Source organism: Musca autumnalis, unplaced genomic scaffold, assembly GCF_047663935.1.
Source record: "Musca autumnalis isolate F117 unplaced genomic scaffold, ASM4766393v1 scaffold_4, whole genome shotgun sequence".
NCBI lineage: Eukaryota > Metazoa > Arthropoda > Insecta > Diptera > Muscidae > Musca > Musca autumnalis.
The window spans coordinates 61,040,209-61,184,387 of NW_027411977.1; the positions used below are offsets into that span (position 1 = coordinate 61,040,209).

The window sequence follows — 144,179 nt, forward strand, 5'->3', positions numbered from 1 at the left end:
AAAAAATATTCTTTAATAATCCACGTTTTGTGGTGTATGAGTCCATGAAAAAATATTCTTTAAATCCACGTTTTGTGATGTATGAGTCCATGAAAAAATATTCTTTAAAAATCCAGGTTTTGTGGTGTATGGATCCTTGAAAAAATACTCTTTAAAAATCCAACTTTTGTGGTGTAAGGGCCCTTGAAAAGATATTTTTTAAAAATCCATGTTTTGTGGTATCCTTGAAAAAATATTCTTTAAAAATCCACGTTTTGTGGTGTCTTTGAAAAAATATTCATTACACATCAACGTTTTGTGGTGGATGTGTTCTTGAATAAATAATCTTTAAAAATCCACGTTTTGTGGTCTATGAGTCCGTGAAAAAACATTCTTTTAAAATTAAAGTTTTGTGGTGTATGGGTCCTTGAAAAAATACTCTTTAAAAATCTAACTTTTGTGGTGTAAGGGTCCTTGAAAAGATATTTTATTAAAAATCCACGTTTTGTGGTGTATGGGCCCTTGAAAATATATTTTTTAAAAATCCATGTTTTGTGGTGTAGGGGTCCTTATAAAAATATTTTTTAAAAATCCACGTTTTGCGGTGTATGGGTCCTTGAAAAAATGTTTTTTTTTAAATCCACTTTTTGTGTTGGATAAGTCTTTTTAAAATTTGCACCTCGTAATAATTTTATACCCTCCACCATATGGAGGGTATAATTAAATTTGCCATTCCGTTGGTAACACATCGAAATATTCGTCGGAGACCCTATTATATACTTTATATATTATTGATCAGCATAAAATTCTATGTCGATTTGACCATGTCCGTCCGTCTGTCTGCAGCGCGCAATTTTAAAGATAGAGTCTCAAAATTTGGTACAGAAGTTTTTATTACTTGCAGGATGGTTGGTATTGAAAATGGGATATATCGGTCCACGTTTTGATATAGCCTCCATAGAACGGTACCTCCTGATTTTCGGTATTTTTAAGGTTTTAGCTTCATTATCTTACCAAAATGGCTGTAATTTGGTACATAGTCTTCTTTAGGGGTATAAAACTTTCCCCCAGAATTTTGTCGGTATCGGTCCACACCTTCATATAGCCCCCATAGAACGGTACCTCCCGATTTTCGGTATTTTTAAGGTTTTAGCTTCATTATCCTACCAAAATGGCTGAAATTTGGTACGTAGTCTTCTTTAGGGGTACAAAACTTTCCCCTAGAATTTTGTCGGTATCGGTCCACACCTTCATATAGCCCCCATAGAACGGTACCTCCCGATTTTCGGTATTTTTAAGGTTTTAGCTTCATTATCCTACCAAAATGGCTGAAATTTGGTACGTAGTCTTCTTTAGGGGTACAAAACTTTCCCCCAGAATTGTGTCGGTATCGGTCCACACCTTCATATAGCCCCCATATAACGGTACCTGCCGATTTTCGGTATTTTGAAAGTTTTAGCTTCATTATCCTACCAAAATGGCTGAAATTTGGTACGTTGTCTTCTTTAGGGGTACAAAACTTTCCCCCATAATTTTGGCGGTATCGATCCACGCCTTCATATAGCCCCCATAGAACGGTACCTCCCGATTTTCGGTATTTTGAACGTTGTGGCCTCAATATTTCACCGAAATGGCTGAAATTTGGTATTTAGACTTCGTTGGGGGTACTCAAACTTCCCCTTTAAATTTGTCGGTATAGGTCCACGCCTTCATATAGCCCCCATGGAAATTTTGAAATTTGGTATTTAGTCTTCAATGTGATATAAAACTGTTCGCCAGAAATATGTCTGTACACACTAACTAAAATTCGTCGGTGTAGGTCCACGTTTCGATATAGCCCCATAGAACGGTACCTCCGGATTTTCGTAATACTGAAGATTGTGACGTCAATATCCAACCGAAATGGCTGAAATTCGTTATTTCGTCTTCCAAGAGTTATAAAATATTCCAGAAGAGTACTATCAGTACTGGTACACGCCTTCCTATATCCCCATAGAAGCTTACTTCTTGATTTTCGGTATTTTTTTAGTTTTAGTTTTATCTTACCGAAATATAGGAAATTTGGTATTTAGTCTTCTTTGAGCCAAAAAACTTTTCGTCAGAAATTTGTCGGTATAGATCGACGTTTTAAAATAGCCCCCATAGAATGGTGCCTCACATTGTTTTACCGAATTTGCTGAAATTTAGTATTAAGTCTTCATCATACACGAAAGGAAAGTAATTATTCCATTTTACTTCAATACAACTTGTGGTGGAGGGTATAACAAGTTCGGCCCGGCCGAACTTATCGCCGTTCTTACTTGTTCAAATTTAGAATAGGTTTAAAAATAAAACATATCGTCGCACTCTTTTGGGGTACCTACCCCACAAAATTTCCAAATACCATGGCGTTCAATGGGCGGGGCCGTCCCTTACAGGCCTTGTTTTTGTTTTCTAGCCTTTTCCATTTTACTCTTCAGTTAATAACTGATTTGTTATTAAAGATAATTGAACGTCAGCGTATGTTCTTTTTGTTTCGTTGAGCCCATGAACGTCATGGAAAATGGTCAGAGCACAAAGTTGATGGCCATTTTATGGATGTCATTAAAAATTTCTAAATAAATAACCATGTAGACCGAACAAATTGTCAGCATGTGGTGGCAAGGTCATCCGTCATATCTATATATCTTTATGGGCAAAAAGCCAGTAATTTTAATGGATATTTTATGAAATGTTTTTGTTAAATTGATTGCAACAAGTAAGGGAAACAACGACAACAACAATGTGAAATGTGTGTAGGTATGATGAAATATTGCACCATGGTAATTTTGAACAATTGGTAATTTATTGTTTGGGAATTAGAACGAGTTCAAACAAATTATCGAATTATTGGCTCATCATTGTTTTTTTTTTCTTATCATAAATTAATTATTTTAATGGAAATTGTATGTAGAAAGAAAATAATGAATAAACTTGTAATCAATGTAATCTTTAATTGAAGGGCAGTATTATAATAGATAGTTTTACATGTTTATATAAAATGTACGTATGTATGTATATAGAATAGCCATGGTTAACGGAAATTTTAAATTTTCCAAGGAGTGTCCCAAATTAAAAATTGCCTTCTTTGAGTTTGGATGTTGGACTTTTTTGGCCAATTAATAATTTTAACTATATAATATACTCGAACCTGTGTTCTTTTTATACCCTCCACCATAGTATGGAGGGTATATTAAGTTTGTCATTCCGTTTGTAACACATCGAACTAATCATTTGCGACCCTATAAAGTATATATATTCTTGTTCAGGATAAAATTCTAAGACGATCTAGCCATGTCCGTCTGTGCGTCTGTTGTAATCACTCTAGCGTCCGCAATAATTGAGATAGAGTGCTGATATTTTTCACCCGAGGGTCTTTTTTCCATAGGCAGGTCAAGTTCGTAGATGGGCTATATCGGTCCACTCTTTGCTATAGCCCCCATATAACGTTACCTCCGGATTTGAGGTATTTTGACGTTCTTCGCCACATTTGCAGACCGAATTAGCTATAGTTTGGCACTTAGGGTTCCTGGTGATCAGCAAACTTATATCCCAAAGGATATGGGCATAGGTCCATGTTTTGGTATAGTCCCCATATAACGGTACCTCCCGATTTTCGGTATTTTGAGAATTTTAGCCACAATTTTTAACCGAACTATCTACAATTTGACATTTGAGGTTCTCAGTGGTCATGAAACATCTCCACGCAATATCGTCAACATAGGTTCATGGTTTGGTATAGCCCCCATATATCGGTACCTCCCGATTTTCGGTATTTTGAGAATTTTAGCTTCATTTTTTAACAGAAATAGCTGTAATTTACCATTTGAGGTTCTCAGTGGTCATGAAATATCTCTACCAAACATTGTCAATATAGGCCCATGTTTTGGTATAGCCCCCATATAACGGTACTTCCCGATTTTCGGTATTTTGAGAATTTTAGCCACAATTTTTAACCGAACTATCTGCAATTTGACACTTGAGGTTCTCAGTGGTCATGAAACATCTCCACCAAACATCTTCAACATAGGTCCATGTTTTGCTACGGCCCCTTATAACCGTACCTCCCTATTTTCGGTATTTTGAGCATTTTAGTTACAATTTTTAGCCGAACTAGCTTTAATTTGACATTTGAAGTTCTCAGTGGTCATAAAACATCTCCAACGAAACATCGTCAACATAGGTCCATGTTTTGGTATAGCCCCCATATAACGGTATCTCCAGATTTTCCGTATTTTGAGAATTTTAGCTTCAATTTTTAACCGAACTAGCTGTAATGATCGGTATTTTGAGAATTTTAGCTACAATTTTGTCTATTCAAAAATAATCGTCAATATAGGTCCATGTTTTGGTATATCCCCCCATATAACTGTACCTCCCGATTTTCGGGAATTTTCAGTGGTCACGAAATTTCTGCACTAAAATTCGTCAACATGGGTCCATTTTTGAGGGTCTACATTGTTTTGATTAAACTACCCTCAATTTGACTCTTGAAGTTCCCTGCAGCTATAAAACTTTTCCGCCATCCGTAGGTGGTACCTTTCACCTAGCTGAACACATTTTTTTAGATTAGATTAGATAACACTGTGCAACGAAATGGAGGTGAAAGTCTGGGGCACGGAAAATTTCTCTTGGGGAAGAAAGGCCTTGGTGAGTATATTATGAACCCCGAAGGACAGATCCGCCGTGAGTCGAACTTCCGCGTTATGGCGTGATGAAATTTTTGTTAGAGACCCTGTGGGCCATCAGGAATTAGCGTTATGTCTTTTTTCACTGTTGCTTAAGTGCTCTACAAAAACAACAAACAAAGCGACCATGAAGCAAAGCATATCATCACCTTTAGCTTTGCCATGATTATGACGTAATGCGGAAGAATCCTGCTTGCCTTCCTTAAACACCAGACTTATTTCGCTTGAACATGGAATGTATGGGGGTAGTAGTAAAGTTAGGGACTCTGAGGAAGATGTGCGTAACGTGAACGAGCAGCTCTAATGTTAGGGGATTTCGTAGCTTATCGTTAGCTTTGGCATTTTGCTCTAGGTAAAGGTCAGGGTGGTAGAGCGTAGGCTGAGAAAATGGAGAGCTCCACATTTTGCACGATGAACGAAGCGTTCAAACAACGATAAGTGATAATTGTCACAATTTGCTAGACATCACTATGGTGTCACCCGGTCTGTTAAATGGCCTATCCTGACAACCCGTCATATCACGTGGCTCAGACGACCTTTTGATAATCGTCTCCGTTAATAGACCACCCAATGAATTTACGAGACCAATCTCCTCCACCGTGGCGCAGTACCTTGCCTTGCACTCAGAAAGTCTGCGGTTCGATTCCCAGGCCAGGTAACAATAAATTGTTAACGGTGGCAAAATACCCCTCAATGTAATGTTGGCAAAATTTCCTGAGTATTTCAGCCAAGTGGTGTCGTCGATATACAGTACGTTCCATATAATTGAGCTAATATGAATCGGGGTACATTTGGCATATTTATGAAACATTAATATTATGATCATCGTTACGAAAATTACCCGAAAGTAAATCGAATTTCCTAGCAGAGGCGATGGGGCTAGTAAATGAGAGTGATGAGATGAGCATACTAAGTCCTAAAACTTAAGTAATTTTTTCTTGAAGCCAACAGGCTAGTAGAGGTGGAGCATAAGCGGTAATAGTGGCTAGACCACCTGAAGCTATACAATATTTGCACAGGATTGCGTAAATTGTGGACAAGGGTAAAATCGTTCTCGAAATCGGAAAAGAAGATAGAAAAAACGACTGTTACTATTAACGGCGTGATATTGACAGATCACAAGCACCGATTTGTGTTATTTTAATCGGTAGTTTATAGAGCAACCTGACAGTGATAGCATGATTATCGATTTTGCAGATATCATCCGGAACGCGTTGGGCCCGCACGGAAACTAAATCGTAATGCTCAATTGCAAGCTGCTTGATGAAACCGCAGTTGATTATTTGTCGCACTGAAAGCAAGGAAGCCAGTAGAGGCAAATCATACAGGCCAATTTTCCTTCTGTCGCCAGTTCATATTGGCCTAATAAAATGGGACCTACTTTTTATCGCCGAGTCTGAATGGCATGTCTCACCACACCACTTGTATAAGTTTATGTTGGTAAAATGTAGTTATGGCATTGTTTTATAAGGAAACGATACATTCAGTGAATTGTCCCAATTTGAACTTCTATATTTCAAAAACGGTAAAACCTACGAAAATATCATGAAGGCCAATCTTGTAGAAAATTTTCACTGCTACAACGTTTTCTTTAGTCCCATTTCCATAGTGCTTGCGGTTTTCAAGCATAATCGTGAAAACCTAAAAAATCCCTAAAAGTGTGTATTTTGACCGCGATTTGTTTAAAACCCCCCTCCGGCGATTTTTTTTGTTTTTTTTATACCCTCAGCCTTTAGGCTATGAAGGGTATATGGCGAATAACAAAATTCCTTTACAATTCCATTTGAAAAAAATTAAAATTTTTTTTTACGAGCACATCTACGATTTTTGGTACAGAGGTAAAGGAAAAAAATCCGGTTTCAAATCTGCTCGCGTTCATGAAATTGGCCAATGCGCGCAAAAGTTATAGCGGTTTTTATTCTCATATAAAGAAAAAATATTTAAAAATATCTTTTTTGTTGTTATGAGAAAATGTATGCATAAATCGTTAACAGCAGTCCATATCTATTCGTAGATGTTTAAATAGTTATTAAATTTATTATTATTTTCGCGGAAAGTCAACAAATAATAAAACAATTTTGAAGTAAATCCAAATTATCCTGTCCCAGAATCCATACAAACCCTCAAAAATAAATTAAAGAATATATGCGGAATCTAGACAATGCGTAGAAAAATATGATACCAAATTTATAGAGATTGGGTACATAAATTGCATATTATAGCAACAACAAAAGAGAAAAACTTATTGTTGGAAAATATTGTTGCAAATATTTTTTTGGTTTGATTCTAAAAATTAGAAAAAATATTTGGGAGTTCTCCAACTATTTTGCTAAAATCCCATAGAATAATGAATGTATACAGTTAAAACTTCATCAAAACATATGGTTTACCATCGCGAGAGTTTAACTGATTACTGTGATAAATTATAAAGGTAGGAAATTAAGAGTAATATTGAAATTACAATCATTCAATTAATATTATAATTAAAAAGCCTGTTATTCGCGAATTAGTTAAAGTCGGTTGATGCGCATCCGTTTTTGGATACAGCGAATCAATCTCTGTCAAAATTTATGCATATTTCGATGTTTCACTCAGGGGCCATTGTGTGCCACCAGTTGCATCATACACTGCAAAAAACCTTAAAGTTGGTGAAAGTCGCGCAACGTGCATACGATTTTGATGCGCATCCGGTTTCGTCAGCGCCTATCAAAAATACGTCCAAATATACCAATTTTAATTAGATTCTTCAAGAACCGCGGATGTGCCTCCACATTCTATTTTTGGTGAAAAACCCATATTACACGCGAATCTCAGTAATTTATGACTCGCGTTTTCGCAAATATTATAATCGCGTATAAAGGATTCCATTTACGAAAAAAAATTTCAAGAAAATCGCGTTTTAGTACGCGGATTTTTCGAAATAATTTTTTGCTGCTTTTCCTATTTTCAGGGTATCTATATCCGCGGTTTTAGTGGATGGATTCGCTCGCGGAAGGTCTCATTAGATTCGTCGCGTAAAAAAACTAAATTCACGCGGGGTACAAAGGAAATTGAATGGCACTTGTAAATTTTAAACGCAAAAAATAGGTTTTTTAAAAAAAATCACACATCAAATATTGGCCTTTAGACTCCAATTACTAGGATGCTGTAAGGAGCACACTCATGAGATATGCATTAAACGACGTAGAATCAAGAGTTTTATAATCCTAATGTGAGTTTTGAATATTATCTTGTTGCGCGTCCGAATTATTAAAACAATTCAAAAAACCCCGAAATTCCGGCTTCAAAATGTTAGCATCAATTTTAGGTGGATGCAGTGGAAATATCGAAAAATGATACACTAGCATCATATTGCCCATGAAGTATTCTTTGAGTCTTTCTTTGGGCATATGTCTATAAAATGTAAGGTTAAGCCTAAAATCGGAAGGGAGCATAAAAAAACTTGTTGGCTTCAACCCATTTTTACCTATTTTTCTACATTGATGCCAACACAGCTTCCACGTAAATTAATTTTAATGGTCGACCTTATGGGATTCCTCCTAAAACACTTCAGTTTAAAGAATGTATATCATACTATATAGAATATGTTAACAGTTCGCGAATTCTGCAAGGGTGAAACTCGGATTCATCGATTGTAAAAATTTTTTGTTTTTCGCCATATACACTTTCATACGGGCAAAATGTGCCTCATCGAAATAATGGTTTTAGACCCCAAGTATGTTTGAACGAAATGTGTTTCAGACAATTTGGAGTCGATTGAGCAATGTCCGTCCGTCTGTCTGTATGTCTGGCTGGCTGGAGCGCATGATAACTCTCGAACGGATGAACCGATTCGGTTCAAATTTTGGCTTTCGTAATATTTTGCCCAAACTTATTTTAAGTTCGAAGATGAGCTATATCGGTCCACTCCTTCCGGTACCTCCCCCACAAAAGTTCGAAAATGTTCGGAAAATTTGTGCGCACGATAACTCTTGAAGGGAGAAACCGATTTGGTCCATACTTTGCCCATCGTGGAGCGTGTACCAGACTTAGATCAGGTTTTAATATGGACTCAATTGGTCCACTCCGTCGGGTACCTCCCACACAAAAATTTGGAAAAGTTCAGTTTAGGACCATCTCTCGAATCACTTTGATTTTTGCTTTAGCAACTTGTATTCACTGCCCTCCATACGACGGTATATGTTTCATCAGGGGCAAGTCCATACTTCCTGAGAAAATAGCCTGAAAGTTGCAAAAACCCCTATGACACCGTGTGAGGAGGTTGGAGGGCAAAATAACTCTCGAACAGGTCTGCTGATTCGGTCCAAAGTTTGGTCTTAGTAATATTTTGTCCAAACATAATTTAAGTTCGAAGATAAGCCATATCGGTCCACTCCTTCAGGTACCTCCCCCACAAAAGTTCAAAAATGTTCGGTAAAATTGTGCGTACGATAGCTTTTGAAGAGAGTGATCAGGTGACCAGATATAGATCAGGTTCAAATATGGACTATATTTGTCCACTCCATCAGGTACCTCCGACACAAAATTTCGGTACCTCCCACACAAAATTTCGGATAAGTTCACTTTAAGACCTGCTTTCGAATCACTTTGATTTTTGTTGAAGCAACTTGCATTCGCTGCCTCAATTGCGATGGTAAAAGTTGTTTCAGGGGCAAGTCCATACTTCTTGAGCAAACATCCCTGAAGTTGTAAAAAACCCCTATGGTACCATATGTAGTGGCTGGAGATCCATTCTTTTTAGTATCTCCTCCGCAAAACTTTTGATCTCTAATCCTAATCAACATTTTTGTCAGTTCAAACGCCCAAAATTTCCTAAATACATGCGTTTTTTTGGGAAAAATTGTTTCAATATACACAGGCTAAGGGTATATCTCTGTCGGCCAAGCCGACTGATAATTTTTTAATTCTTATTTTTCTCATCTATGAACATTGCAGTTTCAGAATCCGCAAAAACTTCGCAGGTGTAAGCTCCTTCCATTTAAATTTGGTTAAGGCGCACCGTGATCAGGAAACATGGACTTGCCCACGAAAACCATCATCGTAAACAGGGCTACTAGTAAAAAAATTCTAAACGATTCTCGCACAGACCCGTAACTGCACTTAAACAAAAATGTTGATCATTTGTGCGGGTGGTACCCTAAGGAATGGATCGATAGGGCCTATTTTTGAGCATAAACTAAGTTTGAACAAAATATTTCGAGATCCAGAGTTTGGACCATATCGGTTACTCCGTTTATGATATATTACGCTTGCCATTTTTGAATATTTTCGAACTTTTGAAGGGAGGTACTGGAAGGATTGGTCCTATAAGCACCATCTTCGAATTTCATCTAATATTCGAAGAAATATTACGATATGCAAATTGTGGACCAACGCAGTATTCGGTTCCAGAGTTGTCGTGTGCACCAGCCACTACACGTGCTGGTCGTAGGTTTTTTTTTTCGGGTCATTTTCTCAAGAAGTATGGACTTTCCACGGAAGAAACTTGTACCACCGTAATATGGGGCCTTGAGTGCAGCTTGTTGCAAGAAAAATCAAAACTGTTCGACAGGAGGTCCTAACCAGCCCTTTTCCGAAATTTGGTGTGGGAGGTATTCGAAGGGGTTGACATATATATATTCTAACCTCATTTATGTCTCGATGTCCATAGGATTTACCAAATCGGTTTCACAATTTTAGCGATTAGTTTTAAACTTTCATGGAGCATGTACCCAAAGAAGTGGACCGATAAGGCCCATCTTAGAACTTGATTTAACTTTAGGCAATATAGCGGGTTTTTACAGCTTTCAGCCATTTTCTCAGGAAGTATGGACTTGGCACTGAAAAAACTTGCACTGCAACAAAAATCAAAAGGATTCGAGAGTAGGTCTTAAACTGCAATTTTCCAAAATTTTGTGTGGGGGTACCCGAAGGATTGAACCGATATAGCCCATATTTTAAATTTATCTATGCCTGGTAGATATATTGTGCAAAGTATAGACCAAATTGGTTAGACCCTTCGAGAGTTATCGTGTGCATAATTTTTGAGAAACAATTTGAACATTTTTGGGTGAAGTACCCGAGGGAGTGGACCGATATGACCCATCTTTAAACTTGAACTAAGTTTGGACAAAATATTACGAAAGGCAAATTTTCGACCAATCCGTTCGGTTAATCCGTTCGAGAGTTATCGTGCTCTCCAGTCAGCCAAACAGACGGACGGACATTGTTAAATCGACTCCCATCTTCGAATTCGACGTAGGTTTTGGAAGAACGAATTTCTCAAAACAGCACATTTTTGAAAATTTTGAAATTTTGGTTAGGAGATATCCCAAGGAGTGGCCTAATATAGACCATCTTCTAACTTGATTTAATTGTGAAAGAAGTATTACGATGTAGGGACCGCGAGGACAATGAGTTGCAAACAATTTCACATTAATCAGTGATATGTCCTAAAACTGTACTTTTACCTAAGTCCTACACTCCAACAATAATCTCAATTCCAAATTTCAATGTTTCAACTCTATCCGTTCACACAAATCCAAATTGTTAATATCTGCAAATTTGTAATAATCGTTGTGTAAATAGAGGTTATCAAAATCTGTCATTGTTTTCTAGCCATTCGCATCCGATATACCTGATGTGCAGAATTAAACCATCAGCATAATAATCGTAGCATATTAGTTGAGTGTGTGGGACTTCGCTAGAATTCACCTTTTCAATAAAAAAATCCTTAAGTCATGTTAGCTCGATAAAAAATCAATTAATTACAAATTGTACTAAATTTAGTACAATTTCGTACTTTTCGTACACTCGTGGTTCGAATTTTCAAAAACCCTTTGGTCCATATTTCGTACTTGTGATCAGTGACCCTCAGTTCAAACTTGAGGAATCCAGCTCTCTCCGTTCGCCCAAATCCAAATTGTACCAAATTTAGTACCATTTAGAACATTGATTTACAAAACTACCTACACATCTCTATCTTACACTCCAACAGAAATCATAATTCCAAATTTCAAAATTCCAGCTCTATCCAATAGCCCAAATCCAAGTCGTACCAAATTTAGTACCATTTAGTACTTTTCGTACAAATGTGTACACATTTCCAAAACTACCTCCTTATATCAATCCTACTTCCCAACCTTAATTCTCATTTCAATTTTCAAGCTTTTAGCTTTATCTGTTCACATGATACCAGATTAATACATTTTAGTACTATACGTACATTTCTAGTTCGAATTTTTAAAAACACTCTGGTACGTCTATCCAACACTCAATTTCAGAATTCTATCTCTTCCCGTTTCCCTAATACAAACGGAATACAATACTAAATATGGTACAGTACTTCTGGTGCCCTTCTAGTTCGAATTTCCAAAAAAACACAGCTTTATATGAACCTTTCGGACCAAGTGTGATCCACACCCAAAATTTCAAGATTCTATCTTCAGCCGTTTCGTCTGGGCGTTGATGAATCAATCAGTTAGTCAGTCAGTCAGTGAGTCAATCAGTTTATACTTTCATTAATATAGATGACAGATATGATACGTCACTTTCATGAGCTTTGTTCCTTTACTTTTTTAATGGTAAGAGTGGAAAAACAGAAAAGTGTTAAAATTGCTCTCTCATGAACATTTTTACCAGAAAAGTAAAGGAACGGAAAAATGGTAGATCAGGCAGCAATGTCAAAAAGAAACATAAAAAAATCAATTTTCGTCTTTTATTTCACAGTTTTTAATTTAGTTTTGTCAGCGTTCGACTTTTCTTCTGTTTTTTCGTCCATTTTCTTCTTCATTGTGAAATAATCGTCAAACAAAAGTCGAAATATCAATTCTGCCATTTTTACCTGCAGAAATTTGTCTGGTAGTCTGTGGTAGAAAAGAAAACCATTTTTGCTCTCTCTCACTCTCTTAAAAATTGCTTCTAGTTTTGCCACTTTTCGGGGTTAAGGAACGCTTTACAAGTTAAAAATGGTAACCTCAGGTAAGTAAAGGAACACAGCTATGTGTTGTGAAAGGCGTCTCTTTTCTTTTCCACCGTAATTCCGGTAAGACAGTAATATCGCCCTTGTACTTTCTAAACTTTCAGGACTAAACTGTGAATTTTCTGTTAAAATCAAATCTACATTAGGAGGGCCCATATGTACTTTTTTACTTCGTTTCGTTATACGTAGCATCATAGATAAAAAACATTACACGTCCTATTGTAATAATGATGTTGATACTTATCAATCGATAAAGTATTCGCTAATTAACAATATTGATGTTCATCTGAATATTATTGGTAATGACATGGGTAGACAAGGGTTATTTCCATTCCCATGTCCAAATCATGTTATTCGACGCCCATTTTATTTAACTACAATTATGTAAGTTTGTCCGTCGTAACTTATTGTAATAACCGTCAATACATAATGGTCAGAATATGTTGGTCATTGCCCTTTCTTTTGTTAAGTTGGCTTGGTAACCACTCAACACACACACACACAAAATAGACAAATTTCTTACACTCAACTGAAAACAATATCTTAGTAAAAACGTTTGACTACCTATTAATAATGTCAGGAAGTAAAAATATCAGTCAACTTTGTCGACAACAGTAAATGGATTTGTGGTCCCAATGTCATATGACCTGAAATTTTTCATCGTTATACAATCGCTAATGTGTGCAATATTGGGGATTTTCTTTACACCTTTTACCTTTGGCGTCCACACCAGCACAAATGCAGTGACATTATGTCTCCACATTGTCTGTATGGGCAGATATGGAATGTTTTAATTTATGAAAGTTTTTAATTAATTGAATTAATCGAGCTAACATGACCTAAGGAGTTTTATATTGAAAAGGTTAATTCTAGCGACGTCCCACACACCCAACAAATATGCTACGGTCGTTTCGCTGGAGGTTAGTCAGCTCATCAGGTATATTAGAGGTGAATAATGGCTAGAAGACAAAGGTGGAGTTTTGATAACTTCTATTTATACGGACATTATTGCAAATTAGCGGTGTTAAGTATTTTTGAAGCCTTTTTCATACGGGTAAAATGGGCCTCATCGAAATAACGGTTTTAGACCTCAAGTAAGATTGGACGAAATCCGTTTTAGCAAATTTGGAGTTGATTTAGTTGTCTGTCTTTTTGGCTGGCTGGAGCGCACGATAACTCTCGAACGGATCAACAGATTCGGCCAAAAATTTGGCTTCCGAAATATTTTGTCCAAACTTGGTTTAAGTTTGAAGTTGGGTTATATCAGTCCACTCTTTCTGGTACCTCCCCACAAAAATTCGAAAATGTTCGGAAAATTTGTGCGCACTATAACTCTTGAAGGGGGTAACTGATTTGGTTCATACTTTGCACATCGTGAAATTTCCATGAAATGAGGCTTCAATATGGACTCAATCGGTCCACTTCTTTGGGAACCTCCCACACAAAATTTCGGAAAAGATCAGTTTAGGATCTGCTCTCGAATCGCTTTGATTCCTTTTGCAAACACTTATATTCGCTGCCCCCATTACGAAGCTAATTTTTTTCAGAGGCAAATCCATACTTCCTGAGAAAATTGCCCGAAAGCTGTGTGTAGTGACCGACCGATTCGGTTTAGAATTTGGCCTTCGTAATATTTTGTTTAAACTTAGTTTAAGTTTGCGGGTATCGTCCCCACAAAAGTTCAAAACTTTTCGCTAAAATTATGCACATGGTAACTCTCGAAGGTAGTGACTAAGGTAGATCTTACCTTGCACACCTTCAAATTTCTAACTGACATAGATAAGGTTCCAATATGGACTCTATCGCTCCTCTTCTTCGAGTACCTCTAACACAAAGTTTCGAAAAAGTGCAGTTTAAGACCTTCTTTCGAATGACTTTGACCCTTTTTGTAAGAACTTGTATTCGCCGCCCCCATTACGACGGTACAAGTGCATACTTTCTGAGAAAATAGCCTGAAAGCTGTAAAAATACGGCACCATACGGCACCATGTGTAGTGATCAACCGATTCAGTCCAAAATTTGACCTTCTTAATATTTGTCCAAACTTAGTTTAAGTTCAAAGAAGAGCCATCTCGTTCCACTCCTTGCGGTAAGTTCCCCTCAAAAGTGCAAAGAAATCACTAGAATGGTACGCACGATTATCTTGAACGGAGCAGCCGATTTGGTCCACATTTAGTATAACTTCGAAAATAGTCCACATCGGTCGTCCCCTTAGGGTACCCCTCTCTCAAAAATTCAACATTCTGTTCAAAGATCCTTTGCTTCTCCTTGTGGTCCTGTTTACAGCGTTATTATGTTTTTCGTGGTAAAGTCCATGCTTCCTTATATAGGGGTTCAAAAGCTCTAAATTACACGGTAACCAACTGAAATGACCGATGGCAACGATAATTATCGAAAATAAATGACTCTTAAAATAGGATCCACTTTCAAAATGATCTACGCCTATCCATTCCTTCAGGTATCTCCTCCGCAATACTTTTGAGTTCTAATCCAAATATATATTTTTTCGGCAAGTTCATAAGTCGGCTTTGCCGCAGAGATATAACCTCAGCCTCTGAGAATTTGAAATGTCATCTATAGACAATATCGGATCGAATACCGACTACGTTACCAAATTCTCTTCCCCAATTATGCATTAAGGAGTTTTCAGATTTTATGACCTTTTAAAATCTGAAAACTCCCTAATACATAATTATTGGGGAAAAGGATTTGGTTACGGAGTCGGAATTCGCTCCGATATTGTCTATATATGACATTTTAAATTCAAAGAGGCTGAAGGCATTTCTCTGTCGGCAAAGCCGACTGATACTTTTTTTACTTGTTTCTATCAATGTCTTGTTATCAGTTCTCAATATATACACATCGAAGGGGGTTTTCTTCATGAATTGTAATGTCTTCCAGTTCGGAAGTTTGATAGATTGGCAGTAGCTAAGAACGCTTAGACATCTGCAAAATTTTTATGTTTGTTATGCTGCCTTCGTTGAAAATCAGCGATACATAACAGTGGAGAAGTCTATCGATAATGACCCCAACGTTTCAGATGCCCCAATCAACTGGCAAACTAAGCTATTCCCTTCGAATATCACTTAAATAAAAAGGGGAGAGTTCTCTCTTATCAATGAGTACAAACCGATTCTATATTTAGCTCACGGGAAATATAACCCTACAATATACTATTTTTTGTCATCGCTAAACAATATTTATATTGTACATTATATTGTATAGCCTGGTAGTCGAGTCTAGGCATTCAGCGCAGTCCGTTTGTATCGCATTGAAATAATAATTTGATAAAATTCTGAGTCTATATGAGGCGATCAGTACCAAAACGGCCTGACTATAAATATTTAGCCGGATCCTTTTGAAATAAATACAAAAAAACTCCATATTGCTTTGTATTAGCAGGTAGTATAACCTAGTACTATACAATGCAATAGGGATTTTTTAGTATTTATTTCAAAAGGTTCCGGATAGATCATTATAGCCTGTTTGATTTTTTTGAACATATGGGTTAGTCCGTTTTGGCACTGTCCACTGCCCCTGCGTTGCCGACAGTTTTTGATCGGAAATCGTCAAATCGTCAATAAAATTTGGAAATTCGTCAAAAATCTTCAACATAGTCCAAAACCAGTTTAGGTTACAGATCAATGCCACCTTCTTGCTGATAATTATGACAATGAGACTGACTACAAAAGATATAAAACCCACAGCAGTAAACCTAACTTAATCTCACTTAAATGCCGCCATAAAAATCTTTCACTAGATGGGTGTTTTCCCTACGGTTATCGAGTTTGCAATAAGGCAGCATGGTAATAATATTGCCTGTTTTGAATGACAGCTTTGTTCAAATATCTATCACCTGATTAACAGCGTGACCGTCCATGTTGGTCGATCATCCACGTACATTATGGTTGTTGGAAATCGGAATAATTGTCATTCAAAACTGAATTATTACCTGTCCTCTTAAAGAGGGCAGAGAGGTGAAAAATCTCAAAGTACATGTATTCCTTTCCAGATGTGGACCTAAGTATATTCAATCTGGCTGGAATTTGCTAATAAAATTAAAAAAGCAAGTTTGAAACGGGACAGGGGAGACTTCTCTAATATCAATGAGTGCACCCCGATTCATATTAGCTCAATGATACGGGACCTACTGTTTATTGCCGAGTACGAACGGAGTGTCTTAAGACACCACTTGTGGAGAAGTGTTACGTGGCTGAAATACTCAGGAAATGTCACTAACATTACTGAAATTTTGATGTTGCCTGGCAGGGGAATCGAAACCACGTCCTTCAATATGCAAGGCAGGTGTGCATACCATTGCACCACGGTGGTTTGCAACATTGTTTTCCTTAAATTCTTTCGTTAAATTTTGGTTAGAATAAAGTTATCCTGTTTTATATCATATCGTCGTGTCAGGCCATAAAATCGTCAAATCGTAATTTTCCCATTTTGGACCAAAAAATCGTAAAAATGACGATAAATCGTCAACTTCGGATTTATGCATTCGCTAGAGCCACATTTGTTGACCGAACTATCTGTAATTTGATATTTGAAGTTCCCAGTGGCCACAAAACGTATCCCGCAAACATTTTAAACATGGGTACCTTTTTTGCTATAGCCCCCATATACACCACTCTCGATTTTCGGTATTTTGAGGATTATTAGCTAGAATTTTTGTTTAAACTATGTGAAATTTGAAAATTGAGGTTCCTAGTGGTCACGAAGCGTTTCCATTAAAAATTGTCAACATATATGCATGTTTTGTTGTAACGTTATTTCCCGATTTTAGGTGTATTGAGGAGTTAAACTACATTTGTTAACCGAGCTATTTTCAATTTGACATTTGAATTAAAAAATTTTCAAAACAGGTCCACACTTTGATATAGGCCCCATATTTAAGTAAATAAGCTTTTTATACCCTCAGTCTTTAGACTAACGAGGGTATATACACTTTCATACGGGCAAAATGTGCATCGCAGAAATAATGATTTTAGACCCCAAGTATATTTGGACGAAATACGTTTTAGACAATTTGGAGTCGATTTAGCAATGTCCGTCCATCTGTCTGTCTGGCTGGATGGAGCACAGGACAACTATCGAACGGATTAACCGATTTGGTCCAAAATTTAATTTTCGTAATATGTTGTCGAAACTTAGTTTAAGTTCGAAGAAGGACCATATCGGTCCACTCCCAAATTTTTGGACAAATTTTGCGCACGATAACTCTCGAAGGACTTACCGATTTGATCCATACTTTGCACATCGTAATATATCTACCAGACATATTTCGAATATGGACTATATCGGTCTACTCCATTGGGTACCACCTCCACACAAAATTTCGGAGAAGTGCAGTTTAAGACCTCCTCTCGAATCATTTTGATTTTTGTTGTAAAAGCTTGTAATCACCGCTTCCATTACAACGCACAGTGGTCCCTCTTGTATGGGAAGGTGCGTCAAAAATATTTATAATCGTCGGATTAATCTGATTTTTTCAGTATATGCTAAAAATAGGTAAAAAATTCTTTAGCCAAAAATCATCAATATGGATCCAGTTTTTCCTGTAGCCCCCATGTAGCGGTACCACCCGATTTCAGGTATTTTGAAGCTTTTATCTACATTTTCGGCCCTAAGTGGCTGTACTTTGGTATTTGGGGTTCCCAATGGTCAAATACCTTCTGCGCCAAAAATCGTGGTCTTAGGTCCAGGATTTTGGTATAGCCGTCATATTACGCTACCTCCCGATTTCAGGTATTTTGAAGATTTTATCAACATTTTCGGCCCGAATTGGTTGTAATGTGCTATTTGGAGTTCTTAGTGGTCAAAAAACGACTCCGACTTGCATCGTGGACAAGAAAAGAAACAAATGATGTAATTTGAGGTCAGAATATTTCATTGTAGGGGACATAATAAAGTTCGGTGAGACCGAACTTGACATTTTTACTTGTCTTTCATATTATATGTAGCATCATACATATATCAAAACAAGTAAGAACAGACTATAGTCGGACGGGGCCGACCATGTGATACCCTATACCAGTATCCCTGTGCACTAGCTTTCCGGGCTAGCTGTTATAAGATGTGCATTAGAAATTTTACCAATTTTCACACAAAAGTTTTGATCAATTTAACCCGCTAAATATTATCCGATCATACCGTTGACTTGCACGCTACTTCTTCATCTCAAACCAAAACTACGTTTAAAATTTCGCGCCGATCGGACTATTATTGCGACCTACAGAGCGGCTACAAAATCGAGCAAAAATTTTGTTTTTGGTCCATTTCATCCCTTTAACATTTCACGATCATCGCCAAAAACTAATCAGTTCTATTCTGGTCCAAACCCGACCTCCATACTAAATTTCGTGACAATCGGTCCATAATTGCGGCCTCTAGCTTGATTACAATTTTTAATGGACGGACAGACGGACGGACGGACGGACACACATCGCTAAATCGCTTTATCTCGTCGAGATATGAAGTTTGGTATACCACATGAGGGGTCTACGACGAATATTTCGCGGCGTTACATGAATTTTTGGGAAAACAAACTTATTATACCCTTTTCCACATTGTGGTATAGGGTATAAAAATATACAAATGTACAAAAATACACTCATAAGTAGATAACAAAACAAAAATGTCTAAATCTTTAAAGAAAAAAAAACCAAAACAAACAATTAAAACACAAAACAAAGAAGAAACTGAGAATACGGCATATTCACTGAAACGACCAGAGGCATCGTCAGTATATTTAATGTCACACACGGAAATGCAAATATATGCAGCTGGAACTAAATTTCTTGTAAACTTGACACTATTTCGAACATTCTTCAAAAAATTTGGACAGTGGCGAATGATGGCGAAGTTAGTAAAACTCAACTTCAATTTTTAGGACTTGGACAAAATCTACAAAAAAGTATTATAAAAATGTGATTTCCAGCACATTTTATGCGAACGTGTACAAATTTTTATGTAAAAGTAATTATAAAACCTTGTACCAAAACTTCCATTTCGAAAAAAATAATTTTATCCTTTCAATTTTGAGTTACTTACCTTGTAAGAAGTCACAACCTTACTGATGTTTTTAAAATTTGTAAGAGATCATACGTAAATGTCAGTTTCTTCTGTTTTGTTTTGTTAAATTTCAAAAAAACAGTGCTGGAATATTAAAATACTTTATGTTTAGAGAAAATTTGCTGAATTGCGGCAGAGATTTGCTGATATCGATTTTTCGATTTTTGTCGCAGGTTGAGACCTGCGTGCGACTGTACAATTTTTTTAGGGGCAAGTCCATACTTTCTGAGAAAATGGTGCTAAAGCTGTAAAAACCCGCTATGGCACCATGTGTAGTGGATGGCAGTCGTAATATTTTCGGAAAATTAAAACAAGTTCTAATATGGACCATATCGGTCCACGTGCAGTGCAGTCCAAGTGCAGTTTAGGACCTCATCTCGAATCGTTTCGATTTTTCTTGCAATGTGTTGGGGCTTTGAGCCCCTATTACAATGGTACAAGTTTTTTTGAGTGGCAAGTCCATACCTCTTGAGAAAATGACCCGAAGGCTGCAAAAACCCCCTACGGCCAGCATGTGTGCGGACGACAACTCTGGAACCGATTACTGACTTGGGCCACACTTTGCATATCGTAATATTTCTTTCAAATATTAAATGAAATTCGAAGGTGGTGCTTATAGGTCCACTCCTTCCGGTACCTCCCCCACAAAAATTCGAAAATATTCGCTAAAATTGTAAGCGCAATACCTTATAAACTGAGCATTCGATTTGGCCCAAACATTGGATATCTACATATTTAGTCGAAACTTAGTTTATGTTCAAAAGTGGGCCCTATCGGCCAACTCCTTGGGGTACCACCTACACAAATGTTCAATATTTTAAGGGTCTGTTCGAGGATCCTTTGACATTTTTCCGCGAAGATACTGTTTACAGCGATATTATGTTTTTCCTAGGCAAGTACATGTTTTCTGATATAATGGTCCAAAATCTCTAAATTATATAGCGATATCTATCGAAGGAATTGACTCCCAAAAATAAGACCAACTTAAAACATGGAAGTAGGTCCATTCTTTTAGGTACCTCCTCCACAAAACTTTAATCCAAATCCAAAATGTTAAAAAAACCCTAAGTTTTGCAACTCACACAGGCTGAGGGTATATCTCTGTTGGCAAAGCCGACTGATGCGTTTTGACTTGTTTAGATACATTTTCTGACCTTATTTTAGCCATCCGTGGTCATAAAATATCTCCACTTAAAACTATGTACAAGAAGGAAAAGTGATTATTATTTTTATACCCTCAGCCTTTAGGCTAGAAAGGGTGTATACACTTCCATACGGGCAAAATGTGCTTCATCGAAATAATGGTTTTAGACCCTAAGTATGTTTGGACGAAATGTGTTTCAGACAATTTGGAGTTGACTTAGCAATGTCCGTCCGTCTGTCTGTCTGGCTGGCTGGTGCGCACGATAACTCTCGAACAGATGAACCGATTCGTTTCAAATTTTGACTTTTGTAATATTTTATTCAAACTTAGTTTAAGTTCGAAGATGAGCTATATCGGTCCACTCCTTCCGGTACCTCCCAAACGAAAGTTCCAAAATTTTCGGAAAATTTGTGGCCACTATAACTCTTGAAGGGAGTAACCGATTTGGTCCATACTTTGCACATCGTGAAATTTCTACCACTTAGATGAGGTTCCCATATGGACATAATCGGCCCACTTCTTCGGTACCTCCCACACAAATTTTCGGATAATTTCAGTTTAGGACCTGCTCTCGAGTCGCCTCGATTTTTGTTCCAGCAACTTGTATTCACTTCCCCCCCATACGACGGTAAAAGTTTCCTCAGGGGCATGTCCATACTTCCTGAGAAAATGGCCGGAAAGGTGACAAAAGCCCATATGACACCTTGTGTAGTGGTTGGAGCGCAAGATAACTCTCGAACGGATCTGTCGATTCGGTCCAAAATTTGGCCTTCGTAATATTCTATCAAGACATAGTTTAATTTCGAAGATGGGCTATATCGGTCCACTCCTTCAGGTACCTCCTCTATAAAACTTCAGAAATGTTCGGAAAAATTTTGCGCACGATAACTCTTAAAGTGATCGATGTAATCCATACATTGCACATCCTAATACATCTACCAGATATAGATCAGGTTCGATGATGGACTATATTTGTCCACTCCTTCTGGTACCTCTCACACAAAACTTCGGTTAAGTTCACTTTAAGACCTGCTCTCGAATAACTTTGATTTTTGTTGAAGCTATTTGCATTCGCTACCTCCATTACGACGGTAAAAGTTTTTTCAGGGGCAAGTCAATATTTCTTGGGAAAACAGCCCGAAAGGTGTAAAAAACCCCTATGTCATCATATGTGGCGGTCGATAACTCTTGAACTGTTCAACCGATTTGGTCCAACATTTGGTCTTCGTCATATTATATCCAAACTTAGTTTCATGGGGATTAACTTCCGGTATTTCTAGTCAATATTTAAAAAATCGATATCACTTGAATGGGCCAACCAATTTGGTACAATCTTTGGATCTCCTAATATTTTATCAAAATTTAGTTTAACTTCTAAAATCGGTCCACCCTAAGGGTACCTGCCCCACAAAAGTTCAAAATTTGTGTTTTATGCTGGAGGCTGTAAAAAAATTCGGACTGGCCGAACTTAATGATAATTTACTTTTTGTTGTAAATTCTAAACCTATTTAGTTGTCGGCTAAACCGACTGTTTCGTTTCGTTTCGAACTTATTCTTTATCTGACGTTTCTTCATGAAGTTATTCCTGCTATTCGTACAAAGAAGAACATTGCATATATCTAAAAGAAAATAAATAGAACCAAGTTTTCCTTGGGCTTAAATACATCAACCATTTTTAATCATAATTATATACATATAGCCATGTATGAACAAAGTTGCATACATATCCATAAATGTAATCACTCCCACTTTCCACTTACACACATGCCACATTCATATGTAAAGCAAAAAATAGAAACAAAAATAAAGAAAAACAACATTCTCAATGTAAGGCCAACCACATTGTGACAGCAAACAAATCTCGACATACAGACGAACAAATTTATTAACATTTAATTATTCATTAGGCTGGGGAGGCGTTTAGCGGCGCTTGTGTTGCTGTTGCCTGGTGTTTCTGTTTGTATTGTCGATAGCATAGCGTCGATAACCTATCCTAGCCTAAAGTATAGTGCAGAGGCCTTTGAATGTGCCTAGTGTATGACATGCCTGTACATGACTTTGAATATGGCAAAAACGTGTTTCACAGATACAGGCATGTAATACAGTGAATACACGGTGGTGGCATACCGGACATCCGACTGCGTAGTCTAATGGCCTAATGTTAAATTGACACCATGGCGAGTGGTAAATTAGTGGCAAAGGTGTTTTCGACATTTTAGTATACGACGTTTTATTGTCCCGGCCAGTGGAACTGCAGCGTATTCAAACAAGTGCCAGTCAGTCAGTACAACAAGTTCGATGTAAGTGTCCAGTGGCTTGCTGTGGCTGGCTGTTACTGGTGGTTCCTGTGTGAAATTGTGTGTAGAACTGTGAATTATTAACTTGCCTGTTTGTTTGTGTGTTTTTTGATGAAAAATTACAACGAAGAACGTCATTCCAGTTGTTAATCAGTCGCTGTTGATCTTATGAATTGCAAATAAGAATTAGTCAAAAGAGAACAACAACAAGAAAAACAAGTAACATAAAAAGGCAACTTGAGTGTGATAATCTAGAATTTGCTGCCTTTTGTCTTCATTTCGTGTCTTGTTGTGTAAAGTGGCGTTCCTTGTGATTCGTTTATTGTTTTCGAAAACAAAGTGATTTGACAAACCGTCAACATGAAGGACAATTTGGAGTTATTTGGTCGCGAAGGCTCAGTGGATACTCAATATTCACATTTGGTATTACCTTTATAACGTTTGCTATATAATTGGACAAATTTATAGATATGGAAATAATGTTTATGTTATGAAGACCATATGTCAAAACTATTTTAAGTGTTCATTATTTTTTTAAGATTCATTTACAGTGTGGTTCGAAATAGATTTTACTGTATGAAAATGAATGACTTCAATTGAGGAAACAAACTGGACAAAAGAAGCGCACAAGCTCTATTACCCAAATTAAATTAATGTTTTGTGGATTATATGAAAAATACGTAAACGTGGATTTAAAAAAAAAAAACAAAAGACAAAAAATAAACTTGAACGATTTAGTTTGAAAGTTCTAAGCTCTTCACCACGTTGACTGCGGAATATCACATTCTTTAACCAAGGTTTAATACCAATGAGACATCCATATTTTCTACCCGTTCAGTATTGGAATTTTGTAACTAATTTTTTGTTTACCGACAAAAATCGATAAAATTAAAGCGCAAAATTATGAAAAACAACTAAAAAATTGTTAAGTTCGGCCGGGCCGAACTTTTATACCCTCCACCATAAAATATTCTGAAGTAAAACGGAATAATTATTTTCTTTCCTGTTAACAATTTTAGGCGGAGATATTTTGTGATCACTGATATCTGAATAAGGTAAAAGAAATCATAAACAAGTAACAAAAGTGTTAAGGTCGGCCGGGCCGAACTTTTTATACCCTCCACCATAAAATAACCTTAATGGAATAATTGGTTTCCTTTCCATTGGGAAAGTACTTAGATCATCCGCCACGTCAAGCCATATTCCTAGGAGGAGTAAATTATGTTACTATATAATACCGTTTAACTTTACATAAAATCTCCAATTAACCCTATTGGTTAAAAATTTTAGCTAAAAATCTCAAAATACGGAAAGTCGAGACGTACCGTTTATGTGGGCTATACCAAAATATGGACCTATATTATCGATTTTTGATCCAGAGGTTTCTTGGTCACAGAGAACCTCATATATCAAGTTATAGCTATTTGGGTTAAAAATTGTAGCTAAAATCCACAAAATACCGAAAATCGGGAGGTACCGATATATGGGGGCTATACTAAAACATGGACCTATATTAACGATGTTTGTTGGATAAGTTTTGTGGCCACTGAGAACCTCACATGTCAAATTACAGCAAGTTCGATTCAAAATTGTAGCTAAAATTTCAAAATGCCGAAAATCGGGAGGTATCGTTATATGGGGGCTATACCAAAACGTGGACCGATCTAGCCCATCATCGAACTTGACGTGCCTGCAAACAAAAGAGACATCTTCTCAAAATTTCAGCGTCCTACCTCAATTTGTGTGTATGCTAGAGTGATTACCACCAGACGGACGGACATTCATAGATCGACTCAGAATTTTACACTGATCAACAATAAATATATATTTTATAGGGTCGCAAATGATTATTTCAATGCGTTACAAACGGAAAAACAAACCTAATTACCTTCCATACTATGGTGAAGGGTATAATAAAAATTTCAAAGTACCTGAAAATGGGCGGTATCTTTATATTGGGGCTATACCAAAACGTGAACGTGGGATTTTTGATAAAATGTTTTTTGACCTACAGAGACCCTAAATGCCAAATTGTATCTAATCCGGTCTGAAAATGTAGCGAAAAACACGAAAATACCTCAAATCGGGAGGAACCGTTATATGAGAGCTATACCAAAACTTGAACCTATATCTATATTTTTTTGTAGATATGTTTTTTGACCTCCATGTATCCTAAATGCCAAATTACATCTAATTCTGTCTGCAAATGTGGCGTAAAAACTCAAAATACCTCAAATCGGGAGATACCGTTATATGGAGGCTATATCAAACCTTGGACCTATAGATATGTTTCTTGGCCTCCAGGAACCCTAAATGCCAAATTATAGCTAATTCGGTCTGCAAATGTGGCGAAGAACGTCAAAATACCTCAAATCCCGAGGTACCGTTATATGGGGGCTATACCAAAGAGTGGACCGATATAGCCCATCTTCGAACTTGACCTGCCTATGGAAAAAAGACCCTCGGGTGCAAAATTTCAGCACTCTATCTCAATTAATTCAGACGCTAGAGTGATTACAACATACGGACAGACGGACATGGCTAGATCGTCTTAGAATTTTATCCTGATCAAGAATATACATACTTTATAGGGTCGCAAATGATTAGTTCGATGTGTTACAAACGGAATGACAAACTTAATATACCCTCCATACTACGGTGGAGGGTATAAAAATGTATTCAATCGGTCAGGAACCTTATACAAAAACGTGGACCTATACTGACAGTTTTTGGTGGAGATGTTGTGTGACCACTGGGAACCTCAAATGTCAAATTACAGGTAGTTCGGTAAAAAATTTTAGCTAAAATCCTCAAAATACCAAAATCGGGAAGTACTGTTATATGGGGGCCTGTACTAAAACATGGTCCTATGTTGACGGTTTTTGGTGGAGATGTTTTGTGACCAGTGGTCAAATGTTCAATTGTAGGTAGTTTGCTAAAAAAAGTGTAGTTAAAATCCACAATCCACATGGGGGCTATACCAAAACATGGACCTATGTTTACAGTTTTAAGTGGATATGTTTTGTGGTTACTAGCAGCCTCAACTGTCAAATTACAGGTAGTTCGGTCAAAAATTTTAGCTAAAATCTTCAAAATACCGAATGTCGGGAGGTACCATTATATGGGGGCTATACCAAAACATGGACCTATGTTGACCGTTTTAGGTGAAGCTGTTTTGTGATTACTAGGAACATCAACTGTCAAATTACAGGTATTTCGGTAAAAAATTGTAGCTAAAATCCTCAAAATACCGAAAATTAGGAGGTACTGTTATATGGGGCAATACTAAAACATGGACCTATTTTGACGGCTTTTGGTGAAAATGTTTTGTGACCACTGGGAACCTCAAATATTCAATTGTAGGTAGTTTGGTCAAAAAGTGTAGTTAAAATCCACAAAATACCGAAAATCGGGAGGTACCGTTATATGGGGGTTATACCAAAACATGGACCTATGTTGACGGTTTTTAGTGGAGAGATTTTGTGACCGTTGGGAACACTAAACGTGAAATTTCAGGTAGTTCGGTCAAGAAATGTAGCTAAAATCCCCAAAATACCGAAAAATCGGGAGGTATCGTTATATGGGAGCTATACTAAAACATAGACATATGTTGACGGTTTTTGGTGGAGATGTTTTGTGACCACTGGGAACCTCAAATGTTCATTTGTGGGTAGTTTGGTCAAAAAGTGCAGTTAAAATCCACAAAATACCGAAAAATCTGGAGCTACCATTATATGGTGGCTATACCAAAACATGGACCTATGTTGAATGTTTTAGGTGGAGATGTTTTGTGATCACTGGGAACTCCAAAAGTGAAATTGCAGGTAGTTCGGGGAAAAATTTTAGCCAAAATCCTCAAGATATTTTGTTACCACTGGGAACCTTAATAGTGAAATAACAGGTAGTTCGGTAAAAAACTGTAGCTGAAATCTTAGAAGTCTAACAGGTCCTTTCGCTGAAGACATTAATGACTTCTAATAGAAAACAACCAGTAAATCTTCTGAAAGATCTTCCCCAAAATATGTGGGATATGAAATCATTATTCCAAAGTAAATTATAAACAATCAATTGACCCCAAAAATATTTCAGATATGCACTTTGCAATCAAAATATATATTTAAATTATGGACCTTAAATTTACTTAATTTTTTTTTTTTTGATTTTAAACATTTTTGATAAATATAGAACAAATTGTCGAAACCCTGTTCTGAACCCTTGCCAATTAGCATGATTCAAAAACTACTTGGGGTGATTTATTTACGGAGCTATGACAATCCACGCTTAAGCTCGCGATAGCGACCAAAAACGTGCAAAAAGCGCTGTACCCCTCTAGTCATTACCTAGGAAGGTATGCAGAAGCTCATGATGGGCATTGAAGTCATCTAGAACCTGACGGTTATTTCCCCCTAAAAGCGAACTAATATCGGGCATAGCTATTCATCGGCGGAATGTACATTAAGCAATTCTATATTGGCAGTCCCACACTTTCGTTTTCTGAGTTAGCAACTCTATTTTTTCTACGACTTCTACTTTATATTGTGTCAAATTTTCATCTTGAGTTGTAAATCTCAGTGACAACAAATTTCTGGCGGAAAAATGTAAGACCCGCTGACCTATACTGATAATCCTCTTCTGGAGTATTTTATAACCCCGTGGAAGACTAAATAACAAATTTCATTCTTTCGGTGTTACGAAAATCGGGGCTTTGGGCGCTATATCGAAACGTGGAGCAATACCGACGAATTTCAGAAAGAGAGACTTTAACCTCCAACAAAGACTAAATACCAAATTTAAGCCATTTGGATGGGTTTCTGTGGCCACAACCTTCGATATACCAAAAATCGGGAGGTACTGTTCTATGGGGGCTATATGAAGGCGTGGACCAATGCCGACAAATTGATGGAAGAAAGTTTTATACCTCCCGACAAATTTATGGGAGAAAGTTTTATACCCCCAACGAAGACTTAGTACCAAATAATGAGTCTGAAACATTCAAAATACCGAAAATCGGGTGGTACCGTTCTATGGGGCTATATTAAGGCGAGAAAGTTATATACCCCCAACGAAGACTAAGTACCAAATTTCAGCCATTTCGGTGTTTTTATGAGGCTAAAAATTTCAAAATACCGAAAATCTGGTGGTACCGTTCTATGGGGGCTATACCAATATGTGGACCGATGTAGCACATTTGCAATACCAAACATCCTAGGAGTAATGAAAACTTCTAAACTTCAAATTACAAAGCTCGATATAAGCTTATCCGGGTCCGCGTTGCTGGACCCTTGTTGGTTCTCCATGTAAACCCTAATAATCCATCTATCTATCTTTTCTTATACCCATAGTATGGAGGGTATAATTTATGTTGTCATTCTGTTTGTAACACATCGTCGGAGACCCTATAAATAATATTCATTCTTGATCAGCATATAATTCTACGTCAACTCGTAATACTTGAGATAGACCTTTATAAGTTGGGCAAATTTTTACTACTCCTACGGTATTTGGCATTGGTATATTATCTTCGCTCGAAGGTAGAAAAAATGTCTGCAGAGAATTGTAGGTTTAGATCCACGTTTTGATATTGCCCCAATGCACTATACATATGTGATTTGGACAACTTTATAGGCAAAATGTCGATTTTTGCACTTTTAATAACGAGTTTTCTAATTTGATTCGAAGAATTAAATGTCAAATTCTATGGATGTGCAATTTGTTTTCAAAAATATTTAAAACTCGCGGTATAATTCGAAGCTAAAATCAAAATTTCGAAGACAAATTAAAAAATGTTAAAAAAGATTAAAACTCAGAGCAGAATTTAAACGCAATTTGTAAAAGTTTGGTAATAATCAAATACACAGATATGATATTCAGTGGAATGGTGGCGTTGTGTACTTTCTGTTTTAAAAAATAATTTTCTTTAAAATGTTTGTTGTAGTAGACAAAAATCGTCATATAATACTTAAAACGATCTCTTTAAGCATATCAATGTTTATAAAAATTATTTAGCGGATCAGTATTTTAGTTCATTATTACCGTTTTTTCTTTTGTTTTAATCGCGTTCATTGGGTTGGAACGAATAAAATAGGTAAAATGGGAAGAGGGGATAGGAAAAAGAAAAATTGTTCGTAATATCCGAGTTATTAGAACTTACTTTTAAATATCATATATTAAAGGTCGGTTGTGTTTTTCCAATCAAAAAACGAAAAAATATAAAAATTTTTAAAAAATAATTTTTCCAATCTTTTCAAAATAAATCTTTGAATAAAAGAACAATCAGCAACATATACAAACGTTTAAGACTTTTATTGCTTGCATAAATCATGGGAAAACTCCCTACACTTTTGCAAGCTGGAGGGAGACCTCCTAATATTTCTGGTGTAATAAAAACTCGAGCTGTTGGAAGAAGATCGTCCTCCTTGTCTGACGCAACAAAAATTCGTGATTTGAATGAAGCATCTCCAGGAGCTCAATCCAAACAATCTTTGTGTGGGAAGAAACCCGAATCTGTACCCAAAGCACCGCGTGCTACGCTTTCAACTATAAGCAAATTAAAAAGAACACCAGATCTAGAGCAATCGGTCGATATGTTAGATGAAGATACTGCAATTTCAATGGATAATGTATTGGATGACTTGAATAAGCGAACAATTTCATCTACTTCTATGGATCAAGGTTTTCAAGAGGTTAAAAACAAGAAAAAGCGCAAACATGAAGGTGATGTTGAAATAAGATTATCCCAAAATAGCTTAAATAATAACTCGCAAGATTCAAATAGGTTTTCCTTGTTAGGTGATTTGGATATAGAATCAGATTTCATTGTAAATGATAATGTTCCTAACGTTAAAGATAATATGCAGACCAAAGCAGAACAGAAAGATTCGTTTTGTCCACCTATTTTTCTGCAGAACGTCAATATAAATTCTCTTATTGAACAGCTAAAATCCAAAAACATCCAATTTAAGATTAAAAATCAATCAAAAACCAGAAGCAAATTATTCTTGAAAGATGCCTCGACACATGCAGAAATGATGCAGTTATTAAAAGAAAAGAAGATTTCTTCTTATTCTTACACTCCTAAGGAGTTTAAACGTCAAAGCTTAATCTGTAGGGGATTATATTATAAGACAAATCCCGATGATATAAAGTCAGAGATCGACTATTTTGTTCCCGATACTGTTGAGTCAGTAACTAAGTTTTCTACTGACTTCTCAAAAAAGAATGGCATTGATACTGGATTATTTTTAGTTACTTTAAAGGTAAATCGCAGAGTAAACGAAATCATTAGGCTCCATACTATCCTTGGTCAAACTACATATTGGGAAAAACCCAAAAGTTCGACCAAAATTCCACAGTGCTATAGGTGTCAACAGTGGGGACACTTCTCAAAAAATTGTAGTCGTCCCATCTCATGCGTCAAATGTGATAAGAAACATGAACGTGGTGCCTGTGAATTAGGTTCGGAAGATAAAGTTTTTTGTGTTAATTGCAATAGTTATGGTCACACTGCAAATTATAGGGGATGTACCGCTTACAAAGATTATGTCTTACATAGGAAAAAGGCCGCTGAAGATCTTAAAGCACGAAAAACTGCTGCAATCGGCAATGTTGCTAGAGCTCTCAATGCAACAAACACAGTTACTACAAACTGTTCATTTGCTAAAATTCTTAGGGGAACTGATACTTTTTGCGACAAACCAGAGAAACCTAGATTTATTCAAGAATTTTTAAATGTAGCACAAATATTATGTGATCCGGAGCAATTGACCCTTGAAGAAAGGGTAAAACGTTTTCTTAGCAATTACCAAAAAATGTCAAAAGAGGAAGCTAAAGCTGAATGCTTAAAGTTAGTAAAAGTTGTCCAAGATGTCTACTGTCCATAAATGTTTGAACTTAATTACGTATAACGTTGGATCCCTCGTCCACGTTAGTAGAAAAATTGAACTTAATGAAATTCTGCGCCATTCTAAGGTTGATGTAGCTTTCCTACAAGAGTTACACTTACCTGAAGGAACTACCATATATTTAGATAATTACGTTATTTTAAGGGATAGTAGTCCTCTCGGGGTTGCTGTAGCATTCAGTAAAAACATTACTTGTACAAAAGTTAGTATTCCTGGATTAAATTTTTCACATTTATTTGTGGAGGTTAACGTAAAAATTAATGGTTCAGTAAGGAAAATTTTATGCGGGTCTATTTACTTTCCTAGTAACTTTGATAGAAGATCAATTTGTAACGGTTTATCCTCTATTCAAACGTTCTCGGAAAATTTTGATGGTTTAATAATCGGTGGCGATTTAAACGCTAAAAATATTGCCTGGGGAGATACCACCAATAACTATAATGGTGAGGTTCTTTCAAACTGGATTGCATCCGAAAATTTGAATGTTTCGAGATTTTGCGATTCATATCCTACATATCCGGGTGGTTCTTCCCACTTAGATCACTTCATCGTCAGTACCAATTTGATTTGCAACCAAAATTTCACAACTAGTACTCTCTCCACTTTTTCAGACCACTTACCTCTGCAACTTAAAATTTCCTTTTCACAATTTGACTTCATCCTAGATTCGCCCGAAAGCTTTACTTCTTTTAAAAACACAAATTGGGATGGGTTTAGGTTTGATCTCATGAATGCTTTATTGTGTCATTTTCCTCCTATTGATCGAAATTTATCTAACAGTGAAATTGACTATTATATCGATGAGTTCGTTACGTCATTTAATTTTATTCTAAAAATTCACACAAATGAGCAAAATAGGAGAAATTCAAAGTTTGTAGTGTCGGATCATTTGAAGAATCTACTCAAAATTAAGTACAATTGGCAAAGAGACTTAAAAAGGATATTTGCTCGAACCCTAACTAGAAGAGATCCTGAATATATGATGATATCGAAGCAAATTAAATTAATTCAAATAATAATTAAAGAGCAAGCGGAGTTAGAGCAAGCTAATGTCTTTAATTCTAAACTAAGGGAAATAAGACCTGGTCCTTGGGCATATAAGCAAATATTTCAGATTATAGGGAATAAGAAAAGATCAAAGGTGACGGACATCACGGTAAATGGAAATAACATTACAGATTTGAATGAAAAGTTAGAAGTTCTTAGAAATCATTTTTCGTCCGTATATCAAAGTTCTCCTCCAAATAGAAATACATCCTATATAGATGACACGATAAACCAGACCATATCTAGTGCTCCTGATACTACGACTGTCTTTAATGGCGTTACAAGTGCCTTGAACAATCAGAATAGCTCTACATTCACAACTTTAAATTCACTTCAAGAAATTGTAAAGCTTATCAATAATAAAAAGTCTTGTGGTGTGGATAATATATCCAATTTCCTTATTAAGAAATTTCCCGTCAAGGCTTTCGAATATTTAACTATTTTGTTTAATAATTGTCTGAATAATGGTTATTTTCCAAAAGCGTGGAAGATTGCAAAAATTGTAACTATTCAGAAAAAATGTGGTAGTAATGATGTCAATAATTTGAGGCCAATTTCATTACTTTCCAATCTTGGCAAGCTGTTCGAAAAAGTTATTAGGGAAAAAATGAATGCAGGTCTGGAAGATTCCTACATCTCACATTATCAATTTGGGTTTAAGAAAGGAAATTCCACTGTTCACGCCCTTCTGAAATTTCACAACGACATTATTCAAAATCTAAGAGAACGCAACTGCACAGTTGCTGTTTCTCTTGATATTGAAAAAGCTTTTGATAAGACGTATCATAATGGTATTTTATACAAAATGATTTCTATTGGTTTTCATCCTTCGATTGTTAAACTTTTCAAGAGTTTTCTCGAGGAGAGAAAATTCTGTATTCAGATAGGAAATGCAGTATCATCTGAGGGTTCTATGTCATGCGGTGTGCCCCAAGGCTCTATTTTGGCTCCCCACTTATACAACATTTCGATTTACGACTTTCCTCACGAAGTAAATGGGTCCAAGGGAATACTTTATGCAGACGATTCACTCCTTTATGCTCATGATGAATCTCCATCAGTTGCTCTGCAACATGTCTCGACGCATCTAAATCAAGTTAGCAATTTTTATTCGCAATGGGGAATAAAAATCAATGTTTCAAAAAGTAATGCCATATGCATTCGCAATGCTTCAGGTAAATGCAAATATACAGTGGTACCAGAAAGTAAGAAACTAGATTTATCTTTGGATGGTAACAAAATCGATTTTAAAGAAAATTTAAAATACCTTGGCGTTAATTTTAACAAGTTGTTGAAGTTTAATAAACACGCTTTATATAATTTAGAAAGAGCCAATCGTATAAAAGGCGCCTTTGCAGTTCTTTTTAATAGTAAATTTTTGTCTACACAAACTAAACTTTATGTATATAAAGTGAGTTTACGTCCCGTACTTTTGTATGCATTTACAATTTGGTTTTGTATATCACCAACCACAATGAAAAATTTGGAGATTTTTGAACGACACGTTCTCCGCAAGTGTTTAGGACGAAATTTTAGCGCATTGAATAAGCGATACTCTAATGAATATATTTATAGAGAAAGCAAAATTACACCTTTGTCACAGTATTCCCTAAATTTAATGAAACGTTTTGTTGAAAGACTTTCATATCATGACAACTGTTTAATCCAAAATATTCTAGAAAGCGAATCAGAAATTGGCTGGACAAACACGAACTATCTTTCTGCTATTGGTATTTTACAAGAACAAATCGATAGTCCTAGTTACGATTTCTATATATGTTCTACTCCCGGTACGCATAGGGGATAATTTTTTTTTTTTTTTATTTTTATTATTTAGTTTGGTTTTTTTATCCTTAGTTTAAGTAAAATAAGTAGTTTTTAAGTTTTTTTTTATTACACATAGATACAACTCTATAAGTTTCTCTAAGTGCCGGGAGCAAGCACTGTACACTTAAAGAAGTTTTTGTTTATAAAATTGTTAATGGTCATCATTTAAATGTGTAAGCAAGCTGCAAAATCTTTTAGCCATGACATTAAAATAATACAATATAGTTTTAAGTATTCTCATCAATAATTGTTTTATATACTTTATTACTGAAAACAAAAAGTCTCAATAAATATAAATCTAAATCTAAATCTATCATATGTTAAAATATTTGAAACAGAGCTCAAATTCGTCGCTATCCGGTTGTGCTTTAAAGCGGGCCTGTAAATCCTAACAAATTTTAAAAAATTCTACTCGCGGGGTAACAATTTTTGTTAGTTTTAAGAACTTGAATGTGTGTACAAGTATTGGAAGCACAAAACTTTGTTTGCTATAAACGTAGTTTCTTATAACCGATGTTCGCTATATCCGAATTTTACTGTGTAAATCTTTGGTTTATCTTACTTTTGCATATAAAGCATTAAAAATGTATAAAAAGCTCATAAGTCCACCGCTATTAATTTTTGCCTCAAAAACAGGCCAAATTACCTATAGTGCAATGGAATGATACCTCTCAATTTGGGAATGTTGAAGATTTTAGCCACATTTTCCAACCGAAATAGCGGAAATTTTGTATTTATTCATTAGGTATATGAAACATTTCCAAAGTCCACATTTTTATATAGAACGGTACCTCCCGGTGTTCAGCATTTTGAAGCTTTTAGCCGTTTTGATATAGCATCCATAGTCTTAGTCTTCCCTAGGGGTATAAAATATTCCCGCATAGAATTGTCGGTACAGATTTTGATATAGCCTCCTCAGAACTTAGCATCCGGATTTTCGAGGTTTTACATATATTATTCATGCAAATTGTTTATAAATTGATTGTTCGTCTACGCTGGAGGTGGTGAATATTCCTGCAGAAAATTGCCGACATAGGCCCAAGTTTCGATATAGCTCCCATAGAACGGTACCTCTCTATTTTTGATAGCCTCATCATCCCACCGAAATGGCTTAAGCTTACGACATACGTATTTACATTCTTAACTATCGCAACGGAATTGCTAAAATTTAGTAAGCTTTACTGCAGAGATTTTTCGGTTAGTTCCACGTTTTGATGTAGCTCCCATAAAATGGAATCTCCGATTTTCGGTATTTCGGAGAACTTGCCCCCATTATCCCACCGAAATGGCTTAAGCTTACGACACACGTATTTACACACCTAACTAAAGTACACACACACTTTCACCAAATTCTGTCCAGCCGTTTCGAAGGAGTTTAAATTCGGAGTTTAAAAGCATGACAACCCTGAAGAATTTTTTTATACAAATATGCATACACCACGTTGCTGGCCCGTCGTTTTTGCGACCAATGTACAACATTTAGACGTTCTATATATTTAACCGTCTTTAAAATTCGGTTTTGCCTTGGTATATTGATATTTTAGACATTTTGGAAAACTTTTTGATTTCTGGAATTTCGGTCAAGTGAAATTTTAAGATATCGGGATTTACTGTATTCCACTTATTGAAACCAGTGTTTATAGCGTTATTGTAATCACATTTACTAAAATACATTTTTGAAAAATTGGGCTGTCCTCGATTTGCTACTTCCGAAATGACCATTCAAGATGAACACAGTTATTACCATTGTATTCCAAGCATTTTTTAAGCAATACGCTCACAAATATCTTGGATTTCGCATTTCTGAAATTCTTTTATAGGCTCTCCGATGAATATTTCGATGTGTTGCAAATGGAATGACAAATTTAATTATACCCTCCATATTATGGTGGAGGGTATAAAAAAGCCAAAGTAACATCTGTTGGTCAATACAATTCTTCTTTTTATTTCACAACTGATGTCGTTTGTTGTGTATACGGAGGTGCCGAGATAGACGAAGTCTTTTACTACCTCAAAATTATAGGAACCAACTTCAATAGTTGGTCCGATCTCAATGGACGCATTGCGCATCGACACCATCAATTCTTCTCGCCGTTTACCATCAGGCCAACTGTAGCAGATTCTCTTTCGACCTTCATAAAGGTATCGGTTACTTCTTTTACTGATCGTCCCATGATGTCTATATCAAGCAAGTAACATGTGGCTATTGGTGTAGATTGTACCACTTCTTTTGACTTTTGCCTCCCGTATAACCTTTTCTAGCGGGATGTTGAAAAGATCACACAAAAGGCTGGCTCCTTGCCTGAAACCCTTTTTGGTACAAAACTCTTCGGAGAGGTTCTTTCCTATTTTAACTGAAGATCTTGTGTCAGTTAGAGTCATTTTACAACGCCGAATGAGCTTTGCGGGGATACCAAATTCAGACATGGCTTGAAATACCTCTGAACGTAGCGGGCTGTCGAAGGCTGCTTTATAATCGACAAAAAGGTGGTAGGTGTCGCTCTGCATCTCTTGGGTCTTCTCCAGGATTTGCCGCAGGGTAAATATCTGGTCAATGGTGGACTTACCAGGTCTAAAGCCGCAACGGTATGGACCAATTATTTCGTTGACCATGGGCTTTAGTCGTTCGCACAATATCCCTGACACTATCTTGTAGGCGATAGGGAGAAGACTTATGCCCCTATAGTTGGAGCATAAAGTCTTATCTCCTTTCTGATGGACGGGTCACAGGTTCCAATCGTCGGGTACGCGTTCTTCCTGCCAGATGGAGCTAATTAGCTGATGCATATACCTTATCGACGTGTCTTGACCTCATCTTGGCCGGGTGGTGTACATTCAAAACCATCTTCTGGGATTGGATCTGTGGTATCTTCGCTGACTTCGCTACTATTGGATACCATCAGTTTGGAAAAATGCTCTTTCCATATCCTTAGCATACTATCTGTATCAGTTACCAGATTACCTTGCTGGTCTCTACAGAAGGATGTGCCAGGTCCAAAGCCATCAGTTTGACGTTTCACTCTTTGGTAGAATTTTCGGACTTCATTCTGTCTCCTGTACATCTAGATTTGTTCACACTCCCGCTTTAACGTCTCTCTCTTTTTCCTTTCTCCTTTTCTCCCGATACCTCTCTCGTGCGCTACGCGTTGCCACTGATTGTAAAGTAGCCCTATATGCCGCATTTTTTTCTTCGGTAGCAGCACGACACTCCTGGTCATACCATGGATTCCTTGGTGGAGGTCTCTGGTATCCAAGTACTAATTTTGCGGCTGATTGCATGGAGTGGGCAATGTTTTCCCATTGTCCTGATATGATATCGGGACGAGGAGTGCTTTGATTAAGCAGTTGGGCAGTTGAGTGGAATATGATGTGGCTACCTGTTGTGATTGCAGCTTACCGATGTCCAACTTCAGTGTTGTGTCTGTTCGCACTTTGTTTTCTACGTTTAATCTGGTACGTACCTTTGCTGCAACGAGGTAGTGGTTCGAGGCTATGTTTGCACCTCGGAACGATCTAACATCCAACACGATTGATGCATGTCTTCCATCTATAACAACGTTATCAATTTGATACAGATTTGGATATAGCCTCCATATATATCTTTCACATAGCCTTCAAATTTAACATGGGATGTTTTCTTAAAGCCTTTTTCAGTTTCACCGATTTTGACAAAAATCACTAAACATGCAATGTATCTCACATTAATTAAATTAAGAAAATATGACGTAATTATCCGTAATTGAGTGACATCGGTCGGAATTATATATCTAAGCCATATTCAAACCTAAACCGATATGGACCAAAGTTGATATTTTTCATTCCTGTGCCCTCATACATACTTTTGCAAACAACGGTAAAACTGAACAGGGGCCTGAGAAACATCCCATGTTAAATTTGAAGGCTATTCATCAAAAATTGAGCGAATTATAGCAAAATCGGGGGAAGATATATATGAGGGCTATATCCAAATTTGAACCGATTTTTACGAAAATCGGTGAATCTATTCAGGAGCCTAAGATATCATATCATATTTGAAGGCAATTCATCAAAAATTGAGCGAATTATAGCAAAATCGGTATATATATATGGGGGCTATATAAAATCTGAACCGATATATCTCAGAAGGTTGCAGGGATGGGCAGAATGTTTTTACACATATCGCTTCGGAAGAGATGTCCAATTAACGGAAATCAAGAGCCAAGGTGGCAATCAAAAGATACGCTCTTCCAAATATTAACAATTTATATTTTTTTAATCAAATTTAAACTTTTAATTCTTGATAACGGTACTCTGCCCATGTGCAGTTGATGTCAATTTTTTGTACTAAAATTTTATATTTATAGCCCACCCATCAAATCCCCACCCAAAACTATTAATATTATCAACAAACTATTCAGAAAATGTTATTTTAAATGTCGTCTAATTTACCTGGGAAGTATTTTTCATATTTTCATATCGACAAAATTCTTTCAGAGTCGTTGTATCGGATGTGTTTACTGTAAGAAAAAAACATAAACATATGTAAAAGTTAACATCACATTTTTTGATTTTTGTCCACGCGGCAACACTGTGCGTCACCCTATAAGCTTTTTATGTTGGGAAGTCAAATTTCAATCGACAAGAAACGTGTTTTGCTCGAAACTGAATTTTTTTTAAATGTGACACTCTTTGAGTGAATGAGCGATATGTTTATTTTTAGTCAAATTAAGCTAGTGCTTCACGCTTGTGATGGTAATTAGTTGTTCTCTAATACCCTCTGTAACTGTATGTTGTTACACATAAAAACTGGCACTGTTTCTGATTTTTTAGTCATTAATAATGCTGTCAAAGTATTTACCAAAATAAACGAGATTTTCAATATGAGAACATAAGTTTTTTATCTTGTTTCCTGTTTGAAATTTAAAGATTCAAATAGACTCTTATATTTACCACAAGCGTAGAAGAAATACAGAAAATAGAGAAATTGTAAAAGAAATATGAACTCAAAATTGTTCTGCCCTTAGTTCAACTACAAACAGTTCAAATACATGCATGTACACATGTACGAATATAACTGACAAACTGTCATATGCTTGTGGCATAATAGAATCAGCGTGTTTTTGTGATATTCCGATGATATTTTTGCCAAAAGCAAATATTTCTCTAACCTCGGAATATTCGAAGCAATTTAAATAATTTACAACATGCATTCGGAAATGTTATTCGGCGAATATTTCAAGTCATGCTGATATCATTATTAAATTGCATGTGCAGATTTTTGAAGCGCATGGAATCAAATGTTGTTCATGCATGCAAACATGCCGCCACCACCACCACAAAAAAGGGAGGTAACACACACACACACAGAGTGTAATGGTTTCTTGTTGAAAATAACCGAAAAGAAAGAAAAACACCAGACTCTAATGTTTTATTTATAAATTCCGGATTTCCGAAAGCACACATTTGATTGGAGAAATTTGAGGGTAGAAGTTCGTTCAACAAGAAATTTAAACTGAAGTGCTCAGGACTCATAGATAACACATTATACCCTCCACGGAGGTATAATTATATTTGTCATTTCGTTTGTAACACATCGAAATATTCGTCGGAGACTCTATAAAGCATAAAATTCTAAGTCCATATAACCATATCCGTCAGTTCGCCTGTCTGTTGAAACCGAGAAGAAGTTCAGTACAGAAGTTTCTATTACTCCAAGGATATTTGGTAATGCAAATGGGCTATATCGGTCCACGTTTTCATAAAGCTTCCATAGAACGATACCTCCGGATTTTCGGTGTTTTGAAGGTACAGCCACATTTTCTCAAAGAAATGCCTGAAATTTTATATATCTCTCTTCTTTGTGGCTACAACAATTTCCACAAGGGCTACAAAACCTTCCCCCAGAAATTTGTCAGCATAGGTCCACGTTTAGATATAGTCCGCATAGAGTCCCTACTGTCGGTATTTTGAAGCTTTTAGTCACATTATCTCTCCGAAATGGCTTAAACTTGGTAATAAGTCTTCTTTAGGGCTAGAAATTTGTCAGTATATGCGCACGTTTAGATATAGTCCGCATGGAACGGTACCTCCGGATTTTCGGTATTTTTAAGGTTCAGCCCCATTCTCTCACCTACTATTGTGATATCTTCGTTGTTTGATCACCTACGAGCACCTACTTTACAAAGGTGATATTTTCTGCTGTCATTGTCAGGTTTTGCTTTTGGTATACCCCATATAGAAGCTGAGATATTCGCTTTGGAAAAAAACGTTGTCTTTTTATCCACCTAAGTTTTTTGCCCTTTCCGACCCCTAAATATTATCCGACCATCACCAAAATCAATAGGCTTCTTCCCCTCCGGGACCCTTCCGGACGTCCAAAATTTCGTGACGATCCGATCAAAATTGCGACCTGTAGCGTGATTACAAGGTGTAGATGTACAGACGGACAGACGGACGGACGGACTGAAGGACGGACTGACGGACGGACACACATAGCCAGATCGACTCAGCTCGTCGAGACATTCATTTTGGTATATACAAGTATGGGTCTACGACCATTATTTCGATGCGTTACAAACTTTTTGGCCAAAACCAACTTATAATACCCTCCCCACATAGTGGTGTAAGGTATAAAAATGGGTTAAAGCCACCATGTCTTTTTTTGTTTTCTCTCGATTTGTGAGTAAACCATACTTCTCTCGATTTTCCCGTCAAAGTAAAAGTAGAAGCAAACTAAATAAGGATCATCTCACTTATGCATTACTTTTCAAAATTTCAACTGCTTCTACCATTAAATGATGCTGACACTTTGAAGCCAGATTTACAGTGTTTTTTGAAATTTTCTTCTAATTTCATTCCGCAAACAGGTTTTTCAAAAAATCATATATAGGATTGTAGTACGTGCGATTCTGAGTTATTTGATACGTATATTGTGAATGTAGTCTGCACAGCTTCATAGAAATCTGCATCCAAATGCGGAAATTTTATGCGAACATTTTTCTAAAAATCATATTTTTCGGGTCTAATATTTGCAATTGTCTCTAGAATACCTCGTACTCCATTGCACATTTTAGTTTTTTACGTTCCGGATCTAATAAATCATTCCTCGTGAAAATCCATCTACTCAAACGCGAGTTACGAGAAATTCCAAAGTAGAAAAATCACCTAAAATTGTTTTTGAAAATATCGCGTATTTTATCGCGTTTTCTGCGGATCGTTTCCACTGCAATGAAAAAACTAGTGCACCGTCTTCGTTTTAGCGGAAACAGAGATTTGAAAACTTCACTGATAAGGAAGCTACATTCATTTTATCCCAAAAAATAGTGTGTGATGCTACATCCACGGTTCTTGATTGACCGCCTTCAAATAGATATATATCGATGTAGATTTTCATGGTGGACACTGAAATCGGATGCGGACAAAAATGGTATCCACTTTGCGCAAATTAGCGATGTTTTATAGGTTTGTTAATGCTGAGATGCAGCTGATGCTACATCTTAGCGTCCAAATTATATTTCGAAAAATATATACAAATTAAAAGATATGGTCTTGCTGTACATGAAAATCACATGCGGACAAAAGATTTCGATAATTACGCGATTTACACGTATTTTAAAATGCATATAAATTAAAATGGGTTATTTGACCTCTATTTCCATTTCAGAAGCTTTGAGATATATCCTCATCAACCCAATTACGTTCCCTAATGGGAAAGCTATAATATGAATGTCAATAAAGCAAAATCCGTCTATTTTATTGGGAGATTTAAGCAAAATGAAGGAAGTATTTCTACAGATTTTTACAATATTTCCTACTACATAATGCATGTGAAAAAATATTTTTTCAAACAAAAAATTATTTTTTTGACCAAAATATGTGCTTATTTTGTCTGTAACATCGAAATTATAACACCAATCTGTATGATTGTAGTCTCATTTGATTCGCCGTGAAGTTTTGATCCGCAACAAATTTTTATGTAATTTTATGACCACTAAATGGGCCTTAATTTTGAAAAAAGTTGACTTATATTCAATAATTTATCAATTTTATGTACATTCCGCGAATTCTGTGTAACATTTTGCAAGTATTATGCAATCTACTCGCTGAAGTCACTTCGAGGGAACTTTTTTGTAACAATTGTGCTCATTAAAATAATTAGCGTTTTTATAATATTTTCTTTCTTAAAAAGCGAAATAAAAGCGGCATAACTTTTGTCCGCAACAACCAAAAATTGGCTCGCGACCAGATTATTACTGGGAATTTTTTTCTTAACCTACATATCAAAAATCGTTGATGTAGCGCGAAAAAAATTTATCCCTTTTTTCTGAAATGGAATATGAAATAATTGACAATATTCTTGATATACACTTTCATACGGGCAAAATGTGCCTCATCGAAATAATGGTTTTAGACCCCAAGTATGTTTGGACGAAATGTGTTTCAGACAATTTGGAGTCGATTGAGCAATGCCCGTCCGTCTATCTGTCTGGCTGGCTGGAGCGCACTATAACTCTCGAAGGGATGAACTGATTCGGTTCAAATTATGGCTTTCGTAATAGTTTGCCCAAACTTAGTTTAAGTTCGAAGATGGGCTATATCGGTCCACTCCTTCCGGTACCTCCCACACAAAAGTTTGAAAATGTTCGGAAAACTTGTGCGCACGAAGGGAGTAACCGATTTGGTCCATACTTTGCACATCGTGATATTTGTACCAGACTTAAATAACGGTTTAATATGGACTCAATTGGTCCACTTCTTCGGGTAGCTCCCACACAAAATTTCAGAAAATTTCAGTTTATGACCTGTTCTCGAATCGCTTTGATTTTTGTTGTAACAACTTGTGTTCACTGCCCCCCATACGACGGTACAAGTTTTATTTGCGGCAAGTCCATACTTCCTGAGAAAATAGCATGAAAGTTGCAAAAAACCCCCTATGACACTGTGTGAGGTGGTTGGAGCGCAAGATAACTCTAGAGCGTACCTGCCGATTCGGTCCAAAATTTTGGCATAGTAATATTTTGTCCAGACATAGTTTAAGTTCGAAGATAAGCCATATCGGTCCACTCCTTCAGGAACCTCTTTTTTTTCTTTTTTCTTACAGTAAACACATCCGATACAAGGTATCTGAAAGAATTTTGCCGATATGTGCATCCATAATGAAGTTATAGCTCTTTAAATATGAAAAATATTTCCCAGATAATCTAAGGCGATAATCATATGAAAATAAGGCGACATTTAAAATAACATTTTCTGAAAAACTTGTTGATAATACTAAAAGTTTTGGATGGGGATTTGATGAGTGGGCTATAAATATAACGTTTTAGTACAAAAAGTTGACATTAACTGCACATGGGCAATGTACCGTTATCAAGAAATCAAAATTTAAATTTGATAAAAAAATTCAAAATTCTTAATATTTGGTAGAGCAGATCTTTTGATTGCCACCTATTGCCACCTTGGCTTCTGTTTTCCGTTAATTGGACATATCTTCCAAATGAAAATGTGTAAAAACATTCTGCCCATCCTTGCAACCTTCTGAGATATATCGGAAAAATTGTTGGTACGGTAACTCCTGAAGGGAGTGGCCGAATTTGTCCATACTTTACACATCCTAATATATCTACCAGATACAGATCAGGTTCAAATATGGACTATATTTGTCCACTCCAACCGGTACCTCCCACACAATATTTCGGATAAGTTCACTTTAAGACCTGATATCGAATTACTTTGATTTTTGTTGAAGCAACTTGCATTCGCTGCCTAAATTACGATGGTAAAAGTTGTTTTCAGGGGCAAATCCTGGCTGGAGATCCACTTCCATAATGGTCAATGTCGATCCATTCCTTTTAGTATCTCCTCCGCAAAACTTTTGATCTTTAATCCTAATCAACATGTTTGTCGGTTCAAACGCCAACAATTTTTAAAGCCCCCTAATTACATACGTTTTTTGGGAAAAATTCAATTCAAAATACATAGGCTGAGTGTATATCTCTATCGGCAAAGCCGACTGATACTTTTTTACCAGAAATTTGTGAGTATAGGTCCACCTTTTTGGTACGGTACCACCCGACTTTCGGTATTGTGAAGGTTTTAGCCACATTATCTCTCCGAAATGAATTAAATTTGGTAAAAAGTTTTCCTTAGGGCTACAAAACTTACCCCCCCCCCCCCAGAAAGTTGTCAGTATAGGTCCACGTTTACATATAGCCCACATTTAACTGTACCTCCGGAGTTTCGGCTTTTTGAAGGTTCAGTCACATTATCTAACCGAACTGGCTGAAGTTTGGCTTTTAGTCTTCTTTGGGTCCACAATTTTTCCTCTCAGAAATTTGTCAGTATAGGTCCACGTTTTGATATAGCCCTCATAGAACGGTATCACACGACTTTCGGTATTTTGAAGGTGTTTGCTACATTATCTTACCGAAATTTCTTAGATTGGGTAATGACTAAAATATGGATTTGGATTAAACCTCGAAACTTTTGCGGGGGAGGTACCTAAAGGAGTGGGCCGACATAGTATATTTTGAAAGTGGATCTTATTTTGGGAGTTATTCCTCTCTATAGATATCGCGGTGAGGTGAGGACCTATGTTCCACAGGGAGTGAAAGATAACAGAAGAAGAAGAAGATAGATAGATATCGCGTCCACCAGTTATTTCAGTTGGTCACAATATAATTTAGAGCTTTTCAACCATTATATCAGACAACATGCACTTGCTCACGAAAAACATAATATCGCTGTAAAAAGGGCAACTAGGAGTACCTTCGGTAAAAATTTCCAAAGGATCCGCAGACCGAACGTAAACAAAAATGTAGAATATTTGTGGGGGTAGTACCCCAAGGAGTGGACCGATAGGGCCCACTTCTGAACACAAACTATGTTTGGACAAAATATTTCGAGATCCAAAGTTAAGATCAAATCGGTTGCTTCGATTATGAGATATCGCGCGTACCATTTTTGAACTTTTGTGAGGAGGTACCGGAGGGAGTGGACCTATAAGCATCTTCTTCGAATTTCATCTAATATTCGAAGAAATATTACGATATGTTAACTGAGGAGGAGGTTCTAACCTGCACTTTTTCGAAATTTGGTGTGGGATGTATCCGTTGTTGTTGTAACAGTGTTTTTGTTATGTTTATTTGTTCGTTCCTCTGTTCAATCTTGCTCTGGGTCTATCTCCAGTTATAGAAAAGTGGCTGCTTCGATGGGATGTAGCCACAGATCCACTGGAGTTAGATGGGTAGGTTTGGCGGGGCAGTTAAAAAGGTGTTGTGTGTCGTGCGGGTCCATGCCGCATACTGGGCATATGTCTTGCACGGCGCGATCGATTTCCGCCCAATACGAATTTAGGCGACTGCAATATCCCGAGCGTAGTTGAGCCAAAACTACTCTGGTTTGTCGTGGCAGCTGACGCTCCTCAGCTGCGGTAGATGGAGGATGTACTCCGAGTACTTTATTCACACTATAATTGCTTAAGGCCTTGGCAACTGCGTCCGTTTGAATGCTATTCAATCCTGCTTGATATGCTTGTTGATCTAGGGGTTCTCTCCTGTATCGTTGGACCTCTCCCTCTAGAGCATGGATATCCTTCATGATCTCCCTGTATGGGCCGGGCCTACCCACAAGATGGTGATTGGGATGGCTCACACGATAACATCCAAACAGGTACTGCAACGAAAGCATCTCATTGTGTTGCTTTACAGGAAGAATCTTTGCCTCCTCATGTAGATGGTCCACTGAAGATTTGAGGAGGCACCCTGTCGCTGTTCTCAGGGCGGCATTCTGGCAAGTTTGAATCTTTTTCCAGTTCGAATCACACAATCTCGGGAACCAGACTGGAGCCGCATAGTTTACCACAGACCGACCTATCGCGTTATACGTGGCCAACTAGGTTTCTTTATCTGCACCCCAAGTGCTGCCGGCCAGGGACTTGAGGACCTTGTTCCTACTTTTCAACTTGTCGCAGATAGCTGTGGCGTGCGCGCACGACGTGAATGTAGTGTCGAATGTGACCCCTAAAATTTTAGGGCAGTTTGTGGTCGGAATTCTGCTACCGTCGACCACGACATTCAACTCACGTCCAAACTGCGCTGTCCATGTTGTGAACAGAGTGGCTGTACATTTTTGTGGGGGAAATCTGCATATTCCTCGAATGGAAAAAGGTGGTAAGATCTCGGTCTGTACGATTCACTTTTGCTGGCATCCTTGCCTGGCTTCCGTAGTGGGACCACCCTGTCCATTTTCCAGACTTCGGGAACAACGAGGGTGGCTAGCGACAAGTTGAAGACTTTGGTGAGATACTCGACTCCCGGCTCATCCAGCTGCTTCAACATTACCATGGAGATTCCATCAGGGCCCAACGCTTTGGATGATTTAGCGTTCCTGATGGCATTGGCAACATCATCCATTGTAAATTGTGGTGGTTCATCCTCGGCAGGAAGAGATCTGATGCGACGTAATACTCTTCTCTTCGCCCTGTCACTCTCGGGATGCTCGACAAACTGGGAAATGAAGTGACGGGTTGCCAGGTAACGTCATTTGTCACACCAGGTGACACGATGGTTATGTCAGGCGAACTGTGACACTCTCCTCTAATTCTGGTAGGGGCGTCCTCATTGACCGTGCAAAACGTAGAGCTATCAATCTGCTCAGCCAGCGCTGTACCACTTTGGTCGTTTCCGAGGGCCGAATGCCACATCTCATGATGCGCATTAAAATCCCCCAGGACCAGACGATTATGACCTTGCAAGAGCGGGCTAATGTCAGGCCTATAATCAGGGATACAGCTATTTCTCGGCGGGATGTATACATTCAGCAACTCTATCTCGGCAGATCCACACCTGACTGCTACCCCCATACATTCCATGTACGGGTCATTAGAGACAGGCTCAAGCGAGATAGGTCTGTATTGGACAGACTGGTGCAATAGGAAAGCCAATCCCCCACCCCAACTTCTGGTGCGATCTTTCCTCAGAACATTGTAACCATCACAATGCTCTAAGCTGTGGTTGTTGTTCAGCTTGATTTCCTGCACCGCCGCGACCTTGATGTTCTTCCGACTCATAATTTTACCTCAATTTTTCCTCAATTTTACCTCGGAGTCCATTGCAATTCAATTGCAAAAAGGCTGCATTTTCGGGGATTGGGACAACAACGGCTGGTGTTAAAAGCTGCGTGTGCGGTTGTTGTCGAGGGGACTGCGGGGGAGTTTCTAATCAGACGACGAGGGAGTCTCGTAATCCGACGACGACTCACTGGGGACTGTGTTCACACAGCATGCAGCAACATAGTCCCTGCCGTAGTCCCTCACGTGGACGAGTCCAGAGCAACCCCTTAGATGCACCCACTCCTGACATCTATTGCATCTCACCGAAGGTTGGATGTGGGTGAAGATGCGGATGTGACAAACTGAGCACAGATATATTGGTCCTGGGTTTTCCTCCGTTCCGGCTCGGACCAATAGAATTCGGAGCAGGCATTCCGGGATATGCTGCTCCCAATACAGAAAAACGAAACAAATACGAACATGTACACACTGAGGTGGCAGCCGCTGTCCGGAACATTGGTTTTGTGTTGTTCCGGGTCAATCCGGTACGAAAGAACCCGCTGCCGTGGGATTGATGTATCCGTAGGAGTTGACATATATAGTCCATATTCGAACTTTATCTATGTCTGGTAGAAATATTACGATGTGCAAAGTATGGACCAAATCGGTTAGTCCCTTCGAGGGTCACCGTGCGCATACATTTTACGAAAAAACTTGAACTTTTGTGGGGGAGGTACCTAAAGGAGTGGGCCGACATGGCCCATCTTCGAACTTAAACTAAGTTCGGACAAAATATTGCGAAGGACAAATTTTGGACCTAACCGGTTAATCCGTTCATGAGTTCTCGTGCGCTTCAGCCAGAAAGACAGTCAAGCAGACGAACGGGTATTGCTAAATCGGCTCCAAATTGTCTGAAACGGATTTCGTTCAAACATACTTGGCGTCTAAAACCATTATTTCGATGAGACTCGTTTTATCCGTATAAAAGTGTATATACCCTCGTTAGCATAAATGTGAGGGTATAAAAAGACATAACAACAAGTAAAAAAGTATCAGTCGGCTTTGCCGACAGAGATATAATCTCAGCATGTGTATATTGAAACAATTTGTCCCAAAATACGTATGTATTTAGGGCGTTTTAAAAATTTTGGGCGTTTGAACCGACAAAAATGTTGATTAGGATTAAAGATCAAAAGTTTTGCGGAGGAGATACTAAAAGGAATGGATCGACATTGACCTTTATGGAAGTGGATCTCCAGCCACAACATATGGTGACATAGGGGGTTTTTACACTCTACGGGCTGTTTGCTCAAGAAGTATGGACATGCAAGTTGCTTCAACAAAAATCAAAGTGATTCGATATCAGGTCTTAAAGTGAACTTATCCGGAATTTTGTGTGGGAGGTACCGGATGGAGTGGACAAATATAGACCATATTTAAACCTGATCTTTATCTGGTAGATATATTAGGATGTATAAAGTATAGACCAATTCGACCACTCCCTTCAAGAGTTACCGTACGAACAATTTTTCCGAACATTTTTGAACTTTGGTGGGGGAGGTACCTGAACGAGTGGACCGATATGGCTTATCTTCAAACTTAAACAAAATATTACTAAGGCCAAATTTTGGACCGAATCGGCAGATCCGTTCGAGAGTTATCTCGCGCTCGGGGTTTTTTTTGCAACTTTCAGGCTATTTTCTCAGGAAGTATGGACTTGCCCCTGATGAAAATTGTACCGTTGTATGGAGGGCAGTGAATACAAGTTGTTAAAACAAAAATCAAAGCGATTCGAGAGATGGCCCTAAATTTAACTTTTCCGAAATTTTGTGTGGGAGGTAGCCGATGGAGTGGACCGATTGAAACCTTATTTAAGTCTGTTACACATTTCACGATGGGCAAAGTATGGATCAAATCGGTTACTCCCTTCAAGAGTTATCGTGCGCACAAATTTTCCGAACATTTTCGAACTTTTGTGGGGGAGGTACCGGTAGGAGTGGACCGATATAGCCCATTTCCGAACTTGAACTAAGTTTGGGTAAAATATTACGAAAGCCAAAATTTAAACCGAATCGGTTCATCTGTTCGAGAGTTATCGTGCGCTCCAGCCAGACAGACGAACGGACATTGCTAAATCGACTCCAAATTTTCTGAAACAGATTTCGTCCAAAAATACTTGGGATCTAAAACCATTATTTCGATGAGACATGTTTTATCCGTTTGAAAGTTTATATACCCTCGTAGCATAAGTGCCGAGGGTATAAAAACACATAACAAAAAATAATAATCACAATTTTTGATATAGTTTCCGAGAAATAGGTATACCTTTCATCAGAAATTTGTAAAAATGACGTATTTTCCAAAATTGAGAAAAAAACACCTTCCAATATTTTGAAATGATTTTTTGGTTGCCTTAGTTTCAATATTATTACTATCGAATTTTATATGGAAAGTAACAATCGGTGACGACTAAAATGGGATTTTGGCCAGGAAAATCGATTTCCGAACCACTGTACGCCGTTCTTACTTGTTTTGTTTATGGTCACTTGCGACATTCGACAGAGAAGAATTCTCTAGAATTTTGTGAAGTAAAATGTGTTCTGAAGGCCTGTGTTACTGTTCAGTAATCAAGTAATAATTTTAGTTTACTTCGTTTGGGACTTATAGCCTTTATACCCTCAATCTTATGGCTAAGGAGGGTACGGTATATAAACTTTAATACAATCCAAGGTTTACCTCATACAAATAATAGTTTCCACATAAGTAAAGATCAAAGCCATGTCTGGCCATCTATCACAACTGTCTGAGAGAGTAACCGATTTTTTCGAACTTTGTAAATTGTAATAATTCTTCCGAACTTTGTTCTAGTTCGAAGATGGGCTTTATCAGTCTACTCGCCCACAAAAGTCCAAAAAATGTTTTCGCTTTTATATACGAGAACAATATACCTTTACCCAAACGTTTGTCTAATAAAATTTGTGATTAAACAAACTGAATCCTTCCAGTTGTGTGTGTGTTCTCAATTTAACAGACAATCTGTCTAAATAAGTCATTCACATATTAAGTCGTTTTGTGGGATGTTATGTAAATTAGTTAGATTTTCCGCAGTCTGTTGTGGCGCGCGTTTTGTCTTGTTAATGTTTTTTTGAGACATTTGTATGTATTTATGTAGATTTGTGTTTTGTCACTGACATGATTTGGGGACGCAAAATGTTTGGTTTATTTCTCCTCCTGTTCTCAATCTCTCACTTTTCATTTCCATGTGTGTTTCTTTCTTTATTAGAGCGTTACAATGGAAACACCTTTACCAATTTCAACAATTTCAAATGGTGCCGGCATTGCCTTACAGCGTGACGATGAATATCGAGAACGTATGTTACGAAGTAAGTGAATAAAGGATGAACAAAGGATGTCTTACCTTAATTGACGGCATATGTTTTCATTAACTTTATTTCTTCCCTTTTGTTTTGTCAATTTTGAATATTTTATGTGGGTGTTCCTGTTAATCTGTGACCTGCTGCTTGCTGCCTTGTCAATTGGATGTTATGTAATGGATCAATGCTGTTGTTATGGATTTTCAATTAATATGGACTAATTAGTACGAAGAATAAGTAAGTAAATTATTTGTTTTAATTTTAAAGAAAGACATAATTTTTAAAGCATGGGGAAATTTTAAAATTTTCAAAAAAAAAAGTGAAAAATATAATTTGACTTTTTTCATCAAGAATATATTCTCAACCTCTGACGGATTTATAATTATTTAAAAAATAATTAATTTATCAACAAATATAGATAAAAATATTATATGTATGTATATGATATGTTGTCATGAACATCCCAGAACGTACAAAGGAGACTTTTTTCCTATCAATCATTGCATCTCAATGTATGGAACCTAATTTGTATAGATGAGTTGTAATGGCGTTTATAAGACACCACTTGAAGATACATTTTATATGACTGAAATACTCATTAGTAGTAGTAGGTAGTTTTGACACTGCTGAAAATGTGATGTTGTCTGGCCTGGGAATCCAATCCGGGCATTCATAGCGTTGCTCCACGATGGCAAACCGCACCAGATTGCAAAGGACACTATTTTCGCAATAAATAACAGTTATCGGATGAATAAGATAGGTTGGAATTGCTATTTTTAATTATTATACCCTCAGCATTTATGATAACGAGGGTACATACACAAGGGTTATGACTTTTCAAAGTTTTTTTCTCAAGAATGATTTCCTGTTGCACGGATGCGTGAACTTTGGTCTAATTATCACTAAAATAACGTTTATTCCATTGAAATACCAAAAAAGTTCACACACAAACCGATTAAAAAAATATTTTTTTGAAAAATGTATGACAAAAAAAAAAATAAATAAAAATAGGTAAAAAAAGTTTTAAGTTAAACGGTTTTATGTTAAACATACATTGCAATGTTTAAGATAAATGTACTAAAAACCAAAAAATAATAAATAGATACAGTCGTGGGAATTATAAACATATGCATAGACTAGGCTAAAATAAAACCGTGGGGCACGTCAATTGTCTACAAATTATCGACTTAATGCGCGATAGAAGAATCGTTTAATTCGTCGTTAGGCAGTTGGCCCGCAGACGGTGAGGAAGTTACTTACTATTTTCTTGCTCATGGAAATTCCAATAGTTATACACTCCATGTAAATAAAAGAGATGTTTCTACTAGTTTATCGTTGGACGAGGCGTTGGCGAGGAATCGTTTCACTGCTCGTAGTTTGTCTTTAATCGACAAAGTACTACTCGCTCACCACTATGAAGCCCTAAAACTCGCTTATAATTGAGCTTGCTAGCTTGTTTCCACATTCTAGCCCTACTTATCACACGTCCATCGTTGTCGGTTGAACAACTGCCTAATTATAGTGTAACATTACAAAACAAACATTTTAATCAACGATTGTAGACAATTGGCGTGCCCCACGGTTTTATTTTAGTCTAGTCTATGCATATGTTTATAATTCCCACGACTGTATCTATTTTATTATTTTTTGGTTTTTAGTACATTTATCTTAAACATTGCAATGTATGTTTAACATAAAACGTTTAACTTAAAAAGTTTTTTACATATTTTATTTTCTAGTTTTTATTTCGCATTCTGTTTTATTCATTTAGTGCTTCATTATTGCAAGGTTTCTTGCCCGTTAGTTTATTGCAGGCCAACTCCTCTATACGTAGTTCCTGCGAAAATCTTACTCTACTAAGAGCCACGTAGGCTGGACCTTCTTCAAACAGTTTCGCGCCTAAGTATACGACTGCGTGATCCACAGTGCTGGCCTGCATTTTATGTATTGTAGAAGCCCATGATAGTATTAAAGGCAACACACATCTGTGTGTATCGCTCCCGTTGTTTTGTTAACCTGGCTTCATATTCTTCAGGCGTTTCTGACGCTATCATCTGTGTGTATCGCTCACGTTGCTTTGTTAACCTGGCTTCATATTCTTCAGGCGTTTCTGACGCCGTCATTTGTGTATATCGCTGACGTTGCTTTTTTAACCTGGCCTCATATCGCTCAGGTGTTTTTGATGCTAATTGTTCCCGTCGTTTCTGTAATCGACTATTTCTATCACCTTCACTTTCTTTAGCTCGTTTTGCTTTATACTTTTCTGTCGCTTTTTGAAGCCTTCGTTTACGTTGTGTTGCAGTTTCTGTTTTATTTGTGCTTGTATCTTTTTATATATTTTTTACCACGGGTTCCCACGAGTAATGGACATTTAAACGTTCGACCCCCCAGAGGTCCAATAAAGGGGGAAGGCTACATATGTACAACAAGATGCGCCTGAGTCTTGAGGGGAAAACGCTAACGACATATAATTTGTATCCACCCTAATGTCATACAGTTTTCGGCGCGTTTTAACCTTTCACCTTAACTTGGGTAGTGTACCGCTAACGACGCATCATTTTAGCCACCCTAACGCCACACAGTCCTCAACACGATAAAAAATCTTGACTTGGGTGGTGGATTCAGGCTGGATTAATCAGATACCTAAATTACAGATTCAATTTCTAAATTTAAATCTTAATTATACGCCATTTAGTGGCTGCGCCCATCTTAAATATTGAGGTTGTATAGTGCACTGTATTCTTCTTGTCAAGCCCTTTTATTTGATACCCATATTGCTGGGATTGATAAAAAATTGTTATCAGCCATTTGGTAGCGGCGGCCATCTTAGATTTCAATTTTGCATAGTAAATTGTATTCTACTTGTAGAGACCTTTCATTTGATACCCATGTTGATGGGATTGATAAAACCTAAGTTATCCGCCATTTTGTAGAGGCCGCCATCTTGGATTTTAATTTTATATAGTACATTGTATTCTACTAGTTGAGCACTTTCATTTGATACCCATATTGATGGGATTGATAAAACCTAAGTTATCCGCCATTTTGTAGCGGCCGCCATCTTGGATTTCAATTTTTTTATAGTATATTGTATTCTGCTTGTTGAGCCCTTTCATTTGATACCCATATTGATGGGATTGATAAAACCTACGTTATCCGCCATTTTGTAGCGGCCGCCATCTTGGATTTCAATTTTTTTATAGTATATTGTATTCTGCTTGTTGAGCCCTTTCATTTGATACCCATATTGATGGGATTGATAAAACCTACGTTATCCGCCATTTTGTAGCGGCGGCCATCTTGAATTTATAATGATAATGAATAAACATAATTGTATTGTCACCAAAATCCAAAGTGTATACAAAATTTCAGATTAATCGGTTGACAGGAAGAGGGTCAAATTTGAATTACTAAATTTGACCCAAGAATAAATAATAAAACAAACGGGGTGAGCTAAATAAAACCATTTAAAAAAGGGTTAAGTTTGGCCGGGCCGAACTTTTTATACCCTCCACCATATAATATTCTGAGCTAAGACGGAATGATTATTTTCTTTCCTGTCCACAATTTTAGGCGGAGATATTTTGTTACCGCGGATACCTAAATAAGCAAAAACAGAAGTTTCGTGACCACTAGGAACCTCAAATTTCGAATTGCAGATTCTTGGGAAAAATTGTAGCTAAAATCCAAAAAACCGAAAATCGGGAGGTACCGTTATATGGGGGCAATACTAAAACATGGACCTATGTTGACAGTTTTCGGTGGAGATGTTGTGTGACCACTGGGAACCTTAAATTTCGACTTACAAATAGTTCGGTCGAAAATTGTAGCTAAAATCTGCAAAATACCGAAAACCGGGAGGTAACTTTACTCGGGGCTATAAGAAAACATGGACCTATGTTGACAGTTTTAGGTGGAGATGTTTTGTGATTACTAGGAATCTCAACTTACAGGTAGTTCGGTCAAAAATTGTAGCTAAAATCCTCAAAATACCGAAGATCGAGAGGTACCGTTATATAAGGGCTATACCAAAATATGGACCTATGTTGACGGTTTTTGGTGGACATGTTTTGCGGTCACTGGGAACCTCAAATGTTCAACTGCAGGTAGTTTGGTCAAAAATTGTAGCTATTATCCTCAACATACCGAAAATCGGAAGGTACCGTTATATGGGGCTATACCAAAACATGGACCTATGTTGACGGTTTTTGGTGAAGATGTTTTTCGGTCACTGGGAACCTCAAATATTCAATTGCAGGTAGTTTGGTCAAAAAGTGTAGTTAAAATCAGCAAAATACCGAAAATCGGGAGGTAACGTTACATGGGGGCTATACCAAAACATGGACCTATGTTGACGGTGTTTGGTGGAGATATTTTGTGACCACTACCAACTCCAAACGTGAAATTACAAGTAGTTCGGTCAAAAAATGTGGCTAAATTCCCCAAAATACCGACCTGTCTATGGAAAAAAGACACTCGGGTTCAAAAATATAGTGCTCCAGCTTAATTTTTGCGACAGACGGAAATGGCTAGATCGTCTTAGAATTTTATCCTGATCAAGAATATATATACTTTATATGGTAGCAAATGATTAGTTCGATGTGTTACAAACAGAAAAACAAACTTATGATACCCTCCATACTATGGTGGAGGGTATAAAACGATTCGAGAGCAGGTCCTAAACTGAACTTTTCGGAAATATTGTGTGGGAGGTACCCGAAAGAGTGAAGAAGTCTCACGATATGTAAATTATGGACCAAACTTTACATATCGTGAGACTTCTTATATGGACTATATTTGGACGAATATGGACTATTTTTGACCACTCCTTCGGGTACCTCACACACAAAATTTCTGAAAAGTTCAGTTTAGGACCTGCTCCCGAATCGCTTTGATTTTTGTTGTAACATCTTGTTATCACTGCCCCCATACGACGGTACAAGTTCCATCAGGGGCAGGTCTATACTTCTTGAGAAAACAGCTCGAATGGTGTAAAAAATCCCTATGAGAACGGCTGGAGAGCACGAATTGGTCCAAAATTTGGCCTTCGTCATATTTTGTCCAAATTTAATTTCAGTTCGAAGATCCGGTCCACAATTTCCGGTACTTCCCCCAATATTTAAAAATTTCACTAAAATAGTATGCATGATATATCTTGAACGGGGAAACCAATTTGGGGTAGCTCCCTCAAAAAAGTTCAGCATTTATGCCTAAGGGTTCGAAGATCCGCTGGAAATGTATACCGTTGCTGTTCGTTGTAGTCCTGTTTACAGTGATTTTTAGTTTTCCGACAAGTCCATGCTTCCTGGCTTACTGGTACGAATTTATACGACGACCCACTGAAATGACCAGTGTGCGCAATATCTATGGAGAAGATATGACTACCACAACAAGATCCACTTCCATAATGGACTATGTCGGTCCATTCCTCAAAGTATCTCCTCCGTAATACTTTTGAACTTTAATCAGAAAATTCTGAAAAGACCTTAAATACATTCGATCTGTCTGTAGATGAAATTTTCAATTCCCATATGCTGAGGGTATATCTCTGTCGCCAAAACCGACTGATATATTTTTACTTGTTATAATCAGTTCAGATTTATATGTAGCTCCCATATATATTTTCATCCAATTTAGTGGTGTTGGGTATCATAGATTCGGCCTGGTCCGACTCTGGTCTTTTCCTGCCGGATTGTAATTTTTTGGTTTTGGATGTTTGAAAGTGCTTAGAATAGAATTCCGTTATTCTTTAGTTTAAATCATTGACTTTAAAAATTTCTTTTTGCCTCAGAAATGTTTGAGAGAAAAAAATGTTAGAAAGATCTACGAGCCTATACGCGTCGACGAGCGGTATGTGCTATTCAACATTATCAGTATAGTTAAACGTATCGAAATACTACGATTGCACTGGCTAAGAATGAGTGATGATGAACCCGCTAAATAGGCGTGTAAATACGGGAACTGGAAGGCCAAGGCTTCGAAAGAGTAAACAAGTGGAATCTTAGATCGAAATGCTCGGTATTCCAAATTGGAGAAATAAAACAACAAATGAGATGTATTGAAATCGTTTCTTAGAACAAATGTCCTGCATAAGACCAACGAAGTAAGTACGTACTGTTGCAGTAATTCTGAACTCTAAATTTAAAGACAAACATCTTCAAGCGGGTTAGTGACCCACCCCTAGAAAAAACAGCCTACTATGAAAAAAAAAAACGAAAGAAAAGAAAAACAAACCCCTCTAAAGTTGACGAACACCACAAACGTTTTAAGGACCATGATCTGCGAATCTGCACCTGGAATGTTCGCACTCTTTATAGAGAAGGTGCAGTTTACTCATTGGCCGACGTACTTGAAAAGTACAAGGCCGATATTACTGCCGTACAGGAAACACGATGGATTGGGAAAGGCGTCACAACAAAACCTAAAGATGACGCACTGTGTTATAGCTGCAATGAAGTACAGCATGAGTTTGGTCGTGGATTCGTAGTTAGTCGGAGGCTAAAACATCTGGTATCAAGCTTCACCCCCGTGAATGAGACTTGCTGCAATTCGAATAAAAGCTAAATTCTTCAACATCAGCTCTATTTGCGCTCATGCTCCCACTGAAGAAAAGGAGGAACAGACCAAAGATATATTTTACGAACGCATAGAAGAAACATATTACCGTTGCCCTGCCCATGACATTAAAATCATTCTAGGCGATTTTAATGCCAAAATTGGAAAGGAGAATATCTTTGGCCCAACAGTCGGCAAAATTCAGTCTCTACAGTGAAACATCTGATAATGGTATGAGGCTGATACACTTTGCAGCTGCAAAAAACATGGTAGTTAGCTGTACCAGATTTAATCATCTCGTTATTTATAAGGGCACCTGGCTGTATCCAGATCAGTAAAACAAGAAATCAAATTGATCATGTTGTGATAGATGGATGACATTCATCGAGCGTATTGGATGTGCGATCGTTCCGAGGTGCAAACATTGATTCGGACCACTACCTTGTGGCAGCAAAGGTACGCACCCGCTTAAACGTAGCAAACAAAGTACGAACAGAAACAAAACGAAAGTTAGACATCGGTAAGCTGCAGTCACAACAGATAGCCACAGCATACTCCACTCAACTAGACCAATTGCTTAATCAAAGCACTCCTCATCCCGACAACGTATCAGCGCAATGGCAAAGCATTGCCCACTCCATGCAAACAGCCGCAAAATCCATACTTGGATACCAGAGACATCCACCAAGGAATTCATGGTATGATCAGCAGTGTCGTGCTGCCAACAGAGAGAAAAATGCAGCATATAGAGCTACTATACAATCCGTAGCAACGCGTAGCGCACGAGAGTGATACAGGGAGAAAAGATGAGAGGAGAAACGTCTTTTCCGCAGGAAAAAGAGAGAGATGGAAAAGCGGGAGTGTGAAAAATCGAGATGTACAGGAGCCAGAATGAAGTCCGAAAATTCTACTAAAGAGTCAAGCATCAAACTGATGGCTTTGGTACAGGCAAATTCTCCTGTAGAGACCAGCAAGGTAATTTAGTAACTGATACAGATAGTGTACTCAGGATATGGAAAGAACATTTTTCAAATCTGTTGGTATCCAATAGCAGCGAAGACGACGAAGATACCACAGTCCCAATCCCAGAAGATGGTATTGAATGTATACCGCCCAGCCAAGATGAGGTAAGGACAGCAATAAATCGGCTGAAGAATAATAAGGCAGCAGGGGCCGATGGCTTACCAGCCGAGTTGCTCAAAAGTGGAGACGACACGCTGATAAGGTGTATTCATCAGCTAGTTAGCACCATCTGGCAGGAAGAACGAGTACCCGACCATTGGAACCTGAGTATCCTGTGCCCCGTCCAAAAGAAGGGAGATAAGACTGTATGCTCAAACTATAGTGGCATAAGTCTACTCCCTATTGCCTACAAGATCGTGTCAGGAATATTGTGCGAACGACTAAAGCCTATGGTCAACGAGATAATTGGACCATACCAATGCGGCTTTAGACCTGGCAAGTCCACCATTGACCAGATATTTACCCTGTGGCAAATCCTGGAGAAGACCTACCACCTTTTTGTCGATTATAAAGCAGCCTTCGACAGCCCGCTGCGTTCAAATTTATTCCAAGCCATGTCTGAATTTGGTATCCCCGCAAAGCTCAACCGGCTTTGTAAAATGACTTTAACTGACGCGAGGTCCTCATTTAAAATAGGAAAGAACCTCTCCGAAAAGTTTGGTACCAAAAGAGGTTTCAGACAAAGAGACAGCCTTTCGTGTGATCTCTTCAACATCCTGCTGGAAAAGGTTATACGAGAGGCAAACGTCAAAATAAGTGGCACAATTTACACCAATAGTCACATGTTACTTGCTTATACTGATGATATAGACATCATGATACCTTTATAAAGGTCGAAGGGGAATCTGCTAAAGTGGGTCTGGCGGTAAACGGTGAGAAGACCAAGTTGATGGTGTCGACGGGTATTGCGTCCATTGAGCTCGAGCCGACTGTGGAAGTTGGTTCCTATAATATTGAGGTAGTAAAAGACTTCGTCTACCTCGGCACCTCCGTAAACACAACAAACGACATCAGTTGTGAAATAAAAAAAGAATTATATTGGCCAACAGATGCTACTTTGTTTTAAGTAAGCAGTTTAAAAACTAAGCCACATCTCGTCAAACAAAAATAACGCTCTACAAAACACTGATACTATCCGTGCTGATGTATGGCTCCGAAGCCTGGGTACTTGCGAAAGCAGACATGACAGTGCTTGGTGTGTTTGAGAGAAAAATTCTTCGAAAGATTTACGGACCAATCTGCGTTGACGGTGAATACCGACGTCGCGTGAACCACGAGCTATATCGGCGAGGTGCATGCAGAATTGGCAGACCAAGGAATAGATGGCGCAAACAAGTGGATGATGAGATGAAAAGGCGCGGTATTCCTGAGTGCGAAGCAACAAATAGAGAGAATTGGAGATCTTTCGTTAGTTCGGCCTATGGAACAAATGTTCTGTAATGGGCCATCTAAGTAAGTAAGTAAGATGGCTGATGCCTTAATCTGAACGAGTGTCTAAATAATTTTCAAATTTATTTCCAAGGTAACTTAAAGGAGTAACTTTTCTTATACAAATTTAATTTTTGGCTAGAGGAAATTGAATTTGATCATATTTTGCCTGGGTGGCGTATGACTTGTAATTTTTTGAACACGAATATTCGTCATACGCACCTATTTACCCAGTTCTTTATTATAAAGGTCAAGTCAAAAGTCAATAATTACTTAAATTTGTAAAGCAATTGAAGAAGTACAAATTAAAAATTCATATAATTCTACAGTTTTAAATTACAACGGATAAACACATTAAATTTGAAACTTTGTTAGCTAAACACATGAATGAAAAATTTCAAAAAGAAATATACATAGTAAATTACAACTGCTTCTTATTACACACACAATATTCTTACATACACAATTTTTTTCTCTATAGTGATGATGATTCTGAATGCCGAAATAAAGTTTGAAGCTAAAGATAACGCTATTCAAGAGATTTTGTCTTATATTGTGACTTTGGCTTTGAAAGCTATTGATTATGTTAACATTACATATCGCATAATTCTCTAAAAATGTAATAATAAAATATTCAACCTACGTGTGTTCCCGTACACAACAATATGCAAAATTTTTCAAATTTATTAAGGAAAAATATGGTAAAAAAGTTACAGTGTATTCTTGTAGGTTCAGAAACATAGTAATTATAGAATAATTAATTGCTTGCTCTTTTGCCGAAACCTACAACACATCCATTGATAATATAAATTATAAAAAATAACAATATTAAATTTTTTTTTTCAAACTAATATCGTTCGACATCTCTACATGACATACATACAAAACATTTTATTTGCAAAACCACATTTACATTTGAGAAATTTTCCATTTCATTTGAAAAGTTCAACTTTTAACTTGAAAGTCACCTGTGGGATTTTCCTCAGAAAATTAATGTCTCTAATCGTTGTGGGTCATTTTAAAATAATATTCAAATTAAATATTCATGACCACCACGACATACATACTCACATACAAATGTACGTTGGAAGAACTTTAGACACGTCATTCCATATTTTATGGTGGTGAAACTAAACTAACTTTTCCATTGACTTTTATATTCACTTTTAAATGGCTAAAGTCTAAAATTAAACCCTTTGATAATGTCTCTTGGAAAATTGTTGAATACTTATTTTTAGCAATTTGTGTCAAAATACCCTGTTATTACAGCAAAAACATGAACAGTTATGGACGAGGAAATGCAATATGCAGAAATTGTGTTATTACGTTTAAAAGTAACAAACTCAATTATAAACTGCATGACATTTGTTAAATGGATATGTATGAGTAATGTTGTTTCACAATTATAGAAATTCTTTTTGCTTTCTAGATTTAAATACGTAGTTTAATAATTTGAAATATCAAAGTACTAGCAAAATGCCCGCTACTTCGTATGCGGAAAAGGAATAATTTTAAAAAAGACCTTAACGCATCTCTACACTTCAACAGCGGCCTACATTTTAAATTCCAGTCAATGTTTTATTAGAACGGTATGGGTATTTTGAAAATTTTATCCATATTTTTATCCCCATTTTTTTGTGACATTTTATTTTAGGCCTTTTTATGTGTAAAAACCTTCTTGTAAAACATTAGCCGCATAGATCTACCCTTTTAAATGATCTTACTATAACGTTCAGAATACAACAACAATAAAAAACAAATTTTGTTTGACTTACATTATTTAGAAACCGAATTCGTGTTAACATTAAAACAATAGTACACTATTCAATACAATTTTTACAATTCAGGATCTTAGCTCTAATTTTTCAGTTTTAGCTCTACTTGTGCACCCAATGTCAATGGTATTACATGCAGAAACCTTTCATACATTTAAAGGCGGATTTTAATAAACATTCTGATACAATCTCAGCAGTGATTCTCATAACAAATTTCAATTACCGATTCACTCAATACCAGTGCTTCAATATTTAGTATTTTTTAATACTTCTAGTACACGTATTGTACGACACAAACCCTCATACAACAATTAGAAATTCCACCTATATCCATTCATGCAACACCAAACTGGTACCAAATTTAGTACTTATAATATGTATTAATTTCAAAAATTACTTCCTAATATCCAAAACTATATCCCAACAGCGATTTAGTATTTTTCATATACATAAGTTCGAATTTCTTCCGCTTTATCTCCACTCTAAACGCCAACTATACTAATATATACTAATACCGAATTTCACAATTTCAGCTCTACCCCTTTAGTTAATGAGTAATTTGAATCAAATTCTGTGCCATTTAGTAATTTTCGTACACTTATTGTACGTATATCCACAACCACATCCATATCTCAACCCTACGCATCAACAGGGTCTATAATACCAAATTTTCGAATTCTATCTCTATTCATAATACCATTAATACTTTTCGTATGAAAGTACGAATTTCAATAACTATCTTCAACAGTAATTCCAAATTTCAAGATTCCACCCTATCCGTCCACCCAAAACTAAATTGGACCAAATTTAGCACCATTTAGTAACCATAAGTACGAACAGCAATCTTAGTTCCAAATTCCAGGATTCCAGCTCTATCCGTTCACACAAATCTAAATTCTACCAAATTTAGTACCATTTAGTACTTTCCGTACCCATAAGTACGAATTTCAAAAACTTCCTTAACCATACACACCAACAATAACCTTAACCTGAAATTTCAGGATCCCTGCTATATCCGTTCACCCAAATATAAATTGAATCAAATTTTATACCATTTAGTACATTCCGTACCCATAAGTACGAATTTCCAAAACTACCTCAATCCTACACTCCATATGTAATCTTAATTATAAATTTCAGGATTCCAGCTCTATCTGTTCACCCAAATCCAAAATGTACCAAACTTAGTACCATTTAGTACTTTCCGTACCCATAAGTACGAACTTCCGAAATTACCACAATCCTTCACTCCATAAGTAATCTTAATTCCAAATTTCGGGATTCCAGCTCTGTCCGTTCACCTTAATTTATATTGTACCAAATTTAGTACCATTGTACCAAATTTAGTACTTTCCGTACCCATAAGTACGAATTTCAAAAACTACACTCCAAAAGTAATCGTAATTTCAGGATTCCAGCTCTATCCGTTCACCCAAATCCAATTTCTACCAAATTTAGTACCATTTAGTGCTTTTCGTACCCAGGAATTTCCAAAATTACCTCAGTCCTTCACTCCTTCAGTAATCTTAGTTCCAAATTCCAGGTTTCCAGGTCTACCCAAATCCAAATTTTTCTAAATTTATTACCATTAAATACTTTTTGTACACATAAGTATGAATTTCCAAAACTACCCCCATATTTCACTTCGGCTGTAATCTAAATTCCAAATTTCAGGTTTTCAGCTCTATCCCTTCACCCAAAACCAAATTGTACCAAATTTACTACCATTTATTACTTCTCGTACACATAAGTACGAACTTCCAAAATCATTTCCTTATATCAACACCACTTCCCAACCTTGAATCCCATACCAAATTTGAAGATTGTAGCTATATCCGCTCAAAATATACAATTGGTACCAAATTAAGTAAATTGCTGTGCTTTTCGTACACTTATAGGTGGAATTTCCAAAAACCATACCAAAGGGTTCTCTCTCTAACTCTCCATCAGTGACCCTCGTTCCAAATTTCAGAATTATAGCTCTGCCCGTTTGCCTAATACCATGGGTACCATATTTAGTACGAACTAAGTACAAAATTGCTGGGTTCCTGCTCTATTCGTTCAACCAAATCCAAATTGTACCAAATTTACCCGGCGTTTACAAATGCCAGTGTTGGCAAGACAATAGCAAAAACACAAACCTTTTTCACAAATACATTTATAAATTTTTAAATATGTATAGAGAAGAGTATGAATGTATTGGTGAGAATGGTTTGTAACTTTGCTATTGTCTTGCCAAAACTGTCTGTGTGTAAATGCCTAGTTAGTACCATTTAGTACTTTTATTAAACATAAGTACTAAATCTACAGTTATCTTATTTCGAAATTTCAAGTTTCCAGTTCTATCCGTTCACCCAAATCCAAGTTGTACAAAATTTAGTACCATTTAGAAATTGTCGTACACATAAGGACAAATTTCGAAAACAACCCACATATCGCAATCCTATACTCCGTCAGTAATCTTAATTCCAAATTTCAGGTTTCTAGCTCTATCCGTTCATCCAAATCCAAGTTGTACTAAATTTAGTACTTTTCGTACACATAAGTACGAATTTCCAAACCTACTCCTATATCTCAATCCTATACTCCGTCAGTAATCTTAATTCCAAATTTCAGATTTCCAGCTCTATCCTTTCACCCAAATCCAAATTGTACTAAATTTAGTACCATTTAGTACTTTTCGTACGCATGAGTACGAATTTCACAAACCATTTCCTTATATAAACACCACTTCACAACCTTCATTTCCATACAAAATTCCCAGATCCTAGCTATACCCGATCAAAATATACAATTGGTACTAAATGTGGTAACTTTTAGTACACTTATAGGTCGTATTTCCCAAAACCCTTTGTTACATCTTTCTAACTCGCCATCAGTGACCCTCATTCTAAATTTCAGGTTTCCAGCTCTATCCATTCCCCAAATCCAAATTGTACCAAATTTAGTACCATTTAGTACTTTTTGTACGAGTGCGTATTCCCCAAACCATTTCCGTTTTTAAACAACACTTTCCAACCTTGTTTTCCATACCAAATTCCAAGATTCTAGCTACACCCGATCAAAATATACAATTGCTACTAAATTTGGTAACTTTTAGTTCACTTAGAGGTCGAATTTCCCAAACCCCTTTGGTACATCTTTCTAACTCTCCATCAGTTACCCTCATTCCAAATTTCAGAATTCTAGCTCTTCCCGTTTGTCTAATACAAAGGGTACCATATTTAGTACCTTTTAGTACTTTTCGTACCCTTCTAGTTCGAATTTCCAAAAACCCAGCCTTATCTCACGCTTACACACCAACAGCAACCCACACCCAAAATTTCAAGATTCTAGCTTCAGCGGTTTCGTCTGGGCGATGATATGCCAGTCACTAACTCACTCACTCACTCACTCACTGAGCTCTTTTATATACTCGTATATAGATTTACGAAGCACTCAAGAATTACACTGCTCAACAAAATTGAAAAAAACTAATGTTTCAACCGAATTTTTTTCGTTCCTAACTGTAATCGGCGAGTTATTTTCAAATCCGGTCTCGGTTTTTCTACATCAGCTCTTGTTCTTGAGATATAGCTCAAAATCGTTTTTTACGAGTTTTATTCAGAATTTCGTTATTTGCGGATACAAACAAATATTTTTTTTGTAGATTTTTCGACACTAATATATCATGGAGATGTTGTACGCTCGATCCAAAGAGTTTTTAAAATAATTATGGTGAATATATATTAAAAAAAAATATATAAAACATCACGTAATCGGGAAGTCATAGGATCTCCATATGGCATACCGAATATGCTTAGGGTGTCTGCTATATAGTCCAGTATTCAAATATATAATATAAGGTTCATAGCGCCCATGATTCGGCAATAACCTAAAAATCGTCACAAAAGTTCAAAAATGTTTGGAGAAGTTGTGCGCCCAAGAAATCTTGAAGGGAGTGACCGATTTAGTCCATACTTTACACATCCAAATATATCTACCAGATATAGATCAGGTTCGAACAACAAACAAATCATTGTTCCACGACATCCCGTATGGGACAACGGAGACTTCTCTCAGGTTCGAATCTGGAATATATTTGTTCACTCCTTCGGGTACCTCCCATACAAAATTTCGGATAAGTTCACTTTAACACCTGCTCTCGAATCACTTTGATTTTTTGTTGAAGCAATTTGCATTCGCTGCCTCCTATACAACGGTAAACGTTTTTTTTATGGGCAAACCCATAATTTTTGAGAAAACAGGCCGAAAGGTGTAAAAACTCCTTTGGCACCATATTTGTAGGACTTTGGCCTTCGTCATATTTTGTTCAAACTTAGTTTCAGTTCGAAGATGGGCAGTACCGGTCCACAACTTCCGGTACTTCCCCCCCAATATTTAAAAAGTAACACTAAAATGGTATGCATGATATCTCTTGAACGAGACATTCAATTTGGTGCAAACTTTAGATCCCTTTATATTTTGTACAAATATAGTTTAAATTCTAAAATGGCCCATAACGATCCTCTCCTTAGGGTACCTCCTCCACAAAAGATCAGCATTTGTTTCTTAGTGCAGTTTACATTCGATCTGCCCGTAGATGAAAGTTTAAATTCACATAGGCTGAGGGTGTATCTCTGTCGGCAAAGACGACTTATACTTTTGTACTTGTCTTGCAACAGGTTGCACTCAAGACTCCTATTACGATGGTACAAGTTTTTTCATTGGCAAGTCCATACTTCTTGAGAAAACGTCCCGAAAACTGTAAAAACCCTATACGGCCAGCATGTGTAGTGTTTCGATAATATTCGCTAAAATGATAAGAGCAATATCTCATAAACGGAGCAATCGATTTGGTCCAAATTTTGGATCTCGAAATATTTTGTCCAAACTTAGTTTATGTTCAAAAGTGGGTCCTATCGGTCCAATATTTAGGGTATCCCCCACACAAATGATATACAGTTTTGTTAAAGTGCGGTTAAGGATTTGTGGGAGAATCCTTTGGAAATTTTGACCAAAAATCATGAAAATTTAAAATGTTGTGTAGGTGAAAGGTTTTGTTACTTGATATTTTATGAAATATTAACACATAGTATAAAAATTCAGTACAGACAGCTCTCAATATTTAGGATACAATTTTAATTATACCCTACACCACAATATGGAAAGGGTGTTATAAGTTTGTTTTTCCGAAAATTCATATAACAATGCGAAATAATCGTCGTAGACCCCCCATGTGGTATACAAAAATTCATATTTCGACGAGTGTGTGTGTCCGTCCGTCCATTATGAGCCAATCTTCACGAAATTTTGTATGGAGGTCGAGTTCAGGCCAGACCAAAAACAAATTTCTTGTCCAATTTTGTAGCGGCTCTGTATGTCGCAATGGTTGTATGATCGACGCGAAATTTTAAGTGAAGTTTGAGTTTATAACATAGATGATAACACTTCAACATGATAACACTGCGCGAAAAAAAATGACAAGAAAAACTAAGCAGATTATGAAAGAAGACCTAAAAATATGAGACACGTGTATCTGGGCCGCCCATTTCTAGCTTTTTCGAAATATTCGAGTTGAAATATCTTGGAATCTATGCATTTTAGGTATATAGTGTCTTTGGCAACATTACAGAGGAGGATATGGGAGATATATATGTTAAAAATGTTAACCCTTACACGGTTCATGAAAGGGGTCTTTTTGGTCCTTCCTTAAAAAATTGTTCAAAAACTCCTTTAAAATGTCATCATATCAAAACCAAATGTTCTACAAAATTCTTAGCCATAAAATTTTACTATAGGTTGTAGAATACGTCAAAACTCTAAAACGTTCTTAAATGCCAGGAATAAGCAAAAAATAAAAACACGTCTTATGGTTAAACAGGTACTTCATTTGAATTTATGCATATTTCTCCCACAAACCATAATTTTAGAGAAATAACGTCAAAGGCAAAAATATTCTCCGTAAAATTTTACTGTAAGTCTCCAAAGAAATGAAATTTGTATTTACATTATTTATTATTAAAATAGATTCACTTTGGCAGTTTTGTGGAGATGTGTGTTTTACTTACTATTTGTATTTAAGTCGAGCTTAATCTCATATTTGTTGTTTTCAAATTTAAAAACAACAAGTTTAAAGTGGGATGTAGTTAAAATTGATTACTTTTGGGGATGGCAGAGAAGACTAGTTTCGTCCAACGCCACTTGGACTCATCAGTTCTCTTAGTTCTTTGTATTGAAACAAAGAATCCTTCCCCAATTTTATGACTACTCGAGCTCAAGAATAAGTGTGACTGATGAATTCGTTTAAATGCGAATTCAACCGAAACACCTAAGAACTCTCGTAGCCGCATATGTAAACCAAATTAACTACTCCCACTGTTATTAAAATATATGCATCAAGTTTGCCAAAAAACACGAAAATATCTCACTTTTTTTTTGATGAATTTTGTCATGGACTTTTTTCGAGTTAATGCATGAAAGTAATATTAAACTTAGTTTTAGACGAAAACTGTCAAAAGAAGAAATATTCTACACAAAATTTCACTGTGAGTCTCAGAATAAACGAGATACCTGTGTATAAAACTTTTTAAAAAAAATTGTATTACAAAATTATGTATTTTAGGTATACATTTTTTGTTAAATTCCAGTCTGTTAATTTCGCATATTTCCAAACTGACTCAAAATCTTCCAAAATAATTCACTTTACGCAGATAGTGTCAAAAGAAAAAATGTTTATCATCAAATTTTATTATGAAATTGTGAACAAAAGAAATCTGTAACAATAATATAGAACCATAAAAATTAAGCAGCAATTTTGGTATATAAAAATGTTGTTTTATTTTCGTCGAATTTGGCACTTTTTCCCTATTTTGCTGCATTCTGTCTTAAAATTATGCACTTTAGAAGCATGTTGTCAATGAAAGAAATGTTCTACATCAAATTTCACCATAAGTCAATGAATAAAATATACCCCAAAATATTATATATAAGGATAAAAAACGCTAAAATTTTTAAATATATTAAAATAACATTGAATTTACTGATGTTTTTTGTGGATCTTGGCAGTTCTACACCATTGTCAAACAATGTCCAACACAGATCAGCAATGAGATACTGTAAACCTTTATCGTTCTTCTAAGGCGCACATATTTGATGAAACTGTTCGCACTGTTCATCGGATTCTTTGGATAGTTGTTGTTGGAAATAGTCCATATGAGAATTCAAAAAATGAATTTTTGTTGACATGTGAACACCAAGCTTTTCAAAATTGTTGACCATGGTATCGACATCTATTTGAGCTGTTGGAGATCAGTGCTTGCCCAGGAAATTGTAAATGACGTCTTTTATGCTTTCCATGCTGCTAGCTCTTCTTGGGTGACACGGTGCGCCTTAACTAATTTTAAATGGAAGTTGCTTACACCTGGGAGATTTTTGCAGATTCTGAAACTAGAATGCTCATAGATGAGAAATATCAAGAAACAAAAAAAAAAATCGCCGGAGGGATTTTCAAATAAATCGCGATTTAAGGTCACATTTTTAGGGGTTCTTTAGGTTTTCACGATTTTGTTTGGAAACCGCGAGTCTTATGCAAATGGGCACAAAGAAAATTTTGTAGCTGTGAAAATTCTCCACAAGATTGGCATTTATGATATTTTCGTAGGTTTTACCGTTTTTGAGATATAGAAGTTCAACTTGAGACAATGCACTGACTGTATCGCCTCCTTATAAAACAATGTCATTGCAATTTCCCAAATTAAACTTATATATCTTGAAAATGGTAGGACCTAGGAAAAAATAAATCATCCAATCTTGTAGAGAATTTTCAGAGCTTCAACATTTTCTTTAGTCCCATTTTGATAGGACTTGCGGTTTCCAAGCAAAATCTTAAGGACTTAAGATAAAAACCTAAAAATTCGAACTGAACCTCTATATCTCAAAAAATGGTAAAACCTACAAAAAAAGCCTAAAGGTCACTCTTGTAGAGAATTTTCACAGCTACAACATTTTCTTTAGACTTATTTCGATATGACTTGCGGTTTCCAAGCAAAATCGTGAAAATCTAAAAACACCCTAAAATTGTGAATTTTGATCGATTTTTTCTGATTTTTTTATTTTTTTTTATCTATGAACATTGCTGTTTCAGAATCAGTGAAATCTTCCCATGTGTAAGCGGTTTTCATCAAAATATAGTTAAGGCGCACTGAGAATGATATTGTTTTATAAGGAGGCGATACAGTCAGTGCATTGTTTCAATTTGAACTTCTATATCTCAAAAACGGTAAAACCTACGAAAATATCATAAAGGTCAATCTTGTGGAGTCAGAGAATAAAGTATATAAATTGGATATTTTCAAAAGATTTTTGCTATTTTTACCATTAAAAACCGTTCATAGACATTTCGCATGTTCCAGAAAGTTGTTTATTGATGCCTTTGCTACATTATTGTAGTTGGTTGTTTTCTTGAATATTGAACGGTTTAGTATCTGTGGACCAGAACGAGAGAAAACAGGATACAAATCACACTTGCTTTGGCATTTTGACCTTTAAGAACCGTCTATACAGAGTTCGTATATTCTAGAAAGACGTTTATTGAGATCTGAGGTACATTTTTGTAGTTGGTTGTTTGCTTCAAATTTGATCGGTTTGATAGCTGTATAACAAAACTGAAATTTGAAAAAAAAATGGGCCATGGTGATTTTGACCTAGCAGATGAAGTTTGATGGATTATATGTGTTCACAATTTTTGATCTTTAAGACAAGAGCTACAACTTTGCCCCTGAGATAAATTCAAATTTCCTAACGGTTTGGAAGGTATAGTCCTGACTTTTGGAGGCCTATAACCGCGAAAGTTGATGATATACGAAAAAACGGCGAGACACGTGTCCTCTCATTTCTAGTCTTCTATCACGCTGCGGTGTCAGAATATGGTTAATAATTTTCGTGTTGCATAGTGATACCCTTTCCAGATTGTGGTGTAGGGTATAAAAATCCCAGTTTTAAGTCTACAAAATGTCAGCATCCCTTAGAGGCTCATGTAGTGGATATACTAAAAAATCTTTGTAGTATATTCTTTAAGTTCTTCTTGGAACATTAAGTTCTACATTGTGTTGAAAAGCCACTAATTGGAAATTAATACAAAAAACTAGTTCCCTTCAATGCATTTTCCTATTTTTATACCCTACACCACTATGTGGGAAGGGTATTATAAGTTGGTTTTGGTCAAAAAGTTTGTAACGCATGGAAATAATGGTCGTAGACCCATACTTATATATACCAAAATGAATGTCTCGATGAGCTGGGTCGATCTGGCTATGTGTGTCCGTCCGTCAGTCCGTCCGTCCGTCAGTCCGTCCGTCCGTCAGTCCGTCCGTCCGTCAGTCCGTCCGTCCGTCCGTCTGTCCGTCTGTCCATCTAAACCTTGTAATCACGCTATAGGTCGCAATTTTGATCGGATCGACACCAAATTTTGGGTGTTGATGAGGGTCCCGGAGGGGAAGAAGCCTATTGATTTTGGTGATGGTCGGATAATATTCAGGGGTCGGAATGGGCAAAAAACTTATTAAGGGGAAAAAAGTCAACGTTTTATTTCAAAGCGAATATCTCCGCATCTATAATGGGTATATCAAAAGCAAAACCTGATAATGAAAGTACAAATATCACCTGTAGCGTGATTACAAAAAAATCGGAAAATGGGATGCATTACCGACTATTGCGATATCTCTGTTGTTTGGCCACCAACGACAGCCTACTGTACATCGTTGTAAAGGTGATATTTTCTACTTTCCTTGCCAGGTTTTGCTTTTGATATACCTCTTAAAGAAACAGAGATATTGGCTTTGAAATAAAATTTTGACTTTTCTCCAAATAAGTTTTTTGCCCATTCCGACCCCTATATATTATCCGACCATCACCAAAATCAATAGGCTTCTTCCTCTGTGAGACTCCCATTAACCCTCAAAATTTCGATCAAAATTGGGACCTGTAGCGTGATTTCCAAAAAAATGGATAAATGGGATGTATTACCGACTATTGCTATATCTCCATTATTTGGCCACCTACGCCAACCTGCTTTGAATCATTGTAAAGGTGGGATATTCTTCTTTCATAGTCAGGCTTTGTTTTTGGAAGATCCCCAACCAAAGCTGTGATATTCGTCATTATAACTCAAATCGCAAAAATAAAAAGTTGGGTTGTATTAGCGATTATTGCGATTTCTTCGTTGTTTGACCACCTACGACAACCTTCTATACATCGTTGTAAAGGTGATATTTTCTACTTTCATTATCAGGTTTTGCTTTTGATATACCCATTATAGATGCGGAGATATTCGCTTTAAAATAAAACGTTGACTTTTTCCCCAAATAAGTTTTTTGCCCATTCCGACCCCTGAATAGTATCCGACCATCACCAAAATCAATAGGCTTCTTCCCCTCCGGGACCCTCATCAACACCCAAAATTTGGTGTCGATCCGATCAAAATTGCGACCTATAGCGTGAATACAAGGTTTAGATGGACAGACGGACAGACGGACGGACGGACTGACGGACGGGCACACATAGCCAGATCGACCCAGCTCATCGAGACATTCATTTTGGTATATATAAGTATGGGTCTACGACCATTATTTCCATGCGTTACAAAATTTTTGACCAAAACCAACTTATAATACCCTCCCCACATAGTGGTGTAGGGTATAAAAATGGAAAAGTGGGATGTATGCCAACAATCAATAGGCTTCTTTCTCTGTTAGACCCCCATCAGCCCCCAAAATTTCGTGAGGATCCGATCAAAATTTTGTAGTGTGATTGCACAAAAATGGAAAAAGGGATGCATTACCGACTATTGCGATATCTCTGTTGTTTGACCACCTATGACAGCCTACTTTACATCATTAGAAAGGTGATATTTTCTACTTTTATTGTCAGGTTTTGCTTTTGGTATACCCCGTATAGAAGCTGAGATATTCGCTTTGAAAAAAACGTTGTCTTTTTATCCACATAAGTTTTTTGCCCATTCCGACCCCTAAATATTATCCGACCATTACCAAAATCAATAGGCTTCTTCCCCTCCGGGACTTCTATCAACATCCAAATTGATCCGATCAAAATTGCGACCTGTAGCGTGATTACAAGGTTTAGATGGACAGACGGACGGACACACATAGCCAGATCGACTCAGCTTGTCGGGACATTCATTTTGGTATATACATATAAGTATGGGTCTACGACCATTATTTCGATGCGTTACAAACTTTTTGCCTAAAACCAACTTATAATACCCTCCCCACATAGTGGTGTAGGGTATACAAATCCCTCGGTGAATAGTGCTAAAATAGTTGATTTTACAGAAATGCGCTCAAGACTTATGGTACAGTAAAATGTTACAATACCCAATACTTCAGTTTCAACATATCGCTCATTTACTCAAAGAGTGACACATCTCAAAAAATCAAGTTTCGAGAAAAACGCGTTTTAAGTTGGATATGAAAATTTGACTTCTCAACTTTAAAAGGGTATTACAGAAAAAATAAAATGACTACTTAGACCATGTTTTGCAAAGAGCTAGCCAGATATCAGTGCTAATTTTCTGTGTAAGATCATGCATGATGGAATTGTTTTAGTGCTCCATAAACTCAAAAAACTTTTTTGTTGATTTATGGCACACTCGTATTAAATAAGCTCTAACTCGTTGAGTTTTAGAGATATCAACATGAAAATTTGACACAAAATAAAGTAAAGGTCGTAGAAAAAATAGAAAAAGCTAACTCAGAAAAGACATTTTTTGAGTTATTCCACACTTTGAGTAAATATGTTATGCGATATGTTAATTTTCATTCGGCCCGGCCGAACTTAATTCTTTTTTACTTGTTACTTTTTTCACTGGCTATTTTACTAATTTTTTTTGAGTGTATTTGCCATGGTGACAGGATACACGCTAGGTTTTCCATTTATATTGAACTCCGGCTAATTAATTACTTGTTTACGAAAGTAAAAAAGATTGTACATACAACGAGTATATCAGATGGCCGGAATTCTACAAAAACTCTTAAAGGAACAAAAAGAAAGTAACATTTGTTTACAATGGATTGCAATGGGGGTGAAATAAAATTGAGTGGTTACGTTGACGGACATTCATACATACACAATAACATGCTAAGCAATTATAGTTTTAAATTTCCAAAAGTGTTATAGAGCTTTACTGCTGGCAGGTGGGTGTAATGATTTTTTAATGAAGCTACCTAGCAATACTATGCCACCACCCCCCCATCTGTGAGCAACAGAGCGTTAGTCAGCGAGTCAGTAGTATCTTTGTTCAGCAATGACAATTACCATATACTGTATAAATCAATTGGTTTACGTGTTCCATTGAGAGAGGTCGTAACGGAAAAATATAGCAATAACGGCCAACGGTTGTGTACAGTTAATTCCTTGTAGAAGGAACAAAACAATTCGGTCGCATGTGGTTTTAATTCCCCAGTTGCTGCGTATAGAGACCAAAACAAAAATGTATAATTTCGTTTGGGCGGACAGTTGTGAACATTAGAGAGGAAAAAACACAAACAAATTTCACACCATCAACATTGCCAAGAAATATGTCTGGCAGTGCTTCAAGTATTAAAGCCATAATTGGTAAGTTGTTGAAATGCACAATTTTGTGTAAATTTGGTCGATATCGGAAGGTTGTTGATGTTTTAGTAAAATTGCCAAGTGAAGGGGGTTTGTTTATCAGTGACAATTTTTATTGATTCCTTTAAATGTTAACAATTATGAGGATTTGTGATAATAACAATAAGTTGTATTTTATTTTACTTCTCTTTGCAGCTGATGCGGATTCCAGTGATAAGGCCTCAACATTTGGCAAAGCTTTACAATATTTGTCCATTGTGTTGGTGATTTTAACAGCACCATTCAGTTTATTCGTCTGTTTTAAGGTATGTCAGAGCAGATATGAGTTGTTTCATTAAAAATTCATATTATATTAGACAAAATCCATTGAAAAAGTGTGCGAGGGCTACTATATAAGTTTCTGGTCTAGGCAATACTACGTGTTAGCGTACATATTTCCATTAGAAAGTTTGACCTTTTTAACTTAATCGCACTCAGTACGGTTTGACACACGACCGTGTGTAGCGACTTGAAAAGTCAATTTGCCAAAAAAAAAAACATAATAATTTGTGAACATTTTCATCCGATCATTTTTAACAGCTTTCCACATTGATTATCACGACACGAGTGCATCGATGGTTTAATGAGTTCAATCGTGGTTGATGTTCGAAGGTAGTGGAGGTCGTCCAAAAACGGCCGTGATGCCAGAAGATTTTGAACCCGTGCAGCCACTTCGGTGTGATAATAAGGCTAAAACCTTCATAATACCGTATATCGGGTGGTACCGTTCTATGGAGGCTATACCAAAACATGCACCTATATATCCCATTTGCATTACCAAACATTCTAGGAGTAATATAAACTTCTATACCAAATTAAAAAGCTCTATATTAAAAATTGCGAAGGGTATCGTGATATTAACCTACGGACGCTATATTGAATTAGAATTTTACCCTGATCAAGAATATATATACCTTATAGGGGTTCCAATGAATATTTCGATGTGTTCCAAACGGAATGAAAATTTTAATTATACCTCCATATTATGGTGAAGGGTATAAAAAACAAGTAAAAAAGTGTCAGTCGGCTTTGCCGACAGATATATGGTAATATTCAAAAAAGTTTTACAATCGTTGAAGTTGAGGTTCACCATTTAATAAGTCGCGAACTGTTAATATATATTATATAATATGAATATATTTATATTAATTGAAGTGTTTTAGCCACGATCTCATAATATGGACCATAACAAATAATTTTCGTGGAAGCTGCGTTGGTGGTAATATAAAAAATGGGAAAAATGTGTTGAAGTTAACAAGTTCTTTTGTGTTCTTTCTTGATTTCTGGCCAAACCACGCAAAACTCAAACCTGTGCTCAAAGAGAGAACTAAAGAATACCCCTTGGGCAACATGGTTCTAGTGTATGACTTTTCGATATATACACTGCATCCCCCTAAAATCGATGCTGACATTTTGAAGTTTTGATTTCAGTGTTTTTCGAATTTGTCTTATAATTAGAGGGTGCAACTAGATAATAATCGAAACTAGTTTATAGGATTGTAGAACTCGCGATTCCACGTCGTTCGATGTATATCTCATGAGTGCGCTCCGTACAGCTTCCTAGTAATATGAGTCCAAATGCGAAAATTTGGTGCGTAAATTTTCTGAAAAAACCTATTTTTTGGCTTTAAAATTTACAACTGTCGTACAGGTACGCCTGAACCCCGCGTGATTTTAGTTTTTTGTGCCGGATCTAATAAGCCCTTCCGCGTTCGAATCCATCCCCTTGAAAGTAGGAAAATCTGCAAAAATATATTTTGACAATTCCGCGAATTGAACTGAAATTTTCTTTGATTATGTTTACATAAATGTAATCCTTTATACGCGATTAAAATATTTGCCAAAAAGGTGTGTCACAAAGTACAAAGATTCGGGAGTAATATCCCTATTTATACCTTAATAGAATGTGGTTGCACATCCGCAGTTCTTGACGAATCTGTCTAAAATAATTTATATTGACGTATTTTTCATAGGCGGCCATTGAAATCGGATGCACCTTATAATCATATGCACATCGCGTAATTTTTGCCCACTTGAATGTTTTTTGAATAGTAAGATGCAACTGATGGCACACTTTGGTCGCTGAATGAAACATGGGAAAATCCATGCATATTGATAGACATGGACTCCTTGTATCCGAAAAGCAAATGCACCTCAATTGATTTAAACGGATTCGCGAATTTCACGCTTTTTAATTTTTGTGTTTTTTCTTTGGTTGTAATTTCATTATTACGCTCTACTACTTATTTCTATTGCTTATCGCAAAAAGCAAATATACTTTCACGATGACAAATTATTTTCCTTGTAATATTTTTAGCAAAATACTTCAGGTTTTGTATGGAAAATTAGCGAAATAGTAGAATAACTCCCAAAAATATTTCTCCAATTTTTTGCATTAAACCAAAATATATAATTTTGAAATAAATTTCAACACTAAGTTTTCGTCTTTTGTTGTTGCTGTAGTATGCATGCAATGAACCCAATCTTTATAATTTTGGTCTCACATTTGTCTATGCGTTGTCTAGATTCTGTACGTATTTTTAATTTATTTTTTAGAGATTTTTATGGACTCTGAATTAGAAGAAATAAAATTTACCCCAAGATTTCTTCATTATTTTTTTTATTTTCCGCGAAAATAAAAATAAATTTATAATGAACAAAACCCCATATAACTTTTGGGTGCAGCATCCAATTTTGTGAACGCGAACATATTTGAAACCACATTTTTTTTTCTTAACCTAAGTACCGAAAATCGCGGATGTGCTTGCAAAAAAAATTTAATTTTTTTCAATGGTATTGAAAAGGAAATTTGAAATTTACCATATACATACCCTCAGCCAATGTGAAGTGAAACTTTCACCTACGGACGACAGATCGAATGTATTTAAGGTCTTGTGGGCCTTTTTGGGCATTTGAACTTGCCGACAAAAATCTGGATTAGGAATTAGCTGCACTAAGACACAAATGTTGAACTTTTGTGGGTGAGGTACCCTTAGAGAGGACCGATATGGGCCATTTTACAAGTTAAACTAAATATTGACAAAATTGTGATATCGTCATAGCATTTTAGTGGCATTTTTTAAAATATTGGGGAGAATTACCGGAAGTTGTAGACCAATATTGCCCCATGAAACTAAGTTTGGATATAATATGACGAAGACCCAATGTTGCACCAAATCGGTTGAACAGTTCGAGAGTTATCGTGCTCTCCGACCGCCACATATAGTGACACAGGGGTTTTTTTACACCTTTCGAGATTTTTTCCCAAGAAATATGGAAACTTTTACCGTCGTAATGGAGGTAGCGAATGCAAAGCGCTTCAACAAAAATGATTCTGGAGCAGGTTTTATAGTGAATTTATCCGAAATTTTGTGTGAGAGGTACCAGAAGGAGTAGACAAATATTGTACATATTCGAACCTGATCTATATCTGGTAGACATATGTATTAGGATGTGCAAAGTATGGATTACATCGCTCACTCTCTTCAAGAACTATCGTGCGCACAATTTTTCCGAACATTTTTGAGCTTTTGTGGGGGAGATAGCTGAAGGAGTGGACCGATATGGCTTATCTTCGAACTTAAACTATGTTTGGACAAAGTATTACGAAGGCCAAATTTTGGACCGAATCAGCAAATCCATTCAAGAGTTATCTTTCGCTCCAACCACTACGCACGGTGTCAGAGGGGCTTTTTGCATATTTCAGGCTATTATCTCAGGAAATATGGACTTGCCCCTGATGAAATTTGTACCGTCGTATGGAGGGCAGTGAATGTTGTTGCAACAAAGTCGATGCGATTCGAGAGCAGGTGCTAATATGAACTTATCCGAAATGTTGTGGGGATGTACCCGAAGGAGTGGACCGATTGAGTCCATATTGGAACCTCATCTAAGCCTGGTAGAAATTCCACGATGTGCAAAGTATGGACAAAATCGGTTACTCCCTTCAAGAGTTATCGTGCGCACAAATTTTCCGAACATTTCGAACTTTTGTGGGGGAAGTACCGGAAGGAGTGGATCGATATAACCCATCTTCGAACTTAAACTAAGTTTGGAAAAAATATTGCGAAAGCCAAATTTTGGACCAAATCGGTTAATCCGTTCGAGAGTTATCGTGCGCACCAGCCAGACAGACAGACGGACGGACATGGCTTAATCGACTCCAAATTGTCTGAAACACATTTCGTCCAAACATACTTGGGGTCTAAAACCATTATTTCGATGAGGCACATTTTGCCCGTATGAAAATGTATGTAAGTGTTGGCATAAATGCTGAGGTTATAAACATGGTGCTGAACCTTTCAAAACCCACGTTTTGGAGGTGTTTCAATAGGCGTGGAAAAAGTACATCAACAATTGGTTTGAGAGAATGCAAAAGTGTAGAAATCATGTTGGAGAATAGAAACCAATCAAACTATTTTTGATGATAACTATTTGTGTTTTTATTATGAGTCAAGAAACTTATATATTTGCCTTCGTATAAATTTGTGTCTATGACCATTATTTTGATGTGTTGTTATGTGAGGAAATTTGTATATCAGGAAGTACAGTTATATGGGGGTATACCAAAGCATGGATATAGTTTGATAGGTTTTGGTGCAGAAGTTTCGTTACTGCAGAGAACCTTAAATGTCAAATAACGGATAGTTCAGCCAAAAATTTAACTAAATCCAAAAACCGAGAATCCTGAAGTGCAATGCCATGGGAGCAACACCAAAGTATGGACCCATATTGACAGTTTTTGATAGAGAATTTTCATTACTGCAGCAAAACTCACATGTCAAAAATGTAGGCAAAACCCTTAAAAATACCGAAAATCGGGAAGTGCAGTTGGAAAGATCAAGCTATACCAAAACATGGACCTATGGTGAAATTTTTTGGTGAGAGTTGTGACCACTATAAACCTCAAATGTCAAATTATAGTCAGTTATACCCTCAGCATTTATGCTAACGACTGGAAATACACACTTTCATATGCGTAAAATGTGCCTCATCGATATAATGGTTTTAGATCCCAAGTATGTTTGGACGAAATCCTTTCGTCCGTTCGTCTGTCTGGCTGGCTGGAGCGCACGATAACTCTCGAACCAATTAATCGATTTGGTCAAAAATTTAGCTTTCGCAATATTTTGCCCAAACTTAGTTTAAGTTCGAAGATCGTTTATATGGGTCCACTCCTTCCGGTATCTCCCCACAAAAATTTGAAAATTTTCGCGCACGATAGCTCTTGAAGGGAATAACCGATTTGTTACATACTTTACACTTCGTGAAATTTCTACGAGACTTAGATGAGGGTCCAATATGGACTCAATCGGTTCACTCTCTCGGGTAGCCCCACACAAATTTTTGGCAAATTTAAGTTAAGGACCTGCTCTCGAATCTCTTTGATTTTTGTTGTAACAACTTGTATTAACTTCCCCCTCTAAGATGGTACAAGTTTCATTTCGAACGGATCAACCGATTCGTCCTTTTTGTCCAAACTCTGTTTAAGTTCGAAGATGGGTTATATCGGTCCACTCATTCCGGTACCTCCAACACAGAAGCTCGAAAATGTTCCGAGAAATTGTGCGCACTATTACTCCTACATTCTAATATATCTACCAGATATATATCAGGTTCGAATATGAACTATATTTGTCATCGTAATATTTTTTACCAGGCATAGATAAAGATCGAATATGGACTATATCGGTTTACTTCTTCGGGTACGCCCTCACGCAATATTTCGGAAAAGTGCAGTTAAGTCCATACTTACTGAGATATAGACCTAAAAGCTCCAAAAAATCCCTGACGAGAGAAACAAAAAAGGCAAACCCGCAAGGTGATTATCGCAGGGATTTTCTGATTGGTGCAGACTTTCCCCATCATATTATTTAATACAGTCATGTATCAGGTTGCAATATGGACTATATCGGTCTACTCTTTCGGTTACCTCCCACACAGCATTCGGAAAAAGTGAAGTTTGATTCTTTTTTCAATACGTTGTTCTAGTGGTAATGGCCAAAAGCTAGAAAACCCTGCCGGCACATACAGAAATGGCTATAACTCTAAAACTTTTTCAAACATTTCTTACAAACTTAGTTTTACGTAATTTAATATTTCGAGTCCTTTATGAAAAAGTTTGGTTACTAAAAATGTTTGATATATGTCAGTGATTTGGTATAGCCACACATTACGGTATCTACAGATTTTAAAGCAAACTCGTGATACAAAGTCAATATATTTTATATAGGGCATATATATTGTGTTTGGTTTTACTTTTTGTTTTGGTCTGTGGCTGAGGGTATATCTTCGTTAGCACAGCTGACTGATACTTTTTTACTTCTTTTTAGGTTTATTTTAGGTTTTCAGGATTTTTCTTGGAAACGGCAAATCCTATCGAAATGCGACTAAAGAAAATATATGTAGAAAATCGAGAAAACCTAAAATAAACCTAAAAATGTGAACTTTGGCCGCGATTTATTTTAAAATCCCTTCGACAATTTTTTTTTGTTTATTGTTTTTTGATTTTTCTAATCTATGAATATTTTAGTTTCAGAATTCGCTAAAACTTCCCAGTAAAGAACCTTTCGTTTAAAATTAGTTAAGGCGCGCCGTTAGTAATATGAATTCTTGGTTCTAGGTCAAGCAGAAGAAAAAGAAGAACAATTCTACACAAAATTTCGCTATGCGTTTCGGAATAAACCATATATAGGTATACTATTTTCTTAATAATAATTATTATGTGGTGGTATACCAAAACGTGCGTCTATATAGCCTATTTTCAAATTTGCCTTGCCTATGGAAAAAAGACACTCGGGTGCGAAAACATAGCGTTCTAGCTCAATTATTGTGGATGCTAGAGCGATTATAGCAAACGGACATGGCTGTATGGACTTAGGATTTTATTTTGACCAAGAATATTTATGAGGATTTCTGAGTGAAATCAGGTGATGCTGCTCATCAGCAAAACATTTTAGTATATTTATTTAATTTTTTGACTAACGGTTCCAGAGATATCGCACCTTGAAAAAGATGAATTTTTGAAAAGGCATATGCGAAGAAATACTCACAACTTCTTAGATATTTGTTCAACTTTAAAGAAATTCTTTTTGTATTTTTTGTTGTTTTATCAGCTATTTAATAAAAGATAGTAAAACATCTTGCAATTTTTGCGATTTACTATTCAAAATTATTTTTTAACAATGATTGAACTCATTTAAAATTTTAAGTCCTATTTGGTAGTGGGATTCAAATGATTACTATTTTTTCTAAAATTTGTTAAATTAAAAAAAAAAAACAAGTAGGTACGTATCAGTCAGCTGTGTTGACGGAGAAATACCCTCAGCCACTGACCAAGAAAAAAAAAACAACAAAACCAAACCAAACACAATAATTATGCCGTATAGAAAATACATTAATTTTATATCACGAGTTTGCTTTAAAATCTGTAGGTACCGTAACGTGGGCTTATACCAAATCATTGACATATACCAAACATTTTTGGAAACCAAACTTCCTCATAAAAGACTCAAAATATTAAATTATGTTAAAATAAGTTTGAAAGAAATGTTTGAAAAAGTTTTAGAGTTATCTTGCACAATATCCGACAGGGTTTTGAAGCTTTTGGGCCATTATCTTAGGAAGTATTGACTTACTCCGGAACAAAATGTACCATTGTAAATGAGGCCGCTCCAACAATCTACTGAAAAAGAGTCAAAATGATGCGAGAGGAGCTCCCAAACTTCACTTTATCCGAATTTTGTGTGGGGAGGTACCCGAAGGTACCTGATACATGACTGGATGAAATAATACGAAGTGCAAAGCCTGCACCAATCACAAATTCAATGCTAGGATTATCTCGCGGATTTACCATTTTGGTTGGTTACTGAAAAAATTGCAAAACCATCCGAGAGGAGCCCTTAAACTTCACTTTATCCGAATTTTGTGTGGGAGGTACCCGAAGGAGTGGACAGATATAGTTTATATTCGCACCAGATCTATATCTGGAAGGAATAATACGATGTGCAAAGTGTTGACCAAATCGATGGGGGAATACTCCAGACTTAAGCAAAATTTTAAGCTACAAGAACGATTTGTGGTACATAGATTGGGAAAAAATTCCCATTCTCAAATTTGTTTGAGATACTAATTTTGGTTGTTGCGCGCAAAAGTTGTGGCGGTTTCAATTCTGATAATAAGAAATAAATCTTTAAACAACGCTACTCATTATATTGCGAAACATTGTTAATTAAGGGCTTCCTACGTACTATATGATTACTGAGGTCCCATAACATTAGTGACAAAGTTGTAAATTTTCGCGAAAATTAAGAAAGAATTAAAAAAATGCTTGCTTGCAACTTGTTTTATTAAAATTTAAGCTGTTTATGCATCGGAAAAATATGTTAAAAATATGCACGTAATCTAAACATCGCGACGATTCAAATGGAACCAATAATATAGAAATCTGTTTAGCGGTTTGCACATTTTAGCAAAAACAAAAAAAAAATATATTGAGGGAAGTTATAAAATTTTTGTAAGAGAAAATATTTTTCAAATTTTTTTGCGAGTTAGTTGAAGAAAATTGGTTCGGAGTTATTCTTCTATTTAACGTAACGTAACGTTCAAATAAATGTTGGGTTCCTTTGAATCGCGAAATCCTCAAAATCGCTTGATGCGCATGCGGTTTATGAATATGGCGAATTCTTCTCTCTTAATTTTTACACATTTGCCAGGATTTACTTTGGCCGCTAAGATGTAGCGCCATCTGCAGTTTAGTGTGCAACAATCTGTATAACGCTTATAATTTGCACAAAGTGCATACACTTTTTATGCGCATCCGATTTCACTACCAACCGTGGAAAAATACATCGATCTAATCCTATTTCGATCTAATCCATCAAGAACCGTGGATGTAGCATCTCACACTATTTTTGGGATAAATCGGATACAGCTCCCATGCCACTAAATCTTTTAAACCGCTGTTTTCGCAAAACCGCGAGTGATGTGTCAGTTTTTTCATTGACAAGAAACCATCCACAGAAAATGCGACTACATCCGCGATATTTTCAAAAACATTTTTCGCACATTTTTCGGTTTTTGCAGTTGCTGTTTTCGGCGTTCTAGGGGATGGATTTTCACGATCTATGATTTATATGATCCGGACCGCCGAAAAACTAAAATATCGCGGGGTACCAGCACACTCAAAAGGATGTTGTAAATACTGTACCCAAAAATAGGTTTTTTAGAAAAAATATCGCGTTAAATTTTGGCCTTTGAATCTACTGTCAAAGGCTACTACTCTGCTCTCTACTCTGCTGCTGTGTGGGCTACATAGCCAATATACATATCAAATTATGCGTAATCGCGAGTACTTTAATCCCATTGTTTGTTATTTGAAATACTCGAAAGCGCGTTCCAGTTAAATTAGAAATACGAAAAACACCTAAATTCCGGCTTCAAAATGTCAGCATCCATAAAAGGTGGATGCAGTGGAAATTTTAAAAAGTGATACATTAGAAATGTAATCTTCATTTTGTATTCTTCTACGGTTGAACGGTTTAATCAGCAATCAAATAGTAACGTAAAAAACCTCGTTTGCTTCAAAGGGTTTTTGCCTATTTTTATTCATTTACGCGGTCATAACTTCCACGCAAATTAAATTTCTTTGCCAAATTTTTGAGCTTTGTTCAAAAACACTTAAATTGATCCAGCAATAGTCATAGTTACTGGTTAATTGCAATAGTTCGCGTATTATAATAGCGCAAATCTTGGCTTCATGGAAACTAAATTGTTTTGACTTTCACTCATATAACCTCGTTAGCATAAATGCTGAGTGTATACAAATGCGAAAATCGAACATACGTAACTCACAAATTTTGAAAATAACGGTTGATTTTTGATCAATCCTCCCGCTAGTATTTACAATGGCCGATTTGCTTCTTCACATCTCATTTTAATACGTAAGTCCTTATTTAATTGTTGCTACTTCAGGAACAAATATTTATCGTAGATATCTAATATAGAATGTCTTATATCTCATAAAATGTCTTCAAACCCCTTACACTTTAATTTATTAAATATTCTCATTTCGTTTTTGTTCATCTTTTCACACTACCAGGTTGTGCAAGAGTATGAACGTGCAGTCATTTTTCGTTTGGGTCGTTTGCTGCAAGGCGGTGCCAAAGGTCCGGGTAAGTTCAACTGTGTGTCGTCAATAACGAAAACATTTCTCTGTTCGGTCATTAAGTTTTATTAATTTATTCAACAATCGTTTTGTTAATTTGTTGTTTACTTTCACATCAACAACTAATAATTTGTGTAATTTATAAATGTCATTCCTAGAATTTCTTAGCAATTCTGCTTATTAAATAAATAATAAAATATATAAAACTTTGAATTAATATACGTAAAACCCAAATGACTAGTTACATTTCAAATAATAAGTGATTAATGTTTCACAAATTATGGGGTTTAAGCAAAAACTAAATCTCTAGTTGTATATTAATGCCAATATAATATTGAGTAAAAGGATGAGGGTTTCAATAGATTATTTGCTTGCTGTATTTATATAATAATGGGAATGTCATATGAAATTATTTTAGTATGTTATTAGGGTGAAGGTCATTAATAAACAAGTAAAAAAAGTAGCAGTCGACTTTGCCGACAGAAATACTCGTATACCCTCAGCTTGTGGGAATTGAAACACTTTTTATGTATTTAGGCAGTTTTCAGATTTTTTGGCGTAAAACCTCACCAACAAAAATGTTGATTTGGATTGAAGCTCAAAAGTTTTGCGGGGGACGTATATAAAATAATGGATTGACATAGTCCATTTTGGAAATGGGTCTTATTTTGTGAGTAATTCCTCTCGATATATATCGCGCCCGCCAGTCATTTCAGTTGGTCACCATATAATTAGAGCTTTTGGATCATTATATCAGGAAACATGGACTCGGCACGAAACCATCGGTAAAAACTTTCAAAGAAGCCTCGAACAGGCCATTAACCGGACTTAAACAAAAATGTTGAACATTTGTTTGGGTGGTACCCCAAGGAAGGACTTTGAGCACTTTTGAACATAAATTAGGTTAGGTTAGGTTGAAAAGGGGGTGATGCACGATCACTACATGTCCGTGTGGATATACACTTAAGCCATACCGAGGCCTGTTGTGCACTCTAATTTAGGGTCGGGATGAGGTTGTATATTAGAATATAAGAATTTATTAGTTAAATTCCTGATTATTTTGTTGACGTTAAGCTAGGATTTCTGTCCTATTGACATAGTCCTTTAAATTTTTGAGCTCGATTGTCCTAAATTGGTCGAGTCCTTGTATTATGTCGCTCCCTAGTAGCTGGGTTCTCGGGTTTCTGAAGGCTTGGCAATGACAGAGGTAGTGTTCCAAAGTTTCGTCGTCCTCTCCACATGCTCTGCATTCACTGCTTTCTGCACAAACTATTTTGTGCAGGTGCACTTGTTGCCCCAGGTATCCTGTCAGGATACCCGTCAGTCTACTAATGTATTTTTTACTTAGTAAAAGTAGTTCCTTCGTTTTGTCCTCTTCTGGGTTCACCCATAGGATTTTTGTGGTTTTCCCTTCCCTTCACTACTCCAGAGGAACATATCGCTCATTTACTCAAAGAGTGGCATAACTCAAAAAATGTGTTTTCTGAGTTACCATTTTCTATTTTTTACCATTACTTTATCTTGTGTCAAATTTTCATGTTGATATCTCCAAAACTCAACGAGTTACAGCTCATTTACTACGAGTGTGCCATAAATCAACAAAAAAGTTTTTTGAGTTTATGGAGCACTAAAACACTTCCAATCATGCTTGATCTTGCACAGAAATTAAGCACTGATATCTGGCTAGCTCTTTGCAAAACATGGTCTAAGTATTTAATTTATTTTTTCTGTAATAGCCTTTTAATGTTGGGAAGTCAAATTTCCATCTCCAACCTAAAACGCATTTTTCTCGAAACTTAATTTTTTGAGATGTGTCACTCTATGAGTAAATGAGCGATATGTGTATTTTTTTACCCATGCCTTTAGCTCTATACGCGTCGCTTTAAGGGCTTGGCTTTATCTAGGCTCACTGTAGGTTCGTATAGCCCCCATACAAACTGACGCCTGACGCGTCGTCGTTCTAAGGAATTTTTAAGATATTTGTCCCATTTTATCACCGAATTGGTTGTAATTTGGTATTTTGTGTCTCCAGAGGCCAGAAAACATTCCTACAAAAGTTGGTTTATATAGGTCCATATTTTGGTATTACCTCCATATAACGCCCCATATAAAGTACACGTCATTTTAATATATTTTGAATGTATTAGTCCCATTTGACAACATAATCGGTTGTAACTTTGTATTTTGCATTTCCAGAGGCTAAGAAACATTTCTACCATAACATTTTTATATAGGCCCACGTTTTGATATAGCTCCATAGGACGATATCTCCCGATTTTCTGTATTTTGAAGGTTTTGGCCTCATTATCACACCGAGATAGCTGAAATTTGGTATTTAGTCTTCGTTTGGGGTATAAAACTTTCCCCCAGAAATTCGTAGGCATAGATCCACACCATCATATAGCCCCCGAACTTAACGCTTTTCCTACTTGTTATACCCTCAGCCTTTAGGCTAAAGAGGGTATTTACACTTTGATACGGCCAAAAATGTGCCTCATCGAAATAATGGTTTTAGACCCCAAGTATGTTTGTACGATATCCGTTTCAGACAATTTTGAGTCGATCTAGCAATGTCCGTCCGTCTGTCTGTCTGTCTGTCTGTCCGTCTGTCTGTCTGGCTGGCTGGTGCGCACGATAACTCTCGAACGGATCAATCGATTCGGTTCAAATTTTGGGTATCGAAATATTTTGTCTAGATTTGATTTAAGTTCGAAGATGGGCCATATCGGTCCACTCCTTCAGGTACCTCCCCCACAAAAGTTCAAAAATGTTCGGAAAAATTTCCCGCACGATAACTCTTGAAGGGAGTAACCGAATTTGTCCATACTTTGCACATCGTGACATTTCTACCAGACATAGATGAGGTTCCAATATGGACCCTATTGGTTCACTCTTTCGGGTACCTCCCACACAAAATTTTGCTTAAGTGCAGTTTAAGGCCTGCTCTCGAATCGCTTTGATTTTTGTTGCAGCCACTTGTATTCACTACCCTCATTACGACGATATAATTTTTTTCAGGAGCAAGTCCATATATCCTCAGAAATCAGCACGAAAACTGCAAACAACCCATATAATACCATGTGTCGTAGTTGGAGTGCACGATAACTCTCGAACGGATCAACATATTTGGTTAAAATTTTGGGTCTTTCAATATTTTGTCCAAACTTAGTTTAAATTCGAAGATAGACCATATCGGTCCACTCCTTCCGGTACCCCCCCACAAAGGTTCAAAATTGTTCGCCAAAATTGTGGGCATGATAACTCTAGGAGGGAATAACCGAATTGAGCCAAACTATCCTATTGGTAATATTACTTTCAGACATAGATCGAGTTCTAATATGGACTATATCGATCCACTCATTTGAGTACCTCCCACACAAAATTTGGAAAAAGTATAGTTTAACGACTCCTCTCTGATCTTATTAATTTGTGACGCAGCAGGTTGCACTTGCGGCCCCTGTTACGACGTTGTAATTTTTTTCGTGGGAAAGTCCATACTTCCTGAGATAATGACCCAAAAAGGTCCAGAAAATCCTACCGGCACCACCTGACCTAAACTTGCTAATGTGGAAAATAACCCTTTAAGAGAGAAATCGATTTAGCTCAAACTTTGTAAATTGAAAAGTAAAATTGTAATATATTTAAATTCAGAAAATTTAGTACAACATATTTAATTATATAGTCTGTAAGGAAAATATCCATAGACTAATAAAGACAAAAAAATATTTCCTACAGATTTGTATTAGGTCCGAATATGTACTACATCGGATCACTCCTATGGGTACACCCTACCCAAAGTTTGGAAAAAATGCACTCGTCTTGGATCATTCTGAATTTTGTTGCAACATGTACTTTTTTGCTGCCCTTTCCATCCTGGAAAATTTTTCCAACAGCTAAAAAACCTACAGAAGTATTGTGTTAACTTGTTTTCTTTGGGTACGTGGCTGAGGGTATATCTCTGTCGGCTCAGCTGACTGATACTTTCTTACTTGTTTTTCTTTGTTTTATTCTTTTAATTTTTATTCTTTAATTTTTCATATTATTTTTCCAAAGTACATACTTTTTTAATGAACTATTCTTAGTTCAAATTGTCGTCTGCATTAATTTTGTCAATTCAAAAATGTGATATTGCCTGACCTGGGAATCAAACCCATGACATTAAGAATGCAAAGCGAACATGCTTACCAATGCACCATCGTACCATATAACTAACGTCTTATATTAGTTCAAGGTTGTACACTAGAGTGGGGCGATTTGAACACCACCACGGGCGCCTGCAGTTTCTGACTCTTGGGATTGTACTGAGCAAAAAAGTCAACTAGACCATATGTCTACGGTGAAAATCGAGCCCCCGGATTTTGACTTGAAGTTTTTTTCAAGGACTTTTGGATACTTTGACATATATCAACCAAACCACTCAGATTTTCTATCCAACACAAAGACAACAATTATAGCCAAGACAATAATAAAGAACTCTCTAGTACATCGCAAAAGCATTGGAACGCTCCTTCAGGTAGTTATGGCCTCGAGAAAGTGCACATTTTTCCGAAAATATCGATAAATGACACTGTGCTACAAAATGGGACTCAAATTCAGTGGGTGGAAAATCCCTTTTGAAGATGAAAGCCCTCGGTGAGTGTACTAAGAACCCAAAAGGAAATGTTCACCATAGATCAAGTTTCCGAGATGTTGCGTGATTAATGGTTTGATTTTGGCCCATTAATTTGTGAGAAAATAGCTTTATATCTCACTAAAGCGTTATTGTAGCTTAATTTTGATATAACTTGTCTTCAGTCAAATCGAATGGTGAATCTTTTTGTAGAATATTTCATCCCTCTAACTCTATTCCTTTTATGTCCTTTTTGTCCTTTATTTTTTGAACCGTAGTAAAAGTACCAGAAGACGAGATTTTACAGCATACAAATATTCTACAAAAATGTTGTTCAGAAGATTTTAGGTACAGTTCTCATTGATGACCAATCGATATTTCCCCGTTTTCATGGTCCTTTTTGACATTTACCCGGTTTTTGTTCAGAAAACTATGTTTTGTTTTTATGTATGTATATTCGTTATTGGTATGTGGTGCTTTTGAAATACTTACCATAAATAGCGCTTGTAATGACGAACACGTTAATAACAAATTTTATTGAAGGATAGATCCGGTTATCTCAATTTTTGAAACGGTTATTCTGATATCAAAACCGATTTCGGAACCGGTTTTAAGTAACCGATTAACCGTATATGTATATCATTAGAAAGCTAATAAAATGGTCAATCAAATGGCAGCAAGCAGCTGATTACAACTTTGTTGGTTCCGAAGCTAGAAAAAATGTAAAATATCACTGGGTTGACGTGGTTCAAACTTCTGAGTTATGAGGAATTAATTCATTCTTGATTAACTTTAAGTGCATGATAAAAAAAAACAACATAGCGCAAATTCATCTCGCCATAACTCAGAAGTTTGACCTATGACATAACTACCTATCCAGATTTATAATATTATCTTAATCGACTTTCATCGCCAAAAAGAACCCAGTGATATTTTATATCAAAATCGGTTTAAGAACGCGGTTTTTTTGTTCTAGCTTCGTAACCAACAATGCTGTAATCAGCTACTTGCTGTCATTTTATTGACCATTTTATTAGCTTTCTAATGATATACATATACGGTTAATCGGTTACTTAAAACCGGTTCCAAAATCGGTTTTAATATCAGAATATCCGGTTCAAAAATTTAGATAACCGGATCTTTCCTCCAATAAAATTTGTTATTAACGTGTTCGTCATTACAAAAGCTATTTATGGTAAGTATTTCAGAAGCACCACAGACCAATAACGAATATACATAAAAACAAAACATAGTTTTCTGAACAAAAACCGGTAAAATGTCAAAAAGGACCATGAAAGCGGGGAAATATCGATTGGTCATCAATGAGAACCGTACCTAAAATCTTCTAAACAACATTTTTGTAGAGTATTTGGATGCTGTAAAATCTCGCCTTGCGGTACTTTTACTACGGTTCAAAAAATAAAGGACGAAAATGACATGAAAGGAATTGAGTTAGAGGGATGAAATATTCTACAGAAAGATTCACCATTCGGTTTTACTGAAGACATGTAATGTCAAAATGAAGCTACAATAACGCTTTAGAGAGATATAAAGCTATTTGTTCACAAATTAAGGTGCCAAAATTAAACCATTAATCACGCAATATCTCGGAAACTTGACCTATGGTGAAAATTTCATTTTGGGTTCTCAGTACACTCACCAAGGGCTTTCATCTCCAAAAGAAATTTTCCACCCACTAATTTTGAGTTCCATTTTGTAGCACAGTGTCGTTTATCGATATTTTCCGAAAAATGTGCACCTACTCGAGGCCATAACTACCTGAAGGAGCGTTCCAATGCTTTTGCGATGTACTAGAGAGTTCTTTATTACTGTCTTGGCTACAATTGTTGTCTTTGTGTTGGATCGAAAATCTCAGTGGTTTGGTTGTTATATGCCAAAATGTCCAAAAATCCTTGAAAAAACACTTCAAGTCAAAATCCGGGGGCTCGATTTTCACCGTAGACATAGGGTCTAGTTGACTTTTTTGCTCAGTACAATCCCAAGAATCAGAAACTCCAGGCGCCCGTGATGATGTTCAAATCGCCCCACTCTAATGAGGGTATCAATAGAATATTTGTTTGCTGTATTTTTTTAGTAATGGCAAGTTCATATAAAATTATTTTTTATGTTATAAGGGCGAAGGTCATTAATAAACAAGTAAAGAAAGTAACAGTCGGCTTTGCCGACTGCTATATCTTAACCTGTGTGAACTGAAACACTTTTTATGTAATTAGGGGGTTTCAGAACTTGCAAACAAAAACATGGATTTGGATTTAAGCTCAAAGGTTTTGCGGGGTAGGTATCTAATAGAATGGATTGACATAGTACATTTTGGAAATGGATCTGATTTGTGGAGTCAATACTCTTCAGTAGGTCACTATATACATAATTTAGAGCTTTTAGACCATTATATCAGGAAACACGGACTCAGCACGAAAAAAACGGTAAAAACTTTCAAAGAATCCTCGAACAGGCCATTAATCGAACTTAAACAAAAATGTTGAACACGTGTTTGGGTCGTACCCCAAGAAGTGGACGGGGAGCACTTTTGAACATAAATTAGGTTAGGTTGAAAAGAGGGGTGATGCAAGATCACCACATGTCCGAGTGGACATACACTTAAGCCATACGGAGGCCTGTTGTGCACTCTAATTTAGGGTCGGGATGAGGTTGTATACTAAAATATAAGAATTTATTAGTTAAAGGCCTGATTATTTTGATTTCTGTCCTATTGACATACCCCCATTATTATAAGTCTTCTTTTGTTATAGTTTGTATTTACCGAATAGATTTATAGCGTTCCGGTTAACATAAAGTTAAAAGTGATGATTGAATTTCAAGGAGGAGTTTCTTATCATTAACTTTCAATGGGAAAATTATATTTTTAATGCCTCCAAATTAGTTTATTTTGCATTTTAAAATCCATCAGATAGTAAAAGAACACATGTAATAATGGCCCTTAGTCTTTTAAATTTTTGAGCTTGATTGTCCTAAATTGGCCGAGTCAATGTATTACGTCGCTCCCTAGTGGCTGGGTTCTCGGGTTTGTGAAAGCTTGGCAATGACAGAGGTAGTGTTGCAACGTTTCGTCGTCCTCTACTCTTGCTCTACATTCACAGTTTTCTGCACAACCTATTTTGTGCAGGTGCATTCGTTGCCCCAGGTGTCTATTAATGTGTTCGGTCTGATACTATTTGGTTTATAGATTCACCCGTTGTGACCTTTAGTATGTTTGGTGGGCTCTACCGATCCACTCGCTCATTGACTTTAGCCTTTTAGCTGCGATGGCTACCTCATACCTTTCTATTGGGTGTACGAACAAAATTGTTTCTAAAGCCCTAGTTGGTGTGGCCCTTATTGCCCCGCTAAAGCTTAAGCAACATGTTCTTTGGACTTTTTGCAATATCTTCACATTGCATTTTTTGTCCGTAGCTGTCCACCATACCACAGAATCGTATTTTAGGATTGGTCTAATTACGCTTCTGTATGGTCAGTGTGTCAACCTAGGATTAAACATTTGAGCCTATTGCCCTTCCACCTGGTATCGATTAATGCATAGCACAGATCGTCTCTGTAGTACCTCTTGGCTGCCTTGGCGTAAGTCGATGGAGGCTCCGTTCCGGTTTCCGCGTCCGTCTTCCTCTTCTGGACGGCCTTTGACTTCTTTGCAGAGTCCCCGGCCATTTCAGAAGATTCCGGCGTCGCGCTCACTTTTTCGTGTCCAGAATTGCCTCATCAATCTCAGTTGAAGGATAATTTTGACAGTCTCCTCTGCGTTGGTCCTGATGAGGTTTGTCCTGGGCATTTGAAGGTGGGAGGCCCTTTTTCTTATTATTGGGTTTGGCGGTAATCTGCTCCTCAGGAGACCTTATCCTCTTCGCCGCTTCCGAAGAAGTGGAGAGAGTGTCTGTGGTAACCTTTGAAGTTGTTCCTTTTTATACCCTCAGCATTTATGCTAACGAGGGTATCTACACTTTCATACGGGCAAAATGTGCCTCATCAAAATAATGGTTTTAGACCCCAATTATGTTTGGACGAAATGTGTTTCAGACAATTTGGAGTCGATTGAGCAATGTCCGTCCGTCTGTCTGGCTGGCTGAAGCGCGGATGAACCTATTCGGTTCAAATTTTGGCTTTCGTAATATTTTGCCCAAACTTAGTTTAAGTTCGAAGATGGGCTATATCGGTCCCCTTCTTCCGGTACCTCCCACACAAAAGTTCAAAAATGCTTGGAAAATTTGTGCGCACGATAACTCTTGAAGGGAGTAACCGATTTGGTCCATACTTTGCACATCCTGAAATGTGTACCAGACTTAGATAAGGTTTCAATATGGACTCAATCTGTCCACTTCTTCGGGTATCTGCCACACAAATTTTCGGAAAAGTTCAGTTTAGGGCCATCTCTCGAATCGCTCTGATTTTTGTTTTAGCAACTTGTATTCACTGCCCCCCATACGACGGTACAAGTTTCATTAGGGGCAAGTCCATACTTCCTGAGAAAATAGCATGAAAGTTGCAAAAAACCCCTATGACACCGTGTGTAGTGGATGGAGCGCAAGATAACTCCCGAACGGATCTGCCGATTCGGTCCAAAATTTGGCCTTCGTAATATTTTGTCCAAACATAGTTTAAATTCGAAGATAAGCCATATCGGTTCACTCCTTCAGGTACCTCCCCCACAAAAGTTCAAAAATGTTCGGAAAAATTGTTCGTACGGTAACTCTTGAAGGGAGTGGCCGAATTGATCCATACTTTACACATCCTAATATATCTACCAGATATAGATCAGGTTTAAATATGGACTATATTTGTCTACTCCTTCTGGTACCTCTCACACACAATTTCGGATAAGTTCACTTTAAGACCTGCTCTCGAATCACTTTGATTTCTGTTGAAGCGATTTGAATTCGCTACCTCCATTACGACGGTAAAAGTTTTTTCCGGGGCAAGTCCATATTTCTTAAGAAAACAGCCCGAAAGGTGTAAAAATCCCATATCGGTCCTCCCTAAGGTTACCTCCCCCACATAGGTTCAACATTTGTGTCTAAGGGCAGTTAAATCATAATCCACATTTTTGTCGGCAAGTTCAAATGTCCAAAATGTCCACAAAATTATGAAGAGACCTTAAATACATTCGATCTGTTCGTAGGTGAGAGTTTCACTTCACATTGACTGAGGGTATATGTCTGACTGACAATATTCCTTTCCTTGAGCCTCTGACCACTGTACTCGTTTCGCAGTTAGCTTCGCGATACTCTCGCTCGCTTCCTCCACCATCTTGTGGACTTCCTCTTTTATGGGGATTTCCAAAACGGTGATGTTGACTCGTAGGCAGATCACTAGTCCCCGCCGGTTGTGGGTTTATTAGGCCCTGCAACGTAACTTTTTTATACTTTTTTTCCTCCTTCCATATTTATTCTTTTTTTCCTCCTTCCATTTTGTTATAGGGGAACGCCCCGTAGTCAGTTTTTTGTCCGCGAGAAACTCAAGGTTTCCATAGGTGGATTATCCCACCACTCTGCCTCAGACCCACCATGTAATAAGTATTGGACCGCCCGATAGGAGAACTGACAAAAACCCTCGGGAATATAAACTATGTTTGGACAAAATATGAGATATCGTGCTTACCATTTTAGCGAATATTTTTGAACTTTCGGAGGGGAGGTACCGGAATGAGTGGACCTATAAGCACAACCTTCGAATTTCATCTAATGTTCGAAGAAATATTACGATATGCAAAGTGTGGACCGACGCAGTATTCGGTTCGAGAGTTGTCGTGCGGTGCGTTTCGGTGACTGGTGCAGCAACTACGCACGCTAGTCGTATGGGGGTTTTTACAGCCTTCGGGTCATATTCTTAAGAAGTGTGGACTTGCCGCTCAAAAAACGTGTACCACCGTAATATGGGCTTTGAGTGCAACCTGTTGAAGGAAAATCAAAACCATTCGAGAGGAGTTCTTAAACGGTACTGTTCCGAAATTTTGTGCGGGAAGTATCCGAAGGAGTGGACCGAACTTGGAAACATTACGATTACGATATTTGTGGAAATTTTTGAAGTTTTGTGGGGGACCTAACCTAGGGTGTGGACCGATATGGCCCATCTTAGAATTTGATTTAAGTTTGCGCAAAATATTACTGCTTCCAAACTTTGGACCGAATCGGTTTATCCGTTCGATAGTTAACGTGCGCTAGATCCACTATACGTGGTGCCATAGAGGGTTTTTTTCGCTATCGAACCATTTTCTCAGAAAGTATGGACTTGAGGTCTTAAACAACACTTTTCCGAAATTTTTGGACGGGAGGTAGCCGAAGGAGTGAACATGGTCCATATTCGAACATTATCTATGTCTGGTAGAAATATTACGATGTGCAAAGTATGGACCAAATCGGTTTCAGCCTTCGGAAGTTATCGTGCGCACCATTTTTGCGAAAAGTTTTAAACTTTTGTGGGGGAGGTACTCGAAGGTGTGGACCGATATGGTCCATCTTAGAACTTAATTTAAGTTTGCCCAAAATATTACGACTTCCAAATTTTGGGCCGAATCGGTTTATCCCTTCGAGAGTTAACATGCGCTACATCCACTATACATGGTGCCGTAGCTTACAGCTTTCGAACCATTTTTTCAGAATGTATGGACTTGCCCCTGAAAAAACTTGTAACGTCGTAATGGGGGCTGCGAATTCAAGTATTTAATAAAAAAATCAAAATGATTTTAGAGGAGGTCTTAAACTGCATTTTTCCGAAATTTTGAGGGAGGTACCCGAAGGAGTGGATCGATATTCGAATCTGATCTATGTTTGCTAGAAATAGTACGATGTGAAAATTATGGACCAAAGTGCTCGGTTCCTTCGAGAGTTATCGTGCGCATAATTTTTGCGGAAAGTTTTGAACTTTTGTTGGGGAGGTACCGGAGGAAGTGGGCCGATATTGCCGATCTTCGAACTTGAATTAATACACAAGACAGACGGCAGAGTTAATTTGCATTAAGTTCTGCATTTAATTCAGCTATGCTCGCCCATATACATACGTAAAAGGGTGTACAACAACAACACACCCTCTATTCATTCTCATCTGCTGTTTCAAGACAATTGCAGAGAGGCTAATGCCTGAAATATTTGAGCATCACTGATTTATTTTTACCCTGACAGACGACAGTTTGCGAAACAGCTGATTGCTGTTTTGTTGTTGTTTGCACTGTATTTTTGTTTTTTTTTTGTGTGTCTCAGAGCATGAATATGCTCTCTCCCTCATATGCATATGGGTTCTCTTTTACGGTATTGCCACATTGAAATACCCTGATTTTGTGCATTAAGAATGTCGAATGTTTGTGCATTAAGAATGCACGAATTAATTTGAATTAAGGCAGTTAATGCAAACTAACGCTGCCGTCTGTCTAGGGCAGGTATCGGCACCAAAACAAATGAATTATTTGCGGTCACACGCATACGACATCGACAGCGTAAATTTCGCTCTCTCCACAAACATCGTGTGGGTTAATGCATTGCTAATACCCTAGACCAGTGATGGCCAAAATCACACATTTGTAGATTATAACTTGCGCTAGTGTGAGTGGAAACGAAAACAATGCCCTAACCGAACAAATGTGTTTACAGTGTACGTGTGGTCATCACTGCCCTAGACAGACGGCACCGTGAATTTACATTAACTGCCTTAATTCAAATTAATTCATGCATTATCCACATTCTTAATGTACAAAATCAAAGGGAATTTAAACTGAATTTAGGTATTTCAATATGGCAATGCTGTAAAAGAGAGTCCATATTCATGTAGGAGAGAGAGCATATTCATGCCCAGATACACAATTTGCATTGCAAACAACAACAAAACATTTGTTTACCAGCAAACATCTGATTCGTAAATGCAGAAACTGTCGTCTGTCAGGTTAAAATTAAATAAACGCCATAATGCAAATTAACGTTGCCGTCTGTCTAGGGTATAAAATTAAAAATCATTGAAAAAAGCAACGGCACAACGTTCTTCATTGTCTTCTGAGTGAAGACTAAATGATGGTTGTTCTTTTTTTTTGCCTGATGCTGGTCTAGGGTACAAGTTTGAACAAAATATTACGAAAGCCAAAGTTTGGACCAATTCGGTTAAGACGGAGGGGTAGGTTACCCGGGGTGTGATACCTTATTCTACTACTCTTACATACAAACACATGCATACTTGGGCACAATTTGGTCTCTAGAAGACCCTCTAGCAAATTTTTACTATATCTGCCGATTTGAGCTCGGGAGAGTAGTTTCCAGAGGCCTTTGAAAATTTTATAAAATTTTTTTTTAAGGGTAGAATTTTCTTCTTCACCAAGTTTGTGTGTCAAAATCTCAATATATTCAATCCAAACTTTAAACATTGATTCTAGAAAATCTACATTTAAACACTAATTCCCGCCCATTCCCACTCATTGTCATTCATTCATTCAAATTCCACGTTCTCATTTCCATTTGAACACCACCACCACCACCGTTATCAGCAGCTTCTAATTCTGTTGTTTTTCATTTCTTTCAGGTATTTTCTTTATCCTACCATGCATTGATACCTATGCTCGTGTAGATTTGCGAACACGCACCTACGATGTCCCACCGCAGGAGGTAGGCAATACATTAAGCATCGCCACACAACATCGCCTTAAATCATTTTTGGCAAAATCTCTTTAAAAATTCAACTGCCATTGCGGAATAAGTCCGCCATTCCATTCTTATTGTCCTTGATGGCACTTCCACTTCCTGTTCCTCTTGTCTCGGGCCATTGTTAATCATTGCGTTGTGTTTGTTGTTTGTTTTGCAGGTCTTAACAAAGGACAGCGTTACAGTGTCTGTCGATGCTGTGGTCTACTATCGTGTATCGAACGCCACCGTATCTGTGGCCAATGTGGAGAATGCCCATCATTCGACCAGACTTTTGGCACAAACAACATTACGCAATACCATGGGCACGCGTCATTTGCATGAAATACTCAGCGAACGCATGACCATATCGGAGACAATGCAGGTTTGTTATGTGAAAGAGGAAAGAAAAACAAAGAAGGAAAACACTTTGGAACTCTGTATAACAATCAAAACAGTTATTTTTAGCTTAAGTCTGATGTTCATAAAGTTGCAAAGCTATGAATTAAAGTTTTAGTTTGTAGTTCTTTTTGGGTAAATGCTGCAAAAAAGTTTGTATAGAACATTGAACGCGCCGGGTTCCAAAATATAATTACAACTTAAATCGGCAAAAAATAGAAGACACGTGTATCGGCGTTTTGAAAGATTACGTCCGGGGGTAACCTAAATAAAGAGGACCAATGTATCCGTTTTGTAATATTTGGCATCTATTCGGCTTAATATTCCCGCCAATCCTTGCTTTTTATACCCTCCAACCTTATATGGAGGGTACAATTAAATTTGCCATTGCATATCGATAGTTTAAAAATAATTGATCAGCATTAAACTCACAGTCGATATAACCATGTACGTCTATTCGTCCGTCTGTTGAACTCAAGATAGAGCTTCATATTTTGGTAAAGACATTTCTATTACTCCTAGAATGTTTGGTAGTGAAAATGGGTCCGTTATGATATAACCCCCATGAAACGCTACCTCCCAGTGTTTTGAAAGTTGTTGCCTCAATATCGCGCCGAAACGGCATTTAGTCTTCATTATGGGTATAAAACGTTCAACCTGAAATGTGTCGGTATATATATTTTATACCCTCAGCATTTATGCTAACTAGAAAATGTGCCTTATCGAAATAATGGTTTTAGACCCCAAGTATATTTGGACAAAAGCCGTTTCAGACAATTTGGAGTCGATTTAGCCATGATGAACCTATTTGGTGTTAGTAAAATATTACTAACTTAGTTTAAGTTCGAAGATGAGCAATATAGGTCCACTCCTTCAGGTAACAGCTGGCGCAAAAGTAAACTTCCGATGTTTTTTGGCTGTAGTTAAAAAAAAAATGAAAACTTTGATTCTTATTGTGGATTATTTTTATTTGGTCTATTATTTTTTTTACATCAAGTCGAGAATATGATGTCAGATAAATAGCCGCTACCACAGTTTATTGCCGTTTGAGCCCTTTTTATGGAATTTTCCATCACTTTGGCCAAAACTTCCGGCGATAGGTCCTCACATTCTTGATGGATATTGTCTTTAAGAGCTGAAAGAATCTGAGGCTTGTTGAAATAAACCCGCGACTTCAAAAAGCCCCAAAAGTTCGACGGCCAGGAAATCTGCGACGAAACTCACGTTGTGCCAAAGTCACCGACCGATTATTGGTCAAATAAATAGTCACCAATATTCCGCGTTCTAGAGCAGTGTAGCGTAACATTGTTTGTTAACGTGTATTTCGCATGTGTTTACTACATAAATGTCAAAACAGAACTGACATTTGGGGTCAATCGCAAAATGTAGAGCATTTTCTGATAGGAGGATTACTTTTGCGCCACCTTGTACCTCCCTACAAAAGTTCAAAAATGTTCGGTAAAATTCTGCACACGATATTTCTTGAAGGGAGAAACCGATTTAGTCCATACTTTGCACGTCGTGATATTTCTACCATGGACTCTATAGGTCAACTCCTTCGGGTACCTCCCACACAGAATTAGGAGATGTTCAGTTTAGGACATCTCGAATCGTTTTTTTTATTTAGCAACTTGTATTCGCTGCCCCCATTACGATGGTACATGTTTTTTTTTTTTTGGGGCAAGTCCTTACTTCTTGATATAATTGTCCAAAAGCCTCAAAAATCCTGGCGACACCAACTAAACTGGGTAGTACGTAAGATAACCCTCGAAGGGAGAAATCGATTTGGTCCAAACGTTGTACATCGTATTATATAGACGTCAGAAGTATTGTGTTTTACTTATTTTCTTTAGATCTGAGACTGAGGGTATATCTCTGTCGGCCAAGTCGACTGATACTTTTTTACTTGTCCGGTCTCATATAGCCCATATAGAACTCATACATCCCGATTTTTGGTATTTTGAAGGTTGCTGCCTCAAAATCCCACGGAAAATGGCTGAAATTTTGTATTTAGTCTTTGTTCTGGGTATAAAATTGTCAACCCGAGATTTGTCGATTTATGTCCACTAGACTGGTTTTAACTCAAAGGGAAAAAATCGATGTCGAATTTTTTTTTTAAATGTTTAGTTTTGTTAAAAATTAAGATTGCTAAAGTTTGAGCTCAATCGGAATATGTTAACACGTGCCTAGAGTTTGGGAATTCCCGACTTTTTTTCATTCCCGGGAGATCGGGAATTCCCGGGACTATGAGAAATCGAATCCGTGGGGCATAGACGTGACAGAGAGTAAGCAAACATGAAGTACTTACTCCCTTTATGTTTAGTTGCGTCGTTAGTTATCTCTTTGGACCAATATTAAGGGTAAACTACAAAAGGGTCAAAAAGCAATTGCAAACATCTTAAAAGACGTTCAAGAATATCTATATATATGCGATAAAAATCAAATTATTCCTGACTAATTTGCGGAGGTTATATAAAATATATGTTTCGCACTATCAACCATCATAGAACAAATCCGTTTATAGCGAATTTTTATACGGCTGTCCTTTTGAGTACACGACTTCACAATTGCAACACGATGGCACCAATGATTGAAGGCGTACTTATATGAACATTTATACCATAGTTATTACTGGCTTCCAATCCTAATATACTCCATTTGCCATTTATACATTATACAGTTTTTAGTATTGCATGCAATAATTTTGGAGAATACAACAATTCGAATAGATCACAGACTGAACTCCTATTTAACCGATCTTACCACCTTTTTCCACGCGAGGAATATGCAGATATCCGCCACTAAATCGACGGCCACTCTGTTCACCACACGGACGGCGCAGTATAGAAGAGAGTTGAATATCAGGGTCGATGGTAACAGCATTTTGACCACAAACTGCCCCCAAAATTCTAGGGGTCACATTCGACACCTCTTTCACGTCGTCCGCGCACGCCACAGCTATCTGCCATAAACTGAAATGTGGAACAAGGTCCTTAAGGCCCTAGCCGGCAGCACTTGGGGTGCAGATAAAGAAACCTTCTTGACCACGTATAAAGCTATAGGTCGGTCTGGTGTAAGCTTTGCGGCGCCAGTTTGGTCCCCGAATTTATGTGACACGCAGTGGGATAAGATTCAAATTTGCCAGAACGCCGCCCTGAGAACAGCAACAATGTGCCTCCTCAAATCTGCATTGGACCATCTTCATGAGGAGGCAAAGATTCTTCCAGTGCGACAACATAATGAAATGCTATCGTTACAGTACTTGCTGGGGTGTTACCGTGAGAGTCATCCCAATCACCATCTGCTGGCCACCGATACACTCAGGCATATCAAGAAGGATATTCATGCTCTAGAGACGACGGTCCAACAATATAGGAGAGAACCTCTAGATCAACAGGCATATCAGGAGGGTTTGAACAGCATTCACACGCACACAGTTGCTAGGACCATAAGCAATTATTGTGTGAATGCAGTCATCGGAGGACATCCCCCATCTATCGCAGCTGAAGAGCGTCAGCTGCCACGACAAACCAGAGTAGTTTTGGCTCAATTACGCTCGGGATATTGCAGTCGCCTAAATTCCTATTGGGCGGGAATCGATCGCACCGTGCAAGACATCTGCCCAGGATGTGGCATGGGCTCGCACGATACTAAGCACCTATTAAACTGCCCCGCCAAGCCTACTCATCTGACTCCAGTGGATCTGTGGTTACATCCCATCAAAGTAGCCAACTTCCTGGAACTGGAGATAGACCCAGAGCCAGATTGAATAGGAGAACGAACATACAAACATAATAATAAAACACTGTTACAACAATAAATAGATGACAGCTTTTATATCTTAGCAAATCCTTCAAGAACGCCATCACAACAAGGAAATGGTTTCAACAAGTTCAGAATGCTCCTATTCTTTGCCGTAATCAACTAAAAATATAGAATTATGTGAGGTTCGAATTCCAGAGAAAAACACGAATGTATATATTTTATACGAATTACCGCGATTTTTACAATGGATCCGCAATTACGAATAATCGGGGCACGAATTATCGCGACTCCACTATATTGCGAACATTAAATAACTATAAGGCAAACAAGTAAGAACGGCGTCAAGTTCGGCTTGGCCGAACTTCTTATACCTTCCACCACGAATTGTATTGAAGTAAAATGGAACAATTAGTTTCCTTTCGTTTATGAAGAAGACAAAATCCAATATTTCAGTAAGATAATGTGGCTTAAACCTAAAAAATACCAAAAAATCAAGAGGTGTGCTTTCATGGGGGATATAGGAAGACGTGGACCTATACCGACAAAGTTGGAAGGGAAACCCAAATACCCCCAACGAAGACTAAATACCAAATTTCAGCCACTTCAATGGATTATTGTTGCCATAACCTTCAAAATACCGAAAATCGAAAGGTAGCGTTCTATGGGGGCTATATAAAGGCGTGGACGTATACCGGCAAATTTCAAATGGACAGTTTTATACCACAAATGAAGACTAAATACCAAATTTCAACCATTTCGGAGGAATATTGAGGCCACAACTTTCAAAATACCGAAAATCGGGAGTTACCGTTCTATGGGGGCTATATTAAGGCGTGGACCTGTTCCGATAAATTTCTGGGCGAAAGTTTTATACCACCAACGAAGATTAAATATCAAATTTCAGGCATTTCGGAGGAATATTGAGGCCACAACCTTCAAAATATTGCGAGCAGTATGTTGATTTCAACAGAGGGGCGGTTATAGACGGACATGGTTATATCGACATATAACGTATATAACGTATTCCCGTATTCCCGGGAATTTCAAAAAAATTCCCGGGAAATCCCGTTCAAAAAATTTCGGGAATTCCCGGGAAATCCCGGGCCAGGAATTCCCGACCAGAAACTCTACACGTGCCACTGGGGCCTCAAAGTTTCTATTGGCCCTTTATATAGCTAATATTAAAATCTGACCCGATTTTCAAAATTTTTTGTAGGATTACTTGTTTAGCCACTACAAAGAACTGGTAAACTGTTTTCATCGATTGGACAATAAATGTGGTGATTTGTGATTTTGTGAAAGTTCGCCTTTGGTCCCATACAAATTCGCCTTTGGCCCCATACAGATTTTAAAGAAATCGCTCTACAGACCACATTAATTGTCCAATCGATAAAAACAATTTACCAGTTCTTTGTAGTGGCTAAACAAGTAATCCTACAAACAATTTTGAAAATCGGGTCAGATTTAAATATTAGCTGTATAAAGGGCCCATGGAAAATTTGAGGCCCCAGTGGCACGTGTTAACATATTCCGATTGAGCTCAAACTTTAGCAATCTTAATTTTTAACAAAACCAAACAATTTAGGAGTGTGCCGCATAAAAATAAATTTAAAACCACTCTAATGTCCACGTTGTCATATAGCCCCCATAGAAGGGTACCTCCCGATTTTCGATAATAACTGAAACTGCCATGGAGTCTTCGATGCGAGTATAAAACTTTCGACTTTGCAAATTTTTCGATACAGGTCCACGTCTCATATAGCCCCCATAGAACTGTACTTTCTGATTTTCGGTATTTTGAGGATTTTAGCTACAACCGAAGTGGGTGTAAATTGACATTTAATATTCTCAGGGGTTACAACACGTCTGCACCAAACATTTTTCAACATATGCCCATGTTTAGGTATAGCCGCCATATAACGGCACCTCCCGAGTTTCGGTATTTTGAGGATTTTAGATAAAATGTTTAACCGAACTGCGTCTTATTTGACATTTGAGGCTCTCAGGGGTCACAACACTTCTGCACCAAAAAATTTCGACATATGCCCATTTTAAGGTATAGCCCCCATAAAATGGTACCTTCCGATTGAGGATTTTAGTTCCAACTTTTAACCGAACTAGCTGTATTTAGACATTTGACTTTCATAGGAGTCACAACACTTCTCAACCAAAAATTGTCAATATAGGTCCATGTTTAGCAAAAACCCCCATATAATGAAACCTCCCGATTTTCGTTATTTTAAGGATTTTAGCTACAAGTTTTAACCGAACTAGCTGTAATTTAACATCTGACTTTCTTAGGGGTCACAACACTTCTCCGCCAAACATGTTCAACATATGCCCATGTTTACGTATAGCCCCCCATATAACGATACGCCCGATTGTCGGTATTTTGAGGATGTTAGCTACTATTTTGAACCGAACCAACTGTAATTTGATATTAGAGTTTCTTAGGGGTCACATAACTTCTCCCCAAAAATTTTTCAAAATAGGTCCACGTTTACGTAGAGGTTTCATATATCAATACCTCCCGATTTTAAGTATTTTAGCTACAATTTTAAACCGCACTAAAAATTTTAAGCATAGGCCCATATTTAGGTATAGCCATAATATAACTGTACCTATCGATTTTCGGTATTTTAAAGATTTTTGCAACATTATTGACTGAATTACCCGAAATTTCACATGTAGGTTCCCTGCAGCCACGAATATTGTCCATCTTAAATTGTCAACACAGGTCCATGTTTTGGTTTAGCCCCCATATTTGCTTTGGTACCGCCCCCGATTTGCGGTATTTTTAGGGTTTTTGGTTGCATTTTTCTTATTGAACTACCTGTAATATCGACTTCGGACGTTCCAAGCAGTCACGAAAATTCTCCACCAAAAATCCGTATAACACCCATATAACAATTCTTCTCGATTTTGGATATTTAAAGGGTTAGAGAGGTTTAGTACCTCCCGGTTTCCGATGCTTTGACGAATTTAGCTGCATTTGTTGACTAAACTGTATGTAATTTGAAGTTCTTATTGGTCAGAAAACTTCGCCGCCAAAAATTGTGAACATAGATCTACACTTTGATATATCCCCCATATAAAGGTACCGCCCAATTGAAGATATTTTTAGATACATGTTTTGGCCTGATTTAGGCATTTGAAATATACAAGGTGGGAAACTTCGACCTAAAATTGTGTACAGTAACTTACTTACTTAGCTGGCCCATTACAGAATATTTGTTCCATATACCAAACTAAGAAAATATCTCCAATTCTCTCTGTTTAGTGCTTCGCTTTCTGGAATACCGCGCCGTATCATCTCTTCATGAACTTGTTTGCGCCATCTATTCTTTTGCCTGCCAATTCTGCGTGCACCGCCATGTGGCCCGAATTTATACGCCTTTTTAGCGGGTTCATTATCGCACATTCTTATGATATGGCCTAGCCAACGCAATCGCTGCATCTCGATACGTTTAACTATATTCATGTGTTTGTATAGCTGATATAGCTCGTGGTTCAACGCAGATTGGTCCGTAGATCTTTCGAAGAATTATAGGAAGCAATTTCAATAGTTGGTCCGATCTCAATGGACGCATTGCGCGTCGTCTTCTCGCCGTTTACCGCCAGACCCACTTTAGCAGATTCTCATTCGACATTCATAAAGGTATCCGATAGTTCTTTTACTGATCATCCCATTATGTACACATCATCAGCATAAGCAAGTAACAGGTGGCTATAGGTGTAGATGGGTCCACTTCTTTTGACGTTTGACTCTCGTATAACCGTTTCTAACAGGATTTTGAAAAGATCACACGAAAGGCTTTCTCCTTGCCAGAAACCTCTTTTGGTACAAAACTCTTCGGAGAGGTTCTTTCCTATTTTAACTCTTGTGCCAGTTAGAGTCATTTTACAAAGCCGAATGAGCTTTGTGGCGATACCAAATTCAGACATTGCTTGGAATACCTTTGAACGTAGCGGTCTGTCGAAGGCTGCTTTATAATCGACAAAAAGGTGGTAGGTGTCGATCTGCACCTCTTGAGTCTTCTCCAGGATTTGCAGCAGGGTAAATATCTGGTCAATGGTGAACTTGCCAAGTCTAAAGCCGCATTGGTATGGTGCAATTATTTCGTTGACCATGGGCTTTAGTCGTTCGCACAATATTACTGACACTATCTTGTAGGCGATAGGGAGAAGACTTATGCCCCTATAGTTGGAGCATAAATCCTTATCTCCTTTCTTATGGACGGGACACAGCATGCTCAGATTCCAGTTGTCTTGTACGCGTTCTTCCTGCCAGCTGGAGCTAACTAGCTGATGCATACACCTTATCAGCATGTCGCCTCCGGTTTTAAACAGCTCGGCTGGTAGGCCATTAGCTCATGCTGCCTTATTATTCTTCAGCCGGTTTATTGCTGTCTTTATCTCATCTTGGCCGGGTGATATACATTCAATACCATCTGGTTGGATTGGATCTGTGGTATCGTCGTCGACTTCGCTACTAGGGGATACCAACAGTTTGGAAAAACGCTCTTTCCATATCCTTAGCACACTATCTCTATCAGTTACCAGATTACCTTGCTGGTATCTACAGGAGGATGTGTCAGTTCCAAAGCCATCAGTTTGATGTTTCACTCTTTGGTAGAATTGTCGGACTTCGTTCTGTCTCCTGTGCATCTCGATTTGTTCATACTCCCGCTTTTCCATCTCTCTCCCGATACCTCTCTCGTGCGCTACGCGTTGCTACTGATTGTAAAGTAGTCCTATATGCCGCATTTTTCTCTTCGGTAGCAGCACGACACTCCTGGTCATACCATGAATTCCTTGGTGGAGGTCTCTGGTAACCAAGTACTGATTTTGCGGCTGTTTGCATGGAGTGGGCAATGTTTTGCCATTGTCCTAATACGTTATCGGGATGAGGAGTGCTTTGATTATGCAGTTGGGCCACTTGAGTGGAATATTCTGTGGCTATCTGTTGTGATTGCAGCTTACCGATGTCCAACTTCCGTGTTGTGTCTGTTCGCACTTTGTTTGCTACGTTTATTCTGGTACGTACCTTTGCTGCAACAAGGTAGAGGTCCGAGTCTATGCTTGCACCTCGGAACGATCGTACATCCAACACGCTTGATGCATGTCTTCCATCCATCACAACGTGATCAATTTGATTGCTTGTTCTTTGATCTGGCGACAGCCAGGTGCCCTTATGAATTGAATGAATTGATATGCTTAAATCTGGCACTGCTAACTACCATGTTTCTTGCAGCTGCAAAGTCTATCAGCCTCAAACCATTGTCAGATGTTTCACTGTGGAGACTGAATTTCCCGACTGTTGGGCCAAAGATATTCTCCTTTCCAAATTTGGCATTCAACTCGCCTAGAATATTTTTAATGCCATGGGCAGGGCAACGGTCATAAGTTTCTTCTAAGCGCTCGTTCTGTTCGTCCTTGTCTTCAGTGAGAGCATGAGCGCAAATAAAGCTGATGTTGAAGAATTTAGCTTTTAATCGAATTGCAACGAGTCTTTTATTCACTGGGGTGAAGCTGGAGACCAGACAAATCCGCAACCAAACTCATGCTTTGTGTCATGGCAGCTGTAATACAGTGCGTCACCTTTAGGTGTTGTTGTGACGCCTTTCCCAATCCATCGTATTTCCTGTATGGCAGTAATATCGGCCTTGTACTTTCCAAGTACATCTGCCAATGCGTAAACTGCACCTTCTCTATGAAGAGTGCGAACATTCAAGGTTCAGATTCGCTGATCATGGTCCGTAAAACGTTTGCGTGGTTCGTCAACTTTAGAGGGGGTTGTTTTTCTTTTCTTTCGTTTTTTCATAGTAGGCTGTTTTTTTCTAGAGGAGTTAGTAACCCTCCCGACGCCCAAACCCAAGTTTTTAACGTTCTTATGAGTGAACGCGCGGTACATTTTAGCTCTCTACCTTTAACGGGTGTTAAAGACAGCTCCCCAGGTGACACCACGGGGAAGGTCAGTGTCCACTTGAGATGAAAGAGGGACAAAGATAAATCCTGGGCTTTGCCATGTTAAAGCCGGTCAGGACCGTTCCTTGCTATCTTCCATCCCCTGCGTCACCCATTGTGTACAGTAAAGGAAACTTAATATTCCATTTTAGTTCGGAATATTTTATGGTGGAGGGTATAAAAGGTTCGCCCTAACGACTCTTTTTATTTGTTTTATTTAATTTTGTTCGGTGTTCCTTATTTACATCCATTCCATGATTCTTTAACAACTATTTTCCATTTTAAGGTACAATTGGATGAAGCCACCGATGCCTGGGGCATTAAAGTAGAACGTGTCGAAATGTAAGTTTAGCCAATCACATAATATGCAATTTTCCAACTAACTTTTCATTTTTCTCTTTTTTATTATTGACCATTTTGACCTATGGCATAATTTTAGCAAAGATGTACGCCTACCCGTACAATTGCAACGTGCCATGGCCGCCGAAGCAGAGGCAGCACGTGAAGCGCGTGCAAAAGTTATTGCCGCCGAGGGTGAACAAAAGGCATCGCACGCTTTACGCGAAGCTTCCGAAGTAATTGGCAATTCACCGGCCGCTTTGCAATTACGTTATCTACAGGTAAGTGAACAGCAAATATACATATAACAAAAAATCACGTTGAATCATGACTCCTCATCATCAATAATCAATGGCTATTGTTTTGTATTTTGTTGTTGCAGACACTGAACACGATTTCGGCTGAAAAGAATTCAACTATTGTGTTCCCGTTGCCCATAGACATGTTGACTTATTTCATGAAGAATAGTGAGGCTAAAGCTTTGGCTGCCATGGCGGATGTCATAACAATGAATTCACAACAACAACAACAACAGCAATGAATGAATAAAACGGAAGAATGGAAAACAATACCCGCAGCTGCATAAGCCAATGATGTTGGAAAATCGTTTTTGAATTTCGTTTTTGTTTTTTTGTCGAAATATGTGTGTTGCAAAATTAAATAGAAATCGAAGAAACAGGGAATAAATATGATATTTTAAATAATTCGTGAAACATTTTACGAAATAATTTTATTATATATTCTAAGTTAAGAAATAAGTTCATCTTAAAGATTTCAAAAAATGTGTCTTAATAAATTTGGTATTTTATGTTTACTAAAAATAAAATCAATTTATTTTTCTGAACCGATCCTCACCAAAAAGAGTAGCGTTTGTCTCAATTTTCACCCGAATATGATAATAAATGTAACCTGTACTTTGATAACAGAAATACATGGACAGACGGACGGACATTTATAAATCGATCCTGAATGTGATGCTATGTAAAACATAAAAAAGTAACCATGGCTCTTTCTCCTTTACTTTTGCATATTTCATAGAAATGCACGAAGACACAATACCTCTTAGCACAGCGTGGTGTAGGGTATACAAATGTGGACATCAAGTTTGTTAATAACAATTAAAAAAGCATCAATCGGCTTTGCCGATACCTTCAGCATAAGTGAATTGAAACACATTTTTCCTAAAAAAACAAGTAAGCAAAGGCTCTACACCACAACCTCTAGGAATTAGCTATGTGCAACCACTTTGCACTTAGAATGTCCGGGTATGATTCCCAGACCTGGCCACATCAAATTTTCAACGGTGGCATAATACCCCTTTGTAATGCTGCCGATATTTCCTGAGTATTTCAGCCATGAAAAACTTCTCTACAAAAAAATACGTCACATATCAATAACATAACATGAATCCATTGGTATAAGATCCCTTGTCCCTACTGGGATATTTGTGGAACAATTATATAAATTATAAACATCTAAACAATATTCCAAAATTGGAAAATTCACATTGATTGTGGGTTTATTGAAGATTTATTGTACTCACATATGCTTGGTAATGCACGCAGTTTTGTGATTTTCAGGGAATCCGACAATAGTTCATTGTGGTTATATACATATTTTATACCGATAGAAATAACTAATAATGAATAGAAATTCAAATAGTTTGCATGCAAACAAATTTATAAATCCCAAAATTATTCATATTCAATTACACACCAAGTAAGATAGTATAAGTCAGCTCCGCTAACGGTGATATACTCTCAGCATCTGAACAAAAAAGAAACAAACACAATATTTATGCCGTATAAAAAATATATACATATATTTTGTATTTTGTAGGTATCGTAATGTAAGGCTACACCAAATCAATTGTAATAAGCTAACTTCTGATTTTTGAAAAAGTTTGAGAATTATTTTTTGGAAATTTTGGGCCATTATATCAGGAAGTATGGATTTACTCCGGAAAAATTGTACCGTTGTAATAGGTACCGTAAAAGAACCTTCTTCTAAAAATGCAAATATATACGAGAATGGTCCTCAAACTGCACTATTCCCAAATTTTATGTAGGAGGTACTCGAAGGGACCGATATAGTCCATATCACTGTGTGTAATTTTTTGAGTCATGTTTTATTAACCATATTCTGACTCCACAGTGTAATAGAACACTAAAAATGAGAAGACACATGTCTCGCCGTTTTTCCCTATCTCATCAACATTCGCGGTTATAGGCCTCCAAAGGTTTGAGGCTTTGATGTAAAAAGGGTTATTTAGTCAGGACTATATCTTCCAAACCGTTAGGAAATTTGAATTTATCTCAGAGGCAAAGTTGTAGCTCTTGTCTTAAAGAACAAAAATTGTGAACACATGTAATCCATCAAACTTCGTCGGCAAGGTCAAAATCGCCATGGTAAAATTTCTTTTAAAATTTTTTCTCAAGTTTTGTTATACAGCTATCAAACCCATCAAATTTGAAGCAAACATCCAACTACAAAAATGTACCTCAGATCTCAATAAACATCTTTCTATAATATACGAACTCTGTAGAAACGGATCTTAATGGTCAAAATAGGAAAACAATTGCGATTTTTATCCTCTTTTCTCGGCTTCTGCTCCATAGATACTAAACCGTTCAAAATTCAAGAAAACAACCAACCACAATAGTGTAGCAAAGGCATCACTAAACAACTTTCTGGAACATGCGAAATGTCTATGAACGGTTCTTAATGGTAAAAATAACAAAAATCTTATGAAAATATCAAATTTTTATTCTTTTTTCTCCGACTCTGGTCCAAAGATACGCAACCGCCCAAAAATTAAGAATACAGTCAACTTCACAATGTACCTTAGTTTTCAACAAACAAATTTCTAGAACAAATAAAGATTCAAAATTTGGTTCGAATCGGTAGATCCGTTCGGGAGTATTTGTATTAACATAAAGGCAGAGACTACAAAATAGTTGCCCCATGTTGCAATATTTTTATAAAAATTCAATTGGACAACTGAACTGAAAATTTCTCTGTCATGATTGAAAAAAATTTGTAGTATGAGAGGAAATTGTGGTTCTATACACAAAACCCATTATATATAAGGCAGTACGCCCGTTATCTAGCAGACACATTATTGCAATTTGCACCAGGGGAAATATCAGTATTTATTTTTCCATATGCAGGCTACTTTGCCGGTATATGCCATCCAGGAATAAAAATATGGACCAAAAATAAAATTTGTATGTTTTTCATATAAAAGTAATGGTCCATTTCACCCGCTAAATAACATCGGATCATCATCCAAAATTGTGGGCATATTCTTCGACCTAAACCCTTACCTCGTGCAAATTTCGTGATTATTGAGATATAATTGCGACCTCTAGTGTGCTTATGATTACTGGATATATTAGGCTGTAACTCTGTTAGCTGACTGCGTAAATCAATATAATTGGCATCAATGGAAAGGGCAAGAGTTGGTCTTTCAAATATTATTTACGTGGGCGGAATGTGTCTTCCAGGAATAAAGTTATAGCCGATATGTTACAAATTTTCGTAATTTTCACACAAAAGTTATGGTCCATTTAATACTCTAAACATCCTCCGATCACCATCTCAAATTGCAAGCCTCTTCTTTGTCATATACTGTTGCCTTGTTAGAATTTTCGAGGCCATCGGGCCATTATTGCGACCTACAGAGCAGCTACAAAATCGGAGAAAAATTATCTTTTTGGTAAATATTTCACGATCATCACTATTTAAAATAGCGATCTATTCTGATGTGAAACCGAACTCCATACAAAATTTCGTGACGATCGGTCCATAATTTCGACCTGGAGTTTGATTAAAATTTATAATGGACAGACGGACATACGGACGGACCGACTGACACACATATCAAAATCGCTTTATCTCGCCGAGATATGAAGATTGGTATACCACATTGGGGGACTCCGACGAATATTTCGCGGTGTTACATGCATTTTTTCCACAAAAAAAGTTTTGCGGAGGAGGTACCTAAAGGAATGGACCGACATAGTCTATTTTGGAAGTGTGTCTTATTTTGGGAGTCATTTCTCTTGACTCCCAAACTCTTCGTGGGCAAGTACATGTTTCCTGATATAATCAGATATAAAAACATCATATCTCTGTGAACAGGGCTACTAGGAGTAACTTCGTTAAAAAAATTCCAAAGGATTATCGCACTTAAACAAAAATTTTGATCATTTGTGTGGGTAGTACCCTAAGGAGAGAACTGATAGGGCTCACTGTTGAACATAAACTAACTGCCTGTTTATGTATTTCGACAACACGGTTTCTTGCGCTTCCGAAACGGAAAAAATAATTTTCTGTTCATGTAAACACCTTCCAAACGGAAATCTATGCGACCGACAAGCCATACGGAATAACACGTAAACGTACACTTTTCCATGTAAATTTGGGTTTATGTATTTCGAAAGGACTGCCTTTTGTAGAAAGAAAATGTCAAAATCACTCACTTGCTTTGTAGCTGTCGAGTAGAACGTAAACTCGCGAAAAACACCGAAAATCTTAAATCAAATTTATGCAGCACAATCTTGAAACAAAATAAAAATTTTACAGGCACGTTTTAAATGTGGTTTCATTCATTATTCTGAAGAAATAAATCAAATAATTCGTAGGGTTGGCGTTTTTATTTGGGATGACGACTTTTATTTTGTTTTTCAAAATAGTCAGGCATAATTTTATAATAATAATTTTAGTATTTTATTAAAACAACTTTAATTTATTAGTGGGAAAAATTGGCGATGTTTACCCAGGGGTAGGGCAGGGAAGACTATAGGGAACTGATGAAGATCTAAAGGGAACTGATGAAGATCTGTGGCGAGATCTGAAACTATAGTCTTCCCTGCCTTACCCCTTGGTAAACATCGCCAATTTTTTTTCACTAATAAATTAAAGTTGTTTTAATAAAATATTATATTTAATAAAATATTATATATATAAATATTTTACGAAAAGTTTTGAGCTTTTGTTGGAGGGGTACCTAAAGGAGTGGAAATAATATTACTATTGCCAAATTTTGGATCGAATCGGTTTATCGAGAGTTACCACGCACTCGATCCACAACACGTGGTGCCAAATCGGTTTTTTTTACAGCTTTCAGGCCATTTTCTTAGGAAGTATGGACTTGCCCCTGAAAAAAACTTAAACTGTCGTAATGGGGGCAGTGATTACATGTTGCTACAGCAAAAATCAAAAGGATTCGAGAGAAGGTCTTAAAGTGCACTCTTCCGAAATTTTTTTGTGGGAGGTACCCGAAGGAAGGAACCGATATAGTCCATATTCGAACTTTATCTACGTCTGGTAGAAATGTTACGATGTGCAAAGTATGGACCAAATCGGTTTCTGCCTTCGAAAGTCATCGGTCCAAAAGGAGTGGAACGATATGGCCCATCTTAGAACTTGATTTAAGTTTGGATAAAATATTGTGACTGCCTAATTTTTCGGAATTTGGTATGGGAGGTAACCGAAGGAGTGGAGTAATATAGTCCATACTCGAACTTGATTTATGTCTGGTAGAAATGTTACGATGAGCAAAGTAGGGACGAAATCGTTTAGTCTCTTCGAGAGTTATCGTGCGCATAATCAAAGGGAGTAGACCGATATGGCCCATCTTCAAACATAGACTAAGTTTGGGCAAAATATTACAAATACCAATTTCTTGGACCAAATCGGTTAATCTGTCCGAGAGTCATCGTGCGCTCCATCAAGACAGAAAGATGGACGGACATTGCTACATCTTATCCAAATTGTCTGATACGTATAAACATACTTGGGGTCTAAAACAATTATTTCGTTGAGGCACATTTTGCCCGTATGAAAATTTATATACTTTCGTTAGCATAAATGCTGAGGGTATAAAGACATTCAATAAACAAAAACTTATACATATGTATAACAAGCTTGATGTTTACTGTTGGTACCTAATATATGGGCTCTACCCATGTTCTTTCTAACAAGTAGAAAAGGGTTAGCTTCGGACAGGCCGACCACTGGGAACCATAAATGCAAAAGAACTTTAAATCTTGTCCGAAAATGTTGATAATAACTAAAAACCTGAAATCGGTGGTACCGTTTTATGGGGCCATTACAAAATGTGGACCTATGTTGACAATTTTTGTTGCAGAAGTTTTGTGAGCAATGGGAAACTCAAATATCAAATTACAGGTAATTTGATGAAAAGATTTTGCTAATATTTTTAAAATATGTAAAATCGTAAGGTATCTTTATGTGGGGGCTATACCCAAACATGGGCCTATGTTGACAATTGTTGTTGAAGAAGTTTTACGACCACTGGGAACCTTAAATGTCACAGATAGTTCCGAAAAAATGCAGCTAAAATCCTCAAAATATCTAAAATCCGCGGGTGTCGTTATACGATGGCTATGCCAAAACGTGGATCCATATAGCCCACGTTCAAGCTTTAAGGACCATGTTCTGATAATCTGCAACTGGAACGACAGATTTACATTACAACAACACATAAAGTCGACACAATTTGAGAGGTATGTATAGTTCATGAACGAACTAGTTCAATTGAACGATTCATTGAAAAGAGCGTATGAACTAGATCAGTCGATATAGTTAATTGTAGTTCAGTAGTTCACTGAGCATCGACTGAAAGAGAGAGGAACGATCAACGAAAGAACGATTCAATCTAGTTTTGCACTTCACGAATGCATTATGCGACGCCGTTGATTGAGTTAACTGATGCCTTTGTAAATGTAATTATTTTTGTAGATAGATATGTATACATGTGTTTGCGCGAACAATTCAGAACCGGTGAACGAATAACGAAAAGGAAGCTGACATCAGAGTTTATCGACAAACGATTGAAATACTAAACTAAAAGACTGACATGGTTCACTTGAAAGATCTGAACTAAACAGAGCGATCAGCTAAGAGAGCTCAAAAGTACAACTCTAGACACAATGTATTATAGCTGCACGATAGTTGGGCTGGTGGCGCACTTGCCGCAATTCGGTTATTATTTTAGGCAATTTGAATGTCATAATTGGAAAGTATATTCTTCTTTGGTTCAACAGTTGGAGAATTTAGTCCTTTCAATGAAACATCTGACAGTAGAATGAGGCTAATCGACACGTAGCAGCAAAGAAATACTAGTTGGCGGCAACATATTTAAGCGCCTCGGCATTCATAAACTGCTGTCGAGGAAGAAGAATGCAAAGAATTTTTGATAGAGACGTTTTCAATCACTAGGAACCATAAATGACAAAAGACATTAAAAATTAAAAAAACTTGAAATCGGTGCTGGGTGACGTAGGGGATGGAAGATACCAAGCAACGGTCCTGACCGGTTTTAACATGGCAAAGCCCAGGATTTATCTTGGTCCCTCTTTCATCCCAAGTGGACACTGAACTCCCCGTGGTGTCACCTGGGGAACTGCCTTTAACACCCGTTAAAGGCAGTGAGCTAACATGTGCCGCGCGTTCACCCATAAGAACGTTAAAAACTTGGGTTTGGCCGTTGGGTTAGTAACCCGCCCCTAGAAAAAAACAGCCTACTATGAAAAAACGAAAGAAAAGAAAAACAAACCCCTCCAAAGTTGACGAACCCCGCAAACGTTTTAAGGAACATGATCTGCGAATCTGCACCTGGAATGTTCGCACTCTTTATAGAGAAGGTGCAGTCTTCGCATTGGCAGGCGTACAAGACCGATATTGCTGCCATACAGGAAATACGATGGATTGGGAAAGGCGTCACAACAACACCTAAAGGTGACGCACTGTATTATAGCTGTCATGACATAAAGCATGAGTTTGGTTGTGGATTCGTAGTTAGTCGGAGACTAAAACATCTGGTATCCAGCTTCACCCCAGTGAATGAAAGACTTGCTGCAATTCGAATAAAAGCTAAATTCTTCAACATCAGCTTTATTTGCGCTCATGCTCCCACTGAAGAAAAGGACGAACAGACCAAAGATATATTTAACGAGCGCTTAGAAGAAACATATGACCGTTGCCCTGCCCATGACATTAAAATCATTCTAGGCGATTTTAATGCCAAAATTGGAAAGGAAAATATCTTTGGCCCAACAGTCGGGAAATTCAGTCTCCACAGTGAAACATCTGACAATGGTATGAGGCTGATAGACTTTGCAGCTGCAAAAAACATGGTAGTTAGCAGTACCAGATTTAATCATCTCGATATTCATAAGAGCACCTGGCTGTCTCCAGATCAGAAAACAAGAAACCAAATTGATCATATTGTGATAGATGGAAGACATTCATCGAGCGTGTTGGATGTACGATCGTTCCGAGGCGCAAACATTGATTCGGACCACTACCTTGTTGCGGCAAAGGTAAGCACCCACTTAAACGTAGCAAACAAAGTACGAACAGACACAACACGAAAGTTAGACATCGATAAGCTGCAATCACAACAGATAGCCACAGCATATTTCACTCAACTAGCCCAATTGCTTAATCAAAGCACTCCATACTTGGATACCAGAGACCTCCACCAAGGAATCCATGGTATGATCAGGAGTGTCGTGCTGCCACCGAAGAAAAAAATGCGGCATATAGGGCTACTTTACAATCCGTAGCAACGCGTAGCGCACGAGAGAGATACAGGGAGAAAAGGAGAGATGAGAAACGTCTTTTCCGCAGGAAAAAGAGAGAAATGGAAAAGCGGGAGTGTGAAAAAATCGAGATGTACAGGAGCCAGAATGAAGTCCGAAAATTCTACCAAAGAGTCAAGCATCAAACTGATGGCTTTGGTACAGGCACATCCTCCTGTAGAGACCAGCAAGGTAATTTGGTAACTGATACAGATAGTGTACTCAGGATATGGAAAGAACATTTTTCAAATCTGTTGGTATCCAATAGCAGCGAAGACGACGAAGATACACAGTCCCAATCCCAGAAGATGGTACCACCCGGCCAAGATGAGGTAAAGACAGCAATAAACCGACTGAAGAATAATAAGGCAGCAGGAGCTGGCTTACCAGCCGAGCTGTTCAAAACCGGAGGCGACACGCTGATAAGGTGTATTCATCAGCTAGTTACCACCATCTGGCAGGAAGAACGAGTACCCGACGATTGGAACCTGAGTATCCTGTGCCCCGTCCACAAGAAGGGAGATAAGACTGTATGCTCTAACTATAGGGGCATAAGTCTACTTCCTATTGCCTACAAGATCGTGTCAGGGATATTGTGCGAACGACTAAAGCCTATGGTCAACGAGATAATTGGACCATACCAATGCGGCTTTAGACCTGGCAAGTCCACCATTGACCAGATATTTACCCTGCGGCAAATCCTGGAGAAGACCCAAAGAAATGCAGATCGACACCTTTTTGTCGATTATAAAGCAGCCTTCGACAGCCCGCTGCGTTCAAAGGTATTCCAAGCCATGTCTGAATTTGGTATCCCCGCAAAGATCATCCGGCTTTGTAAAATGACTTTAACTGACACGAGGTCCTCAAATAGGAAAGAACCTCTCCGAAGAGTTTGGTACCAAAAGAGGTTTCAGACAAGGAGACAGCCTTTCGTGTGACCTCTTCAACATCCTGCTAGAAAAGGTTATACGAGAGGCAAACGTCAAAAGAAGTGGCACAATCTACACCAATAGTCACATGTTACTTGCTTATGCTGATGATATAGACATCATGGGCCGATCTGTAAAAGAAGTAACTGATACCTTTATAAAGGTCGAAGGAGAATCTGCTAAATTGGGTCTGGCGGTAAACGGTGAGAAGACCAAGTTGATGGTGTCGACGCGCAATGCGTCCATTGAGCTCGGACCGACTGTGGAAGTTGGTTCCTATAATATTGAGGTAGTAAAAGACTTCGTCTACCTCGGCACATCCGTAACCACAACAAACGACATCAGTTGTGAAATAAAAAGAAGAATTGTATTGTCCAACAGATGCTACTTTGGTTTAAGTAAGCAGTTTAAAAACAAAGCCACATCTCGTCAAACAAAAATAACGCTCTACAAACCACTGATACTACCCGTGCTGATGTATGGCTCCGAAGCCTAGGTACTTGCGCAAGCAGACATGGCAGTGCTTGGTGTGTTTGAGAGAAAAATTACGACATCAATATTGTTAAACGTATCGGGATGCAGCGATTGCGTTGGCTAGGCCATATCATAAGAATGAACGATGATGAACCCGCTAAAAAGGCGTATAAATACGGACCGCTTGGCGGTGCACGCAGAATTGGCAGGCCAAGGAATAGATGGCGCAAACAAGTGGATGATGAGATGAAAAGGCGCGGTATTCCAGAGTGCGAAGCAACAAATAGAGAGGAATGGAGATCTCTTCTTAGTTCGGCCTATAGAACTAACGTTCTGTAATGGGCCAGCTAAGTAAAAAAGTGAGTAAGAAATCGGTGCTACCGTTTGAAAATATTGAAAATTTTTGTTCGAGTCTCCAATCAAATATATATTTTTTGTGGCATTTTAGTCGTATGAACTTGCCGACAAAAATATACAAATTTGGATTAAAGCTCAAAAGTGTTGCTGAGGAGGCTGGAAGTGGATCTTATTTTGGGTGTCATTTCTTTTCGATAGATATCGCGCCCACCAATCATTTCAGTTTATCACCGTATAACTTAGGATTTTCTGAGCACTATATCAGCAAGCATGAACTTACCGACGAAAAATGCATATATTATCGCTCTAAACAGGACCACCAGGAGAAGCAAAGGTATAAATTCGGAGGATCTATGCACAGTTAGGGTATGTGCAAAGATCCCCCTAATGCACTTACACAAAAATGTTGAACTTTTGTGGGGCAGGTATCCTTAGGAGAAGACCGATGCGGACAATTTTCGAAGTTAAACTAAATTTGGAGAAAATATTAGGAGATCCAAAGTTTGTACCAATTCGATTGCTCCAATCAAAATAATCGTGCGTAGCATTCTAGTGAAATTTTTTGCACATTTGAAGGGGACGTACCGGAACGTGTGGACCAATATTGCCCATATTCGAACTAATACTAAATTTGGACAAAATATTACAAATGCCAAAATTTGGACCAAATTTTTTCATCCGTTGATGAAAAGTCATAACCCTAGTATATACACTTTCATACGGGCAAAATGTGCCTCATCGAAATAATTGTTTTAGGTCCCAAGTATGTTTAGACGAAATCCGATTTCGATCCGATTTAGCAATGTCTGTCCGTCTGTCTATCTGCCTGGCTGGAGCGCACGATTACTCTCGAACGAAATAACCGATTTGGTCCAAAATTTGGCTTTCGTAATATTTTGTTCAAACTTAGTTTAAGTTCGAAGATGGCCATATCCGTCTATTCCCTCGTGTACCTCCCCCACAAAAGTTAAAATTTTTTCGATGAGGTTCCAATATGGATTATATCGTTTCACTCCTTCGGATACCTCCCGATTTGAATTTTTGTTCTTGCAATATGTATTCACTGCCCCCATTAGGACGGTGCAAGGCTTTTCTGAGGCAAGTCCATACTTCCTTGGAAATCGCAATATTTTGCCAAAACTTGAATCGGTCTTTATCGGTCCACTTCTTTGGGTACCTCTACCACAAAAGTTCAAAACCTTTCGCTAAAATGGTGAGCACGATAACTCTCGAAGGCTGTTACGGATTTGGTCCATACTTTGGACATCGTAATATTTCTACGATACATAGATAAGGTTAGAATATGGACTATATATGCCAACTCCTTCGGATACCTCCAACACCAAAAAGGCACGTTAGTACCTCCTCTCGAATCATTTTGTGTTTACTTGCAATAGGTTGCACTCAAGGCCCCTATTACGAAGATACAATTTTATTTAAATGGAAAGTACATACTTCTTGATAAAATGACCCGAAAACTGTAAAAACCCCTACGGTCAGCGTGTGTAGTGGCTGGTGCCCAAGCCAACTCCCGAACCGAATACTGCGTTGGTCCACACTTTGCATGTGGTAATATTTCTTCGAGTATTATATGAAATTCGAAGATGGTGCTTGTAGGTCCACTCCTTCTGGTACCTCCCCCACAAAAGTTCGAAAATATTCGCTAAAATGGTAAGCTCCAAATCTCATAAACAGAACAACAGATTTTGTCCAAACTTTTGATCTCGAAATATTTTGTTCAAACTTAGTTTATGTTCAAAAGTTGGCCCTTTGCTAGCCACACAAATAATCAACGTTTTTGTTTAACTGCGGTTAAGGGTCTGCGCGACAATCCTTTGGACATTTTTTCCAAAGGTACAGTAGGCCTGTTCAGCGATATGATGATATTCGTGGGCAAGTCCATGTTTCCTGATATAATGGTGCTACCGATAGGAATGACTCCTAAAATAAGACACATTTCCAAAGTGGACTGTCGATCCATTCCTTTAGGTACCTCTCCCGCAAAACTTTTGAGATTTTATCCTAATCCATCCAATTCTGAAGACCCCCAAAATATACACGTTTTTTTGGGAAAAATGTGTTTCAATTAACACAGGCTGAGGATATACCACTATCGGCAAAGCCAACAGCTACTTTTTTACTTGTTAGATTCCTCGTCAGATAATTTATCTACTGGACATTTCTATGGACATTTTCTCCACCCGCAATCTGTGTACAGATTATCCAATGAATAATATAATGCTAATGCGTGATTAAGATTTAACAAAAAAAATTATCTCTTTTTGGATTTTTTTACTGTGCTGTGGTAGCGCTCAGTTATGCTTTCTCGAAGTTTAAAGGCTATTTCTTAAGGACTAATGCAAAATCAATTTTGGTCCATCGTGCTGGAGTTTAAATAGACTAAAATTATGTGGACACATCTTCCCGGTAGGGACAGTTATATGCTAGTGCCTCTTGCTTGTATGGCATAAAAAGTCCGAATCTAATATCTAGCAATGTGGCACCTTCGAAAATTAAAACTTTTAAATTTCATTATTGAAATTGTAAATCCTTCAAATCTTTCTTTTTTGGATTATATTTCATCTACAAACAAATTGGATACAGAGTAGACACACTGCGAATGGAATAAAATGCACAACTATTGTATGCCATCACTGCTGCATTTCGGTCATAGTTTGGTTCATGTTGCTAGACGACCATGGTGTCGTATGATTTATGGAGTGTTTGGTATTTGGATAACAGTCATACGTGATAAATATACGAAACTATGAAACTGTAAAACTTTGTCTTTTTCGCTTTTTTTTCGGAATATATTGTGGAAATATAACCAATGTATATTTTTCAACTTTGGCACAAACTCAATACAGAAAAGCGTTGCATATGCCAGATGTTGACGATGTCAGTTTTATGACTCCAAAAATGACACACAAACAAAAAGGTGTAAAGTGATTTCAATATGGCATGAGGTTTTAGACAGTACAATCAAATTTCTAGGAGCAAAGCATTCTATCAATTCTTAACTTTAGCTTACAGTACGAAAGTTGAACCGATTAACTAAAAATGAAGTAGCGTTCTTATTGTTCGACTCTATCTAAAATACTCGTATGTTTGGGCACATAATCATCAGGCCTTATGTTAGAATCGGAATCAAGTGAGTAATTGTAAAGCTTGAATAGAAAGGGCCACCGGACTATTCGAGAGTTGACAACTGTTATCTAAATAATCTTTCAACAAGCGGATATTCAACCAGAGATCTTTCTGTAAGATAGGGGTTTGCGAAATTTCCTAAAAGTAGGAAAAGAATATAAAAGCCATGTAAAGAGTAACGTAGGCATATGTTTCATTAATACTACGTTATTAAGGGTCAGGGTCGACTTAGGGACCCACAAACTTAAAGTAAGAACAACCATAAAATATTCTAAACTATATTCAGTCCATTTAACCAGCTAGGTATTATCTGATCTTCACGTTGGTTTGTACGCTTCTTCTTAATCATAAACTCAAACTTTGTTCAAAATTTTGCGGGTTATTTTTTTGACCTACAGAGCCACTACAAAATTGGTTAAAATTTTGTTTTTGGTAAATTTCATCCCCTGAACATTTCACGATCATCAACAAAAACTAATCATGAAATTCGTTACAATCGGTCCATAATTGCGGCCTTAAGCTTGTTTACAATTTTTAATGGACGAACACACATCGCTAAATCGTTTTATCTCATCGAGATATGAATTTCGGCATACCAAATAAGGGGTCTAGGACGAATATTTCGTGGTGTTACATAAACTTTTGGAGAGACAATATGTAGCATGGGATAAAAATGTGGTTCTCTACACAATACCCATTATATATTAGGCAGTAGGCCCGTTATCTAGCAAACACTTAATTGCAATTTACATTACAGGAAAGGTCAGTAGTTTTTTTCCCATATGTAGGCTACTTTGCGAAATATATATCTACTGATCCAGAATATATATACTTTATAGGGTAGCAAATGATTATTTCAATGCTATGGTGGAGGGTATAAAAATAATAACTCAGACTGATGATGGATTGGGTGACGTAGGGGATGAAAGATTCCAAGCAACGGTCCTGACCGTCTTTAACATGGCAATACCCTGGACGTATCTTGGTCCCTCTCTCATCTCAAGTGGACACTGACCTCCCCGAGGTGTCACCTGGATAGCTGCCTTTGACACCCGTTAAAGGTAGTGAGTTAACACATGCGCGTTCACCTATAAGAACGATAGAACCCTAGAAAAAAACATCCTACTATGAAAAAACGCAGAAAAAGAAACACCTCATAAGCCGACGATCTCCGCATACGTTTTAAGGACCATGATATGCGAATCTGCACCTGAAATATTCGGACTCTTTACAAAGAAGGTTTAGTTTACAGCCGGGCAGATGTACAAAGTACAAGGCCGACATTACAGGAAATGCGATAGTCTGGGAAAGGAATCATATAAATACTTAAAGGTGACTCATAAAGCATGAGTTTGGTTGCGGATTTGTAGTTGGTAGGATGTTTAAACATGTGGACTCCGGTTTCACACTGGTGGACAAAAAAAACTTGCCGCAATTCGAATATAAGCTAGGTCTTTCAATATCAGTTCTTTTTGTGCCCATGCCCCCACCGAAGGCAACGACGAGCAGACCAAAGATATATTTTACGAGCGCTTAGAAAAAAACATAGGATCATTGTCCTGCTCATGACATTAAAATTATTTTGGGCGATTTTAATGCCAAATTGGAAAGGAGAATATGTTTGGCCCATTAGCCGGAAAATCCAGTCTCCATAATTTAACATCTGACAACGGACTGAGGCTGATAGACATTGCAGCCGAAAAAAATATGGTAGTTAGCTGCACCAGATTTAAGCATCTACATATTCATAAGGGCACCTGAGTGTCACCAAATCAGAAAACAAGAAACGTAATAAATCAAGTACGACACATGACACAACATCGTAGTCGGACATCGGTAAGCTGCAAACACAACAGGTAGCCACAGCATACTTTACTCAGCTGGACCAATTGTTAATGAGAGCACCCTTCACGATAAAGTATCAGCACAGTCGAAAATAATTGCCCTCAACATGCACACAGCCGTAAATTCCATTCTTATATACCAGAGGCCTCCACCAAGTTATCCATGGTATGACCACGAGGGTCGTGCTGCTTCCGAAGAGAAAAAGGCGCCACATAGGGCAACTCGTAGAGAGGTATCGGGAGAAAAGGAGACAAGAGAAACGTCTTAAGAGAATTTGAAAAGCGGCAATGTGAAAAAAATCGTGATGTACAGGAGGCAGAATGAAGTCCGAAAATTCTACCAAAGAGTAAAACATCAAACTGATATCTTTGGCACTGGCACATCCTCCTGTGGAGACGAGCAGGGAAATCTGGTAACAAATACAGATAGTGTGCTCCGGCTATGGAAAGCCCATTATTCCAAACTGTTAGTATCTAATACTAGCGAAGACGACGAAGATACCACAGATCCAATCCTAGAAGATGTTATATATAAAATACCGCTCAGCAAAGATGAGGTAAAGATAGCTGTTAACAAGTTGAAGAATAATAAGGCCGCAGGAGCCGAGGGCTTACAAGCCGGGCTGTTATAGAATGGAGCCGACACGCTGATAAGGTGAAGGAAGAACCCCATCCGCAAGAAAGGAGATAAGACTTCGTGCTCCAATTATAGAGGCATAAGTCTACTCCCTATTGGCGTATGGTCAATGGAATAATTGGGTCATATCAGTGCGGCTTTAGACCTGGTAAATCCATCATTGACTAGATATTTGCCTTGAGGGAGACCTTGGAAAAACCCCAAGGAATGCAGATCGACACCTATAATATTTTTCGATTATAAAACAGCTTTCGATAGCCATATACATTCAAATATATTCCAAGCCATGTCTGATTTTGGTATTCCCGCAAAGCTCATTCGCCTTTGTAAAATGACTCTAACTGATATCCGGTCCTCAGTTAAAATAGGAAAGAACCTGTCCGACCAGATTACTACCAGAAAAAAAGTTTCAGACGGCCTGTCATATATACAAAGGGACTATACACTAGGGTTATAACTTTTTTTCAATTTTTGCAAATATCAAAAATACCACCACATAGCATGAAAAAGTACTGTGAAATACGGTGTCATGTTTTCTCTGTCGCGAAAAAAGTTTCCGCACCAAATGCCTTGAAGTTCAGTAATGCATTATTTAATTTTATTTGTTATAATGTAAACGGCAAATATAAACGATTTGTTGTGCCCCAAAGTAAAAAATTGGAACTTTTTCTTGAGGACAACGAAATTAAATTCGAAGATTATATTAAATACCTTGGGGTTTTCTTCAACAAGCTACATAAATTTAATAATCATGCTAGAAATAATATCAAAAAAGCTAACAATATGAAGTGAACTTTGGCAACTTTATTTAATAATAAACATTTACGTAGTGAAACAAAATTATTTTTGTACTTTTGCGTTTTGTAAGTCAGTATTAGGCCGATCCTTCTCTATGCATTTCCGATCTGGTTCACAATTTCGCCGACTGTTATGAAAGAAATGGAAATTTTTGAAAGGAACGTAATTTGGAAGTGCATAGGAAGGAAATAATAAAACCCGACATAAACGATTTTCTAATAATTACTTTTATGAGTCTTCATCGGTTATAAGGATCTCCGAATATTCTCTCCAAATTGTACACTGATTTGTTCAGAATCTTCAAAATTTCGAAGGAAATATTAAGCGTGATATATTTAATTCAGAAGTGCCTTTTAGTTGGTCAAATACTAATTACATTGTGCAACAAAATGGAGGTAAAAGTCTGAAGCACGGAAAATTCCTCTTGGGAAAGAAAGGCCTTGGTGAGTATATTAAAAACCCCGAAGGACAGATCCCCCATGAGTCGAACATCCGCGTTATAGCGTGAGGAAGTTTTTGCTAGAGACCCTGTAAGCTATCAGGAATTAGCGTTATATCTTTGTTCACTGTTTCGTTAGCTTATTTTTGACTTTCTAATTTGCTTCCTTCAATGTCCTTTTCGTCCTTTATTTTAAGAGCCGCTATAAAAGTACCACAAGATGACGTTTCTGCAAAAATGTCGCTCAGAAAATTTTAGTTACGGCTCTCATTTACAACTAATCGATTTTGTCGCGTTTTCATAGTCATTTTTTACATTTATCCCTGTTTGCTCAGAAAAAGGACATTGAAGGAAGCGAGTTAGAAGGACTAAGTGCTCTACGAAAACAATCCTCATTCGATTTGAATAAGCTAAAACAACAGTGAACAAAGATATAACGCTAATTCCTGATGGCTTACAGGGTCTCTAGCAAAAACTTAATCACGCCATAACGCGGAAGTTCGAGTCAGGGCGGATCTGTCCTTAAGGGTTCTTAATATACTCACCACTCACCACTTTCACCTCCATTTTGTTGCACAATGTAAGTTGAAATTTTTATACCCTCAGCCTTTAGGCTAAGGAGGGTATATACACTTTGATACGATGAAAATGTGCCTCATCGAAATAATGGTTTTAGACCCCAAGTATGTTTGGACCAAATGTGTTTCAGGCAATTTGGAGTCGATATAGCCATGTCCGTCCGTCTGTCTGTCTGTCTGTCCTGCTGGCTGGAGCGCACGATAACTCTCGAACGGATGAACCGATTCGGTTCAAATTTTGGCTTTCCTAATATTTTGTCCAAACTTAGTTTAAGTTCGAAGATGGGTTATATCGGTCCACTCCTTCCGGTACCTCCCCCACATAAGTTCGAAAATGTTCGGATAAATTGTGCTATCGATAACTCTTAAAGTAAGTAACCGATCTGCTCCATACTTTACACATCGTGAACTTTCTACCAGACATAGATGAGGTTCCAATATGGTCTCAATAGGTCCACTACTTCGGGTACCACCCACACAAAATTTCGGAAAAGTTCAGTTTAGGTCCATCTCTCGAATCGCTTTGATTTTTGTTTCAGCAACTTGTATTCACTGCCCTCCATACGACGGTACAAGCTTCATCAGGGGCAAGTCCATACTTCCTGAGAAAATAGCCTGAAAGTTGCAAAAACCCCTATGACACCGTGTGAGGTGGTTGGAGCGCAAGATAACTCGCGAACGGATCTGCCGATTCGGTCTAAAATATGGCTTTAGTAATATTTTGTCAAAACATAGTTTAAGTTTGAAGATAAGCCATATCGGTCCACTCCTTCGGATACCACCCCCACAAAAGTTCAAAAATGTTCGGAAAAATTGTTCGTACGGTAACTCTTGAAGGGAGTGGCCGAATTTGTCCACACTTTACATATCCTAATATATCTACCAGATATAATTCAGGTTCAAATATGGACTATATTTGTCCACCCCATCCGGTACCTCCCACACAAAATTGCGGATAAGTTCACTTTAAGACCTTATATCGAATCACTTTGATTTTTGTTGAAGTAAATTGCATTCGCTGCCTCAATTACGATGGTAAAAGTTTTTTAGGGGCAAGTCCATACTTCTTGTGCACACAGCCCGAAGAGTGTAAAAACCCCCTATGACACCATATGTTGTGGCTGGAGATTCACTTCCGTAACGGTCAATGTCGATCCACTCCTTGTAGTATCTCCTCCGCAAAACTTTTGATCTTTAATCCTAATCAACATTTTTTCGGTTCAAATGCCCAACATTTTTAAAACCCCCTGAAAAATACGTATTTTGGGAAAAAAATTGTTTCAATATACACTGCCCTCAGCTCTGTCGGCAAAGCCGACTGTTACTTTTTTACTTGTTTAGACTCAAAGAAGTTTCCTGTATTTCGGTTAGATAATGTGGCTAAAACCTTCAAAATACCGAAAATTAAGAGGTACGCTTCTATAGGGATATAGGAAGACGTAGACCTATACTGAAAATTCTCTCCTGGAATAATTTATAACCCCATGGAAGACTAAATAACAAATTTCAGTCTTTCAGTGGGATATTGACGCCACAACATTCAGAATTACGAAAATCGGGAGGAACCGTTCTATAGGGCCTATATAAGCGTGGGCCTATACCGACGAGTTTCAGCCATTTCGGTGGGTTGTTAAGCCCACAACCTTCAAAATACCGAAAAATGGGGGCTAAATGCAGGCTTGGACATGTACCGACAAATTTCTGGGGGAAAATTGTATACCATCAACGGAAACTAAATACCAAATTTCTGCCATTTCGGTGGGCTATTGTGGCCACAAACTTCAAAATACCGAAAATCGGGAGGTACCGTTCTATGTGGGCTATATGCAGGCTTGGACCTGTACCGACAAATTTATTGGGAAAATTTTATGTCACCAACGAAGACTAAGTACCAAATTTCAGCTATTTCGGCGGAAAAATGAGGTCACAACCTTCAAAATACCGAAAATCGTTAGGCACCGTTCTCGGGGGCTATATTAAGGCGTGGAAATATACCGACAAATTTCATGTGGAAAGTTTTGTACCCCAAAGAAGACTAAATACCAAATTTTAGCCATTTCGTTGAAATATTGTGACCACGACCTACAAAATACCCAAAATCTGGAGGTACGTTTGTATGAGGGCTATATGAAGGCGGGGACCTATACCGACAAATTTCATATGGTAAGTTTTATACCCCGAACGAAGACTAAATAACAAAGTTTAGTCATTTCGGTGTGATAATGATGCTAAAACCTTCAAAATACCGATAATCGGGAGGTACCGTTCTATGGGGGCTATATTAAGGCATGGGCCACGTTTTGATATAGCCCCCATAGAACGCTACCACCCGATTTTCGGTATTTTGAAGGTTTTAGCTTCATAATCCCACCAAAGTGGCTGAAATTTGATACTTAGTCTTCATTGGCGGTATTAAACTTTTCTCTAGAATTTTGTCGGTATAGGTCCACGCCTTCATGTAGCCCTCACAAAACGTTACCCCCGATTTTCGGTATTTTGAAGGTTGTAGCCTCAATATTCCTCCGAAATGGCAGAAATTTTTATACCCTCAGCCTCATCGAAATAATGGTTTTAGACCCCAAGTATGTTTGTACGATATCCGTTTCAGACAATTTTGAGTAGATCTAGCAATGTCCGTCTCTCTGTCTGTCTGGCAGGCTGGTGCGCACGATAACTCTCGAACGGATCAATCGATTCGGTTCAAATTTTCGGTATCGAAATATTTTGTCCAGATTCGATTTAAGTTCGAAGATGGGCCACATAGGTCCACTCCTTCAGGTACCTCCCCCACAAATGTTCAAAAATTGTCGCAAAACTTGTGCGCACGATAACTCTGGTAGCGAATAACCGATTTGGTATATACTTTGCACATCGTGTAATTTCTACCAAACTTAGATGAGGTTCCAATATGGACTCAATCGGTCCACTCCTTCGGGTACATCCCACACAAAATTTCGGAAATTTTCAGATTAGGACCTGGTCTCGAATCGCTTTGATTTTTGTTTACGCAAGTAGTATTCGCAGTCCTCTATACGACGCTGTAAGCTTCATTAGGGGCAAGTCCATACTTCCTGAGAAAATAGCCTGAAAGTTACAAAAAACCCTATGACACCGTGTGTAGTGGTTGGAGCGCAAGATAACTCTCGAACGGATCTGCCGATTAGGTCCAAAATTTGGCTTTCGTAATATTTTGTCCAAACTTAGTTCAAGTTCAAAGATGGATTATATCGGTCCACTCCTTCCGGTACCTCCCCCACAAAAGTTCGAAAATGTTCGGAAGATTTGTGCGTACGATAACTCTTGAAGGGAGTAACCGATTTGGTCCATACTTTGCACATTACGAAATTTCTACCAGACTTAGATGAGGTTCCAATATGGACTCAATCGGTAAACTCCTTCGAGTACCTCAAACACAAAATTTCGGAAAAGTTCAGTTTAGGACCTGCTCTCGAATCGCCTTGGTTTTTTGTTGTAACATCTTGTTTTCACTGTCCCCTATACGAAGGCACAAGTTTCCTCGGGGGCAAGCCCATACTTCCTGAAAATATAGCCTGAAAGTTGAAAAACAAACCCTATGACACCATGTTTATGGGTGGAAGCGCAAGATAATTCTCGAACGGATATGCCGATTCCGACTAAAATTTGGCCTTCGTAATATTTTTTCCAAACTTAGTTTAAGTTCGTAGATAAGCCATATCGGTCCACTCCTTCAGGTACCTACCCCACAAAAGTTCAAAAATATTCGGAAAAATTGTGCGCACGATGTCCATACTTTGCACATTCTCATAATATCTAGATATGGATCTAGATATGGATTGGTGGTATAAAACTTTTCCTCGGAAATGTGTCGGTACATGTCCACGCCTTAATATAGCCTTCATAGAACGGCACATCCCGATGTTCGGTATATTCAAGGATACGACTACAATAATTCATGGAAATTGCTGAAATTTGGTATTTAGTCTTCGTTGGGGTAATAAACTTTCTCCTCTAAATATGTTTGTATAGGTCCGCGCCTTCATATAGCCCTCATAAAACGACACACTCCAGTTTTTGGTATTTTCAAGGTTGTGGCCTCAATATTCCACCGAAATGGCTGAAATTTGGTATTTAATCTTCGTTGGGGTTGGTTGGGGTGATTTTTATGTTTTCATATTGCCGCCATAGAACTGTATTTCCCGACTTTCGGTATTTTTAAGGTTCTGGTTTCAATATTCCACTGAAATGGCTAAAATTTGGTATTTAGTCTTCGTTGGTATTTGGTATTTAGTCTACCGAAATTGCTGGTATTTGGTATTTAGTCTTCTTCATAAACGGAAAGAAACTAATTGTTCAGTTTTACTTCAATACAACTGGTAGTGGAGGGTATAACAAATTCGGCCGTGCCGAACTCAACGCCGCCATTATTTGTTTTTTTAATTTTACGTAAAATTAACTAATTCAACAGATGTCTGTAATTATTATTTTTTTGACATTCTCTATGTGTGTTTCAAAGTAATTCTAACAATTGTGGTCACTGAAGGCGAACAACTGCAACTTTTCTCTTACCGAGGAACCTGTATCTTCTACCCTTACCTCCAATGATGTATTGACCTTTTTTCTTTTTTCCTACCAATACGTGGCCATGCATTCATTATCCAGTAGAGGAACATCAATTTACAACACCTGTAGTTTTTCTTATTTGTTACATGAATGCGATGTTATTGTTGTTGTTGCTGTTCTTGTAACTCTTGTCTATACTTGCTTCTTTTAATAAGAGCTAGTTGTCTTTCTTCTTGGATTTGGTTTTTTTCTTTTGCAAAAGTTACAATTAATTTAAATGACAAACAGAATGTAGTTAAAGGCATTTGCTGTTACTCACACCAACACACACATGCACACACACACACACACACACACACACACACACAAAATAAACACATAAAAAATGCACACACACTCATTCCTTGGGAAAGTCAAAAACCTGACCAGAAACCCAAAGCAGCAGCAAGTCAACAGAGAAAAAGTGTGTGTGAGAGAGAGAGGCCTTCATGATTGTGGCAACAACTTTCAATGGCTGACAGTTGGAAAGTTTTGTACCAAAGGAATTGTTGGTATTTCTTTTACACGCAAGTATCATTGAAACCGGAATTGTTGTTGTAATTGTGGCAAGTAACAAGTGAATAAAAAAAGTAAAATATAACACTCCAAAGAAAAGAAGTTAAAACATCATCATCGCAAAAATGTCAAGTTTGGTAAGATGACAACTGAAGACAAATAAATTAATTAAAAAAGATTAAATTGTTGGATTTTAGACAACAATTTATATTTTAGTGTAAAATTTAAATTGAAAAGAAATTGATGGGATTTTTATGACCTGTTTTTCTAAGACGAATACAAATTCGTTTGAATTACTACCAAACTCTTACTGTTGGAGAAAAAGGACGTTTGATTGAAAAAAAAACAAGTAAGAAAAGCGTTAAGTTCGGTCGGCCGGGGGGGCTATATGAAGACATGGCCCTATACCGAAAAATTTCAGGTGGAAAGTTTCATACCCTCAACGAAGACTAAGTACCAAGGAGGCTTAAACCTTTAACATACCGAAAATTCGGATATACCGTTCTATGGGGGGTACATTAAACCGTGGACGTCTACCGATAAATTTCTGAGGGACATTTTTGTAGCCCAAAAACAGACTAAATACCAAATTTCAGCCACTTCGGTGGAAAAATTAGGCTAAAACCTTCAAAATACCGAAAACTGGGGTGAGCCGTTCTATGAAAGCTATATGAAGACCTTGACCTATACCGACCAATTTCAGGTGGAAAGTTGTATACTCTTAACGAAGAATTACTACCACGTTTCAGTCATTTCCGTTGGATATTGAGGTCACAACCTTCAAAATACCGAAAATCAGGAGTACCGTTCTATGGGGGCTATGTGAAGACGTGGACCTATACCGCTGGAAAGTTGTATACCCCCAACGAAGGCTAAATACCAAATTTCAGCCATTTCCGTGGAATCTGGAGGCCACAATCTTCAAAATTCTGAAAATAGGGAATTACGGTTCTATGAGGGCTATACTAATGCGTGGAACTATACCGACAAGTTTCTGGGGGGGGACATTTTTATACCCCTAACGGAGACTAAATACCAAATATCAGGTATTTCTGTGGAATATTGAGGCACAACCTTCAAAACACCGATATTCGGGAGGTAAGTTCTTTGGGACTATATGAAAGCGTGGACCTATACCTACAAATTCCTGAGGGAATGTTTTATACCCATAACGAAGACTAAATACCAAATTTCAGCCATTTCGGTGTGATAATGATGCTAAAACCTGCAAAATACCGAAAATCGTAGATATCGTCCTATGCACAGAGTGCCAAAATAGTTCTAATCGATTTAACGCCTCGAAATTTTAAACAAAGTTTTATTACGAGCCCAAAAGGGAGAAAAACAAATTTAATGGATGTAGGTCCACATTTTGGTGTAGCCCCCACATAAAGGTACTCGCCGACTTTTTATATTTTGAGGATTTTTGCCAAATTTTCCGTCGATTTGGCTGTAATTTTGCATTTTGTGTTCTGAGGGAACAACATACCACCTTGCACGAAATGTTCAATATAGGTCCACGTTTAGGTATAGCTCCCATATAAACGTACTTCCCTATATTCGGTATTTTGACGATTTAGCCAGATTTTCTAACCGAGTTGGCTGTAATTTTTGTATTTTGACTTCGGAAGGAAGATCATACGTCCGTGCAAAAAATTTTTAATATAGGTCCAAGTTTAGGTATAGTTCCCATGTAAACGTACCTCCCGATATTAGCCAAATTTTCCAACCGATTTGGCTGTACGAGTAATTTTGTATTTTAAGTTCCGAGAGAACACCATACCTCCTTCCAACAAATGCTCAATTTAGGTCCCCGAAACGTGGACCCATAATACCCATAGCTCCCATATAAACCTTTTCGGAATTTTGACGATTTTACAGGCGTGGTATATGGGGAATAACTTACAGGGTGACAGATTTCTTTTGATCGTAAACTAGAGACTTTGTATTTTAAAAAAATATGGTTTTGCCCTTAGGGGGCCAATATTAGTAAAACTCAACATAAATTTATAGCAATGATATTAAAAATAGCACAAAAAGTCATTTTCAAAGAATTTATTTTTATGGTACTTAGAAAACGAATTTTGAATTTGTTTTTTCGTAAGAATATTGTCAGTGCCATCAACTATAAGTTTCATTTTCGAAATTGTACATTTACCTCTTAATTTTTTATAATTTTACTCATAAGCTACGAATGTTTTGCGGGTCTTTTTTCGTTTTTAAGGTACCACCCAGCAAAAATCCTCATTACAAACCTCCTTTCCCACCCATTACAAGGGCATGTCGCTTGAAATATCTGGTTATTTTGTAACCACTGAAATAAGTAGTCAGAATCTACTCAGTATCTACTTATTTCAGTGGTTACCACCTACCTATTTCAGTGGTTACAAAATAACCAGATATTTCGCGCGACATGCCCTTGTTAAAATAATGGGTGGGAAAGGAGGTTTGTAATGAGGATTTTTGCTGGGCACACACACATCTCAACTTCTTCGACTTAACTTGGATTATTACCGCTGTAAATTGGCAAAAATAATACTGGATAACAAAAATTTAATGTGTTTAGAGACTATTTATTTCAATCGCAATCAAATTTGTCGACACAAATTTTTCGATTTTTGTCCACGAGCGGAACCACAGTGCTATGGGGGCTATATCAAAACGTGGACCTATATAAGCATTTTATCTTAGCCTCTGCAAACACAAAATACAAAGTTATAACCGATTCTGTACTCAAATTTCTTAAAGTGACGCCTACTATATATGGGGCGTTATATGGAGGCTAACCAATACTTGGACCTATATAAACAAACTTTGGTATAAAAATACCAAATTACAACCAATTCGGTGGTAAAATAGGACAAATATCTTAAAAATTCCTTAAAACGACGACGCGTCACTTTGTATGGGGGCTATACGAAAACGTGGATCTACATAGCCCGCTTTCAATACCAAAAGTCCTACGTACATATAATAGAGTGATATCCACAGACGGACGGACGTGGCTATATCAATGTAGAATTGCACGCTGATCAAGAATATATATAGTTTGTGGGGTTTACAATTATTATTTCGAGTAGTTACAAACGGAATGACAAACTTAACTTATGGTGGAGGGTATAAAAATAAACACACAAGTTTAGTAGTAGTTATAACGAATTTGTATATCTAACTGTCCTGAGTACGTTTAGGTCAAAAACATCCAAACTTCCCAAAAAAAAAAAAAAAATTCAAATGGTGTTGCCTAGGCCGCAAACTTTTCTAGTTCCTCTTTGTATTAGGATTATATTAGGGTGCAATCAAGGTGCAATGGTATTAACAACTGCCATGTACACTGAAGAACCAGGTTCGTTTCGTAGGTCAGACAACGTTACATTTTCATAATAATAATACTGCTCAGCATAATAAGAAATATCATATCTTTCAGATAATGTCCATGTTTATGGGAACATATGTATGTATTAGGATTGTGGCTTTAAATTTTTCCTATACATATTTTCTTATTGAACAATCAAAAATTATTTTTATGTTATTTCCTTTTCAGAATATACTAGCTAGTCATGATGGTGTTAAGGTTCGAGATGATGACTATCGTGAACGTATAATGAAAGGTAGGACAATTTGCCTTTATATATGTACACTACATTCAGTTGTTGGTTAACTTATAAAGAAACAAGATCATTATGGGAGCAATGCTTATAAATCTTAATCTCATAACTTACAAATAAAATAGAACTTAATACTGTTCTTTGAAGGTAGTTTTACATAAAATTTGTGTCTCCCAAGCAAACATAACCATAAATATGTACTAACTTACTTAGCGGGCACATTACTTAACATTTGTTCCATAGACCGAACTAAGAAATAGAGCTGGCAAACCATCGATGGAAATATCGATATTATCGATACTTAATTTTTTAGGCCAATATCGAGGAATAGTTTTTTATATCGATATTATCGGCTAAAGAAAGGCCATAGAAGCAATAGCCAGCAATTTTTATATTCTCTGCCTGTAGGCTGACGAGGGCATATACACTTTGATACGACCAAAAATGTACCTCATTGAAATAAAGGTTTTAGACCTCAAGTATGTTTGGACGAAATTCGTTTCAGACTATTTGGAGTCGATTTAACATTTAGGTCCGTCTGTCTGTCGGACTGTCTGGATCAAGCGATTCGAACCAAATTTTTCATTTCGAAATATTTTGCCCAAACTTAGTTAAAGTTCGAATATGGACCATATCGGTCCACTTCTACGAGTACCTACCCCACAAAAGTTCAAATTTTTTCAGTTAAATGATGCGAACGACTACTGTCGAAGAGATCAATCGATTTGGTCCAAACTTTGCACATCGTATTCTTCATTCCAGATATAGATCGGCTTCGAATATGGATTATATCGGCTTACTCCTTCGGGTAGCTCCCACAGAAAATTCGGAACAAGTGATGTTTAAGAGGTCTTCTTGGATCGTGTTTTTTCTGCATTTTCTTATAAACGTGCTTCAAATGACCGCGAACGTATTTTTTAAAAATTTCTTGCACCTTTCAACACGGGATCCGACGAGAAAAACCACATTTTTGGCGCTAAGTGTTCATGCAATATCAAACGTTAGTTGATGGAATAAGTTCTCAAGGATGCCTCTATCTCACGGTACATAACATGGTGATCTTGCATTATTTGTTCACACACGGCTACATTTTTTCTGGCAACACGACCGTTTTGGACGAAAATGAACACAAGTAAATTCCAATTTTTTTGCAAAGTGATTTGTTCAAGCCACTCTAAACAACGCAACACATGGTCGTATGTTAAACTGTTCTGAGTACGCTTAGGCTAAAAACTGTCAAACTTTCGAAAAATTGTCAGATGACGACTGCCGACACTGCGTGTTGCCTAGGCTGCGAAATGTGGACAAAACACATTTGTCGGCCATTTTGCATTCTAAATAAGCAGGAGTACGAAATCTACGATAGTATCGATTTTATCGATATTTTGAAACGGAAATATCGAAAAAATCGAATGGGGCCGATATAGATAGTTTGCCAGCTCTACTAAGAAAAGATATCCAATTCGCTCTGTTTAGTGCTTCCCTTTCTGGAATACCGCGCTTTGTCATCTCTTCATCCACTTGTTTGCGCCATCTATTCTTTGGCCTGCCAATTCTGCGTGAACCGCCATGTGGCTCGAATTCATACGCCTTTTTAGCGGGTTCATCATCGCTCAATCTTATTATAGCCAACGCAATCGTTGCATCTCGATACGTTTAACTATATTGATGTCGTTGTCGTGGTTCTTACGACGTCGATATTCACCGTCAACGCAGATTGGACCGTAGATCTTTCGAAGAATTTTTCTCTCAAACACGCCAAGCACTGCCTTATATGCTTGCGCAAGTACCCAGGCTTCGGAACCATACATCAGCACGGGTAGTGTCAGAGTTTTGTAAAGCGTTATTTTTGTTTGACGAGTTGTGGCTTTGTTTTTGAAGTGCTTACTTAAGCCAATGTAGCATATGTTGGCCAATACAATTCTTCTTTTTATTTCACAACTGATGTCGTTTGTTGTGTTTACGGAGGTGCCGAGGTATACGAAGTCTTTTACTACCTCAAAATTATAGGTACCAACTTCAACAGTTGGTCCGATCTCAATGGATGTATTGCGCGTCGACACCATCAACTTAGTTTTCCCGCCGTTTACCGCCAGTTCCACTTTAGCAGACGTTCATAAAGGTATCGGTTACTTCTTTTACTGATCGTCCCATGATATCTATATCATCAGCATAAGCAAGTAACATGTGGCTATTGGTGTAGATTGTGCCACTTCTTTTGACTCTCGTATAACCTTTTCTAGCAGGATGTTGAAAAGATCACACGAAAGGCTGGCTCCTTGCCTGAAACCTCTTTTGGTAAAAAAAATTTCGGAGAGGTTCTTTTCTATTTTAACTGAAGATCTTGTGCCAGTTAGAGTCATTTTACAAAGCCGAATGAGCTTTGTGGGGATACTAAGTTCAGACAGTGCTTGAAATACCTTTGAACTTAGCGGGCTGTCGAAGGCGGCTTGATAATCGACAAAACGGTGGTAGGTGTCGTTCTGCATCTCTTGGGTCTTCTCCAGGATTTGCCGCAGGGTAAATATCTTGCCAGGTCTAAAGCCGCATTGGTATGGTCCAATCATCTCGTGTACCATGGGCTTTAGTCGTTCTCACAATATCCCTGGCACGATCTTGTGGGCAATCGGGAGTAGACTTATACCCCTATAGTTGGAGCATACAGTCTTATCTCCTTCCTTGTGGACGGGGCACAGGATACTCAGGTTGCAATCGTCGGGTACTCGTTCTTCCTGCCAGATGGTGGTAACTAGCTGATGAATACACCTTAACAGCGTGTCGCCTCCGGTTTTGAACAGCTCGACTGGTAAGCCATCGGCTCCTGCTGGCTTATTATTATTCTTCAGCCGGTTTATTGCTGCCTTTACCTTATCTTGGCTGGGCGGTATACATTCAATACCATCTTCTGGGATTGGATTTGTGGTATCTTCTTCGTTTTCGCTATTGGATACCAACAGGTTTGAAAAATGCTCTTTCCATATCCTGAGCACACTATCTGTATCAGTTACCAAATTACCTAGCTGGTCTCTACAGAGGGTGCCTGTACCAAAGCCATCAGTTTGATGCTTCACCCTTTGGTAGATCTTTCGGACTTCATTCTGTCTCGATTTTGTCACACTCCTGCTTTTCCATCTTACTCATTTTCCTGCGGAAGAGACGTTTCTCCTCTCTCCTTTTCTCCCGATACCTCTCTAGTGCGCCACGCGTTGCTACGGATTGTAAAGAAGCCCTATATGTCTCATTTTTCCCTTCGGTAACAGCACCACACTCCTGATCATACCATGGATTCCTTGGTGGAGGTCTCTGGTAACCAAGTATGGATTTTGCGGCTGTTTGCATGGAGTGGGCAATGTTTTGCCATTGCGCTGATACGTTATCGGGATGAGGAGTGCTTTTATTAAATAATTGATCTATTTGAGTGGAATATGCTGTGGCAATCTGTTATGATTGCAGCTTACCGATGTCTAACTTTCGTGTTGTGTCTGTTCGTACTTTGTTTGCTACGTTTAACCGGGTGCGTACCTTTGCTGCAAGAAGGTTGTGGTCCGAGTCTATGTTTGCTCCTTGGAACGAACGCACATCCAACACCCTCGATGAATGTCTTCCATCTAGAGACATCTAGGTGCCCTTATGAATATCGAGATGCTTAAATCTGGTACTGCTAACTACCATGTTTCTTGCAGCTGCAAAGTCTATCAGCCTCATACCATTGTCAGATGTTTAACTGTGGAGACTGAATTTCCCGACTGTTGGGCCAAAGATATTCTCCTTTCCAATTTTGGCATTAAAATCGTAATGTAATGGGCAGGGCAACGATCATAAGTTTCTTCTAAGCGCTCGTAAAATATATCATTGGTCTGTTCGTCCTTGTCTTCAGTGGGAGCATGAGCGCAAATATAGCTGATGTTGAAGAATTTAGCTTTTAATGGAATTGCAGCGAGTCTTTCATTCACTGGGGTGAAGCCGGTGACCAGATGTTTTAACCTCCGACCAACTACAAATCCGCAACCAAACTCATGATTTGTGTCATGGCAACTGTAATACAGTGCGTCACCTCTAGGTGTTGTTGTGACGCCTTTCCCGTTCCATCGTATCTCCTGTATGACAGTAATGACGGCCTTGTACTTTTCAAGTACATCTGTCAATGTGTAAACTGCACCTTCTCTATAAAGAGTGCGAACATTCCAGGTGCAGATTTGCAGATCATGGTCCTTAAAACGCCCAAACCAAAGTTTTTAACGTTCTTATGGGTGAACGCGCGGCACATGTTATCTCACTACCTTCAACGGGTGTTAAAGGCAGTTCCCCAAGTGACACCACGGGGAGGTCAGAGTCCACTTGAGATGAAAGAGGGACCAAGATAAATCCTGGGCTTTGCCATGTTAAAGCCGGTCAGGACTGTTCCTTGGTATCTTGCATCCCCATACGTCACTACCATAAATATGAAGTGTTTTTATTTACAACAACTGGATGTAATATTATCTATTGTCGAAATGTACTATGAATTGTATTCAACAGTGATTTTCAATATTTTTTACAGTTCAACCAATTGGTAAGTATTTTTTTTACAAATTATTATAATATTTCTTTTGTAATATATTATATGTATAGATTTATACAAATGACCTTGAACCCACAGGTAATTATATATCTAAAAATAAAACTAAACTGTATTTAAGTGCAAAATGTATAATTTATCAAAGATATTACTCACATGCAAACTTCAAATACCACTATCATTTGATTAGAAACTGAAATACCAACGTTTGTTATTATTGCAATTTCAAAACAATAATATATTTGCTTTGAAATACACACAAACAATTCATACATGTATTTGTGAATATAAAGATTCATTTGACAAATTATATACGTTTATCACAATTTGCCTTGGCATCACAAAAATCTCGCATGAGCCGCTTGCTCATATTGTTGAAATTGGTAATGGCAATAACATCTGGGAATTTTTGTTGGCAAGCATTCAATCATTGATTGTTCCGAAGCCATAATTGATTCGAAAATGACAACGATTGCATTGTGAATTATCATCAATTACGCACAAACAAACATACACATGGTACATACTTTGCTGCTGACATAAGGTTGGTTGCATGCTGCTTTTACCCATTCTTCTTCGGTTTACAAACTTCATCCGCTCACGTAAAATAGCAAGTGTGAAGAATTCACTTTAACTACAGTTCAAAAAGTTTTTTTTTACTTTTTTTGGCATTGCAAAAGTTAAACCGCATCAAACAAACAAAGAATAAACGAAGTAGGTGTAGAAGATGGAAACGAAACAGAAAAGAAAATACCAACAATGCTTTCAGCTGCTTCAATAACGAATAAATGAATTCTTGAAAAATACAAATGGAGAATTTCTATAGCCAATGGTGGCGATAAGTTTAAAGGAAGCTTTAAATGTAGTTGAATATTTTGACAATGGAGGGTTAAATCACCACGTTAATCACAACGTTATAGTGGCACACGGAGGCAAAAAGGCCCCTCTAACATATGTCCAAAACATACTTTGCAGCAAACATATATATGTTTGCAACAGTTCCTAACATAACATATGTTGGGGTCCTGCAAACAAAATACAAGACCAAAAGCCACAAAAACATTTCGTGGATTTCTGAGTGAATTCGGACACTTTTTCAGAATGAGGTTTTTGGTTTCCTTTATTTTTTGCTGTGCTGATGCTACGTGTCAGCAAAACATTTTTGTATATTTTCATATTTTTTTGACTAAAGGTTCCAGAGATACCGTGCCAAGAGTCAAATTCTGTAAAAATCTGTAAAAAATTACAGTGGGTTGGATGCAATTTTCGGTATATACACTTTCATACGGGCATAATGTGCCTCATCGAAATAATGGTTTTAGACCCCAAGTATGTTTGGACGAAATGTGTTTCAGAAAATTTGGAGTTGATTTAGCAGTGTCCGTCCGTCTGTCTGTCTGGCTGGCTGGAGCGCACGATAACTCATGAACAGATCAACCGATTCAGTCCAAAATTTGGCTTTCATAATATTTTGTCCAAACGTAGTTTAAGTTCGAAGATGGGTTATATCGTTCCACTCCTTCCGGTGCCTCCCCCACAAAAGTTCGAAAATGTTCGGAAAATTTGTGCGCACGATAACTCTTGAACATCGTGAAATTTCTACCAGATTTAGATGAGGTTCCAATATGGACCGATTGCCTACTCCTTCAGGTACCTCCCACACAAAATGTCGGAAAAGTTCAGTTTAGGACCTGCTCTCGCTTTAATTTTTGTTGTAGCAACTTGTATTCACTGCCCCCCATACGACGGTACAAGCTTCATCAGGGGCAAGTCCATACTTCCTGAGAAAATCGCCAGAAAGTTGCAAAAAAACCTCTATGGCACCGTGTGTAGTGGTTGGAACTCAATATTACTCTCGAACGGATCTATCGATTTGGTCCAAAATGTGGCCTCCGTAATATTTTGTGCAAACTTAGTTTAAGTTTGAAGATAAGCCATATCGGTCTACTCCTTCAGGTACCTCCCGCACAAAAGTTCAAAAATGTTCGGAAAGTTTGTGCGCACGATAACTCTTGATGGGAGTGCCCGATTTGGTTTATGCTTTACACATCCTAATATATCTACCAGATATAGATCAGGCTTGAATATGGGCTATATTTGTCCACTCCTTCGGGTACATCACACACAAAATTTTGGATAAATTCACTTTAAGACCTGCTCTTGAATCACTTTTTTTTAAGAAACTTGCTTTCGCTGCCTCAATTACAACAGTAAAAGTTTTTTCTGGGGCAAGTTTATGCTTCTTGCGAAAACAGTCCGAAAGGTGTAAACAATCAATGAGGCACCATATGTAGTGGCTTGAACCGAATACTGCTTTCCTCCACACTTTGGATATCGTAATATTTCTTCGAATATTAGATGAAATTGGATGGTGGTGTTTATAGGTCAACTCCTTCCGGTACCTCCCCACAAATATTCGAAAATATTCGCAATATCTTACAAAAGGAGCAACCGATTTGGTCCAAACTTTGGATATAGAAATATTTTGTCAAAACTTAGTTCATGTCCAAATTTATGCCTTTTTGGTCCAATTCTTGGAGTACCAATCACACAACATTGGTAAGGGTCCGTTCGAGAATCCTTTGGATATTTTTACCGGGGGTTTCCTAGTGACCCTGTTTACAGCGATATTAGGTTTTTCGTAGGCTAGTATGGTACAAAAGCACTTTCTTTCGATATCTCCCGCAATTTTTTTAGCTTTAATCCAATCCATATTTTTGTCGGTTCATACGCCCAAAATTTTGAAAACCTTCCAAAATACATAAGCTTTTTTTAGGAAAAAAGTTTTTCAAAAGTTTTTATATCTCTGTCGGCAAAGCCGACTGATACTTTTTTACTTGTTTTTGTATTAAACTACGATTAAGTACAAAAAGTAATTGCGAAGACATTGTCCAATAAAATATTTCCATTCGCCTTTTTGATTCAATCATAAAATGTCCAATTGTTAAATATAGTGTTCATTTAATTTAGTTAAAAGCACCATTTCTTTAAAAATACACAAAAAACTGAAGAAAAAATGCTCTCTCAATGAACAAAACACAAGTGTTCGGCCGCATATACACAACGAAAGCAAAAACAAATTTTTTTCACTCTCCCGTCGAGGCACATTGGTTCAGAATCGTTTTTTCCTAGTCAAAACTATGCAACTTTTGAATCGATAGGGATATTTTAATATTCAGCTTTTCGGTGCATTAAAAAGATTCGAATTCGGTCTAGTAGTAGCAGAGGAATTCAAGGTCAGGTAAAAAAGTATATGACACGATGCTCTTTAACCAAATTTAAATGGAAGGTGCTTACACCTGGAAAGTTTTTGCGGATTCTGAAACTACAATGTTCATAGATGAGAAAAATCAAAAAATTAAAAAAAATTGCCCGAGCAATTTTAAGGATTTTTTAGGTTTTCACGATTTTGCTTGGAAACCGCAAGTCCTATTGAAATAGGACTAAAGAAAATGTTGTAGCTACGAAAATGCTCTTCCAGACTTACTTTTATGGTAACTTCGTAGTTTTTACCGTTACTGAGATATAGAAGTTCAATGACTGTATCGCCTTCCTTATATTACAACGTTATTCACAGTGTACCTTAACTAAATTTAAATGAACCCCGCTTACACCAGGGAAGTTTTTGCGGATTCTGAAACGGCAATGTTTATAGATGAGAAAAATCCAAAAACAAGAAAAAAATCGCTGGATGGATTTTTTTAATAAATCGCGATCAAATTTCTAGAGTTGGGCAATCTCGTTCAATTGAACGATCTGGATCACTGTCCTCGTTCAAAGACGAATGAGTAACATCAAAAAAACCAACGTGTGAAAATGAGTATTAGCAGTTTTGTCAAAGAAATTACCGGTGTCCATTGAACGAGATAGTGATCCGGATCGTTCAATTCAACGAGATTGCCCAACTCTACAAATTTCACATTTTTAGTTTTTCCTTAGGATTTAGGTAGAAAACTGAAAATCCTTTCGAAATGGTTCTAAAAAATATGTTGTAGCTGTAAAAATTCTTTACAAGATTGGCTTTAGTTATTTTTTCCTATTTGTACCATTTTTGAGATATGTAAGTTTAAGTTGGGAAATTGCAGTCATGACGTTGTTTTATAAGGAGGCGATACGTTCATGCACATTGTCCTAATTTGAACTTCTATATCTCAATATCGGTAAAAACTACAAAGATGTCGTAAAAGTTAAGCTTGTAGAGAATTTTCATAGCTGCAACACTTTCTTTAGCCCCATTTCGATAGGACTTGTGGTTTCCAAGCAAAATAGTGAAAACCAAAACTGAAACGCTCCGGCGATTTTTTTATTTTTTTGATTTTTATCATCTATGAGCATTGTAGTTTCAGAATCCTCAAAAACTACCCAGGTGTAAGCACCTTCCATTTAAATTTTATTGAAGAGCATCGTGATGAGTAAAGGACATACAAATTTAGTTCCCATAAAGCCAAGGTTCGCACTATTATAATACGCGAACTACTATAGTTTACCAGTAACTATGACTATTGCTGGATGAAATTAAGTGTTTTTAAACCAAGCTTAAAAATTTGGTAACAAAATTTATTTTGCGTGGAAGTTATGACCGCATAAATGAATAAAAATAGGTAAAAACAAGTTGAATCTAACGAGGTTTTTCTACGTTGTTATTCGATTGCTGGTTAAACCATTAAAATGACGGACATCTGTGCAAAGTAAAAGTAGAAGAATACAAAATAAAGATTACACTTCTTATGTATCACTTTTCGAAATTTCCACTGCATCCATCTTTTATGGATGCTGACATTTTGAAGCCGTATTTTGGGTGTTTTTTGTATTTTTAATTGGGGCGCGCATTCGGATATTCCAACTAAACAATAATAGTATTAAACTACTCGCGATTACTCATAATTTGATATATTGATATGTAGCCCACACAGCATCACAGTAATCTACTGCCACTGCAATTTTTTTTCTAAAAAACATCTATTTTTTGGTACAGTATTTACTATATCAGTTTGAGTGTGCTGGTACCCCGCGATATTTCAGTTTTTCGACGGCCCGGATCATAAATATCCATCCACTAGAACGGCGGAAACGGCTACTGCAAAAATTGAAAAATTTGCGAAAAATGTTTTGGAAAATATCGCGGATTAATTCGCATTTTCTGTGCATCGTTTCTTTTCAGTTAAGAAACCGACACACCACTCGTGTTTTTGCGGAAAGTTTAGCAGTATACGATTTATCCCAAAAACTGATTGTGAATGTACATCGACGGTTCTTGATGAATTTTATTGAAATTGGTTAAGATCGATGTATTTTTCACAGTTGATAGTGATATCGGATAAACAGTGTATGCACTTTGTGCAAATTATAAGCGTTATATAGTTCTTTGCACACTAAACTGTAGACGATGCTATATTGCAGCCGCAAAAGTAAATCTTGGTAAATTTATACAAACGAAAAAAAAAACAATTCGTTGTATCGGG

At 37.4% G+C, this 144,179-nt stretch overlaps 2 protein-coding genes across 6 annotated transcripts in view; both read left to right on the forward strand.

The window, feature by feature from the left end:
- Positions 1-22,812: 22,812 nt before the first annotated feature.
- On the forward strand, positions 22,813-108,465 carry LOC141401101 (band 7 protein AGAP004871-like). Of its 4 annotated transcripts, none has more exons than XM_073980942.1 (9): positions 22,813-23,166; positions 50,249-50,352; positions 73,925-74,034; positions 83,868-83,940; positions 97,072-97,154; positions 97,351-97,554; positions 107,587-107,642; positions 107,740-107,920; positions 108,022-108,465. In XM_073980942.1, exons 2-9 carry the CDS (start codon positions 50,292-50,294, stop codon positions 108,178-108,180), a joined length of 927 nt encoding a protein of 308 aa, XP_073837043.1. In that variant the 5' UTR covers positions 22,813-23,166; positions 50,249-50,291; the 3' UTR covers positions 108,181-108,465. The 4 variants fall into 4 exon arrangements, with proteins under 4 accessions (XP_073837043.1, XP_073837042.1, XP_073837044.1 ...); XM_073980941.1 differs by having other exon boundaries at positions 22,942-23,586; XM_073980943.1 differs by having other exon boundaries at positions 22,949-23,382.
- Positions 108,466-129,808: 21,343 nt separating this feature from the next.
- The window catches only part of LOC141401102 (band 7 protein AGAP004871), a 149,700-nt gene continuing 135,329 nt past the window's right edge, over positions 129,809-144,179 (forward strand). The window contains exons 1-4 of one of the 2 annotated variants that reach the window (XM_073980945.1): positions 129,809-129,907; positions 130,439-130,688; positions 134,096-134,162; positions 138,700-138,711. In XM_073980945.1, coding sequence (XP_073837046.1) covers positions 130,677-130,688; positions 134,096-134,162; positions 138,700-138,711 — 91 coding nt within the window. In that variant the 5' untranslated portion in view covers positions 129,809-129,907; positions 130,439-130,676. Of the gene's footprint in view, positions 129,908-130,205; positions 130,689-134,095; positions 134,175-138,699; positions 138,712-144,179 lie in introns of those variants that run through there. The other variant, XM_073980944.1, reaches the window with a different exon arrangement.

Coding starts and splice junctions, on each gene's coding strand:
- LOC141401101 (XM_073980942.1), top strand. CDS start 50,292: ATGGTGCCGGCATTGCCTTACAGCGTGACGATGAATATCGAGAACGTA. Junction 83,941..97,071: donor AGGCGGTGCCAAAGGTCCGG/GTAAGTTCAACT, acceptor CATTTCTTTCAG/GTATTTTCTTTATCCTACCA. Junction 97,155..97,350: donor ACGATGTCCCACCGCAGGAG/GTAGGCAATACA, acceptor TTTGTTTTGCAG/GTCTTAACAAAGGACAGCGT.